Genomic DNA, 144,179 nt, shown 5'->3' on the forward strand with positions numbered 1-144,179 from the left:
GAATCGGCAGGTTCTGGTCGTCGCTGCGATGTGAGCAGAGAAGTTCAACTGGTCGTCGAGGACAACACCAAGGTTCTTGGCGGTCGGGGACGCAGTCACAGCTGCATTCTCGACTGTGATTGAAAGGTCGGTTAGGGGGGAGGATTTGGCCGGCAGGTGGAGCAATTCTGTTTTGCTTAGGTTCAGTTTGAGGTGGTTGGACGTCATCCAGGCTGAGATGTCGGACAGACAGGCCGAGATCCGCACAGAGACGTGGATATCTGAGGGAGGGAAGGAGAGGAAGAGTTGAGTATCGTCGGCATAACAATGGTAGGAGAAGCCATGAGACGTGATAATGTTACCCAGTGATTTAGTGTAGAGGGAGAAGAGAAGGGGTCCTAAAACCGAGCCCTGGGGGACACCCGTCCGCAGGGGGCGGGTGGCCGACAGGGTCCCTCTCCATGACACTTGGTAGGAGCGGTCATTGAGGTATGATGACAGCCATGTCAGCGCAGAGCCAGCCACTCCCATTCCTGCGAGGGCCGCAAGGAGGATCTGGTGGTTGACTGTGTCGAAGGCTGCAGATAGATCTAGGAGAATCAGGACAGAGGAGAGGCCAATATGCACTGAATATCCCTTTAGTCTACTAACAGCCCATAATAGTTTCATTCTACCATTGGACGAGAACCTGGCGCCAGCAGCCATGCCCCTTGGTTCAAGTTCAATTGTGCCGACCAACATGTCGTGGCAAGCCCGGTTCCGCGTAGGAATACGTCTGGCGAAATACGAATGGTACTATTTGTTCACAGCGCATATATATATGGCGCAAGTAAAGTAGAACTTTCTTTTAGTCCATTTGTCCTTTACCCTCCAACCTAGTAACAGACGCGAAGCCTCACCCACGACGCACGTGTGGTGCAGTAAGGCCTACTTGGCCTCAGAATAGGCATTGAGACATCGTGTGGATTAATAGTTGAATTGTCATAGTTTGGCACTATACCGTCGAGTTGGACGTATTTCTATTAAGTTAATAATAGTCTATTATGTATGGTGCATCGTTCGGTTAGAGTTATAAAGTGAGCAGTACCCCCATCGTTCCTGACGTTATCTGGAGTCTTAACCAGGCTGGGCAGACCACGTGTGGTGCTTGCATCCGAGGAGCTCCGGGCCAGGACGAGTGGACCTGTACATTGGATTACTTTACCCGGACGACGGCGAGCCTTCCACGGCTTGGATTATCTACATGCTTTGGGTGCTTTGATTATTCCATGGATAACGGCCAACACTGCTGAGTGTTGGAACTACCCCCCGGAGAGGAGTCCAGGTGAGACGGCGCTCTACCCCGAGTGAGGTCGCCTCACGTCTCTTCGTTGTGGACCGGCAGCTACCGTCCACCAGAGGGTCCAGCTGTATTCATCTGCGGACCGAGGTTCTGTGGGCATCGTGTTCAGGACTCTGAATTCTCCCAAGAAATCGTCGGCCAGATGGGATACCGCCAGCGGCTCTTCTAACCCCCCCCCCTACTGTCTTACAACCAGCGGGACCCCCCCCCCTTAGTGTATCCAGCTATAATCATTTAAGTACCATCGCTATAGTTCCCTAAAGAACCAGGTTGTATATTTGCTCCCTGCGTAACCAGAGATTGGACATTCAATGTTGATTTACCTACGAATACTCATTTGCCTTACAAGTGCATTTCAAATCATAAATGTCATTAAGTGAACGTTGTATATACCCTTTGCTATATAAAATATTCGATTTATACATTTGTGTGGACTTCGTTTCATCAGGTGGGAAAGTGTTCATCATATCTATATCATGTACTGGATGGCCAGAAGTTAAAGTACAAGCGGTAGTGGTTTAATAATACCATACTTATCAATACAGTCAGGGAATTGTACCCCTCAGTTACAATTGGTCCTTCGAGCCGGAGGGTAACTAGTGTAATATTAATATAGTGTTATTAATATTGAAATGGCCTATGATGAACACTCCACGAAACGGTCCTCCTAACGTAGAACGCCCGCAGCGCAGACGACAGCCACCTCAGTACTTAGAGGATTACGCTGTCAGTCAACTACCTAGCCTTCGACAAACGGTAAACGCGGTAAAGGTAGAAAGTAAAATTATGTCTGACCTTAACGACCAGGTTTCCCCGACCACAGAGGCCCTAGTGGGTTCTAATGTAACTGACCAAGCTCACGGTGGGGACCAGGAGGGAGCTGACATGCCTTTACCCCCCGCCAATACCGAAGAAGTAGTCCCCGACCAGCCCCGGGAGGAAGACAACCCTACAGAGAGAGAACTCTGCACGGAAGAAGAGGAGGAGAGCGCCGAGGAAATAGAGCTCCAGGACTCCCCAACGAGCGGCTCACCCAGGAGCGGCTCACCTCTACAACCGTCTTCCCCCAGCGAAGCGGAGAGGATGCTACAACAGGCGTTCCTCGTCAGCCTGACAGCCTCTACCGAACGCGATCGACTTCAGGGTGAACGCGATCGACTTCAGGGCGAACGCGATCGACTCCAAGCACAGATGCTTATCGAGCGTGAACAACTCCAAGCGCAGCAACGGAGCGAAGAAGAGCGCATACGCCTGGAGATGAGACGCCTTCAGACGGAAGAGAATATGGCAAGAGACCGGGCCGACGCACAGCGCGCCGCTGCCGGTGCCCAAAGAGAAGCAGATCTCACCAAGCGCGAAGCCGAGCGCGACAAGTTACAAGCGCAGCTAATGGAGCAGCTGATCCTCAAGGCAACACCCTCTCCCTCCGCCAGGGGTTCAAGGAACTCGTCGAGACAACAGTCAAGGGCAGCGTCTCCTAACCGAGCAAGCAACCCTGAACTTGACCAACAGACCAAGCCTATACCCCCCGCAGACCCCCTTCCCAGACCGGTCCAAGCGAGACCCAGCTACAAGGAAGGAGCGGCATACACTGCGGAGAAGCTAAATAAACGACTACAGGATCTAGAGGACCTGATAGAAGAAGAAGAGGGAGAGGAGGAGAACCAAGCCCGACGACAGCACAGTACTCCACCGGACCAGGAGGTCCAGTACAGCCCAGGCTATACCCCCGCGGCGCTGCGCTACAGACCCCCGACTCTATTCACGGGTGAGCACGACGCACGACCAGCCCCGAGGAATAGCACCTGGACCAGCGGGCCATGGTACCCTGTCGGTACCAGCCCACAGAGAGGCGCAAGAGGAGACTCGCCTAGGAGGTCTCTCCCCCAACGCTCGCCGATGTATCAGCCATCCACGGCATCATACATTGCCACGCCGACGTTTCCAGACTTCACCTATGAGAATCGAGCACAGTACACGGAGCTCCGGATGTGCTTAGAGACAATGATGGTGGACGTCGTTGATGAACGTCACAAGTATGCAATATTACTGAAGCACCTGAAAGTACCGCGAGCGCACAATATAGCGCTAGCCTATGCCACCTCTACGACCCCATACACCGCGGCTCTAGCACCGCTGGACCAGAGATATGGATGTATATGGGATTACGTAATCCAAGAGATAAGGCATATTGATCGCCTACCCCCAGCAACAGACAATCGCTCATTAGACGACCTGTCAATCAAAGTGCAGTCCCTGGTAGGGATGCTGGGAGCGCAACGGGAAAAGGGCATGCATGAGCTATACGCCAACTCTAACGTCGAGAGGATTCTAGAGAAGCTGCCACCCGCAAGACAAGAGCGTTTTAGGCGGCAGAGAGACCACGTGATCCTAACGGTCCCGAACCATCCCTCCTTGATCTAGCCGACTTCCTGGTGAGAGAAGTCAGCAGCTTACGACTGGATACGTTCGTGCGGAGCACGCCAAGCTCCAGAGAGGGACCCAGGAGAATAAACGATGGAAGAAGATCGGTGACTGTCATGCACCAATCAGAGTCAGTACCGAGCAGTAAGAGCCACAGTACCCCCTCGAGAAAAGAGAAGTGGAAGATGGTGTGCCCCTACTGTGAGAAAGAACACTGGCTGTCACAATGTGACCTGTTCACAAAGATGAATGCAGAAGAAGTGAGTCAATGGATAAAGTCCAACAGGCGCTGTTACCGATGTGCGCGCAGTCACATGGCAGCCGAATGCCGCCTAAAGAAAAGGTACAGTCGGTGTGACGGAGCCCATCTAGATATACTACACGACAGTAACAGAAGAAGGCCTGCACCTGCACCATCGAGCGGCACCAGGGCAAGTGTCATGTACATTGACCCCGCCAGCAGCAGCGGCGCCCAAGTGCTCTTAAAGGTAGTCCGTGTGACATTGAGCTACCAAGATAAAGTCATGGACACTTACGCCGTCCTTGATGACGGGTCAGAGAAGACCCTTCTGCTCGCGTCCGCTGCGGCCCAGCTGGGACTGCGGGGGAGCGAGAACCAAATGACGATTCGGACAATAAGAAGAGATTTAAAGACGATAAAAGGCGAGAATGTCTCCTTCACTATCGCAGCAAGCGGGCAGCCAGAGCGACGGTATAGGATTACAAATGCTTTCACCAGCCAAGAAATAGGACTATCGCAGTACACCTACCCCATCGCCAAGCTGATGGATAAATATGTGCACCTGCGTCAACTACCTATCCCGCTCATAGACGGCGCCACCCCGACCCTGCTGATAGGCTCCGACCATGCAGAACTCATAGTCCCGATTGACCGGGTCCATACAGGACCCCGAGGCTGTCCTGCAGCAGTCGAGACCCGCCTAGGGTGGACACTACAAGGCCCCCTCGCTAAATCTCTCAACCGAACAGCAGCCACTAGCTGCCTCCACTCCAGAACGACAGAAGAAGACACCACTCTCCTGCAGCATGTCGAGAGGCTATGGACACTAGAGACAATGCCCTTTAAGAACGAAAAGAAAGATATTCGTTCTAAAGAAGACATTTACGCCATCAACCTACTCGAGCAAGGGACAAAGAGAGTCACAGTCGGCGGAGTGATGAGATACGCAACTCCACTCCTGAGGCGAGAGGGAATGCCCACCTTTCACGCAAAGAAAGACGCCACGGAGCGCTATCTATTGAACACAGAGCGGCGCCTAGCCAAAGACCCCGCTCAAGAGAGTGTGTACCGCGCTGAGATTGAGAAGCTAATCACAGCGGGACACGTGACAAAGATTGACATTAAAGAGGCCGATCAGACGACCGAATCATGGTACGTGCCGCACCACAAGGTCCACCACAACGGCAAGGATCGCATTGTGTTTAACTGCAGCTACCAGATCGGATCCCAAAATCTGAATAAAGAGCTCTTGCCCGGCCCCACACTCGGCCCCTCCCTACTGGGCGTGCTACTGCGCTTCCGCCAGGACAAGGTGGCTATCAGCGGGGATATCAAAGGGATGTTCCTGCAGGTGAGACTAGTGGAGGAGGACAAGCCCCTGCTGCGGTTCCTATGGAGAGAGAGGATCGGAGATGAGAACCCAGCCATCTACCAGTGGGAAGTACTCCCCTTCGGAACCACATGCAGCCCGTGCTGTGCTACATTTGCACTACAGAAACACGTCGCAGAGGACCCAGCAGCAGATGAAGAGGTCCGACACAGTGTGAAGAACAGTTTCTACGTGGATAACTGTTTACAAAGCATTTCGACTCAAGAAGAAGCCGAGGCTCTCCTAATCAAGCTACGCGCCTCCCTGATCAAAGGCGGCTTTGATCTCAGGCAGTGGGCCAGCAGTGACCCGCACGTATTGCGCAGCCTCTCCCCCGCGGACAAGGCTGCCAGCAGCGAGACCTGGATGGCGACCATCCCAGGAGAAGCCCAAGAAATGACACTAGGACTAGTCTGGCGCTTCAAAACAGACTCGCTCCACTATAGACACAAACCCCTGACTCCAGAGCAGGGAAGGTCGACGGCGACACCGACCACCAGACGGAGTGTGTACAGAACACTCGCCAGACAATATGACCCGTTGGGATGTATTCTACCTTACACCACCAGGGCAAAGATGATTGTACGAGCACTATGTGACAAGGACCAGGGCTGGGACGACCCAATACCCGCACACCTTGCCTCCACATGGAGAGAGTGGGAGACGGAACTCCGCTCACTCCCAGGCGTCAATATACGCCGCAGCTACTTCCCACCCACGGTGAGGCCAGAGACATGCAAGATGGATCTACACGTCTTCAGCGACGCCTCCGAAGTAGCCTATGGATCGGTGGCCTACTTGCGTGCCCAAGAGAAGGGAGGAGAGATACACACCGCTTTCATCCTGGCTCGCTCAAGAATAGCCCCACGAAAGCAACAATCTATCCCGCGTCTAGAGCTCTGCGCAGCCCTAGCAGGAGCGCATCTAGCCACGTTAATCCAACGTGAACTCACCATTCCGGTGCACAGAACAATCTTGTGGTCAGATTCCACGACAGTACTCACATGGGTCAAGTCTGATTCATGCAGATACAAAGTCTTCGTGGGAGTCAGAGTCACCGAGATTCAAGAGTTAACAGAAGCAGCGAGCTGGCGGTATGTGGACACCAAACACAACCCAGCTGACGTCATCACCCGGGGAATGTCCCTGGATGACCTCACCCGTCGCAAAATCTACAGTGACGGACCAGAATTCCTCAAGCTCCCGGAAGAAGAGTGGCCTACGCCCACCCCACGGGAAGCAAGTAAAGAGGAGGCTGAGAACAAGAAACCTATGTTCTGTGGACTGAGCACAGTCGCCTCCACAGACCCCAACATGGATGGCTGACTTACCCCCCTGTCGCCTCCGACTCGGCGACAAGCCATTCCACTCCACAGGCATGGACTGTTTTGGCCCGTTGTATATAAAGAGAGGAAGAGGAACCGAGAAGCGGTGGGGTATTGTATTCAAATGCATGACCACCAGAGCGATACATATCGAACTCCTTCCGACAATGAGCACAGACTCATTCCTTATGGCCTTCCGAAGATTCACATCACGGAAAGGAAAACCGTCTACATTGTTGTCTGATCACGGGACAAACTTCAAAGGCGGAGAAAGAGAGCTGAGAGAGAGCTTCCAAGCTATGGGCCCAGAACTTAAGACCCACCTCGCTCCATCCCAGATTGACTTCCAGTTTAATCCCCCGAACGCACCCCACTTTGGTGGAACCTGGGAACGAGAAGTACGTTCTATAAAGACAGCCCTGTACGCCGTGCTTGGGGCCCAGACTGTGGCGGAAGAAGTCCTAATGACAGTCCTCACGGAGATCGAGGGAGTATTGAACTCCAAGCCCCTCGGTTACGTCTCAAGTGATGTAGCAGATGTCGACCCAGTCACCCCCAACACACTCTTAATGGGGCGGCTGGACCCCGCGCTACCCCAGACAATGTACAGGCCTGAAGAAGCGAACGGCCGAAGAATGTGGAGGTACAGTCAAGTACTAGCTGACAAGTTTTGGAACAGCTTCCTACTCCACTACCTACCGTCTCTACAGACCCGCCAGAAGTGGGTAAAAGAGAGAGACAATTTGACAGAAGGAACAGTCGTCATGATTATCGACCAGTCACTACCCAGAGCTATGTGGCCGGCTGGCCGCGTAAGCAAAGTGATCACCGGTGCCGATGGCAAGGTCCGAGCAGCTGAAGTGCTCGTCCAAGGGCGAACTTACACACGACCCGTGGCGAGGCTAATAGAACTGCCCCGACTCCCAGACACTATCGATGATGACCATGACCCCATGACTTTGTGAGTTGACTGACCCTTACAGCGGACCTTGAGTGGTAGACAGTGCGGTTAATCTGTCTCTGCTTAGCTAATTAGGTGGGACTAATTAGGGGGCGGCTGTTGTGAAGGATCAGATTAAACCGAATATATATATTTATTTATGGATATATATTTAATAGTATTTGTATATCGTTTGATATCCCCTGTATATTCCTTGTACAATATGCACTGAATATCCCTTTAGTCTACTAACAGCCCATAATAGTTTCATTCTACCATTGGACGAGAACCTGGCGCCAGCAGCCATGCCCCTTGGTTCAAGTTCAATCGTGCCTACCAACATGTCGTGGCAAGCCCGGTTCCGCGTAGGAATACGTCTGGCGAAATACGAATGGTACTATTTGTTCACAGCGCATATATATATGGCGCAAGTAAAGTAGAACTTTCTTTTAGTCCATTAGTCCTTTACCCTCCAACCTAGTAACAGACGCGAAGCCTCACCCACGACGCACGTGTGGTGCAGTAAGGCCTACTTGGCCTCAGAATAGGCATTGAGACATCGTGTGGATTAATAGTTGAATTGTCATAGTTTGGCACTATACCGTCGAGTTGGACGTATTTCTATTAAGTTAATAATAGTCTATTATGTATGGTGCATCGTTCGGTTAGAGTTATAAAGTGAGCAGTACCCCCATCGTTCCTGACGTTATCTGGAGTCTTAACCAGGCTGGGCAGACCACGTGTGGTGCTTGCATCCGAGGAGCTCCGGGCCAGGACGAGTGGACCTGTACATTGGATTACTTTACCCGGACGACGGCGAGCCTTCCACGGCTTGGATTATCTACATGCTTTGGGTGCTTTGATTATTCCATGGATAACGGCCAACACTGCTGAGTGTTGGAACTACCCCCCGGAGAGGAGTCCAGGTGAGACGGCGCTCTACCCCGAGTGAGGTCGCCTCACGTCTCTTCGTTGTGGACCGGCAGCTACCGTCCACCAGAGGGTCCAGCTGTATTCATCTGCGGACCGAGGTTCTGTGGGCATCGTGTTCAGGACTCTGAATTCTCCCAAGAAATCGTCGGCCAGATGGGATACCGCCAGCGGCTCTTCTAACCCCCCCCCCTACTGTCTTACAACCAGCGGAACCCCCCCCCCTTAGTGTATCCAGCTATAATCATTTAAGTACCATCGCTATAGTTCCCTAAAGAACCAGGTTGTATATTTGCTCCCTGCGTAACCAGAGATTGGACATTCAATGTTGATTTACCTACGAATACTCATTTGCCTTACAAGTGCATTTCAAATCATAAATGTCATTAAGTAAACGTTGTATATACCCTTTGCTATATAAAATATTCGATTTATACATTTGTGTGGACTTCGTTTCATCAGGTGGGAAAGTGTTCATCATATCTATATCATGTACTGGATGGCCAGAAGTTAAAGTACAAGCGGTAGTGGTTTAATAATACCATACTTATCAATACAGTCAGGGAATTGTACCCCTCAGTTACACATGCGTTTTAATTAAATATGTTTACTCTCACCAGTATTGTGATTTTTTTTGTGTGGATATATTGCTTGTGTAATATTCTTGAGAATTGTATTGTTACAAGACATATTTCAATGTGTTTTTGCTCTTCTTTGACCACGTGTGTATTTGTGTGTGTTTGTATTTGTGTGTGTGTGTGTGGGTGTGCGTGCGTGCATGTGCATGCGTGCGTGCGTGTGTGCGTGCATGTGCATGCGTGCGTGCGTGCGTGTGTGTATTGCAGGGCAGAAGATGCAGAAGGGAAGGGTGGTTGTGGACGTATTCCCTCTTCATGAGCAAGGCAGACTGAAGGCTCTGAGTGAAGCCTGGTACTCTGGGAACCAGCTCCTACAGCCTCTGGGTAGGTGGGACACCACGAGGTACACTACAGCCTCTGGGCAGGTGGGACACCACTAGGTACACTACAGCCTCTGGGCAGGTGGGACACCACTAGGTACACTACAGCCTCTGGGTAGGTGGGACACCACTAGGTACACTACAGCCTCTGGGCAGGTGGGACACCACTAGGTACACTACAGCCTCTGGGTAGGTGGGACACCACTAGGTACACTACAGCCTCTGGGTAGGTGGGACACCACGAGGTACACTACAGCCTCTGGGTAGGTGGGACACCACTAGGTAGGTACACTACAGCCTCTGGGCAGGTGGGACACCACTAGGTAGGTACACTACAGCCTCTGGGCAGGTGGGACACCACTAGGTACACTACAGCCTCTGGGTAGGTGGGACACCACTAGGTAGGTACACTACAGCCTCTGGGCAGGTGGGACACCACTAGGTAGGTACACTACAGCCTCTGGGCAGGTGGGACACCACTAGGTAGGTACACTACAGCCTCTGGGCAGGTGGGACACCACGAGGTACACTACAGCCTCTGGGCAGGTGGGACACCACTAGGTACACTACAGCCTCTGGGTAGGTGGGACACCACTAGGTACACTACAGCCTCTGGGCAGGTGGGACACCACTAGGTACACTACAGCCTCTGGGTAGGTGGGACACCACTAGGTACACTACAGCCTCTGGGTAGGTGGGACACCACGAGGTACACTACAGCCTCTGGGTAGGTGGGACACCACTAGGTAGGTACACTACAGCCTCTGGGCAGGTGGGACACCACTAGGTAGGTACACTACAGCCTCTGGGCAGGTGGGACACCACTAGGTACACTACAGCCTCTGGGTAGGTGGGACACCACTAGGTAGGTACACTACAGCCTCTGGGCAGGTGGGACACCACTAGGTAGGTACACTACAGCCTCTGGGCAGGTGGGACACCACTAGGTAGGTACACTACAGCCTCTGGGCAGGTGGGACACCACGAGGTACACTACAGCCTCTGGGTAGGTGGGACACCACTAGGTACACTACAGCCTCTGGGTAGGTGGGACACCACGAGGTACACTACAGCCTCTGGGTAGGTGGGACACCACTAGGTACACTACAGCCTCTGGGTAGGTGGGACACCACTAGGTACACTACAGCCTCTGGGTAGGTGGGACACCACTAGGTACACTACAGCCTCTGGGTAGGTGGGACACCACTAGGTACACTACAGCCTCTGGGTAGGTGGGACACCACTAGGTACACTACAGCCTCTGGGTAGGTGGGACACCACGAGGTACACTACAGCCTCTGGGTAGGTGGGACACCACGAGGTACACTACAGCCTCTGGGTAGGTGGGACACCACGAGGTACACTACAGCCTCTGGGTAGGTGGGACACCACTAGGTACACTACAGCCTCTGGGTAGGTGAGACACCACGAGGTACACTACAGCCTCTGGGTAGGTGGGACACCATGAGGTACACTACAGCCTCTGGGTAGGTGGGACACCACGAGGTACACTACAGCCTCTGGGCAGGTGGGACACCACTAGGTACACTACAGCCTCTGGGTAGGTGGGACACCACGAGGTACACTACAGCCTCTGGGTAGGTGGGACACCATGAGGTACACTACAGCCTCTGGGTAGGTGGGACACCACGAGGTACACTACAGCCTCTGGGCAGGTGGGACACCACGAGGTACACTACAGCCTCTGGGTAGGTGGGACACCACGAGGTACACTACAGCCTCTGGGTAGGTGGGACACCACGAGGTACACTACAGCCTCTGGGTAGGTGGGACACCACGAGGTACACTACAGCCTCTGGGTAGGTGGGACACCATGAGGTACACTACAGCCTCTGGGCAGGTGGGACACCACGAGGTAGGTACACTACAGCCTCTGGGTAGGTGGGACACCACGAGGTAGGTACACTACAGCCTCTGGGTAGGTGGGACACCACTAGGTACACTACAGCCTCTGGGTAGGTGGGACACCACTAGGTACACTACAGCCTCTGGGCAGGTGGGACACCACTAGGTACACTACAGCCTCTGGGTAGGTGGGACACCACGAGGTACACTACAGCCTCTGGGTAGGTGGGACACCACTAGGTACACTACAGCCTCTGGGTAGGTGGGACACCACTAGGTACACTACAGCCTCTGGGTAGGTGAGACACCACGAGGTACACTACAGCCTCTGGGTAGGTGGGACACCACTAGGTACACTACAGCCTCTGGGTAGGTGGGACACCACGAGGTAGGTACACTACAGCCTCTGGGTAGGTGGGACACCACAAGGTACACTACAGCCTCTGGGTAGGTGGGACACCACTAGGTACACTACAGCCTCTGGGTAGGTGGGACACCACGAGGTACACTACAGCCTCTGGGTAGGTGGGACACCACGAGGTACACTACAGCCTCTGGGTAGGTGGGACACCACGAGGTACACTACAGCCTCTGGGTAGGTGGGACACCACGAGGTACACTACAGCCTCTGGGTAGGTGGGACACCACGAGGTACACTACAGCCTCTGGGTAGGTGGGACACCACGAGGTAGGTACACTACAGCCTCTGGGTAGGTGGGACACCACGAGGTACACTACAGCCTCTGGGTAGGTGGGACACCACAAGGTACACTACAGCCTCTGGGTAGGTGGGACATCACGAGGTACACTACAGCCTCTGGGTAGGTGGGACACCACTAGGTACAGATAAATACACACCTGACTTGGTACTGGGTGCTGGGCTGAAAAACAATGTCACATTGGAAAAGAACTACCTAGATAAGATAGGAGAACTTTATGATCTCCAGGGGGAAGTTTCTGTTCTTGTCAACAGAACTACTCAGCAATGGTTGGGGTTGCTTGTACAACGAAAAACAATATAATTGTATAAGATAAAGGGAGAATGGGGCGGCTAAGTGGCGCAGTGGGCAAGGCGCTCGCCACTAACGCAGGAGACGCTGGGTTCGAGCCCAGCTCTCGGCGTTGCTACCAGCTTGGCTGGTCGTTCATACTAACACAATTGGCAGTGTTAGGGGTGGGAAAGCTGGTGGGTGGGGATCGGACGTTGTGGACAGCGACTCCTACAGGTCGGTTGGTGCGCCTGTACAGCAGAATCAGGAAGTATTGGGGGCAGCGTGAGCCTCCCACGTGCTACTCCTCGCCACTGAGAGATCGCGCTGTACAGGTGAAAAGATGCGACGGCTGCCTCCTCGTGTACCGGAGGGGACACGTGATGCAAGGCTTCGTCCACATTGCAGCCGACCAGTGGGAGGCATGGTCTAGCAACGTTCGAGACAGGGGAAGGGAGAATTGGCGAGGCGAAATTGGGATGGGAGAAAAATAGAGAATTAGGACATATAGTGGACAAAAAAAAAAGATAAAGGGAGAATAAATATTTACAAAATATATAATTAAGCACAGGATACATATTTAGAACATTTACAACAGGCGGTGCAAGGGGAAGGCTAAGATAATTATTAAGGACTCGAGCCACCCGAACAACTGCCTCTTTGAACGGCAAGCGATACCGGAGTCTTAAGGCGAGCACAGAAAGACTCAGAAGAAGCTTCTATCCCCAGGCCATCAGGCTGCTAAACGAACAATAAACACTATGCAACAACCATCAAATGCACACAGCACACACACCCACACGCACACACTCACTTAAACCACACAAACACACTTTATATTTATTGATAAAGGATTTGCACTACAACTCGTACACCCAAATTGTACCTAAATTGCACCTCATCCCATTTCTGCCTTGCACTATATAGTATTGTATTAGTACACTGCACAGTATTGTATATTATATGGTAACTCAGTTACGTCTATTCTGCATCGAACATTGTACATATGTCTATACTGAACACTATGACCTCATTTTTTTTACTTCTAATTTACATGCTATACTATGTTATTTTATTTCATACTTATCTTGTCTTGCACAGTCTCTGGAGCGTAACAGTAAGAAGCATTTTGTATAAAAGTATTCTGTACTTCTGTATGACAACTATTAAAGAAACTTGAAACTTGAACTTGAAACTAGTTGGGTAACAGTACACACTCATTTGCTTCTTCAAACACTTCGAGCACAAAGACTCTTTCTCAGGTCCAACCATTTCATTTGACATACCATAACATTTTAATTGGGGACATTGAACACTAAGATTGTCACAGAATTTCAATAATGTTGATACAAAAATGACCATTGTTTGTTTCATGTGCAGACAATAATTCACAAGACTATGAAAGTTGGAATGTTACACATAACTGCCCCTAGAATGTTTGGTCAAATGATGGCTTCTTTACCATGGCGACAAATTAGCTTTCTGAGTTTCAGTCAACCAACCAACCAACCAACCAACCAACCAACCAACCAACCAACCAACCAACCAACCAACCAACCAACCAACCAACCAATCAATCAATCAAACAACCAACCAACCAACCAACCAACCAACCAACCAACCAACCAACCAACCAGCCAATCAATCAATCTCAATAGAGATTGGAGTCTCACACAACATAATAACTCTCTGAATCTCTCTCACTTTGTCTCTCTCTCTTTCCCTCCCCCCTGTCTCTCTCTCTCTTTCTGTCTCTATCTCTCCCCCCTTCTCCCTCTCCCCCCCTCCATCCGTCCTCACCCCTCTATCCAGATATGGTCCACTCGTACTTTGGAGGCACAGTGGCGTTCTATTTCAGCTTTCTGGATTTCTACACCTGGTCTCTCCTCCCTCCTGCGTTACTGGGCCTGGCCCTTACATTCTTCTCCAGTATGTTTGGAATTATCTGTAAACGCTTGTATTAATCAATGTTTTGAGTATATACGTTTGTTGTTTTATGTGCATTATAATTGTTTTTTCAGATTTTTTTTAACGTAACAATATATAACCTACTCACTCTACTGTAAATGTTTTTTTCAAAATAGAAAGCTGTTCTCTTTTTGCACAGAGTGTGATTGGCGTACAGGAGATCCAATCAGCTTCTCAGCATCCGGTGTCTCTTCGTCTCTCTTCCCCTTCCCTGCCTTTACGCTGAATCAATGCAGGTGGCGCCCAGAAGGAGGTGCTTGACTCCGTGTCAGGGTCAAAGGTCACCATGGCGGATGATGATGATGAGCCATCAGTTGGCGGCCACATGATCCAGGCCGTCTTCAGCATGCTGTGGTCCACGGTCGTCATGGAGATGTGGAAACGGCGGAGCGCCTCACTTTCCTACCGCTGGGGATCCCTGCACCTGGCCGAGCGCTTCGCCGAGCCCCGCCCTGGTTTCCATGGTGAACTGGGAATCAACCCTGTGACTCGCCGCCTCGAGCCGCTGTTCCCTAATTGGTTGAGGCAGCTCCGTGTGGCACTGGTGTCCCTTCCAGTAGTGGTGCTGTTCATGGGTAGGTGCAACCCTCTGACAGATGGCTTCATCTTGGGTAGTTGACCTATCTCAAACCCCGCCCTCTTTTCTTGATCCTACCATGAGATCAAGGATAAAGAAAAGAGGGCGGAGTTTGATACTTCAATATGAAGTGTCATCAATGAAGGCAAGCAACCTTGTTATATTATTGTCAAATTACTTTGATTATGTAGTCATTTTCTGATGAGCCTGGGTACAATTAGACTTAATTTGTTATTTGTCCTTGGGTGCTATATCATTTTAAGAACCATGTTTATGATTGTACTTGTTAAACTGTTAATATCCTTCTTTAGTCTTTAGTGGCTGCTGCTACCTTTCTCCGCTAGATTATTTTACTCAACAAAATAATAATTTTGTACTATACACTATAATCCTCGCCCCTTTTATTTATTTATTATCTCAAACCCTGCCCTCTTTTCTCGATCCTCCAAACACAACTGTTGTTTGTCCGAGGGGAGCTCGAGATAATTCCATTATTGCCCACCGTCTCCTGCCCTCTAGGTCTGGTGGTGCTGGGTATGCTTGGTTTCTACTGGGGCGAGGCCCAGGCGCAGCGGCTGCACGAGGACTGGGACACACTGCTGTCACAGGTCCTGCTCTACGTTCCCTCTGTGGCTCACATCCTCTACACCAACATACTGGGAACTGTCTACAGGATGGTGGCCCACGCTCTGACTGAATGGGGTGAGCGGGGAAAGGGGAGATGGAGATGGAGGAGGGGGAGGAGGGGTAGGAAGAGGAAGGAAGAGGGTTTGGTAGGGCTGTCAGTTGTCCCTAAGAATACTCTGTCAGTTGTCCCTAAGAATACTCTGTCAGTTGTCCCTAAGAATACTCTGTCAGTTGTCCCTAATAATACTCTTGTCAGTTGTCCCTAAGAATACTCTGTCAGTTGTCCCTAAGAATACTCTGTCAGTTGTCCCTAAGAATACTCTGTCAGTTGTCCCTAATAATACTCTGTCAGTTGTCCCTAAGAATACTCTGTCAGTTGTCCCTAAGAATACTCTTGTCAGTTGTCCCTAAGAATACTCTGTCAGTTGTCCCTAAGAATACTCTGTCAGTTGTCCCTAAGAATACTTTGTCAGTTGTCCCTAATAATACTCTGTCAGTTGTCCCTAAGCATACTCTTGTCAGTTGTCCCTAAGAATACTTTGTCAGTTGTCCCTAAGAATACTCTGTCAGTTGTCCCTAAGAATACTTTGTCAGCTGTCCCTAAGAATACTCTGTCAGTTGTGCCTAAGAATAAAGCAGCCCTCCCTATTTGACTATAAGTGAGGCAAATTTGAATGAAATTAAAATATGAATGATAAAATGTACATATTATTACCACATCAAAGCAGGCGTAAAATGCTCACAACAAGTTCATTGTGTGTTGTATTTGCTATTATGTGTAGTACCGAAAGGAAAAACAATTATTACAAAGCTAATGATGAATTAACACTATGATCGCCGGGAACGAGTTTTCACGTCATTCAGAGCCATGCTCATTCTGCCGAAGACGCCGTAACTCGTCTTTGATGTCAATATTTAAAAAATCTGTCATCGAAATCATATTTCCTTTCCGGCGCCCTGAGACACAGTGCTGATCTCCTCTCAACTCTCTAGCGGTTCAAGAGCGCCATCTGGTGGCCGATCGGCAGATCGCCAACCGGATATTAACCTTTGAACCGGTAGTACTCATCCAAATGTGGTCCGGCCACTCTCTATAGCTCCCGCGACTCCATCTTGAAACACTGGATAATAGATCGCTCGCCCTAACTCAATAAACAACGTTATTTGGACGTATATACTATTATACAACCTGGAAATGGATCGGGCATTTCTACATCCCATAATCGAAAGCGGTCTACTCCACGCTGATCGTCCAACGGCGCGAGGAACATACGGTAAGATTCAGCGTTATTTTCTAATGTATTCCATATAAACTGCTATGATGAACATATGACCCACTCTGGATGAATCATCTAACGCTGCCCACGGAATTATAAACGATCCCCCGCCCATCCGGTCATCATCAGATCATACGTAGATCATTCTAGAAGTACGTCCAGTTGAAATTTTTCATCTTGCGCCGATCGCTACCAAACTGTATTTCTTTTTTTTAAACTTTATTTTTTAGCGTTTATCGCTTTTCTGGTCAAGCATGACCGACAGATATAGGTTGAAACGGGATATAGATCAGGGGAAGACATTCTGGGAAATGACGGCGGGTCCGGGAATCGAACTAGAGTCCCCCAGATCCGTGACGCAGCACGGTTTTCCCCAACGCAGAAATAGCGCCGAGATATGCGGTGAGCTACTGGAGCTCCCCATACCAAACTGTATTTCATCATCAATATAATGCATTTAGGGCTATAAATCACGTTCTGAAGAAAGTTGCAGAAAACGATAAAAACATACTTATACTTTAGACCATATTTTTGTATGAATATGTGAATGAAAAAGTTTAACGTTGCTACACCCTGAACAATACATATAGGACATTGAATGGGCCATAATAATGGCAATGTAGCAATAGAATTTAAAAAGTTATAGCCCTGCAAAGAAGGGGAACTTCACAAATAGAGCTGGCGAGGGATGGTAAATTATGAATTTAACCCATGGCGATCAAAGTGTTAAGCTGAGCTTTGTAACACCCATTCATAATCATGAAAGAGGGACAAGAACCAGTGATGCAGTTTCTGTTCACCTCATAATGAATGCCAATTTCATAGTCAAATTCATATACCGGTATATTCTTTTCAACTTAGAATGAAATGATAATAAATTATAAATTCGTTCTGTCAGCGCTACTTAGTTGGCAACTGGTACTGTACTCAGAGACAACAAGCACATTTCCATGGAGATCCCATTAAAAAAGGTTAAAACTGTACATCATCTCAGATTAATATAGGATGGAAGATGAAGTATCATCAATATTTTAAAAGCATAACGGTGTCGTAGCAAGAACTGTGGACAGATACACTCACAGATGTGGGTAAAACACATAAAAGCACAGAAGAATATACTGGTGAGAATATTTGATATTTCTATATACTAGAGCTGGGTGATATGGAAGAAATCATTATCACGATCATCATAAGCATGTATTATTTTAGTATATAGTAGTTACTAACTAGATAGTAGTTTAGTAGATAAAAGCTTACATAATTATGCAAAATCACATGTATGTAAAATAATCTAGTAAATGTCATCGCATTGAACTGCATTGTGATATGAAGTGCGATATCAAGCCAAACTCAATGTTATTGTTTCTCCAGAAAACCACAGAGAGGAGTCTGCCTTCCAGAACCATCATACATCCAAAGTCCTACTGGTTAGTTATCCCTTCTCTTCTCTTCTCTTCTCTTCTCTTCTCTTCTCTTCTCTTCTCTTCTCTTCTCTTCTCTTCTCTTCTCTTCTCTTCTCTTCTCTTCTCTTCTCTTCTCTTCTCTTCTCTTCTCTTCTCTTCTCTTCTCTTCTCTTCTCTTCTCTTCTCTTCTCTTCTCTTCTCTTCTCTTCTCTTCTCTTCTCTTCTCTTCTCTTCTCTTCTCTTCTCTTCTCTTCTCTTCTCTTCTCTTCTCTTCTCTCCTCTCCCCTCCTCTCTTCTCTTCTATTATCTTCTCTGTTTTCTACTCTCCGTTCTCCCTTTCCTAATCTCATTTATCTTCTATTCTCTCCCTCCTCTCCTAATATAGTTTGTGTTGTTCATTTTGCAAAACATTTTGTCATGCTTTTCTTTCCCTTTCTGTCTCTTTCAGTTCACATTCTTCAACTACTTTGCTGTGCTCTTCCACATTGCCTTCTACAAGCAGGATCTGCCTCTGCTTCGAAAGGTACGAGCTGAGCAACCTACTGTATGTACAGTAATGTATCTGTTTCACTCAATTTAGCATGATGCTCTTCTGTAGACAGCAGTAAAGGCCACAAGCTAATTTTTCCAACTGTAAAAGTACGTACATTTTTTATCGCAGGCGACCAATAAACCAATCACCTTTGCATTCCTTTGTAGCGTCTGGCCTCCCTGCTGATAGTGACCCAGTTGATGAACCAAGTGACAGAGTTGTTGGTTCCCCTCCTGGTGGACCGGTTCATCAGCGCCCCCCAGAGGACAGAGGGGGAAGATGACCCTCAGGAGGACAAACTCAGGAACCAACGCTGCCTGCCCACTTTTCCGGTGAGTCTATGTAGGCCTATGTGTATTTTATGATAATTACTTTCTCTGAAAAACTTAAGATATTAGGGTTCTCTTCAGGATTCTATGACATGGTATCATGGTAGTGGGGTGCTGTTACAGTAATGATACTAAATAATTGTTAAAGCAGCTTTAGAATAGTATCATATTGATTTTAAATCAATGTATTATTGTCAAATACATTTGGATTGGGATCATTTCCAGAACAAAGTAGACCCTTCCTAGCAGAGTTTGGTTATATTTCTCACTACACAGCTAGTGATATGTACTACTGAGATGTGTGCTTTGGCAGGCATTCTCCTGGATTGCATGATCTACAACTTCAACATTGCATAACTCGTTTGTGTAGCTAACAAAATTGGGTTCATCAAGAGTCATCTTACTTCCTCTGCGTTAAACTCATAAAGTTGTTGGGGGGAGCTCCAGTAGCTCACCACGTATCTCGGCGCTATCTCTGCGTCGGGAGGAGCCGTGCTGCGTCACGGTTCTGGTTGACTCCGAGTTCGACTCCCGGACCCGCCGTCATTTGCCGAATGTCTTCCCCTGTTCTCCCTCCCGTTTCACTCTACAACTGTCGGTCATGCTTGACCAGAAAAGCGATAAACGCTAAAAAATAAAGTTTCAAAAAAAAAAAAATCATAAAGTTGTGAATGTATCATGTGACCAAGTGGTATACGAGGGGATAGAATTTGGGTACACTAGTTAGGTCATGATAAAGACAGAACCAAACAGATTCACGGCAGAATATTCAGCCAGATTATTCAACATGTATTTCATGTTGCAGATGAATCTTTAGGAACCTCAGTATGTTGATATCATTATGTCTAATGTCGTCTCATGATACTAGTCTGACATTGCCTCCACTCTAGTCGATTTCCATGGGGGAGGGGACTGCGGCCTCCTGGAACTGCGGCATGCCTGGCTCACTAAATTCAGATCAAACTGTCAAACTAGTCGTTGCACATCAAATATGAATGAATCCAGCAATTGCATATCCTATTCATACATAAATGTTGTCATACATAAATGTTGACAAAATGTTGTCAGAAACATATTCTAGCGAACCATTACGAGCAAGCCGCCAGGTTTTTCCGGCTCCCTACGCTTGACAACAGGACAGGACAACAGGCAAACTCTATGTTCATAATAAAGTATGTTTGTGCCACAAAAGATGAAAGGTCACTGATACATCACAACTCATACACTTGGGTATTATGGAACCGCCAGAGTTTAGAGTTTGGTCGGCTGTTCGAGTGCAACTTCCCAGTGGTAAACACTTTGTTCCGCTGAGGACCTGCTCGCAATACACAACACACAATAAGGGCCACAGTAGTAGGAGGTATGGCAACATTCTCTTTGCAACAGGAAGTAATGGGTCCATGGGAAATGTAATCCTAATTATGAGAAATACTAGCACTTTCAGAATTGAACCTGTACAGTATGTGTGTTGTTCTTAATAGACCTGGGGAGTCATGTGATAGTTCTAATACCTGCCTGGTTCTGAACGTTTCTCAAGGTACATGGGTTTGGTTTCACTTAATTCAATTGGTCTGAAATTTGACAGAAGCAGAGTTGAGCTTAATTAAATGAGAGTTGCGATTTTTGAAATTTGATAAATTATGAGAACGATTTTGGCGAAGCTTATGAGTATTGTAGTAGTTACCATGGAAACGAGTAACAATTGTGATATAAAACACATTTTCTCAAAGATTAAGTTAAAACATTTACCTTAATTCTTTGTAACAGTAAAATAATTTAATAGATTTGATAGAATTGCTAGATCTTCACTGGGCAGCTGCAATGGAGTTTTTATTATTATTTTTTTTTAACAAACTAACATTACATATCTCTTGTTGTGGAATTAACACAACATTATGCATACTTTTGACAACAAAAGTATTCATTGATGTGCTCATTTCACTGGATGCATTCAACAAGCTATTCTAAATGTAAACATTATCTGTGCATATCCACTTTTCTTCTCTCTCTCCCTCTGGTTCAAACTCTCCCATTCTCTTTTTCCCTCTCTCTTCCCTTCTCTCTCCCTTATTTATTGTAATTTTCCTTGTATACTATTGCTACTGTAATTCTATTTTATTTACTTGTATGCATGTACATAACCTATGAGTACATAACCTAATCTATGAGTAACAGTACTGTATATTTGAATACCGTATATGTCACAAATGTATCAGTACTAAATACCTATATGTCCCTATGCCATAAATGTCATGTATGTTGTGTATGTCATAAATGTCAATATGAATTGAAAATGGGGGACCCTGATGTAAACAAGACAAACGTCTTTCTCTGGTCTGCATCCCCTTAACAATTGTGTGTATTGAGCCGTACTGTATTGTACCCATTCTGCAATCTGTTAAATAAAGTTTTCATTCATTCATTCATTCATTCATTCATTCATTCATTCATTCATTCATTCATTCATTCATTCATCCAACCTTGTTTTTGTTGCAGCCTCCCCCCCCCCTAACCCCCCTTCCCTCAAAAGGGTTTTTCTTTTTGGTCAGGCTGCTTTTATATATAAGAATTAGTTCTTACTTGCTTGCCTGGGTAAATAAAGGTTAAAAAAAATATATAATAATTCGATATTACATTTGAATGCCAATATCGGCCGATAATATGGGACATCTCTAATTGTAACCCAGCCACTTCCTTGTCCGGTTGCAGGGCCTGTTTGCGGAGTACATCGAGCTGCTGGTGCAGTTTGGGTACCTGAGCCTCTTCTCCTGCGTGTACCCTCTGACGGCCGTGCTGCTGCTGCTCAACAACCTCACGGAGATCCGCTCGGACGCCTACAAGATCTGCAAGCTGTTCCGCAAGCCCTTCTCTGCCCCGGTGGCCGGCATGGGGGTCTGGCAGGTCAGAGTTCAGGGAGTAGTAGAGACAATAGAATAGAACCGCCGGCCTTATCGACTTTACCGCCGTTATTGTTCGACTTTGATGCAGTGAGGTACGGAATGCGGACGTGTCCGTTCACTTCAGTGTTAAAACTTCCTTCTAAACATGACTCTTCAAGTTTCTCACTATTGGAATTACAAGTCGATGATTACCTGACTCACCTCACTCACTGCCATCGTTTCTCTCGTTCCTCCCATCGCCCAGTTTAGTCGTTGTGGGGTCATATTTACTGCACGTCAGGGGTCAGAATGTAGAACAAAATAGATTAGTGTAATGCAAGTGAAATGAAAGATGAACTAAATACAATACAATACAATACAATAGTCATATCTTATTGAAGTCAATTAGAACTATGAAACTCACCAGCTACTTTAACTTTGCTCGGTGCCTTTTGGATTTCATTCTGTCCTCACTAGTTACACCATTTAAATTTATTTGTTTGTATTTATCTGTTTACCATGAAATGTTGAAATAATTAATTACCACTGTAACACTGAACTGAATTATTCTGAAATGTGTGTGTGTGTGTGTGTGTTTGTGTGTGTGTGTGTGTGTGTGTGTGTGTGTGTGTGTGTGTGTGTGTGTGTGTGTGGTGTGTGTGTGTGTGTGTGTGTGTGTGTGTGTGTGTGTGTGTGTGTGTGCGTGCGTGCGTGCGTGCGTGCGTGCGTGCGTGTGTGTGTGTGCGTGCGTGTGCGTGTGTGTGTGTGTGTGTGTGGGTTGTTATATTATCGATATTCGATAACTGATATTTGGGTACACTATTCTAATGTGGTGTTGCCAGATATCCTGTATCTACTGTATCTTTTATATTGTTTATCTCCTCCGTTTGGAGTCAGTTGTGTTGTGTCATGTCTGTATGTATGTGTCTGTGGCTGTAGTGTGGGTGTAAGCCCAAGACAAATGTCCCAGCTGATGGGACAATGAAGTGACTCTTGACTTGACTCTTGACTTGTGTGTGTTCTCAGACAGCGTTCGAGGTCCTGAGCTTTGTCTCAGTCATATCCAACTGTTGGCTGCTGTTGCTGTCGCCACGGTTACGAGAGTTCTGTCAGGAGGGTGTGATCAGCAGCAGAAATCTTCTCCTATTGGCTATCCTGGTGGAGGTATGTTGTCACTCAGAGGGCGGGACTGTGCTCTGAGAAGGCCACTACCACTGATATTGCTGCTAGGTATTTTATTAATGGCAGGAAATCACAATAATGAAGATTTTTGTTATTTGAGAAGATCAATGTGTTGACCCTGATAAAGGTTGATCTGACATTCATGATCTGTAAACTAATATATTTATGTGTGTGCGTGTGTGTGTGTGTGTGTGTGTGTGTGTGTGTGTGTGTGTGTGTGTGTGTGTGTGTGTGTGTGTGTGTGTGTGTGTGTGTGTGTGTGTGTGTCTGTCTGTCTGTCTGTCTGTCTGTCTGTCTGTCTGTCTGTCTGTCTGTCTGTCTGTCTGTCTGTCTGTCTGTCTGTCTGTCTGTCTGTCTGTCTGTCTGTCTGTCTGTCTGTCTGTCTGTCTGTCTGTCGTTGTGTGTGTGTGTGTGTGTGTGTGTCATTATGTGTGTGTGAGTGTGTGTGTCATTGTGTGTGTGTGTGTGTGTGTGTGTGTGTGTGTGTGTGTGTGTGTGTGTGTGTGTGTGTGTGTGTGTGTGTCTGTCGTTGTGTGTGTGTGTGTCTGTCGTTGTGTGTGTGTCATTGTGTGTGTGTCATTGTGTGTGTGTGTGTGTGTGTCCTCAGCATGTGCTGATCCTGATCAAGATGATGCTGGCGTTCCTGATCCCAGACGAGCCAGGCTGGGTCAGAACTAAGAGAGAGCAGATAGAATTGAGATCCATGCAGGCCCTGGGTCAGCAGGTCAGTACTCACTCACACCCACTGTGCACCAGGGCTGTCCCCCACTGAACACCCACTGAGCACCAGGGCTGTCCTCCACTGAACACCCACTGTGCACCAGGGCTGTCCCCCACTGAACACCCACTGAGCACCAGGGCTGTCCTCCACTGAACATCCTTTTACATCTGTAGCTTATCAGAGATGTGCTCATCATTTTAAATCTAGAACTCATCATAGAGCTTATCATTTAAAATCTAGAGTTTACCAGAGATGTGCTCATCATTTTAAATCTAGTGCTTAACACATCCACCGCCATTCACACTGTAACACGTTATTGCCCGCCATGCTTTGACCGCCAGCCCACGCTGTACAGCGATATCGAGATCAATATTTCATTTTTTTCGCCATGGCATTCATAATTCATATATACACCTCCGGCGCTGCAGCTGGACCCTACGGCTCAATACAACGACGTCTCAATACCGCCGCCTGGTGGATGGTCGGGCGAGTTACACTCGAACAACAGGAAGTGGGAGGTGTGCGTTGATTAAATTCATCCGGCCGTCAGACATTGTCGCAAGGCTCCCGACAGACACTATAGTACACATCGATCGCTTTATAAACTTAATAATCGATATGATTTCGGCGTTTATTGCGACATACAAACCGGAAATGGACCTAGGCGATCGACGTCCTATACTTGGGATATTTCACCGCCAGTCTCATCGGCGAACGGTAAGAGGACAGTAACGTTATTTTCAGCCCAATTGTTTATTCATTTCACTGCAAACCGATCTGATCAATATATCACCCATACTACATAAAGCATTTACTGACGATCACAGAATTATAAACGACCTCCCCCCTTTTCTCCGCGCATGATGACGCATAACGTATAGGATCATATACAGTTGAATTTTTTAATATAGCGTGTATCGGGAATAAACGGCAATCGATAATCTATATATGCGTTTAGGCCTATAACTCACGTTCTAGGAATTACTGCAGAAAACGGTAAAAACATACTTATATTCTAGAAGGTATTTTTGTATGAATGTTTGAATGAAAAAGTATAACGTTCCTACATCCTGAACGATAGATAATCGATGTTGAATGGGCCATAGTAATGTCAATTTAGCAATACAATTAAAAAAGTTATAGCCCTGCAAAGAAGGTGAACATCTCCATAGGCTTAGAGTGGTGGCAGACTGGCTATATTGATGGATATAAGTTATGGCAGGGAATGTGTTAACAGAGGGGTGCTGATAATTGTATCTGGAAATAAATCATTCAGCGTGGGAAAAAAGCACAAAAACCAACTAATCCACAAACAGTCTTGGTCGACTTGGTCGAAGTCTAAGAGGGGGCAGCCCTACTGTGCACACTACACACACATACACACACACAAACACACACACAATGCACACTTACACACATACACATACAGGGGAGTAGCATTTACAAAAATGTCCATACAATTTGAAGAGAGTGAACACTGTAGGCAGTACGTACTGTATATGCATTTTAAGACAAGCCTCATGCAAGAACGATCTTGAATTGTACAGTTATTTTTTTTATCCACTTTTTATCCCATTTTCTATTTTTCTCCCATCCCAATTTTTCATATCGTCCAATTCAACCCTCCCCTGTCTTCGAACGTTGTTTCTTGCCTCCCACAAGCCGGCTGCAATGTGGACTAAGTCATACATAGAACGAGTCCCCTCCGATACTCGAGGTAACAGCCGTCGCATCTTTTCACCTGCGCGGCTCGATCTTTCAGCGTCGAGGGTCTGGGCTTTGGAGGGGCCCCGCCCCCGTCGCTTCTTGATTCTACTGCGCAGGCACACCAACCGACCTGTAGGAGTCGCTGTCCACAACGCCCGATCCCCACCCTTCAGTTTCCCTCCCCGTAATACGGCCAATGTGTATTACTGTGGACGACCAGCTAAACTGAAAGCAATGTGGAGAGCGGGGCTCGAACAGGAAGCATCCTGTTCGAGCCCAGTCTCCAGCATTCGTTGCGAGCGCCTTGCCCACTGCGCCACGTAGCCGCCCGAATTGTACAGTTCTAAGGGGAACCAGACCCAGGTTAGGGATTCATACATGTTATATGGTCTAAGACAGTCCAACGATATCAGTGAGGACAAACAACGTTCCTAGGCTATGGAAATAACACATTCAGTTATGGGTGATGTTCTGCTTTAAGCAATTTTGTGGCATTCACAAATGTTATCTTATGTTTTTTGGTACAATCAAAATGTGTGAGTGCTGCAGGCCTGTCGTACCGAGATACACACAACAATCCCACTGCTCAAACATGCCTTTATGAAGTGAATTATGAATGAATTAATCATTTGCCTTGCCTTTGGAAACACTAGTTTTAATATTGGTGAACTTATTGGTAGCCTTAAAATACAGACTATATTGCCACCAGAGATGCGTCTGGAGCTGTGGGTAGGCTTTGATCACTGTACAAAGACCACAGGCTACAGTGCCTATTGCCAGTTAGCCTATTGCCAGTTATTTAATCCATTTCATAGATGGGATACCAGTCCTTTGATGTCACTGCTGCAAATAGTCGCTGTTTGTTTTGGTCACTCAGACAGCAGCACTTACACTTTGCCTCCTTTTCAAATGGCATGTTTGGAGATGGAATAACGTGAACAACTGACCTTATATGGTATTTCTATAGGTCGCTCTGTTAGTCAGTCAGTTGGTCAATTGCTCAGTTGGTCAGTTGGTTGGTTGGTCAGTCAGTTGGTCAATTGCTCAGTTGGTCAGTTGGTTGGTTGGTCAGTCAGTTGGTCAATTGGTCAGTTGGTTGGTTGATCAATTTGCGCTTGTTGGGGTGTTAATTGTGCTAATAGCATTATACACAGCCACACACATTCAATGTAAGAACTTCTGGCATACGTGCCTAAGAACTATTTGGAGGGGAGGGGGTTAAGAGCGATTCACAAATCTGATGTTCATTTCTCATATGCACTTCTCTCAAGAGATATTTAAGAGATAATCTCTTCTCTCTCTCTTCTATCTCTGACTGTTTCTCTCTGTCTTTCTCTCCCTGTCTGTCTGTCTTTTTATTTCTTTCTCTCTCTGACTGTCTGTCTGTCTGTCTTTTTATTTCTCTCTCTCTCTCTCTCTCTCTCTCTCTTCTCTCTCTCTCTCTCTCTCTCTCTCTCTCTCTCTCTCTCTCTCTCTCTCTCTCTCTCTCTCACTCTCTCTCCCTTCCACCACCCTTTCCAGAAGTTGTAAATATTCTGGTGAGATGGAATGATGTGCTCGTCTCATGTGGACCTGCTACCATCAGAACCACAGGGTTCACCTGCCATACCTGGAGAAGACTAAAGAGGACGTGGCCTGATGCTTGGGACGGGTGACTGCCGCAATATAGCAATCACCAGAATAATGAAGGGATGGTAAATACACTGAGAGCAGCATCCATAAACACTCATAAACATCCCATAAATCATACCGGTTTATAGGATGTTTGGGGGGCTATTGAGTTGTGTAAGGCAGACTGTGCTCCTGGTTCACCTTTATGAAAGATAAATCTGAGACAAACATTTCAAAAGGACTGGAGGACTTCACCACATCTCCATAGTGGTTGCCTTGTTCTTACATTGATCCTCATTTTCAACCCGACACCTACAGTAAGATCACGTGCGTATGATTAACAAGGCCGTATGATTAAAAAGAGATTATGGAGAAGTAGCTCACCTGCACCAAATACTGTATGTCACCAAATGTTTCTAGATGTTCTGTTCACAGAGGGATTTGCATGGCAAATCACAACATTGCCAAGACAATTGTAGAATCTACTCCAAGCCACACTAAAGCTGTTCTGGTGGTTTGTGGTTTGCCACATGTCCTAGAAGGATATTTTACTGTTCACTGTAGGTCCGTTACAGATCGCTGAGTGCCACTATACCAGAATTGTATACAGTATTGAAAGTATTGCTACCTGATGTCATATGCTGCTTTTATTACTAAATAGTACTGTGCTTCAGCAAACCCACATGTACACTGCAAGTGCAATTGATCATTTATAGAAAATGAAAAGTGTTTTAGAAACAGTAGGTGGCGTGAGGAATATATTGTGTATGTTTAAAGATGCCCCTTTGAATTTGTATAGTTTGAATCATGTTTTGTTTGTAGTGGGTGATTTGTTCAGCTTAAACAAAGAGGATCTTGAGAAGCCAGAGTTGTTTTCACTGTGTATACTATTTAATAATACTGGGTGCTGGATGACAGACGGGTTTCAGTATTTGCAAATATTTCTTGCCATTTGTTTTAATTTGGGTGTGGTTAATTACATCAAAACAATTCAGATAGTGTCCGGTAAGTATACAAAATTACTTTTAAATAGTCTTACATTTCTCACAGATGTTGTATTGCCCTATGTGGCAAACCCCACCCAACAGCTATTCCCATGAATACTAAATATAAATACATAAAACAAATGTGAACAACTATTTGCAATCACTAATACCAAGTACCAACTACCAATATTATTTGACTCAGGTCTGGATGACTATATTTATTTACCATTCCAGTTTCTCCCTTCACCCAAGTGTGTTAACAGCTCAGTCCCCCCCTCTAGTGGTAGGGTACAGTTACTGACTGGGGGTGGCCACAACTAGGAGGGGGAAAATGGAGAGGACTATTTTGTTCTGTAATTCTGGTTCCCATGACAAGACTGTCACTCCACCCTCCTGGGTTAGGTTGCTACATAGGAAAGTGTTCAGGGCCCAGTTTCCCAAAGACATGTTAGTGCTAACAGTTACAACTGTTATCTGTATCCAGTGACCTACTGTACAGTGAAATACAAACGCTTGCTTTGGGAAATTTGGATGCTTTTGGGAACGCCAGTGTTGTAAAACACAGGGAACCAAATAAGTGCTAAATGCTTTTATGTGTGTGTGTGTGTGTGTAATGTATGGTCCAATGAGATGTGTATAATTTTGTGTGCCTTTTTGTTTTTATACTAATAGTAGCTTTACACATTATGTTCACTGTTCAATCAATCACTTCAATGCCTTTATTGACGTCTGTATCTGGGTACATTGTACAACAGCGAATAACTCAACTCACCAAACACTCTCTTACACTGTGAGTGTTACTGCACTGATGACCTCAGACTCATTCTACTAATGTACTTGATATACAAATGTAGCCATCGTAGAAGTCCCACTTCTTTCAGCATGTTGATTAGACTTTCATGCTGTTTAGACGATTCATTAATATTATTATTATTATTATTATTATTTAAGTTGCCAGGCAGTGGCATTTGAATGACACGAGTTACAATATGCGTATTCAGTTATATATATTTTTTACAACTCTTTGGAGAGAATAGGCTTCAGGTTGCCTGATACTCTGAACTGAATTGCGTTTAGTTTCACTTCATTATTCAGTCACAAAATAGCTCCATGGAGGGCAGGGCTAGTGATTCAAGGGCTGAGTCTGGGCGAGGCTCCAGGGGGCTGAGTCTGGGCGAGGCTCCAGGGGGCTGAGTCTGGGCGAGGCTCCAGGGGGCTGAGTCTGGGTGAGGCTCCAGGGGGCTGAGTCTAGGCTCCAGGGGGCTGAGTCTGGGTGAGGCTCCAGGGGGCTGAGTCTGGGCGAGGCTCCAGGGGGCTGAGTCTGGGCGAGGCTCCAGGGGGCTGAGTCTGGGCGAGGCTCCAGGGGGCTGAGTCTGGGCGAGGCTCCAGGGGGCTGAGTCTGGGCGAGGCTCCAGGGGGCTGAGTCTAGGCTCCAGGGGGCTGAGTCTGGGCGAGGCTCCAGGGGGCTGAGTCTGGGCGAGGCTCCAGGGGGCTGAGTCTGGGTGAGGCTCCAGGGGGCTGAGTCTGGGTGAGGCTCCAGGGGGCTGAGTCTGGGTGAGGCTCCAGGGGGCTGAGTCTGGGCGAGGCTCCAGGGGGCTGAGTCTGGGCGAGGCTCCAGGGGGCTGAGTCTGGGCGAGGCTCCAGGGGGCTGAGTCTAGGCTCCAGGGGGCTGAGTCTGGGCGAGGCTCCAGGGGGCTGAGTCTGGGCGAGGCTCCAGGGGGGCTGCTGCTAGAGGGAGGTGTAGTGGTTACGTGTCATTGTTGTTTCCGGCCGGTCCACCTCGCTTGAAATTGCAATGTATTTCCCCATTGCCCATCGTCTCGTTTAAAACAAATAAAGCATGATGATTGGCATGGTGTACCTTTCTGTGCGTATTCATCCACAATCTATAGCTCAACATGAAAATATTCGCAATTAATCGTAAAATAATTGCGTCAAATTTGATTTCAACCAAAAATGCGTAAACAATCATGTTAGTGATAGAAGGGAACTCTTTTTGTGCAAAAATGGAAAGCTTGCCAGTGTTCATGAGGCATAATTATAATAATCCATTTTCCCAATGATAAAATCCCTAAGCGGGTGGACCGCGCGCGGGGGGGGTCCAAAGTGACGTCAGACTACACCTCCCTATAGACATTTTCAGAAGAATTCCGTTGCCCTGGGCAACAGATTGGCCCAGGATTATTTCCTGTCAGCTATTGTATTGGTAAGCATCGCAACAGGAAATAAACATGTTCTAAATGGATTTAGAATGTTTATGTTGTCAAGTTGGAAAAAGGTCTATACTAAGCTATACCACTATACTATGCTACCACTGTGTATGCTGCAAAATAATGATAATTCTATGTAATTGTGTGTTCTGTCCTGTACTGTTGATACGCCATTGATGTAGATAGTAAAAAAAGACAATCTGTGTCCTTCAATAAAGATTGACAATTCAGGTCAGATAGCAGAGATACAGTATTGACAGTTGCCCTACAATAAATACATCAAAAAGAAAACATTGTATGTCGCTGTTTTTGTTTCCGTTTTGTGGAAAGACTTTTTGAGCTCTTGCAACAGAGAGTAGCCTACAGTAATTCAGTCCAGTAATTCAGACCCCTGTCTGGGAGTTAGACCAGGAACAGCACAGCAGGGGTCCAGAATATAATCAAAATTAATGTTATCCCACTGCTCACATACTGTCCACACTGACTTATGTCTACTCTCTAGAGAAGGTCTCCATGTGCGTCGTGATGTACGGTTACACTGGTGCACATGGGTATAAATAAGAGAGGTCAGCAAAACTCCCAGAGACTGGTCTGGGTTACTGTGCCTTGCTCAGAGGCACTTCGGCAATGATTCGGGGGCAACCGTGGATATCGCACCACCCACCCTCGTCATCATCATCTCACAGCTGGATTGAACAGGCAATCTTTTTAGGTTATTGATCTGCTGGAGCCTTATGACACAAACAGTGATCCAGTGGTATAATAAGAGGTGGGTAAACTATGAACTCTATATATTATATATACACCATATCTCAGAATAGTATTGTTTCAAAAGACCCTATTTTCACGTAACTATTATAATTCCATTTCACAAATCGAAATGTTTAGGTGGATAGGTTTACCTTCCAATACGTCCCCGGGCACAAACTATAACGTCTTGTGTATGTTATGTAGGTCTTGTGTATGTTAAATCACCACACGGCACACAGAGTCAGTTATCCATTTTAATAAATAAAATACAGACAATTAAGTTAAAGAGACACGTCGCCAAAATACAATGCTGATTTATTTCGCACATCTCACACACATCCAAGAACTCTAAACAGTTTTGCACACATTCATTTAGTTTTGACAGTTAATTGAGAGTAAAATGAGTTTGAATAATGTCATGTCGTACCAGTGATGTCATCGGGGATGTTGAATCCTTGTGTTGTGTCAATTACAGCACCATGAAATGATGTAGATGGAGGAATAGCAACACCTTGTCTAATAGTGACCGCTAGCTTATCATTTCATTGAGCTATAATTAGCACAACATAAGGTGTAAGATAATATATTCCTTTATTGATCCCCTTGGGGAAATCCAGGACGTCCCAGATGACATCGTTGGTGGCCATATTATTATTATTACTATGAGTATAGTAATATAGTATATAGCAGCGTAACATAGAATAATAATATATTAAAATATTGTATAATACTGTACCAATATGGTGTAGAATAAATAGTATGATTTAGTTATATTATAATAAAATAGAAATTAGATAGTATATAGAAGTATAATACATTATATAAGTGTGTGTGTGTGTGTGTGTGTAAATGAATTAACCTAAATACTGTATGTAGTTTGACTGATAGATACACAAAGTGGGTTTATTTATGTTGATTTAATTTGGTTGTGTTGATGTTTCCATTTTTTGCAAAATGGGTATATTCTGTTTGGTTTTACACAATAAGTCTATCGGTGTGTTGTGTGTGTGTGTGTAGGGGCAGGTATATACTGTATAAGAATTTTTCTTCTTCCTGTTCCTTTCGGCCATGGTATTTGGTGAATTATATGAATATCGACTGTTGGACTGTGGTAATTCCATGTACGAATAAATAAATTATGATGATGATATTCAAACTCATTTACTTCCAATAACTGTCAAACTAAATGAACGTTTGCAAAACTGCTTAGAGTTTTTGGATGTGTGCGAGCTTATGTGCAAAATAAACAATATTTTTTTTGGTGAAGTGCAGCTTCGACCTCTCCATACAGACACAGTGCTAGTTTCCAATGCAAGTCAACAGACAGACGCTAGGAGCAGACGGGGTGAGTTCACACAGGAACAGAGATTAGGAATTTAGGATTAAACATTTGTGTCACGGATTAGGTGTCCAAATAGAGAGAAAATAAATCTGAATCAATGCGATTTCCCCTGCTTTATGCTAGCTTTGCGGATGAAGTGAAAATATATATTTAAGCCTTTGTAGTGCCAATGTGATATTTTCATTAATGTCAGGGTAGAAATAGATTCCGTCTGGCTTCCCTGGTTCAGACAACCATGAAAGACCATAAAATGAATAAAGTCTCTCGGAAACCAGTATGAATATTGAAGGTCCATGGTTATACAGTTACAAGGTTACTGTTACATTGTACAGTACTTGACCCTGCCACTAATCCTGGATAAGCACTCTTACTCCGTCCAAACTGACGTTCTACATGCATAAACGTATGTGCAGCATACTACCAGTAGTACACGCAGTGCGGTGAGAGGCAGACAACAAGACTATACACCTAGAATCTTCAATGCAAACAGGACTGTGTCTGTGACACAAAAAGTCACAAATGTAGACAACCCGCTCAATCTAGCCTTTAGAGAGCCATGATAATAAGACCAGACACGAAAGGGTTCAAATCAAATTGCTTGTGCCTGCGTGAGTCTCGTCACAGGTAGTGTGGCTTCAGGAGAAAGCTATGGTAAGAAATGAGCTTCGCTCCTCCATGCAGAGAGAGAGAGGGACGGCGGGGGTTAAAGAATGATGTTCTATCCTTCGTTCCTCATCCGATTTTTGTTCTTTCAAACGGTCGAAAATACATTGAAGGACAAAGGAAAAAGAAACGTGAAAAATATAGAAACACACTCGAGAGGCATTATGTGGCATATAAAAAAAATTATAGCAGATAGATATGTCTCACAATCCATTTCATAAGACATCAGTAGATGAAACCATTATATGGACACAGGATAGAGCTATCCAGTGATCCTGGGACATTGCCTGAATCAAACCTATAGGGGAATTATGTGCAATGTATCATTCATGTTGACAGTTACATGATACAGTAATACAGGAACAATGTCAGGGAAAGCCAAGACACAGAGGTATTTCTATATAATGATAAATAATAATAATAATACCATGCAGAGCCATACTGTATATCCGTCATAACAATGAATAAAGAATCACTCCTGGGAATGAACCATCTCTCTGCCACAGGGTACAAAAATCCAGTGGAAGAACTTCACATCTCTATTAAAAAATAAATAAAAAGAAGAAATAGTTACACTTCAATATAAGTAATAGGCTTATTATAATTTGTAAAGAATACGTTTAAATACATACAATGGAAGACCTGCATCCCCGTAGTCGATATATCATATACCATATCATATCATACAGTATCTCATGAAACAAGATACAAGAGCTTAGAATGGATTAAGATGATCATACACTATAATATCTCGTTCTATTTTATTCACTGGGCAACCAGTATATATATATATCATAACATTCTTAAGACTTTTAATAAATAGTAAAAACCTTTATTAATAGTCAACGTCTGTGTCGAGGCAGGTTGATGCGACCCTGTAGTGAAAAGCTCAAAGCTCAAAAAAGGTCAAATATTCAACACGCTGCTCTAATGCTGTGGTTAATGGAATCATCGATTGCACACAGTTCTACTTGTAGAACGGGTTGAGTTACAGAAGGCCCCGGGTTCCACGCGGCGAGAACCCTGTTCTGACGTGACAAAAGAAATCGCCCATCCCGCGTCGACCGCCATTTCAACAGAGTGTAGGCACCTTTTGGAAAAACCCGACAAAACTGTAGCTGTAGCTCATTTCCGTGACAACGTGTCGTCGTCGTAATCTAACTGTAATCGTGGCGTCGTCGTTGTCGGCGTCCTCCACAAGCGCCGCCTCGTCCGTTAAAGTCGTCCGTCCTCTTGTCCTCCTTGTCGTCTTCCTCCTCTTCCTGCTCCCCACTGTCCCTGTGGGTCAGATCCGTTATACCGTGATACTCCAGGAAGCGTCCGCTGTGTCCGATTTCTATTCTACGGTCGTCCCTGTTGTTCACAGCATAGATTAGTGCACCAGGAAGGAAAGAACTAGACTACAGTGCTGGGCATCAGCTCGCGGACACAACGAGGACATGGCACAACGAGTTCAATGTGTGTGCGTGTGTGTGTGTGTGTGTGTGTCAGTGTGTGTGTGTGTGTGTGTGTGTGTGTGTGTGTGTGTGTGTGTGTGTGTGTGTGTGTGTGTGTGTATGTGTGTGTGTGTGTCAGTGTGTGTGTGTGTGTGTGCGTGCCAGTGGGACGTCACATCCTGCCCACGTTGTAAGCGTGTATATATCCATGCTTTTATGCCCAGGGTTCTCCACAGCGCATGACATGCTGTATGCTTCACTTCCACCCTCGGCAGTGCGGAGAGCATGGAGTGGACGGGATAACCCACCAAGGGTTTGCCGCTTCACGAAGCTTCACCTCAGCCTCGCTCTCCTCACCGGTTGGGCTGTGTTTGGGGAGTCTGTATGTCACGGCTGAACCTCGAGGCTAAAGAGTGCAGGAGCGCATACAGACGGGGCACCCCTGTGTAACGGGTCTATGTCAGGGTCCCTTAATTAAACCTTTTCAGCCCACGGAAGGCGGCTGGCGGCGCGCGTCGGGTCTGGAGCCGGTAGTGTGAGGAGCCAGAGGCCTACAGCACGTGGCAGCAGTTGTACTGAGCCAGAGGCAGCGTCTTGGTCTTGTTGTGAGGCGGCATGTTGAACGCCAGGGCCTTCTCGCACAGCGGGAACTGAAACAGCCGCTCCCTCAGCTTCACGCCCCGCCCCTTTCCTGGCTCCACCCTCGGCGCCGCCTCGGATCCCGCCTCCCGGGGGGGGCCGGGTGCACTGCGGTGTTGGGGTCTGCCCGTCAGGAAGTCCTCCCCGTCTCCTCCCTCCTCCCCTCCTCCTCCTCCTCCTTTTCTTTCCGCCGAGGTGCTGAGGCTGCGGTGGGCGGAGGGAGGTGGGAGCGTGGAGACGGGGGAGAGGGGAGAGGAGGACAGGGGCAGGGAAGGAGGAGGAGGAGTTTTGTTGGTGGTTGTTGTTGGGTTCCGGCTCCCCCTCCTCTGAGTCGGGGGGGCCTGGTTGCCCCTGGCAACACCGCATCCCCGCCCACAGAGGCAGGACCTCACAAGTCTGGTTGGCGGCGGCCTCTACTCCGTCTCTTACCAACTGGTCAACAGTCACCACGGCTGCTTTCTGCTTCCACCCTCTCCCTCTCCTCCCTGTCGTCACCTTCGTTCCTCCTCCTCCTCCTCCATGTCTGCTTTCTCTCCGTCTCCTCCATGTCCCTTTCATCGTCTCCCTCTCCTCGCCACCGTCTCCTTCATCCTGGGATGTTCTGGCGTGGTGCTCTGGGTCTGAAGAAAGGCCGCCACACTCCTCTATCAACAAAGGTCTTGATGCCAAACTCTCTCTCTCCTCCTCCTCCTCTTCTTCCTCCTCTTCCTCACATATCTGCTGTAGAGCAGCGTGGGTCTTCGTGGCGGGGGGGGTTCCTCTGTGGAGGGGGGTGGACGCTGAGGCTAGGCTGCCACGACCCGGGGAAGGTCAGCTGTGCCGGGGCCCTTGCAGCGAGCAGGGTCCCCACTCTCTCGGGCACCCCCCGGTTCGAGGAGAGCCAGGAGACAGCGCCCCCCAGGAGCCAGTGGGGTGGGGGCCTCTGGGCTGAGGAGGGCGTCGTCCAAAGCCCTGCAGCCAATTGTGAGCCTCGATCTCCTCGAGTGACGCACGGCAGGATGGATCCTTCTGAAGCATCCTGGAGATCAGACTGATAGCGGGGAGAGGGAGAGAGAGAGAGAGAGAGAGAGAGAGAGAGAGAGAGAGAGAGAGAGAGAGAGAGAGAGAGAGAGAGAGAGAGGGAGAGGGAGAGGGAGAGGGAGAGGGGAGAGGGAGAGGGAGAGGGAGAGGGAGAGGGAGAGGGAGAGGGAGAGGGAGAGGGAGAGGGAGAGAGAGGAGAGAGAGAGGGAGAGGAGAGGGAGAGGAGAGAGAGAGAGAGATAGAGGGAGAGGGAGAGGGAGAGAGAGAGAGAGAGAGAGAGAGAGAGGAGAGAGAGAGAGAGAGAGGAGAGAGAGAGAGAGAGAGAGGGAGAGGGAGAGGGAGAGAGAGAGAGAGAAAGAGAGGGAGACAGGGAGAAAGAGAGAGTGCGGCAGAGAGAGAGGGTGAGGGAAAGAGAAATGGAGAGAGAGTGACAGTGATGTCAATGTTGACATTAGTCCTCTAGCATCAGAATGACTGGGGTGAGAATTTGACATCATAATCATGGTGGAGGGTCATGTTGTGGCTCATGTCCAGAGGGGGAGATTGTTCTGTTCTGCTGTGTTCTGTTCTGTTCCTATTGACACGGGACCGTCCGCGGGGCTAGGTCATATGACGATCACTGGGTCAGGTGTTGTGTGTATTCGTGTATGTAATGATAATAATCCTCGGCGTGAACAGGAAAACGAATATTTTCATCATGACTGAGTAGAATGTTAGGGTCGGAGAAGTACAAATCGCTGCTATTCGCTATCTATCTGACCAGTAGATGTCATTCTTGAGCAGAGTGCATAAGAATTTCAGATTTCAGAACAAAAAGTAGATTAACTATTTACAGTAGGAGTACTTGAGTGTCCGATCCTTCTTGGGGTTTAATTACAGTTGTGTTTACAGTTGTGTATAAGTGTGGCCTTGTGCCCAATTAACCCAGTAAAGCAACATTGTGTTCTACATAAGCCACTTATAGTATGTATTACTCCCAGGAGAGTACAGTATGATGCGTTGCTCATGGGACGGGGTGGTACGACGTGCAACCATGCTTTTGTGAGCAGAAGCGCGTGCACGCAGGAATGCGCTGCACTCGACTGATGCGCCAACTCGCTAAGTACCCAGCAGGCTACTTTGCATATCAATAGCGCCGGTCGTCAGGTGTGTTCAAATACGTTCTCAGATACATTAACACAAAACTTGTGAATGAAATGTGTTACATTCCATTCGTAGAGGCAATTAGGCACCGTCTTTAGTCTGTGCTCATGCGAGGGAACATTTATGCGCATGCCCGGGAGCGCGTGTGCACGTGGCGTCATTAGCGTGCGTGCAACCAGTTATGATATCAGCAACGCAACACTGTCTATAACTCCCAGGAGTGTACAGTATGAATAACTCCCAGGAGTGTACAGTATGAATAACTCCCAGGAGTGTACAGTATGTATGAATAACTCCCAGGAGTGTACAGTATGAATAACTCCCAGGAGTGTACAGTATGAATAACTCCCAGGAGTGTACAGTATGTATTACTCACAGGAGTGTACAGTATGTATTACTCACAGGAGTGTATATGTACAGCCAATCAGTGAAAATACTATGGATTGGGCTGAAAGAATATCATTGTGTGATGTTGGGCTGCAAGATTAAAGAGTATCATTGTGTGATATTGGGCTGAAAGATAAAAAATTATCATTGTGTGATATTGGGCTGAAAGATTATCATTGTGTGATATTGGGCTGAAAGATTATCATTGTGTGATATTGGGCTGAAAGATAAAAAATTATCATTGTGTGATATTGGGCTGAAAGATTAAAGATTATCATTGTGTGATATTGGGCTGAAAGTGTATTATTGTGTGATATTGGGCTGAAAGTGTATTATTGCGTGATATTGGGCTGAAAGTGTATTATTGCGTGATGTTGGGCTGAAAAATTAAAGATTATCATTGTGTGATATTGGGCTGAAAGAATATCATTGTGTGATATTAGGCTGAAAGATTATCATTGTGTGATATTGGGCTGAAAGATTATCATTGTGTGATATTGGGCCTGAAAGATTATCATTGTGTGATACTGGGCTGAAAGATTATCATTGTGTGATACTGGGCTGAAAGATTATCATTGTGTGATACTGGGCTGAAAGATTATCATTGTGTGATACTGGGCTGAAAGATTATCATTGTGTGATACTGGGCTGAAAGATTATCATTGTGTGATACTGGGCTGAAAGATTATCATTGTGTGATACTGGGCTGAAAGATTATCATTGTGTGATACTGGCTGAAAGATTATCATTGTGTGATACTGGACTGAAATATTATCATTGTGTGATATTGGGCTGAAACATTAAAGATTATTATTGTGTGATATTGGGCTGAAAGACTATCATTGTGTGATACTGGGCTGAAAGACTATCATTGTGTGATACTGGACTGAGCTGGACCTACAGTTGATGTCCTGAGCTGAGGAGTATTTGTGCTGCCAAGGTTGTGGGCGAGACGAGAGGTTTGTAGGTTAGGTGAGAGGAGAGACAGCACACTGATAAGCGTGAGGGGGGGTTCCACCTTGGTAGTGTGTGTGTGTGTGTGTGTGTGTGTGTGTGTGTGAGTGTGAGTGTGAGTGTGAGTGTGAGTGTGAGTGTGAGTGTGTGTGTGTGTGTGTGTGTGTTTGTGTGCATACTCACTCTCTGCATTCGTCTGATACGTGGTCAGGTACGGCATAGCGACAGTCCAGAATCATGACGAGAGTCTCACTGTCGTTGGTTTCCTGGAAGGGAGGGGTTCCACACACCAACATATAGAGAATCACCCCCAGAGACCAGATATCTGGAACACACACACACATCCACAGATTAAATCATATACAAATACAAATGTTAGGTTGTTTGAGGTTCAACACACACACACACACACACACACACACACACACACACACACACACACACACGTTTGTATTATGCAACTTGTGAGGACATTCCAATGACTTACATTCACTCCATGATGAACATGAGTGCACAAAAAGGGCAGCAAATTAGACCCAGGCAACTACCGCCCTGTTTCTATTCTCACCTCCATCTCGAAAGTCATGGAAAAAATAGTCTACGAACAGGTCGAAAAGTACCTAGCGGAAAAAAATCTAATCTACGAATTCCAATCTGGCTTCAGAACATCCCACTCCACTGACACATGCCTTCTCTATTTGAATGACCACATCAAACAAGAGGTGGACGCAGGCAAATACTGCGGCATGGTCATGCTGGACCTACAAAAGGCCTTTGACACGGTCAATCACTCCATTCTGATTGACAAGCTAAAAGCAATTGGTTTTGATAGTCTATCAGTGAGCTGGATGCAATCCTACCTTGAGGGGAGGGAACAGATGGTGGAGGTAAACGGTACCCTATCCCCCCCCCTCACAGTGAGCTGTGGTGTTCCACAAGGAAGCATACTAGGACCGCTACTGTTCCTAATTTATGCAAATGACATGTCGTCAGCTTGTGACTGCAACTTGTTCCTGTTTGCGGACGACTCAGCCCTGCTGGTCTCTGACAAGAACAAGTTACAGGTTGAAAAAACCCTCAGCTCGGAACTAGGCAGAATCTGCATATGGCTCGCTGATAACAAACTATCATTACACATGGGCAAAACAGAGTCCATTCTCTTCGGTTCAAATAACAAACTCAGCAAGACCGACGGCTTCTCAGTTACAGTGGGTGACAATATTGTCACAAGGAAAGATGAAATTACCTACCTGGGGTCCATCCTAGAGGCTAATCTCTCCTGTGACAAAATGGCATCCAATGTAATAAAAAAAGTCAACCAACGAACTCGATTCTTGTACCGGATCTCCTCTCTGGTAAACAAGAACACCCTGAAGACTCTGGCAGGAGCACTCATTCAGGGGTACTACGACTATGCTTGCACCTCATGGTACCAAAGCACCTCAAAGGCGCTAAAAACAAAATTACAAACATCTCAAAACAAACTGGTCAGACTACTGCTTGACCTTACTCCTAGAACCCACCTCACCCCTGCCCACTTCGACAACCTAGGATGGCTTAGAGTAGACGACAGAGTACAACAACTTGCAATGGGCCTGGTCTACAAGATACACTACACGACCAAGGTACCCATGTACATGTCAAAATACTTCCCAAAGGTCAGTGAATACCACGATCACAACACCAGAGGGAGCTCCACAAATCATGTCAAACCCAGATTCGGCTCAAATAAGGGACTAAACACGTTTCGCAATTATGCCACATCAATGTGGAACGCCCTACCCAAAGCTGTAAAGGAATGTGGATCACTACCCACTTTCAAAACCTCTCTCAAGGGACACCTACGGGAGACTGCAATTCAACACTGGCCCCTGTAAATATCCTAACCCAATCATTCCAACCCCCTCCAATGTACAGTCATTTACCTAGTATGGTTTTGTCAATAGTTCAATGTACAATTGTGTTTGTTTGTACAGTGTCTCCTCCCCCCCCCCCTCAATGTACAGTGTTACTTGTTTATACAGTATGCCCCCCGCCCCCCCCCCCCCCCCCCCCAACCACCTCCAATGTAAATTACCCAGTATGGTTGTCAATATCCCAATGTACCCAACCCCCCCCACCCAACCTCCAATGTACAGTTTCTACGTCAAATGTATATACTCCCTTTTCTTGACTCCTTCTGTATCACAAACAGTACTGTATTTGCAAATCTGGTATGTCATAAATGTATAGATGTAGCAGTACTGACTATCTGTATGTCATGTATGTCATATATGTCTATATGAATTGAAAATGGGGGACCCTGATGGAAACAAGACAAACGTCTTTCTCAGGTCTGCATCCCCTTAACAATTGTATGTATTGAGCCGTACTGTATTGTACCCATTCTGCAATCTGTTAAATAAAGTTTTCATTCATTCATTCATTCACTTTATAACCACTTTATTCCACACCTAAGCCTGTAACTGTGACCCTAAAATGGACCCTTTCCAAAATGATATCTTCACAATGGGAGATTTTCTCCATCTTTCTGTCCTTGTCTAGTTGTCTGTCCCTCCAATCTCTCCAATATCCACATTATAATCCAGTCTCAAGGGTTATTGATGAAGATCAAATTAATACTGTGACTATTTGTTAAGATTTTAATTTACTGTAAGTGAATCAAGCAAAGCCATGCCTAAGGCTGGATATACAGAGGAGCAGGGACTGTTTTCTTTTTTTAATCATATTTATAATTTAGTTTAAATAATTTTCATAATAGTACGTGACCCAGAAATAATATTTTTTTTTATCCAACAAAAAATCCATCAGATTTGGGTGATGATGTAACCCTGTAACCCTGTGTTGTGTTGTGATGTGTTGTTATGTCTTGTGTTGTGTTGCATTGTGTTGTCTTGTGTTGTTATGTGTTGTGTTGTTATGTGTTGTGTTGTTATGTCGTGTGTTGTGTTGCATTCTGTTGTGTTGTTATGTGTTGTGTTGTTATGTCTTGTGTTGTGTTGCATTGTGTTGTGATGTGTTGTTATGTGTTGTGTCTTACATTAAGACACTGCCAGTCCAGGGCCCCGTTCCCCGTACCTGGCTAACTGAGTTAGCCGGATAATTTCCAGCATAGCTTGACTTAAGCCAGACCTTTCTGTTCCCCGAAGTCGGATTTTCTAAATCACCATGGTAACAGATCAGAAAGTTTGAACCTGGTCGGGAGCAGGGTTAAGTTCAGTTAGCTGAATGAACCATGGCCACGCCCCCGCAAAGAAATGCCAGCTCGCTTCCTGAAATATTTCTCACAGTCTAGATCCCATTATACCATTCTGAATTATGTTTTTGTGCTTCGTTTTCCTAGAGGGGGCTTTTGAAATGTATAATAATAGAACTAAATGCTGATAATAAATCATATTGAGCCTATAGATTTACTTTGTCCTAAATAAAATAATGCACGTCATATACGGCGCTCGGAGTCGCGATACACACTGCATGTGGTTATTTTAATAACGGCGCATTGCAAATGTGAATCCCGCAGGGATATTTTTAATGAATGAAACCTATCGGCCGTTTGGCTCTGATTAGTTTCATATATTCTCCGCTGTAGATTTGCTTAACTGAGCGCCCGGATTGTGTTTCATTCAAGCATAAAATTGAAGTGTCTATGCGTGGATTGTGGTTTTTGTGGATTATGAATTACGAGGAATCTGAGGATTGTTGAATTGTATCATCACTCACACGTTATTGTGATATTGTAACTGGGATTAAAATGTCTGATGAGATGCGCTGTTTGACGGATTTGAGCAATTGAATGAGCCGTTGACGTCACATTAATGCATTTGAGAATAAAGAGATAAAACTTCATTCAAAAGAAAAATATTCTAAACACGGGTCTCTTGTCCATTGATGGATACACAATGAATATATCCCATCTGGCACAGTGGTGCAACGGCTAGTGCTCACTCCTGTCAACCGGACGACCCGAGTTCGAAACCCCGCGTTTCCAATATAATTTTTTGGAATAATATTAATGAATATATGCAAAAGTAGCCTAGTTTTAAGTTAAAATATTATAAATCTACATGCATTGAGGATGTCATTCTTTATATAGCTCTCAACGTGCACCAAATTGAAATATTTACATTGCAAAAAGAAAAAGAAAACTAGAAGAAGGGGGATTCGAACGCGGGTCGTCCGCGTGAAAGGCAAAATGACTAACCATCACACCACGGTGCCAGAAAAATGAAACATCAACCATACATCCATCAATGGATAAGAGAGCCGTATCCTTATTCTGAAACTGTTGAACTAATTATTTTCGCTAGCAAGATCTCATTTGATTATCCATTCCATAAACCTACTGCCAGCAGGCAAGTTTAAAGAAATATAATCTGATTGATTGGGGTAATGAGGGACTTAAAATTAGCATATAGATTATGCATTTAACTTGTCGGCGAGGCTATTGAGCCGTACTGCAATCTGTTAATAAAGTTTTAAATCAATTAATCAATCAATGCCGTTAGAAAATCAGGATTTCTGCTATCGACACTTGCTGTCTTTTCTGCTGAGGCGGGCGCGCGCAATTATCCTGGGTCTCAAGTCTGGTTCAAATGAACGAGACTGAATCCACCTTCGAGGAACAGGAAAATCCCGGATTCAAACATCGGGTTAATTGAATCTGGATAATGGGACTCTTGATCGACTTAGTTGAACCAGGTACGGGGAATAGGGCCCAGCGCTCTGTGCATCATCCTTAACTGCAGAACTAAACTTTGTTCTTTACTAGAATCTCACACATACATTTTCTTTGGGTGGCCAGGGCCCCGTTCCCCGTACCTGGCTAACTGAGTTAGCCGGATAATTTTCAGCATAGCTTGACTTAAGCCAGACCTTTCCATTCCCCGACGCTCGATTGTCTGAATCACTATGACAACAGATCAAAAAGTTTGAACCTGGTCGAGGGCAGGGTTAAGTTCAGTTAGCTGGATGAACTATGGCCACGCCCCCGCAAAGAAATCCAAGCTCCCTTCCTGAAATATTTCTCACAGTCTAGATCCCATTATGCCATTCTGAATTATGTTTTTGTACTTCGTTTGAAATGTAAAATAATATGTCTGCAGTAACGCTGATAATAAATCATATTCAGCCTATGAATTTACTTTGTCCTATATAATGCACGTCATATTTATACGGATACGGCGCTCGCGAGTCGCAACACAGTTATTTTAATAACGGACTAAACGGATCATTGCAAATGTGAATCCCGCTGGGATATTTTTAATGAATGAAACCTATCGGGTGTTTGGCTCTGATTAGTTTAATATTCTTCGCTGTGTATTTGCTTAACGGAGCACCCGGATGCGTTTCATTCAAGCTGAAGCGTCTATGCGCGGATTGTGGATATGAGGAATCTGAATCTGTGGAGTATTTAATTGTATCACTGTGACAGTGTCACACGTTATTGTGATATTGTAACTGGGATTAAAATATATGAGGAGATGCGCTGTTTGATGGATTTGATGACGTGACGTGACTTGATAAATTGAATGAGCCTTTGACGTTTTTGATGAATGAATTCGAGAAAATACATTTATCTTTTCAAGCACTGTTATCTGATGATGAACATGAGGTGTCACTGGTATAAACCAAATGGTAATCAATTCAATGCATGTATGGATTAGGTCCGAAACAGATTAAAACCTGATTAATAGTGTAACTGCAAGCCTCCCTCCAAGCCTCTCTTTGGAAACCATGTATTTATATAGTACATAATACCTAAGCACATACAGATATCCTCATGATATAATTCGTATCAATTAGATATACTATTTGGGCTTGTTTTTATCGTTATTCTGAAAGAGCTGAACTAATTATTTTCGCTAGCAAGATCTCATTTGATTATTCATTCCATAAGCCTATACTGCCAGCAGGTACGTTTAAAGAAATATGATCTGATTGATTGGGGTAATGAGGGATTTAAAATTAGCCTATAGATTATGCATTTAACTTGTCGGCAAGGCTATTGAGCCGTACTGCAATCTGTTAATAAAGTTTTAAATCAATTAATCAATCAATGCCGTTAGAAAATCAGGATTTCTGCTATCGACACTTGCTGTCTTTTCAGCTGAGCACGCAATTATCCTGGGTCTCAAGTCTGGTTCAAATGAACGAGACTGAATCCACCTTAGAGGAACAGGAAAATCCCGGATTCAAACATCGGGTTAATTGAATCTGGATAATGGGACTCTTGATCGACTTAGTTGAACCAGGTACAGGGAATAGGGCCCAGCGCTCTGTGCATCATCCTTAACTGCAGAACTAAACTTTGTTCTTTACTAGAATCTCACACATACATTTTCTTTGGGTGGCCAGGGCCCCGTTCCCCGTACCTGGCTAACTGAGTTAGCCGGATAATTTTCAGCATAGCTTGACTTAAGCCAGACCTTTCCATTCCCCGATGCTCGATTGTCTGAATCACTATGACAACAGATCAAAAAGTTTGAACCTGGTCGAGGGCAGGGTTAAGTTCAGTTAGCTGGATGAACTATGGCCACGCCCCCGCAAAGAAATCCCAGCTCCCTTCCTGAAATATTTCTCACAGTCTAGATCCCATTATGCCATTCTGAATTATGTTTTTGTGCTTCGTTTGAAATGTAAAATAATATGTCTGCAGTAACGCTGATAATAAATCATATTCAGCCTATGAATTTACTTTGTCCTATATAATGCACGTCATATTTATACGGATACGGCGCTCGCGAGTCGCGACACACAGTTATTTTAATAACGGACTAAACAGATCATTGCAAATGTGAATCCCGCTGGGATATTTTTAATGAATGAAACCTATCGGGTGTTTGGCTCTGATTAGTTTAATATTCTTCGCTGTGTATTTGCTTAACGGAGCACCCGGATGCGTTTCATTCAAGCTGAAGCGTCTATGCGCGGATTGTGGATATGAGGAATCTGAATCTGTGGAGTATTTAATTGTATCACTGTGATAGTGTCACACGTTATTGTGATATTGTAACTGGGATTAAAATATATGAGGAGATGCGCTGTTTGATGGATTTGATGACGTGACGTGACTTGATCAATTGAATGAGCCTTTGACGTTTTTGATGAATGAATTTGAGAAAATGCATTTATCTTTTCAAGCACTGTTATCTGATGATGAACATGAGGTGTCACTGGTATAAACCAAATGGTAATCAATTCAATGCATGTATGGATTAGGTCCGAAACAGATTAAAACCTGATTAATAGTGTAACTGCAAGCCTCCCTCCAAGCCTCTCTTTGGAAACCATGTATTTATATAGTACATAATACCTAAGCACATACAGATATCCTCATGATATTATTCGTATCAATTAGATATACTATTTGGGCTTGTTTTTATCGTTATTCTGAAAGAGCTGAACTAATTATTTTCGCTAGCAAGATCTCATTTGATTATTCATTCCATAAGCCTATACTGCCAGCAGGTACGTTTAAAGAAATATGATCTGATTGATTGGGGTAATGAGGGATTTAAAATTAGCCTATAGATTATGCATTTAACTTGTCGGCGAGGCTATGAGCCGTACTGCATTGTACCCATTCTGCAATCTGTTAATAAAGTTTTAAATCAATCAATCAATCAATGCCGTTAGAAAATCAGGATTTCTGCTATCGACACTTGCTGTCTTTTCAGCTGAGGCGGGCGCGCGCAATTATCCTGGGTCTCAAGTCTGGTTCAAATGAACGAGACTGAATCAGCGTTCGAGGAACAGGAAAATCCCGGATTCAAACATCGGGTTAATTGAATCTGGATAATGGGACTCTTGATCGACTTAGTTGAACCAGGTACGGGGAATAGGGCCCAGATTTGACCAACACAGGTTTATTACTGTACGTTTGAATAAAACACCTAACCTTCACTAAAAGTTGTGAACATCATTTTTATGTATTCTGACACCTAGCGTGGAGGGTGCCATGAAGCATGTATGGCAATCAGACCAACAAACCATATTTATAACAGCAAAAGGTTGGAAATCTGTCCGATTTGACCGTAAGGTAAGATACGATGATATATCAGATTTTCTCCCCCAGTGTTCTGTGAAGCCAGCTGACCATGTTAAGCAAAACTCCATGTTTGTCTAGAATACACAGTGTATATGTTGTCTAGAATAAATAGTATGTGTTTGTGTTGTCTAGAATAAATAGTATGTGTTGTCACAGTATATGTTGTCTAGAATAAATAGTATGTGTCGTCTAGAACAGGGGTTCTCAACCTTTCTGCTGCCAAGGCACCCCTGTGTCCAAAAAAATATTCCAGGGCACCCCTACATACGATAAAGACTTTTGCGGTCCTGTCTTTATTGCTACAATGATGACAAAAGTGCTTGCTTTCAAAATAACGTTGATTTAACCCATTGAAACCGGGAAACAAACAGAAAATCATGTATTTTATTTTTAAATACAGAAAAATATCAAAGTGATCTGTTGCAGCTGCACTGTTTTCCATAAAAATAACATAGTGTGACCATTTATCAAACAGAAAATCATGTATTTATTTTTTTAAATACAGACAAATATCAATAAAGTGCTATCTGTTGCAGCTGCACTGTTTAAAAAAAAAAAAAAAAAAAAACTAGTGTGACCATTTCTCAAAACAGAAAATCATGTATTTATTTTTTTAAATACAGAAAAATATCAATAAAGTGCTATCTGTTGCAGCTGCACTGTTCTCTATAAAAAATAACATAGTGTGACCATTTGGAGTGAGGTGACGCTTGTTTATGACATCACATCCTGCCATTCTTTGTTGACGGTCAGGGACACAATGTTGACGTATAAAACAGCTATATATAAATGTAATCTGCAGAGTGCCTTTTACTGTTTATCTGTTAAATACAGTTTTCATTCATTCATTCACATTTTGTATCATAATAATAACAGCAGCGGATACACTCACTTTGTCTGCACTTGGCGAGTAGCCCATCACCGTAGCCCAAGCGTGTAATTAGCACGCTTGTGATCCGGTCTTGAACTTTCCATAACGTGTCTCGATAAATCCATTTGATTAGATCCAGCACTGAATGCATTTAGTAATTATTATCACGACAGCCGCCCGCTTTGCAATTCATTGATAACGGATCAGAGCCGGCTCTGTAACGGAGATAGGACCCGCGATGTGACGTCACACGAATGCGACTTCTCTGGAAATGAGTTGGAAAATCTGTTGGTAAAAGCAATGACGCCTGAAGGCCTCTGCATGCTACAGCAAATTCAAAGCAACTTCAACACAACATCGGCGCGATTTCAGCGCGCTTGTTGCAGACAGTCTTGTAGACTGTGTTGCTTGGGCGTTGCGTACCTGTGTCCAAAATCTAATCTAAAGACCCGTTGCGTTGGTATTGCGTAGCAGTGATTGGTTGGTAGTGAATGGGGGCGGGGCTGTCTGTCACTTCTAGTGTTCCTGGCTCGAGACCAAAAGAAAACTTTCTGACAGGAGCTCGAGACCAAAAGAAAACTTTCTGACAGGAGCTCGATAGCTAGTGTATTGTTTCATTACACTTGTTTAATTGTTTGTTTAAAATGAATCAAATGCAGGAACGTATTGCAGAGGAGGTCCGAAAGTACCAACATTTATATAATAGCGGGTCTAAAGACTACAACTAAGGATAGCATTATGACGATGAATTCGTGGAAGGAGATTGGGGAAACAATGGGGATGGACTGGGTTGATATTACACTATATAAGAACACAAGCGAAAACAAACATAAACAGGGCTATTATTATACTAACGATGTATGGTTGAGAAGGGAAATCCGTTTGTAATGGCTAGAGTGCGCACCTTCGGCTGCCCAAAGTATTCAGGCGGGCTGGGCGCGCTCGAGCCGCACATCCGGGGTACATTTTGTTGCATCATAGGCTGCGCGTTGATTTTGCAGAAGCATAAAGGTAATGTGTCTGCAACACCGTTGCTTTGTCGATGTTGTGTTGAAGTTGCTTTGTATTTGCTGTAGCATGCAGAGGCCTTGACGCGGACGTTAAGTTGTTTCTATAATAACTTTACGAAACGTGTGAAGACATTTTGATCGATTTCTTTTTTAGTTCATGTTATTAGATTAGGCAATTATTGTATACACATGAAGCACTAGATAGACTATTTGTTTAGTTAATAGTTGTCATTCTATATTCTTAAAGAAACATTCCCATCAGGCATCTCGCGGAACCCCTGACAGCTCTCCGCGGAACCCCTGTGTGCCGCGGAACCCCTGTTGAGAACCGCTGGTCTAGAATACACAGTATATGTTGTCTAGAATACACAGTATTGTAACGTTTGGGGTTTTGCTCTCCTCTGGGAGCAAAAGCCCTAGCGTTACCTGATGGTAATTAACCTGTCTATCTGGCCTGATTGCATTCATTGGTACCTGGTGTGTCTAGTTAAGTTGGCTTTATATGTTCTTCCTGGTTACTAGTCAGATCGCCAGTCGGAGGTGGGCTGCACTCGGCTGGCTGAGAGAGAGAGGAGCTGCGTTGGCAGCATGTTCCGAGTCGGTGGCGTGAGGATGACGGAAGGGGAAGCAGAGTCGCACCGCCGGGAGGGGAGCGTTTTGCCGATTGAATGTTTTGAGTCTGGTCCTGGTGTGCCGGAGCGGTGGTGTCGAAAGCGAGAGAGACTTAAGGTTACTTGTCGAGAGAACTGTTTGATGGGATATGGAGACATGGAGGCGGCTCTAGCATGGAGGGTGGGCTCCCGTTGTCGTGCTGTGTTCCCCGGGGATGGCAAGGTGTATCTGGGGTTTGTTTCCTGGATCAAGGGTGAAGACTGCAGGGTCACGTTTGACGGATATGTAGGGAATGAGCCGCTGGGTATGTCCGCCTTGCTGCTCCCTGAGGGAGTGAGTTTGGCGATGGGAGATGACAGTATGGAGTGTGGTTCGGGGGGTGAGAGCGGGGGAGAAGGGTGGAGTAAGGTGGAGAAGAGGGGCAGGGATAGTGGGGGGAAGGGGGTGAAAAGGAAGAAGGGTAGGGGGGATAGCTCGAGTGGATCAGATGGTGAGGGTAGAGGCGAGGTTGTTGCGGAAGTGATTCATGTAGTGGTTAGGTTTGAGGGGGTGGGGGGAGTGAGCAAGTTAGGGTTGTTCGAGCTGCCAAAACTCGTAGGTAAGCAGTTAGGAGAGGTAGAGTATGCTAGAGTTTTGATAGATGGGAATTTGGCAGTAGGGTGTGTAAGTGTAGGGCAGGTGGAGATGGCTAGGAAGATGAGGAGCATTGGTGGCGTGGGTATAAGGGAGGTAGTGAGAGTAGGGGAGAAGAGGGAGGGGGGATGTAAGGGGGTGATAGCTGGGGTACCGGTTGAGGTTAGCGTGGAGCAGCTGGTGGAAGGGTTAGGGAAGGACGGGCGTAATGGCATGGTTAAGGGTGCAGAAAGGATGAAGAGGGGAGCAGATAGGGTAGAGACGGAGACGGTAGTGATTAAGTTTGAGGGTAAGGTTGTTCCTAGTGTAGTGTTTGTAGGGTATAGGATGTTTAGGGTTAGGGAATTTGTTCAGAGTCCTCTTAGGTGTTATAGGTGTCAGGAATTTGGCCATGTAGCTGTTTCTTGTAAGAAGGGACAGATGTGTGCTAGGTGTGGCGGGGAGCATGAATATGGGAAGTGTGGGGAGGGAGTGAAGCTGAAGTGTTGTAGTTGTGGTGGGGAACATAGTGTAGCGTTTAGGGGTTGTGCGGTGATGAGGAGGGAGGTTGAGGTTCAGAGAGTGAGAAGGGATGATAGGATTTCGTATGCGGAGGCAGTTAGGAAGTTAGGTCAGGGAAAGCAAGGTGAGGAAGGAGAAGGGCATTTGGCAGTAAGGGTAGTGCAGGAGGATCAGGGGAAGCAAGGTGTGGATAAGGGGTTTAGGAAAGGGCATTTGTCGGTAGAGGAAGTGCAAGAGGAGAAAGAGAGGGTGTGGGGGGTGAAGTTGGAGATAGTGGCATTTGTGACGAGAGTGGTGAATACTATAGTGATGGTTAGCAGTAGGACAGAGAGGTTAAGGTTAGTAGTTGAGGCGGCAGTATTAGACATGGGTATGAAGGGGTTGACAATAGGGCAAGTATCGAGGGAGTTAGGGAAGTCAGGGAAGAAGGTTGTTGTGAGGGATCAAGTAAGAGAGTTAGGGAAGGGGGTGGTGAGTGTTCAGGAAGGCCAGAGTCAGTCGCTGGAGGCAATGAGTGACTCATAGATTAGGTTGGATAGGGTGGTGATGTTAGGGATGGGTTTTGTTTTGTTTGGTGTGTTAGGGGGTTGAATGGATTTGGTCGTGATCTGACATTGAACCGTTGAATAAGAAAAAGAAGAGGGGAGAATGGAAGACTGGCCCGATTTCCGGGTCGGTAGGTGGCGGTAAATGCCCCATTTATGGTGGCCGTCCGCCGTAAAACACCAAAAAGAAGAAGAAGATCGCCAGTCGATCACTGAACCTTACCGTGAGTACTACCATGCATTCTGTCAGAGCCTTATCGCTCCTTGCCACGGAGGATACGTTTGTTCGCCATGTATAGTAATTGCCGTGTCTTTGCCTTTTCGATTATGTAAACTTACTGTGTGCTTATGTAGCGCCGTCGTGTTTATTCCGTGATGTGTTTTGGAGACAATGTTTTCTCCCCTTTGCTTTCCCCATTTATTATATATATATAATTCAGTTTATTGTTTGTGCTTTGCGTGTTTTGGAGACTTGATTTCCCCTTTTGCTTTCCCTCTTTTTGGAGACAAGTTTGCTCACCGTTGTCGGCGCGTTAGCCTTTCATGTTCGACAAATAAAACGGTAACCTTTGTTTAAGAATCAACAGCGCTCTCTCGTCTATCCGTTCTGCACTGTACCTGGGTCCAACACACCTACCCAACTCGTAACAAGTATGTGTTGTCTAGAATACACAGTATGTGTTGTCTAGAATACACAGTATATGTTGTCTAGAATACACAGTATATGTTGTCTAGAATACACAGTATGTGTTGTCTAGAATACACAGTATTTGTTGTATAGAATACACAGTATATGTTTTCTAGAATACACAGTATTTGTTGTATAGAATACACAGTATGTGTTGTCTAGAATACACAGTATTTGTTGTATAGAATACACAGTATGTGTTGTCTAGAACAGCGGTTCTCAACAGGGGTTCCGCGGCACAGCTGCCAGGGGTGCCGCGAGATGCCTGATGGGAATGTTTCTTTAAGAATATAGAATGACAACTATTTAACTAAACAAATAGTCTATCTAGTGCTTCATGTGTATACAATAATTGCCTAATCTAATAACATGAACTAAAAAAGAAATCGATCAAAATGTCTTCACACGTTTCGTAAAGTTATTATAGAAACTTCACCAACTTAACGTCCGCGGCAGGCGTCATTGCTTTTACCAACAGATTTTCCAACGCATTTCCAGAGAAGTCGCATTCGTGTGACGTCACTCCGGGGTCCTATCTCCGTTACAGAGCCGGCTCGCGGCTCTGGTCCGTTATCGTTATCAAGGAAATACAAAGCGGATGTCGTGATAATCACTAAATGCATTCAGTGCTGGATCTAATCAAATGGATTTATCGAGACACGTTATGGAAAGTTCAAGACGGGAGCAGACCAAGTGAGTGTATCAGCTGCTGTGTTATTCTCGAAATAAACGTCCTGTATTTTTTTTTTTTTATCCACTTTTTCTCCCATTTTTCTATATTTTCTCCCATCCCAATTTCGTATCATCCAATTCAACCCTCCCCTGTCACGAACGTTGTTTCTTGCCTCCCACAAGCCGGCTGCAATGTGGACTAAGTCATACATAGCACAAGTCCCCTCCGATACTTGAGGTAACAGCAGTCGCATCTTTTCACCTGCGCAGCTCGATCTCTCAGTGGCGAGGAGTAACGCGTGGGAGGCTCACGCTGCCCCCGACACTTCCTGATTCTACTGCGCAGGCGCACCAACCGACTTGTAGGAGTCGCTTGTTCACAACGTTCGATCCCCACCCTTCAGTTTCCCTCCCCGTAATACGGCCAATGTGTATTACTGCGGACGACCAGCTAAACTGAAAACAATGTGGAGAGCTGGATTCGAACACGCGAATCCTAGCGTCTCCACACTGGTGGCGAGTGCCTTGCCCACTACACCACCTAGCCGCCCAACTTCCTGTCTTTTTAACTTTCTGTCGGCTTGGGGGGGGGGGGGGGACATGCACTTAGAATCACCAGAAAGGCTTTCGAAATAGTGAAATGCCATGTTGGCCTCAATATTTTCAAAACAAATTATATGAAAAGGTTATGAAATTAACAAGAATGTGATAAAATATGTAATAAAAACGGAGCTCAACGCATACATTTGATGGTAGAATGTATGTGTTGTCTAGAATACACAGTATTTGTTGTATAGAATACACAGTATGTGTTGTCTAGAATACACAGTATTTGTTGTATAGAATACACAGTATGTGTTGTCTAGAATACACAGTATGTGTTGAATAAGTTAAGCATATAAGCATATGCACTAACACTTTCCTGTTTGTAGCTTGTGTGTTCCAGACAGATAGGCTTGATGCCAATGACACACCGACACTGACACTGACACACACACACACACACTGACACACACAAAGACATTGACACACACATACTGACACACACATACACACAACCATGCAAGGTGCCAACCTGCTCATCGGGAGCAGTTAGGGGTTAAGTGTCTCGCTCAAGGACACTTCAACACGCTGCCGGGAGGAGTGGGAATCGAACCGGGAACCTTCTGATTACCAGGTGACCGCTCTACCTCCTGAGCCCCTGTGGTCCCCCGTGACCCGACAGAATTCACCATAGAACTATAAAATCTTGAGCCATATTTGATTAAGCTTGAGAGACCAATGAAGAGAAGGCAAGGGATGTGTGACCCGGAGGGTTTCGGGAGGGAACGGCAATAACAGAGATAACAGCTGTGGTCAGAAACTAGAGAGGTACAGAGATAACAGCTGTGGTCAGAAACTAGAGAGGTACAGAGATAACAGCTGTGGTCAGAGACTAGAGAGGTACAGAGATAACAGCTGTGGTCAGAGACTAGAGAGGTACAGAGATAACAGCTGTGGTCAGAGACTAGAGAGGTACAGAGATAACAGCTGTGGTCAGAGACTAGAGAGGTACAGAGATAACAGCTGTGGTCAGTCTAGACTGGTACAGAGATAACAGCTGTGGTCAGTCTAGAAAGGTACAGAGATAACAGCTGTGGTCAGTCTAGAGAGGTACAGGGATAACAGCTGTGGTCAGTCTAGAGCGGTACAGAGATAACAGCTGTGGTCAGAGACTAGAGAGGTACAGAGATAACAGCTGTGGTCAGTCTAGAGTGGTACAGAGATAACAGCTGTGGTCAGTCTAGAGAGGTACAGAGAAGTTCGATTTAGACCAGGCTCACTCTTTACACTCTTTATGAGAAGGGTTATCAATGACATCTTGGTATTGTGACTTATATAGGTCTCACCTCGACCATCTCTATGAAGGCAAGGCATCTGGCATGCATATAAGATGAACATGGTGAATACTGGGGTGGTCACAGAACAAGTGTTGTTCAACTTTAACTCTGGAGATTAGACAAACCTAGCTAGGGATTAACAGCTGGGTGGGGGTGGGGACACATTGGGGCCACGACCCTCTATGGTCAGTGTTTAGGGACGTGTAGGAGAGGCGAGACGAACAACTTGTCTATAAAAACGTAAAGCTGGGACAGAACTGAGATTGGAAGATGACCAGATCAGGAGATATTGGGTGAAGCTGACCTCTCTTCTTGTATTGCCTGTTCTGTGTTTGTCACATAGGCTAGGCAGCGTAATAGTCGAGTTGGGTATCAAATGAATTCAGTCTCTCCAATACAAGCATTATCATGGCATCATCTGGATCACTACTTTGATGACAAGCATTGATTTGTTGGCTGTATGGCATAACGTTGTGTGTTAACTTATTATTGTAAAATTGTCACAAAATATGAAATGATTCAAATGGAATTATGATCATTGAGAGTAGTTTGTGTTTCTATTTTATACAGATCACTCACTCACACACACAAAGACACTGACACACACACACACACACACAAAGACACTGACACACACACACACACACACAAAGACACACAAAGACACTGACACACACACAAAGATACTGACACGCACAAAGACACTGACACACACGCGCGCGCACACACACACAGACATTGACACACAAGGATACTGACACACACAAAGACACTGACACATACACACGCACAATCACAACACACAGGCATGTACACACACACACACACATACATACACACACACACACACACACACACACACATACACACTGACACAGCTTCCTCCTGCTGACGGATATTTCTCCTTGGTCCGATTCTTTCCCTTCCTCTCCTCCTCCCCTTCCTTCCCTCCTGTCTTTCCTCTCTCTCTCTCCCCCACCTCTCTCTGCTCTCCCTCCCTCCTCTGTCTCTTTTCATCCTCCCTCCCTCCCCTCTCTTCCTCCAGTCTCCCTCTCTTCCTCAGGGCGAGAATAGGAACATCGTGAACCAAGAACATTGTGTGGCCATAGTTCACGGATACACACACTCACACACACACACACACACACACACACACACACACATGCACCATGGGAACAGAGCTAGGGTCTGAGGAGCATGATAAACAGAGGGCTTGTTGTGGGCTCGTTCTATTCCTAGAATGTTCCTCTCAGCCCCTGACAATAAACAACAGCACATTTTATATTAGACAATTCATTTGATAATTTCTGCTTAGGCAGGCACTGTGTATAGGGAGCTATTTCTAGTTAGAGTGTGAAGACATGTTCTAGTCTGAACTGCTTACGCCACAGTTTGGAGCGGCTGATGTGTTAAACGGGGCTACAGTCTAATTAGTCTCAGAAGCCAAACTGCACGCAGGTCAACCAGATCCACGTGGTGTACATTGTGAAGTTTCAAGTTCAAGTTTGTTTATTATTTGTCGCATACAAAATACACGTACTTTACGGTGAAATGCTTGGTTCTGTATGAGCCCCTGAGAGTGTGCTTCATACAGTAAAAAAGTAAGTAAAAAGGTAAGTAAACGGAATATACAATATACAATCTAAAGTACAACCCAAGTACAATGAGTAAAATGAGTAAACAATGAGGTACAAATGCAGACAATGAGGTACAAAACTTTAAAGGGGAACTATTTTACTATTTCTTTCACTATTTGGGCACTTTTACTAGTCTACTAGTCTATGGAACACCTCTGTAATTTTTTTTTTTTTTTAATTCATTGTTTTGTATTTCTAATCAAGTCCTCAAAAACAGCATTTTTCTACCTCAAGATCTCGAGCCGTTTTGAGGCTGGGCTCCTAAACCACTGTGTGGCCTGGTGGCATCTGCCACATTATCATGCAGCTGAGTCTCTCTGACATCACAAATCAGCACATTTTCAGATGACTCAGTTCAGTGAGGGTGAATATTGTGAGAGGAGAATTGGAAGAATGCGCCAATATGAGAATTAGAGACATAGATCATATTAATATAAGTTCACATAGCTAGGAAACAATGCTAAACACTCAAAAAGGCCATTTATAAGATAGTTCCCCTTTAAGGTAAGGTGCAAATGCAAATGAGGTATGAATGTAGTGCAATTAAGCATTACATCACGCGCAGGAGTGTGTTATGAGAATTAGAGCATGCCTAAGGGGGTCTAACCCCCCCTAGGCATGCTCTAATTCTCATAACGCACGACTGCGCATGGTGTAATGACTTTTATACAATTGGCGCATTCATCCAACCTTATTGCTATACAATAAACACACATTAATTGAAGATTTATTGACAACCATGATCCGCAGAAAAAGTAGTTCCAAAAAAAAAAGAAGAGACGTTGCCTCCGTGTGTAGAAGCAGCGCTGTTTCAAGGCATTCCATCTAAGAATGAAGTGAGCGACGCGTGTTATTGGAATGATTGATTGATTGATTGAAAATGTTATTACAGATAGACAGTGCTTAAATCTTTATACAATTGCCGAATTCATCCAACCGTATTGCTATACAATAAACACACATTAATTGAAGCATAATGAAGATTTATTCACAACCATCCGCAGAAAAAGTAGGTTAATAAAAAAAGAGATTTTTTCTATAGAAGCAGCTCGGAGGTGCACTGTTTTAAGTGAGCGTGTGTTATTTGATTGATTGATTGATTGAACATTTTATTAATGTCCGCCTTGTTTCGAACTGGTTACGCTTAGGCCCTCTTTCGAAGTCGCCCTCTTTCGAAGTCGGTTATGCTTAGAGTTTGGAATCAGGGCTGGTGGTCTATCGCCCTGCTCTAAAGTTAAACTCTAAGCATAACCGACTTCGAAAGAGGGCTAGGCTAAGCATAACCAGTTCGAAACAAGGCGGACATTAATAAAATGTTCAATCAATCAATCAATCATTCCAATAACACACGTTCACTTCATTCTTAGATGGCATGCATCTCCGAGCTGCTTCAAAGCATGCCGTCTAACAGTGAAGTGAGCGTGTGTTATTGGATTGATTGATTGATTGCTTGAAAATCTTTAACAGTGAAATGAGTGTCCTTTTGACTAATGGAATCTAACAACAGACTTCCCGCTATTTATATTTTGTTCCACAATGAGTCATGACCAACCAATTACATAATCCAACATTGTGTAAGAAACTAACCCATTCCATGTGACAGAATCGTTTTAATGAGTCGTTATGACGCTATCAACACATCCATTCGTAAAAAGATTATTGTCCGCCATCTTGGTTTCATTTCTAAAAAAAATCAAACTGGCGGAGAGATTGTAATTCGGTTGTAGCGGGTTCTGGGATCACGAGCGTGTGTTATGAGAAATAACCACGTCTAACTTGACTTTCAGCCAATCAGAATCAAGAAATTTGCATGCCATTGTATAAATCTCTTTAATAAATATATATAGATATAATGTAGTGTTAGTGTCTAAAGTGAGTGTTAAGGTGAGTGTTTGTTTAAAGTGAGTGTGTGCAATGAGTGTAGACGATATGGGTTGTTACATGGAGTCATTGAGCATCCTGATGGCCTGGGGATAGAAGCTCCTTCTGAGTCTCTCTGTAAATGTTGCACACTACAGGACACTTGGTGCTTCTCTCTCCCCTCCCCTCTTCTCTCCTCTCCTCTCCTCTCCTCTCCTCTCCTCTCCTCTCCTCTCCTCTCCTCTCCTCTCTCCTCTCCTCTCCTCTCCTCTCCTCTCCTCTCCTCTCCTCTCCTCTCCTCTCCTCCACCCTTTCCTACCTATTTGTAGTCAAATGTGTACAACTGTTCTAACCTGAAGGGCTTACGCTACAGTTCCGACAGGCCTTTTCGTTTTCCCATATGTGAATTTAATCAATCAATTCATTGGTCAGTAGTTTTGGTCTTAGTCGACCAAGACTTCAATCAACTCATCGACGAGGCGACAAAGTTCAAAGTTCGACTAAGAATTTATTTAGCCCGAGGACAGGCCTACTGAATCAGCATCTGACTTCTCAGCAACCTCTAGTCTGCACAGAGATTTAGATTGCAAATCTACAAAAACAATTATCACGATTACAAAATAATTGCAATTATCTCATATAACTGCGACCACATGATTAACACATTGGTTGCCAACGATGAATGACGAATTATCGCTTGGTTGCCACCACTCTAATCAATGAGAGGACGAGCACATTTGCGAACGCTTAAACTATATCTTAAATTATGGCTATGGGTCTAATACACCCGTCGCTTATCAATGACTTGCTTGCAGTCAACATGTACGAAACGGATTGTTTTTTCATCAGTACATTTCCGTTTTATACCGTTTTGAATACGAGTATATTTTTGGAAATTTCTAGAAAGAAAAAAATATTCTGCAGTAATAGCCCTTTACTGGAATACACACAACACGTTGTCATTTCCCGGCTGATTTATGAATTGTTTTCAAATAAACGCTAGATTATGGATAGTATATGTGTACTTATGCACGCTAGAGAAGCGGGCTGTAAAATCGATTATCTATGCCGTGCCTGGCGCTAACGTTACGCACACACAGGAGACACGTTGCGAACGCTGTGGAAAAAAAACTCTGATTAACCCAAAACTGGTCAAATAAAGTCCTTACCTCAGATCAGATGTCCTGCAAAAAGATTAATCCAATTCCTGATCGCCTTTCCAAATATCGATCGCGTTTATTGATCCAACGTTATAATCCAAAACACATAATCGACGCTTCTTCCAGTGCCCTCAGTGGATGCAATAGTCTCAGGTTACATGCCTCAGAAGTAAAATGTGGACCCTGGAGTTTTTTTTTTTATTATTATTTTTTAAACACACATATAAACAAACATGACAACACACGATAAGATACACAAGCATTAATATACAGTGTATATCCAACGAAATTACCATTTATACCAATGTCTTATACAGGATATACCCCTAATACCTGTTATCTAAAAACCTACACACATATGCTCAAGCTCGAACCCCCCCCTCCCGGACCCCTCTTTGGATAGTACCTCCATTATCCCTCGCTCCTAACCAGACACTACCATTATAAGCTAGCTTTTATTCTCTCCACCACTTCTAACCACATTGACATTTTGGATTCATTGAGACCCAGAATTCTTGCTGTAGATATTTCTTGATAAATCACATCGAGATATGTAAGAAACCAAACTTTCCGGCAAATTTTTTCCGGTTGAAACCAGCATGATGCGATCAGCTTTTTAGCTACTGTGATACCCGATAAAACCAATCTCTTTAGCTGTGGATTTACTGCAAACTCAAAAACATCATTCAATAGTAATACAGAGGGGTGTACAGGTATATTCCAAGATACGAGTTTTGATAATTGTTGGGTCACATCTTTCCAGAATGTCTTAACTGGTGGGCAGTCCCAATACATGTGCATAAATGTCCCTTCGTCCCCATTTGTACATTGGGAGCATTTGGAGTCTTGTTTAAGACCCATTCTGTTCAGTCTTATAGGAGTCAAGTATGACCTGTGAATATAGTTAAGATTGATTTGTTGATGGTCCGGGTTCCTTGATGTAAGTCGGACATTTGCCCAGGCTCCTTGCCAATCAAAGTCACTTTCCAGGTCTGGTATATCCCTCCTCCAGACAGAGTCTAGTTGGAGGGTTTCATACGAGGACGTTAGTAATTGATGATAAAAATCTGAAACAAAACCTCTCGATGTCTCTCTTTCATAGAAGAATTTGTGGTATCTGTGGTGTTCAATTGGTATGTCTAATGGAACACCGTGAGACTTCAAACATAGCCGTAACTGTATGTAAAAAAGCCATGTGGACTTGGTGAGATAATTTTTTTTGCATATTTCTCCATAACTACAAAAACCCTGTTTGGTAAAAACATCCCCTAATGAGTGTATGCCTTGCTCTTCCCATATAGGGAATGTTATAGGTCGTTTTTCAATTAAGAGTGCATTGTTATTGAATAAGGGAGTATGATTGTGCCATTTATGTGGGTTAGGATATTTTTTTTGTGTTTCACGCCATATCCGGATCGCATGGGTAATTATGGGGCCAAATTTCCGTTCACAGTGCTTGATTGGTAGTTTAGTGTATGCTATGTCCTTCAGTCTATGTGGGGCTACTATGTTTTCTTCTAATTCTCTCCAGGATACTAATGCTTGGGGATCAAACCATGTTGTCAATGGTCTTAATGTGTACGCCTTAAAATAGTGGAAAAAATCTGGAAATGCCATGCCACCGTCTGCTTTATTTCTCTGTGCGGTGGATCTTTTTATACGTGGTGGTTTGTTATTCCAAATAAATTTGTATGTGGAGGAGTGTAATATTTTCCAGTAACCCTCTGGAGGGGGTAACGGTAGCATTGAACTGAATAAGTTGATTCTAGGTAGTACATCCATCTTAACTATTGATATCCGTGCCTGTACGGAGTTTTTAAGTTTTGCCCACCTATCAAGGTCGTCTTTGATTTTGTTTGGGATTTTTGTGTAATTGTGCTTCACCGTTTGTCTTATGGTGGGGAATATTTCCACTCCCAAGCATCTAAAATGTTTTACCATAGGTATCTCTCCTGGGAGGGTTATATCTTTTTTTGCAGGGGTGTTAAGTGGAAGGAAAGCCGACTTCGGCCAATTTATCTTAAATCCCGATAAATCACCAAAGTTCTCAATCAACTTGAGCAGATGAGGCAATGTGGTGTTGGGGTTTTGCATGAACAATATTACGTCGTCCGCATATAAACTAATTTTATGTTGTGTGCCCTTGATTACGATTGGTTCTATGGATTGGGATTGTCTTATATATTGTGCTAAAGGCTCTAATGATAGATCGAATAGTCCGGGACTAAGAGGGCAACCCTGTCTGGCTGAGCGTGATACCGGAAAGATTTTGGAGATGATTGTACCTGTTGTAATCATGGCCGATGGGTCTTTGTATAATACTTTAATCATATCAATGAATCCTTTTCCTAACCCCATCCTTTCTAATACTGCCCATAGATACGACCATTCCAGCCTGTCAAAGGCTTTCATAGCATCCAGGGACAGCATCGCCTAGTACGTGCAGTATTCGTCTTATGTTATCAGTGATCAGGCGGCCTCTTATGAAGCCAGTTTGGTCCGGATGAACTAAAGACATCATATGCTTTTGTAATCTGATGGCTAATACCTTAGAGTACAGTTTGATATCGGTTCCGAGGAGGCTTAAGGGTCTGTAACTACCGCACTCGGTGGGGTCTTTGTCTTTTTTGAGAAGGACTGTTATGAGTGCAATATTGTCGTTTTTATGGAAGTTCCCCTCCTTGACTGAGTATAAGATCATATTTAGTAATAAGGGTCCAATTATGTCCCAACAAGAAAGGTACATTTCTGGTGGGATACCGTCTCTTCCAGGAGCCTTACCACTTTGCATTTCGGATATGGCCTTCTTGAGTTCCTCTAGTGTGATCGGTGTTTCTAACTGTTTAGCGTCATCCTCTGAAAGTTTAGGGAGAATAATTTGATTAAGATATGTGTCCATTTTGTTTTGATCGAAGGTCGTTTCTGATTTATATAAGTCGGAGTAGAATTCTTTGAATGTATCGTTTATTTTTTCAGGGTCTGTTTCAAGTACTTGTTGTGCTCTAATGGTAGTTATATCTGCAAATTTTGCATTAATTCTTAATCGCATGGCTAATAGGTGACTAGGTTTAGAACCTTGGGAGTACTGCTGTTGTCTTGTGCTGCGTATTTGTATTTCCGATTGTTGTCTGTATATGGCATTGATCTCTATTTTTAGTACGTTAACTTGATTTTCTAGTCGAGTTGAATTGTTGTATTTTAGAGAATTAAATAACGTTGAGTAAAGCGTTTCCAGTTCAGACAGTTTTGTGCATTGATTCTTGCGCATTTGAGGAAAAGCTATCAGTGAAATCCTTGATCATTCCCTTTACTGACATCCATATTATTCTGGGGTCTTGCACCGAGTTTGCATTCTCCCGTAGGAATACTATAAGAGCTTCTTTGAGTTGTGTAATGAATTCCTTGTTATTAAGCAGCATCGATTTAAATCGCCATCTTGGGGCTCGGGAAGATAGTATGCCAAATGTTCCTTTTAGGAGTAAATAACAGTGCATTGGGTATCATTTCCACTTCATATTTATCAAATAGTCTCGGGGATGCAAAGACATAATCTATTCTGGATAATGTGTTATGTCTCGCAGATCGACAAGAGTACTTTCGGGTTGTGGGATTAAGTGATCGCCATAAGTCATTTACACCTGTAATCATCGACCAATCCTTTAATGCTTTAGATGAATTCTTTTGTTCGCTGGAAAAGGCGAGGTAAGATTTGTCCATCCTTGGATTCCAAATGGCATTAAAATCTGCACCTATTATAAATGAGTAATCGGGAAGGTCTAACATTGCATTGGTTAGTGTAGAGAAGAAACCCTCTTCGTACAAATTTGGGGCATATACCGCTGCCAACGCTATTTTCCTGTTATTGTGTACAATCATAGCTATAGTTATACGACCATCTGCATCCGACCATACTCCCTTTAATTCAATATTTAACTTACATCTAACGACTATGGCTACACCTCGAGTTCTCGTACCAAAAGAAGAGTGACTAATATTATGATATGTGTTGTCCGCTAACGTATCTATGTCTTCCTCTAAAATGTGCGTTTCGCTTAGTAGAGCCACGTCCACATGTTCTTTTTTCATCAGTGTGAGCACGCTTTTGCGTTTGTGTTGTTTATTTAGGAGTTTTTTTTTCTGATTCATTCCCATCGACTCCATTCTAATGGGTGCAATACCATCCGGGAGACGATAGGGGGCGGTATTTGCCCTTTTCGAGCTCAGAACCATTCCCAATGATAATGTGAGGCTGGATGGATGAAAAATGAATGGATATCGCTAATAAAAGAAATAACGATTAAATAACGAGAAATCTCGTCATTGGCACTCAACGCATGGCGGCCAACAACGAGATTTCTCGTCGTTGGCACCCAATGTGTTAATTGATTATTGCAGCAGCCGTATCTGTAAGCTTGCATTTCTATTTAGTTCTATATATTTGTGTGTATAAACATGCAAAATGTGCTGGTTAGAGCAGGAATACTGCCTGCTGGTGCTGGTTAGGAAGTTCAGGCTGCCGAGGACTATGATGGTCCAGTTCTACACCGCCATCATCCAGTCCATCATCACCTGATTCCCTGCAGCCACGGTCAGGGACATGGCCAAGCTGCAGCGGGTGATACGATCAGCGGAGAGGGTGATCGGCTGCCCCCTTCCCTCCCTCGAGTCCCTACATTCCACCAGGGCCTTGAGGAGGGTGAGGAAGATCATGGCAGACCCCGCCCACCCGGGTCACAGCCTCTTCATCATGCTCCCCCGCGGCAGGCGGCTACGGCTGCCCAAGACATTAAAGTCCCGCCATAGACTGACTTCCGGTTTGACGACAGTATGTGACAGTCGCATCTGTCACAAGCTCCGCTCCAGTTTGTTAATTTCGCTTAAAAACCTACTTTATACACCACTAATGTGTTTAAACCTCGACGTATATATTAACTAAGACCTTCAACTAACTATATCAACAGTGAAACGCAGCATGCCAGCAAAGAAAGATAACTCAAAAAGCCGTGAAGCAGATTCTCCAACGGTAGACGGTGCGGTGACACGTTCCACAGTGAAGGGAAAAGCAGACGCTATTGAGAATAAAAAGCCAGACAATAGCATGGATTCCAACATTCCTACGACCTCAGCCGAGACAGTCACGGAGAGTATGTCACCCGACTTCAAAACGCTGATGACAGCTATGATGAAGATCTTAACCGACAAGGTTAATGATATTGCTAGAGCTGTGGAAAGAGCCGAGATTAATGCTACCGCATTTAAGATAGCCATAGAGGCTAAACTTGAAGATATCAAGACACTGGTTGTAGCACAATCCGATCGCATAACGGCGGTTGCAAATACTGGGATCGAATACTCACGGAAACAAGAGGAGAAGAATAAGGAACTACTTGAAACTATCGCCGAAGTATCGAAGGAAATGCAACTGGAAAACAAACGGCTCCGGCAGATGATCCAAGACAACAAGGAGGAAAACTTGATCCATCTGCTAGAAATAGAACGGCACGCCCGCAGATTTAACCTCTGTATAGTGGGTTTGGATGAATCAGTCAACTGCACAGATGACAAGTTTGCTGCAGTGCTAGTCGAAATCCTAGGTTCTGAAATCCTATCTACAGAACCGATAGTGGACAACAAACGTTACAGAATTGGCACTGAAAACTACAACAACAACAACAACAACAACAACAACAACAACAACAACAACAACAACAACAACAAGGAAAGAGTGATAATTGCTAGTCTACGGGAAACTGCAACAAGAGACACGATTATCAGGGAATCACGCAAGAAATGGGGAAAACTGATGTACAAAGGGAAAAAAGTGTGGTTCTATGAAGTCATGTGCAAGGAAGCCATAACTCTGCGGGCCCACTACAAGGGTGTAGTACACCGGCTATATGAGAAAGGTCTCCACCCCGTCTTACGGTATCCAGCTATTCTTTCCATAGTTTAGGGAGAAGGAAAGAGATTCGTGCTACGTTCGCTTGAGGCGGCAGAAGATTACATGAAAAATATAAAAAGTGGATGACAAGATTCATCTTTCATGGATAACTCTACAATTGCATGGACATCAAAAACGGCAACATACAAGCTTTTGACAACATTGAGAAATAAGTAATTTGATATAAAACGCTAAACACCATATATATATAGATTCATGGTAATATGCAGGTCATGATTTGATACCGACCATTTTGGAACATTCTAGAATTTTCTATTCTATTTTTCTTACTTGAAGGCTATGAGTCATAACGGAATATTCTGGAATACACTGGATTGTTATTGTTCTATGGCACGAGGAATGTACTGGAACATTAAAACATCAATCTGCAAGTCACGAGCGGCTGACAGCACTCTGGAATACAATACCTTTTTCAATGATGGCCCCGTGAAATAACAACGATATGAGACTTGGTCATGAAATAGATGTGAAGAACAACGACCACCATAACAGATTAATGATCACACATGACGGGGGATGATCTGCATACAAGTATTTAAAAATGTCCTTGTCGTTTAGATGTGTAAACATGCAAAGGTATTCCCGGAATATATGGGTTTTCTATATCTAATTCTAAACATCATTATTTCTTATTCTTTATTTCTTTATTCTGAAATGTTCTAACCAATAAATGTTAATAGAAGGTTTAAAAAAAAAAAAAAAAAATAGGTTTAAATGAGTATACCAATTGAGGTATAATTTTCATTCTGTTATAATTACATTAACGGGAGAGAGGCTTGGTCACAGGTGACATTCTATTAAATTAGAATTAAAAGTATAGATTCTATGGTATACATAGGAAAGCTTAGGATAAATTGCTCATTCTGGGCAGACCGGAGGTGCAGGAAAGGAAGAAGTTGTATGCGAAGGAGGTAAATCAAATCAAATTTATTTATAGGGCCCAACAACACACGTTAATGTCCCCATGGGCCGTACAGATCTTCTTTAAACAAGTCAAGAAGAAAACATAACAATAAGTCAAGAACAGAACAAGAACACCATAAGGTGCAAACATTTTTAGATGGATGCAAATAAATGAAAGAATGCAAGCACTCCCAGACATACCCCACGCGAAGGTAAGGAAAAACTCACTAAAACCTAACAATAGGGAAAAAAAGCTCCACAGGCAGTGTGGAGGAGAGAAACCTTAGAAGGGCCATTCAAGGGGGGATCTCCCTTCTTAGATGTTGGTGATAGTAGTGTTGCAGACGGACAGTTGGTAAGCATGCACTCATGTGTGTAGTGGAACACAGATGAGTGCATGCAATAGCAACTGTACATTTTGAAAAATTAAAGATAGAGCTAATAGCGATAGCAACTGAACATTTTGAAAGATTAAAGATAGAGCTGATAGCAATCTATTTGAGGCACAGGGGCGGCGCAAAGAGGGTCACGTCCTCCCCGTCTTAGTCAAGGGACATTTAACACTCCGGTCGTTGCTCAGGGACAGCCGGAGACAGGGAGATAGGGGCGGCGCAGAGAGGGTCACGAACTCCCCGACATCATCGCGGGACATCCGGTTATCAAATAGGTACCTTGTACGACTGTAAGGGAGGGGGGATTAGGTTTTTTTTTGTATATATGTATGTTTTTATGCTCGGCTCTCAACGGGACCTCAACAGTGGGATGTAAATCCATTGTGAATTCGTACTCCAGAAATATTACCAACAAATACAAATCAATATGTATAGATTATGGCTAGTTTGAATATAATGATCTGGAACACTGGGGGAATAAATAATCAACATAAACGCAAAAGCGTGCTCACATTGATGAAAAACAAACAGGTTGATGTGGCGATGGTACCCAATGCATTATCAGATCACTGTTATTTACTCCTAAAAGGATCATTTGGTGTACTATCATCCCGAGCCCCAAGATGGCGCTTTAACACGACACTGCTGAATAACAAGGAATTCATTACACAACTCAAAGAAGCTCTTTCAGTATTCCTACCAGAGAATGTGAACTCGGTGCCGGACCCTAGAATATTATGGATGTCGGTAAAGGGAATGATCAAGGATTTCACTGATAGCTTTTCATCCAAAATACGCAAGAATCGATGCTCAAAACTGGCGGAACTAGAAACGCTTTACTCTACGTTATTTACTTCTTTACAATATAACGACTCGGTTCGACTGGAATCTCAAGTTAATTTACTAAAAATAGAGATTAACGCCATTTATAAACAACAATCTGAAGTACAAATACGTAGCACAAGACAACAGCATTACTCTCAAGGTTCCAAACCAAGTCACCTACTAGCTACGCGATTAAGAGCTAACGCAAAATTAGCTGATATAACTTCCATTAAAGCACAACAAGGACTTGTAACAGACACCAAAGAAATAAACGCGACATTCAAAGAATTCTACTCCAACTTGTATAAATCAGAAACGACCTTCGATCAAAACAAAATGGACACATATCTTAATCAAATTAACCTCCCCAAACTTTCAGAGGATGATGCTAAACAGTTAGAAACACCAATCACACTAGAGGAACTCAGGAAGGCCATATCCGAAATGCAAAGTGGTAGGGCTCCTGGAAGAGACGGTATCCCACCAGAAATGTACCGCTCATGTTGGGACATAATTGGACCCCTATTACTTAATATGATTTTATACTCAGTCAAGGAGGGGAACTTTCATAAGAACGACAATATTGCACTCATAACAGTTCTCCTTAAAAAAGACAAAGATCCCACTGAGTGCGGTAGTTATAGACCCTTAAGCCTCCTCGGAACCGATATCAAACTGTTCTCTAAGGTATTAGCCATCAGACTTCAAAAGCATATGACGTCTTTAGTTCATCCGGATCAAACTGGCTTCATAAGAAACCGTCTGATCACTGACAACATAAGACGATTACTATACGTACTAGATGCCAGCAAGGACGACACCACACCTAAGGCGATGCTGTCCCTGGATGCAATGAAAGCTTTTGATAGGCTGGAATGGTCGTATCTATGGGCAGTATTAGAAAGGATGGGGTTAGGAAAAGGATTCATTGATATGATTAAAGTATTATACAAAGACCCATCGGCCATGATTACAACAGGTACAATCATCTCCAAAATCTTTCCGGTATCACGCTCAGCCAGACAGGGTTGCCCTCTTAGTCCCGGACTATTCGATTTATCACTAGAACCTTTAGCACAATATATAAGACAATCCCAACTCATAGAACCAATCGTAATCAAGGGCACACAACATAAAATTAGTTTATATGCGGACGACGTAATACTGTTCATGCAAAACCCTAACACCGCAATGCCTCATCTTCTCAAGTTGATTAATGACTTTGGCGACCTATCTGGATTTAAGATAAACTGGCCAAAGTCGGCTTTCCTTCCACTGAACGCCCCTGCAAAAAATACAAGTCTTCCAGAAGAAATACCAATGGTTAAACACTTTAGATGTTTGGGAGTTGAAGTATTCCCTACCATAAGCCAAACGGTGAAACACAATTACATAGAAATCCAAAATAAAATAAAATACGACTTTGACAGGTGGTCAAAACGTAAAAACTCAATACAGGCACGGGTTTCAATAGTTAAGATGGATGTCTTACCTAGAATCAACTTCATCAGCTCAATGCTTCCGTTACCCCCTCCAGATGGTTACTGGAAAAAATTACACTCTTCCGCATATACATTTATTTGGAATAACAAACCACCACGTATAAAAAGATCCACCGCACAGAGAAACAAAGCCGACGGAGGGATGGCATTTCCAAAAAATTTCCACTGTTTTAAGGTGTACACTTTAAGACCACTGACAACCTGGTTTGAACCCCAAGCATCAGTATCCTGGAGAAATTTAGAAGTAAATATAGTAGCACCACAGAGACTGCAGGATAGTATACACCAAAGTATCAATTAAGCAATGCGAACTGAAATTTGGCCCCATAATTACTCATCCGGATATGGCGTGAAACACAAAAAGAATATTCTAACCCACATAAATGGCATAATCATACTCCCTTATTCAATAACAATGCACTCCTGATTGGAAAACGACCTATAAGATTCCCTAGATGGGAAAAGCAAGGCATACATACATTAGGAGATGTTTTCAACAAACAGGGTATTTGTAGTTATGATGAAATAGAAAAAAAATTTAATCTCACCGGTTCCACATATTATTTTTACGCACAATTATTGTTATGTTTGAAGGCTCACGGTGTTCCATTAAAGATACCAATTGCACACCACAGATACCACACATTTTTCTATGAAAGAGAGACATCGAGAGGATTTGTATCAGATTTTTATCATCAATTACTAACGGCCTCGTATGAAACCCTCCAACTAGGCTCTATTTGGAGGAGGGATATACCAGACCTGGAAAAAGATTTTGATTGGCAAGAAGCCTGGGCAAATGTTCGACTTGCATCAAGGAACCCGGACCATCAACAAATCAATCTTAACTATATTCATAGGACATACTTGACTCCTATAAGACTGAACAGAATGAGTCTTAAACAAGACTCCAAATGCTCCTTATGTACAAATGGGGACGAGGGGACATTTATGCACATGTACTGGGACTGCCCACCAGTTAAGATATTCTGGAAAGAAGTGACCAAGCAATTATCAAATCTCTTAATTCTGAATATACCTGTACACCCCTCTGTATTACTGCTGAATGATGTTTTTGAGTATGCAGTACCTATACAGCTAAAGAGATTGGTTTTATCTGGTATTACAGTGGCTAAAAAACTGATAGCATCACGATGGATTCAACTGGAAAAAATTTGCCGAAAGGTCTGGATTCTTACATATCTCGATGTGATTTATCTAGAAATATCTACAGCAAGAATTTTGGGTCTCAATGAATCCAAATTGACAATGTGGTTAGAAGTGGTGGAGAGAATAAAAGCTAGCATATAATGGTAGTGTCTGGTTAGGAGCGAATGATAATGGATGGATTATCCATTGGGGGGTCCAGGGTGGGGGTGTGAGCAAGAGCATATGTGTGTAGGGGAATAGATAGCAGGTATTAGGGGTATATCTTGTATAAGACATTTATCTAAACGGTGATTTAATTTGATGTGCACTGTTAACAATGCTTGTACCGGGTATATCTAATCGTGTGTTGTCATGTTTGTTTATGTGTTTGTTTAAAAAATAATACAAAAAAAAAAAAAGAAAAAAATGTCCCGCCATAGACTCAGCTTCTTCCACTCAGCAGCTCGCCTGGTAAATTAGTCAGCTGTCCCCCTGCTCCCCCCCTCTATGGCGACCTGCTAGGGCTGGACCTCTGGACTTGAACTGTGCTGCACTGTATCCATGTCCCCTACCACTGCACTTTACTGTCTTATTGTTGTCTCACTGTTTTGCACTTATTTATTTATTATGTTTATTCCTATTTGTGAAAAAGATCATGCACTGTAATGTCGAATCACGTTCCATTTGTATATACAATATGGTGAATAAAGTAATCTGAATCTGAATACGAAAGTAGAAAAGCTTATCTTATCGTATCGTATCTTATCCTAATAAGACATTATGGGATGTGCCTGTTTTTAAGTGAATGATAGAATGTTGATATTGTTATACATGTGTACTTCATGGACAGGATGTAACATTTTCCTACTTTGAAAAGTACTTAAATATCCAAACAGTTGTGTACATGTTGTACCCATGCAAAAGACTCTAAAGCTCGGAACATTCCCGTCATTCATGGAGTTTAAAGGCATTGCACTTGACCTATGTACTGAATCATGTAATTGTTTTTAATCCATCATTGTAGTAATTGTAATTCATTGTAATTATTAACTGTTATGATATTTGTGTCCTTTGTTAACTCGTCATCACTGTAAATGAGGGAAACCTCAGTGCTTTCACGAGTATAAATAAAGGTTTGAAATGAAAATGAAATGTCTGGGTATTCTCTCTCTATCTGTCACAGACGTGCGTGCCTACACACACACACACACACACACACACACACACCAGTTTATTCTATGTGTACAACTATTGTCCCACAGTAGACGCTCGATAGTGCAAACAATAACCTTCCCTCTTCTCTAACCCTATACACACACAAGCATGCACACACGGACACACACACAAATGCACGCACACACACCCACACAAATGCATGCCCGCACGGACACCCACCCACCCACCCACCCAACGACACACACACACACACACAAATGCATGCCCGCACGGTCGGACACCCACCCACCCACCCACCCACCCAACGACACACACACACACACCCACACCCACAAATGCACGCACATGGACACATACCCACACAAATGCATGCATGCACGCACGGACACACACCCACACCCACACACACACACACTCTGTCTGGAGAAGTGTTATGCAAGAGAAGCCACAGAGTACTGGGAATGTTCTCCTCTCAGCTCACTGGGGAATATCACACACACTCACCACGCATTAGTGGTCTGCTGACACACACACACACACACACACAAACACACACACACACACATGCACTCACACGTACATGCACATGAAGTGCAATACGCAAGTCTGACTCCAGTGAAACATTGTTGTTTGTTTTGGCTCTGTACTCTGATTTGAAATGGAACAATGGCTATCAGGTCAAAGTGCAGACTTCCAAGGGTCACAGACTTCAGGCATGTCATTTACCTCAATGGATTCACAGCCAAATATAAGATGTATGTTTAATTAAATTTGTACAATTACTTTTGGTCCCATGGGGGGGGGGGGGGCATATGTACAGTAAAAGAAAGGGCTACAGTTGATCCGATATGGATGTAAACACCCTCCTCTGCACTTTAACCTTCTGTAGTGTGTGGTAGTGAAAGGGTTAACCCTTTGTAGTGTGTTGGTGGTGAACGGGTTAACCATTTGTAGTGTGGTGGTGAAAGGGTTAACTTCACATTGTTCCCTTTCAAATCTAATGTACCAAGACAACGAAAAAGAAATCACTTGACTCACGGCCTGCACTGTACACATACACATACACACACAGACACACAAAGCAATATGCTCATGTACGCACACACACAAAACACACACAAATGCATGAACTCCACACGCATACACATAAACAAATACTTGCACTCAATGCACACAATCTTGGGGAAGGAGAACAAGCCATGGACTGAGCTGCCATATCAAATTGTCCAGGCAACAGCGGGTTAACCCTGCCTCATCCTTCTCTTCAAAATCAACTTGTTATCCTAAGGGCTAAGTCCTTATTAGTCTGGCTTCTGCTGCTTTACTAAGTAAGTAAGTAAGTAAGTATTTATTTATAAAGCACCTTTCATACATGTCATGCAGCTCAAAGTGCTGTACACAAACATACGCATATATATAAAGCATCACATTAATAAGACAACAGTAATAAGAGTACGGCAATAGGCAAAGCACAGTAAAATAACATTTCAGTAAAAGATCAATACATAAAATAAAAAATAAAATAAAAACATAATAATAAAAACATTTCAATAAGATACTCTCTTTCCCTAAGGCATGGTACACTATTTGTAAGCTAGACTGTATAGGTACGTTTTTAATTTTCCTTTAAAAATGTGTATGGAGCTGGCGTTCCTGATGCGTGTTGGTAGTGTGTTCCATAGTTTTGGGGCATAGTTGGCAAATGCCATACTTCCGATCCTCTTTTGGTTTCTGGGTGTGTCTAATAAACCTGTAGTGGATGACGGTAGCGTTCTTGAGGGCAGATAACTAACTAGGGAATTTGCTATGTATTTTGGGCCTTGCTCACTAAGCCTGTTTCCAAAAGGCCAACCAGTCAGTAATGACTCACCATCTATGTCACTTGCTGCTATTTTGCATCTTGTTGCTAAAAGAGACATTGTCAGCTAAAATGCAACGTTAGATTCCAATAAATGAACACTTGTCTCTGCTGTGAAAAGGTGTCTATTCATAGACAGAACAACAGTTTCGGGAGGACAGCTGGAACCGTGAGACACTGATTACACAACCTTACACAACCCTACCCTGTTCTATCCCTAGACGTTTGCTCCCTGTGAGATCGCACACCTGAAGCCAATCCAGAAGCACTCCCTGCAGATTCTCACAAGATGTACACTCTCATTATTCTAACACCCCCGATTACAAAATGTCAATTACAATTTGGTCCTATCATCTCCCATGTGATTCAAACATGGCGTAACGCACAGAGGTCTTGTACTATCAAGTGCCTGCCCATGGCACCTCGACTCTCCAATATTTCATAATCAACAATTACCGGTGGGAAAGGAAAGGAGTCCATACTCTGGGGGATGTTTATGATAAGACCGGTCTTTGTGCGTTTCAGGACCTAAGAGATTTTTATGACCTTCCCGGCGTATCCTTTTACTTTTGTTTACAGCTAAGGGCGCCGCTCAGGGCGCATGGGGTTCCGTGGGCTCAACCGCTGCATCCACACTAGGGATGGGTACCGAATTCGGTACTTTTGAGGCACCGAACCGAAACACGTCGGTACTACCGAGTATCGAATCAAGTGAGAAACCAATTTTTTTTTTTTTTTTTTTTTTTATTATTTTTTTTTTTTATTATTATTATTATTATATTATTTTTTACTTTTTTCTTTTCATGTCAACGTTCACACGCACAATATATGCTTACCTAGGATTTGACTTGATTCAACAACAAAGCAGTCGGAGCAATGACAAGCCGAAAACTGTCGAAATTGTAGTTATTTGAAGTTTGGATTTTTTTTTTACGACTGAGGTAGGTAAATAAAATTTCTTGAGACTAAAGTACCGAAAAAAGGTACCGTTGGGTACCGGTATCGATTCACAGGTACCGGTACCGGTATCGGTTCAAATGTGAAAGGTACCCATCCCTAATCCACACACCCCTTTTTTTTTAACTCATTAGAGACAGAACAACCTCAAGGTTTTTTTTTTATCATTAGATATAGTTTGGCGAGAGGACAGCCCAGAACTGGACCCTGAGTTTGATTGGGATGATGTCTGGACTAATGTCACATTGGCTCCCTGTAACCCTAATCACCAACAAATACATTTAAATTGTATTCATAGACGTATCTCACACGTAGGAGACTGTGTGCTATGGGTTTGGTGGCTGACTCTCGGTGCACCCTGTGCGCTCTGAGGGCCACTGGCACCTACAGTATATGCACATGTTCTGGGAATGTCCACCGGTGGCTCGTTTTTGGAAATCCATAACCACTCAACTTTCGGACATACTGTATGTAACCTGACAATTCCACTTTCCGCAACAACACTAAATGATATCTCCCTACTACCGGCATCCATACAACAAAAAATACTCATTCTAGCGGGAGTTACAGCAGCCAAAAAATGTATAGCCATGAGATGGAAACAACCCGGAAAATGTACAACGAACAATTGGGCTTTGACATCGGATATAATTTATATGGAGATCTCCACTGCTCCGGTGATTGGAGTTAGGGAATTCAACATTGAGTTGTGGGCCTCATCGGCTGAGAAAGTAACGGCCATGATCTAGCGGCGAAGCGGGGGCCTGGGGTCCTGGGGCAATGTAATTTTATTTATATTCTGTTTTTGTTTAGTTTTAATTATTTCCATTTATTGTCATTATCGTTATTATTATTATTGCTGTTATTGTCCTGTGAAGTCCTATTAACTCATTGGGCGCCATTCACGAGAAAAGTCGGGTTAACTCGCCATCGCTTGAGCGCCAATCACGAGAAAAGTCGGGTTTTAATCGTTATTTCTTTTATTCGCTATTGCCATTCATAATTCATCGGGGCAGCCTGTGCATACTGTTCTGAATGTGTCTGAGCTGGCAGACGGTCAATACCGGCGGCGAAGCGGGGGCCTGGGGTCCTGGGGCAATGTAATTTTATTTATATTCTGTTTTTGTTTAGTTTTAATTATTTCCATTTATTGTCATTATCGTTATTATTATTATTGCTGTTATTGTCCTGTGAAGTCCTATTAACTCATTGGGCGCCATTCACGAGAAAAGTCGGGTTAACTCGCCATCGCTTGAGCGCCAATCACGAGAAAAGTCGGGTTTTAATTGTTATTTCTTTTATTCGCTATTGCCATTCATAATTCATCGGGGCAGCCTGTGCATACTGTTCTGAATGTGTCTGAGCTGGCAGACGGTCAATACCGCCCTCTAACGTCTTCGGCCGCTATTGCACTCCATTTGAAACTATGTAGTTTGTTTTCTGGGCCGAGCTGAGCCGTGCGGGCGAGGTTTAAATACTCCGGCATCAACTAGTGCCCCCCCCCCCTCGTTCATATGCAATGCCGGACAACGTGGGACGGACCTCCGTGACCAGTGCTTGGAATGGCGATCAGATAATTGTTTTAAATCTTTTTATTTTTCATGAGGTTTCACATTCAATCGACAGATCTACAGAATGTTCAGTGTCACTCTCATGAACAATTTTTAACAATTTTCCTTGTGCTCCCCACTCAATCCATTCTCCCATCTCTCACTCACACTCACACACTGGGACATACACACACGTACACGCGCACACACGCGCATACAGGCATACACACACACACACATACACTTGCCCACATACACACAAATAAACAATTAGACAACAAAAAAAAGAAAATAATAATAATAAAAATAAAGTAAAATAAAATAAAATAAAGGGACAGTAGGTAAATCATAAGTAAATAAGGAATAAGGAATAAAAGTGCAAATGTCGGTATTGTAAACAGTGACATTTTATAGCACCCAGTTGCTCACACCCGCTTATCGATAGCTACTCCGACAGAGAAGGGTCCGGGCCGCTGCGTGTTCAGCTCCCTTTCCCAGACCCGACCCCGTGGGGGCAGGGTTTGACAGCCATGCGCAGGCAACCAGGCACTTACACGCAGACAAAGAGCCTCAACAGATCAGCTAATCTAATCTGCTAAAACTCCACGTCTGTTATTTAGATATGACACATTTATAGGACTACATTATGAGTTTCCAGTTGAGTATAGAGTGGATTCCAGAGTTCTTGAAATAAGTGACCCTGGTTGTGCTTTTCAAGCGTTATCTTTTCTAAGGGAAGAAACTGAGATATTTGTTCTATGAACATATTGAATGTTGGTGCGATTTCATTTTTCCATAGAAGAAGTATACATTTCTTTGCAAAATATGTTATGTATACCAACAGTCTGCATTTCTTTTGGTCTAAGTGGCAGTTTGTTATATTATTTAATAGATAGACACATGGTGATAACTCAAATTCCAACTCCATGACAGATTTAGTAAATAAGTGGATCTTGTTCCTGAAATGCTTCAATTTGCTACATTGCCAGAACATATGCAGAAATGTTCCTTCTTTAATTTTACATCTTGGGCAATTTGGTGAGTTTTCTTTCGAGATTTTGTGCATTTTTACAGGAGTAAGGTAGAATTTATGAATACATTTGAAATTACTTTCTTTGATCTTATTGCTTGTAAAGGGAAAGAAAGTTCGATCACAGATATCTTGCCAATTGTTTTCTTCAAATTTCATTGCCAGGTCCGTCTCCCAGCATCTTAATAGAGCTGGGAAGACTGTTTGGCATTCATTAGTTAGAATTTCATATAGTTCACTGATTTTACCTTTAATTGTGGATGAGGTAGTTAGTTTTTCTTCCAATTCTGTCATTTCAAAGCTTAACTTGTTTTCTTTAGTAAGTGAACTTAAAGTGCTTTGAATTTGCATATATTTTAAGAAGTCTGAGTTAGGAATGTTGTATTCTTCTCTTAGCTCCTGAAATGCTTTTAATTTCCAGTTTTTATGAAAAAGGTCTTTAAGTTGAGTTACCCCCAAGTGTCTCCACTCCGATCAGATAATTGGATTCTTTTTTTTGCATTACATCAGAGACAAGGTAAGGACACTATATATCCAATCTTGTGTTGATCTGATATTTTTTTCTCCCGCGATCGAAGCTGTCTGTGAGGAATGTGTGTGTGCTGTTTACCGTTGGTGGCGGTGGGGGGGGAGCGCCCCACTACAAGCCCCATTTCATGCGTGCATGAGGAAGGATAATAACGATAATCTAGCATTGATTTCAGGAAGATTCGATAATCGAAAAATGACAACGTGATAATAACTGGATTTCACTAAAGGGCTATTTTCGCGTCTTTTCCTGGGATTACTAAAGGAGTCCCCACACACGGCGAGCGATTTTAGCCAGGCGACCGATTTTTTTAGCGAGCTGACCGACAGAATTGTATCGCCTCCATTGTTATGAATGAGAGAACACACGCGGCAGGAGATTTTGAAGCGACGGTCGGTAAGGTATTTCTGTCGCCTCGCTAAATATCGCCTCAATCCTATTTTTTGAGGCGACGGCACAAGGAAGGACAATGAGGAAATAACATGACTTCTACAGTAGAAGTAGTACAGAAGTTCTACTGGTGTATCATTTGTACACCTTTAATGTATCAATACATTCATTGATCAATAACCTACGTATTATTACCATGCTACTTATGTTCATTATTATTAACGGGAACAATTTAAATAAATAACGTTAGTTTGAGAAGCTATAGTGGCCGCTTGTCATTAACTAATAAATGAACAATGCGCCACGATGCACCTAGTGTTTTAATACTCGGGTAACAAAAGAAGTTGTGGATGTTGACAGAGTTTAATGTCCAGGCTGCAGCTGATCTAGTTTGTAAGGTTTATTGTCCAAAGAAAATGATGGTTGAGAACAAAACAGTTTGCGTCTTCCGTGAAAAAAACACTCTTTCAGCAGCTGCATAACAATACTTGTCCAATCGGTGGTAATGAACGTATCGTAGCGATCAGGCATGCAGTAATGTCAGGAAGAATGAGGAGAGGTTGTATTCGTATAGTGGTTTAATTCCAGCTCAATATGGGTTTTACAGGTTAATAATACTCCCTCGTAACGCACAACACAGCTACCTGCTATTAAATACGCTCGCTTCACAAGTGTTATATCATTAGTCTCACAGGATAGTGTTATCATCATCATCAACCTCATCAACCTTTATTTATTCTCGAAATTACAATTGACTAGGATGCAAACCCTCATTTTCAATGTAGTCGAGCCATAGGCTCCAACCAAACCCCCCCCCCCCAGAGTCGAACACCAGCCCCCCGCATGCACCCCGAAGGACCCCGGCCAGCCCCCATCGCTAAACTCCCCCAACCCACCGACGCCACAGGGATCCCCCGCACAAATAACCTACCATAACCCCTACCTAATATTATTAGTCTCTCAGGACAGTGTTCTATCATTAGTCTCACACAGGTGTTATATCATTCACTCAGGTTAGCCCAGGGTTAAACAGGCTAACATTCATCAATACATTTTGAATAATATGTAAACATATATTGCGTGAGAGTGGTGACCTATAGTATGAGTTAACAACACTATATTGTGTACTCGGGTGCTAATACTGTATAAAAAGGTAAATACATTCCCCTAGTTCTAATCTGAACACTAACTTACTAAACCTACGTGCCTTACCTAAGCCTTACCTAACTATAACTATAATCCTAACCTAGGGCTGCGGGTTATATATGTATTATTCGGTATACCATGAATGAGCCATGTAAATGTATGTGTTTGTATAATACTGTCATCAATAATACATTATTTTATATAAGCCAATACAAATATGGAAATGTATAGAAAAATAAACTGCACATTGCAGCGGTGTTACAAACAGATTGTGATTTAAATTAGATGAGAAAAGACCAGACTTGTATTAAGGCGAGACACCCCAGGTGAATAGGCAAATACAATGTTTTGGTTGATTTTGAGATTGTTATATTTTGCTTCCTAAATTGCATCCATAAATGTGCACATATTTAATGGGGAAGTGCCTCATTTGCATATATAAACATAAAATTCAGAAAGCTTACAATATATTTTTTCTTAGTTTATATGTACATAACAAACTGGGAAAGTTTCATAGTGATATCTATTCAAATATTTTGTTTGCCTGGGGTGTCTCGCCTTAAAACACGAAGACGTCTAAAAACAACATCATATGAATGAATGAATGAATGAAAACTTTATTTAACAGATTGCAGAATGGGTACAATACAGTACGGCTCAATACATACAATTGTTAAGGGGATGCAGACCTGAGAAAGACGTTTGTCTTGTTTCCATCAGGGTCCCCCATTTTCAATTCATATAGATATCACGATTGAATTTGTACTGGTTACACCAAAACTGTTATACTAAGGAAAATATTGTGATATGATATTTCAGCTATATCGCCCAGCCATAACCTAACCTGACTCCTTTTCAAAGTGAAGACTGGCAACATTTTCTCACACTGTAAGATCATCTTCCTCATTTGGTCCTCACAAGAATAGAAGTATGAACAAACAAACAGACACACACACAGATTGTCCGATATTATGTAAGTGAGCAGTCTTTGTGGTTAACAATACAAGTGGCCCTGTGGACATTTTCTCTGTCTCTCCTACATCATATGACAATCATTACACACACACACACACACACACACACACGCACACGCACACGCACGAGCACACGCACACAACCCCCTCAAACAGAGCGCTGCTATATTGAATCTAAACTCAAAAACAGCCCTGAGCAGGAAGGCATACAATACACAGTAGATAATAGACTGATGAAACTGTCTGCACATGGAGCCATACACTATTATATTAGTCTGTTACAACTTGTATGTACAAGTAGTAACAGAGAAAGATACAGAGAAAGAGAGAGAGGGCGTCTGTGTGTATGTATGTGTGTGTGTGGAAGGTTTGTATATATTTTTTTTTAAATCAACAACACTCCAACAATCTCCACTGCAACAACGTCTATACAGTATACAGTTAGCATACTGTGTGTTGCAGCCGTCATCCTCCCTGCAGCATACTGTACATGCTGTGTGTATCACATCTAGTGTCTGCCTTCTGTCATGATAGGGTCACATCTAGTGTCTGCCTTCTGTCATGATAGGGTCACATCTAGTGTCTGCCTTCTTTCGCTATAGGGTCACATCTAGTGTCTGCCTTCTGTCATGATAGGGTCACATCTAGTGTCTGCCTTCTGTCATGATAGGGTCACATCTAGTGTCTGCCTTCTGTCATGATAGGGTCACATCTAGTGTCTGCCTTCTGTCGCTATAGGGTCACATCTAGTGTCTGCCTTCTGTCATGATAGGGTCACATCTAGTGTCTGCCTTCTGTCATGATAGGGTCACATCTAGTGTCTGCCTTCTGTCGCCATAGGGTCACATCTAGTGTCTGCCTTATGTCATGATAGGGTCACATCTAGTGTCTGCCTTCTGTCACTATAGGGTCACATCTAGTGTCTGCCTTCTGTCATGATAGGGTCACATCTAGTGTCTGCCTTCTGTCGCTATAGGGTCACATCTAGTGTCTGCCTTCTGTCATGATAGGGTCACATCTAGTGTCTGCCTTCTGTCATGATAGGGTCACATCTAGTGTCTGCCTTCTGTCGTCATAGGGTCACATCTAGTGTCTGCCTTCTGTCGCTATAGGGTCACATCTAGTGTCTGCCTTCTGTCGCTATAGGGTCACATCTAGTGTCTGCCTTCTGTCATGATAGGGTCACATCTAGTGTCTGCCTTCTGTCATGATAGGGTCACATCTAGTGTCTGCCTTCTGTCGCCATAGGGTCACATCTAGTGTCTGCCTTATGTCATGATAGGGTCACATCTAGTGTCTGCCTTCTGTCACTATAGGGTCACATCTAGTGTCTGCCTTCTGTCATGATAGGGTCACATCTAGTGTCTGCCTTCTGTCGCTATAGGGTCACATCTAGTGTCTGCCTTCTGTCATGATAGGGTCACATCTAGTGTCTGCCTTCTGTCATGATAGGGTCACATCTAGTGTCTGCCTTCTGTCGTCATAGGGTCACATCTAGTGTCTGCCTTCTGTCGCTATAGGGTCACATCTAGTGTCTGCCTTCTGTCGTGATAGGGTCACATCTAGTGTCTGCCTTCTGTCGCTATAGGGTCACATCTAGTGTCTGCCTTCTGTCGTTATAGGGTCACATCTAGTGTCTGCCTTCTGTCATGATATGGTCACATCTAGTGTCTGCCTTCTGTCGTGATAGGGTCACATCTAGTGTCTGCCTTCTGTCGCTATAGGGTCACATCTAGTGTCTGCCTTCTGTCGCTATAGGGTCACATCTAGTGTCTGCCTTCTGTCATGATAGGGTCACATCTAGTGTCTGCCTTCTGTCATGATAGGGTCGAATCCCATTCTGTTTGTTTCCCTCTCTGTTATCTCAGTCAGTCAGCAGAGTGGACACTATGGGCCAAATAAAGAGGTAAATCAATCTCTCTCTCTCTCTCTCTCTTTTTCCATGCGTCCCCTTTGTCTGTTTGTTTCTATCCATCTATCTGACTCACAATCGCTTTTCCTTTACACACGCACTACACACACTTTTGTTACGCTTCAGTGAGAGGGTGGCGGTGATGTGCAGTATAGGCTGCCACTGCAGACTGTGGCCACGTGGCTCCGCTTACACTGACCCAGATACACATTCTCTAATCCTCCACACACACACACACACACCCAGATACACATTCTCTAATCCTCCACACACACACACACACACCCAGATACACATTCTCTAATCCTCCACACACACACACACACACACACACACACACACACACACACACACACACACACACACACACACACACACACACACACACACACACACACACACACACACACACACACACACACACACACACACACACACACACACACACACACACACACACACACACACACACACACACACACACACACACACACACACATAGTGGGACGCACACAGAGAAACAGATAGACATAGACGCAAACAGACACAGACAGACATGCACATACAGTACACATGCACAGTCGCACACACACAGTCTCTCACTCACTCACTCACTCACTCAGTGTGGTAACGTATAGCCTGCAGAAAGACTTGACACTTCAGGAACTAGTTGTGTCCACTGTGTGTTATCACTGACAGATACATGGGAGGACAAACCAATCACGTTCATTCACTCTGAATGGAGGACGACGTGCGAGCCGGGAAATGATGGGATTGAGCGCGATGCCGCCTTGGCTTGCTATGCGATTGGCCAGTTGGAATCCTCTCAACTTTATGCAAATTAATGCAATCTCCTCAGGGCGATAACCAATCGGTTGAAAGTGAGATTCGTTTCCTGGTCCATGCTTCACCAAGAAATACCGTTTGCTTCTGTTCACATTTAGACAGAAAACTGGACTTGTTGACATCAGCAGCACTGTGCTTCCATGCTTTCATGGGCGACATCATGCCCACACAAGCTGCCCACCTAAGGGCCAATCAAAGGGCCAATCAAAGGGCCAATCTAAGGGGAGCGAGCACTTGAGAGCATCTTGTATGAATGTGCAGGCTGTATGTTTGTTTAGTTTATGTGTGTGTGTGAGAGAGAATGTAGCCTTTGCACACGTGTGTGTGTGTGTGTGTGTGTGTGTGTGTGTGTGTGTGTGTGTGTGTGTGTGTGTGTGTGTGTGTGTGTGTGTGTGTGTGTGTGTGTGTGTGTGTGTGTGAATATATTACTACATACTACTCCACTTACACAGTGCGTTCTAAGTAATAGCTGAAACATACTACTCCTCTCCTCTTACAGTGTGCGTTCTAACAGCTGAAACATACTACTCCTCTCCTCTTACAGTGTGCGTTCTAACAGCTGAAACATACTACTCCTCTCCTCTTACAGTGTGCGTTCCAACAGCTGAAACATACTCCTCCTCTTACAGTGTGCGTTCTAACAGCTGAAACATACTCCTCTCCTCTTACAGTGTGCGTTCTAACAGCTGAAACATACTCCTCCTCTCCTCTTACAGTGTGCGTTCTAACAGCTGAAACATACTTCTCCTCTTACAGTGTGCGTTCTAACAGCTGAAACATACTCCTCCTCTCCTCTTACAGTGTGCGTTCCAACAGCTGAAACATACTCCTCCTCTTACAGTGTGTGTTCTAACAGCTGAAACATACTCCTCCTCTTACAGTGTGCGTTCTAACAGCTGAAACATACTCCTCCTCTCCTCTTACAGTGTGCGTTCTAACAGCTGAAACATACTCCTCCTCTTACAGTGTCTTACAGTGTGCGTTCTAACAGCTGAAACATACTCCTCCTCTTACAGTGTGCGTTCTAACAGCTGAAACATACTCCTCCTCTTACAGTGTGCGTTCTAACAGCTGAAACATACTCCTCTCCTCTTACAGTGTGCGTTCTAACAGCTGAAACATACTCCTCCTCTCCTCTTACAGTGTGCGTTCTAACAGCTGAAACATACTTCTCCTCTTACAGTGTGCGTTCTAACAGCTGAAACATACTCCTCCTCTCCTCTTACAGTGTGCGTTCCAACAGCTGAAACATACTCCTCCTCTTACAGTGTGTGTTCTAACAGCTGAAACATACTCCTCCTCTTACAGTGTGCGTTCTAACAGCTGAAACATACTCCTCCTCTTACAGTGTGCGTTCTAACAGCTGAAACATACTCCTCCTCTTACAGTGTGCGTTCTAACAGCTGAAACATACTCCTCCTCTTACAGTGTGCGTTCTAACAGCTGAAACATACTCCTCCTCTTACAGTGTGCGTTCTAACAGCTGAAACATACTCCTCCTCTTACAGTGTGCGTTCTAACAGCTGAAACATACTCGTTGTTCTAACAGCTGAAACATACTCCTCCTCTTACAGTGTGCGTTCTAACAGCTGAAACATACTCCTCTCCTCTTACAGTGTGCGTTCTAACAGCTGAAACATACTCCTCCTCTTACAGTGTGCGTTCTAACAGCTGTGTGTGTTCTAACACCTGAAACATACTCCTCCTCTTACAGTGTGCGTTCTAACAGCTGAAACATACTCCTCCTCTTACAGTGTGCGTTCTAACAGCTGAAACATACTCCTCCTCTTACAGTGTGCGTTCTAACAGCTGTGTGTGTTCTAACACCTGAAACATACTCCTCCTCTTACAGTGTGCGTTCTAACAGCTGTGTGTGTTCTAACACCTGAAACATACTCCTCCTCTTACAGTGTGCATTCTAACAGCTGTGTGTGTTCTAACACCTGAAACATACTCCTCCTCTTACAGTGTGCGTTCTAACAGCTGAAACACGCTGGAAGCTGAATGGATGCTGAGCGGATGTTTGAATGGCACCTCTTCACCCAATGAACATGGGCACTGCAGCGCACATCAAGGCTATTTTCTCTGCACACGGAAGCGGACTGAGAGATTCACTTGCAACGAGAACAGAATACACACAAACTCCTTGTGCTCTGCGTGTTTGCTCTAGCGTCGATGTACGCTTCTCACGTCCACCTCCAGTCTGTTTCTAGGGTGAAAGAACATCTTGCATGAATATGTAGGGTCTGTGTGTGTGTGTGTGTGTGTGTGTGTGTGTGTGTGTGTGTGTGTGTGTGTGTGTGTGTGTGTGAAGCTGTAAAAGGGGGCGTGGCAGTGGGTGTGGCCCATCACAAAAAGGTTGCAGCTAGTGCAAATTCATGCTCGTTTTCATTCTCACCCGCAGCAGAAGCGCCACACCACTCCTCCTACACTGCGTGGTGTCAACATGGCGTCTGTACACAACATCCTAAGAACACGCAGACACCGTGCATCCGTCAACTCCTCACCTACGGCCGGAGCGTCGTACTCCTCTCCCAGCAGTATCTCTGGAGCCGAGTATGCCAGCGAGCCACAGCTGGTGGCTAACATCGTCCCCGGCTGAAACAGGTTACTGAAGCCAAAGTCTGTCAGCTTCACCGCCCCCTGCTGGGGGAAGAACACCACGTTCTCCGGCTTCAGGTCCCGGTGGACCACGTGGAGGCGGTGGCAGTATGCCACGGCGCGCACGATCTGAGCGAAGTGTCGCTTGGCGGTGTGCTCGGCCACACCTCCCTGTGGTGGAGGAGACAGGCAGACAGGCAATCAGACAGACAGCCAGACAGACGGGTAAACAGTGCCGGCCAGTGGTTCATTCACATTCAATTCTCAGTCAATTCATCATGTGATACTTCCTGGATTCATTGAATTAAAAGGTTAATCAAACCTGGTCCTAATTTGACTATTTAAAGTGAAAAGGCAGCCTAACGCAACACAGAAATGGCTCTAAAATAGATCTTTGGCAGGTGAATTGTGACGATGACCATGGGTGCTACAGTCTATATCGCCCCTGCAAACTGCTTTCTGGAACTATTGTAAGTCTCATGTGACAGTCTAGTCAGGGAGGACAGACCGACAAAGAGACAGACAGACAGACGGACGGACAGACAGACAGACAGACAGACAGACAGACCTCATGGCGGAGGATGTAGTCGTAGAGGTCGCCCCCCTCAGCCAGCTCCATGACCAGGTAGAGGGTCGTCGGCGTGTTGATGACCTCATAAAGGCGAACCACGTTGGGGTGTTGCACCAGCTTCATACACCTGAGAATGACCAAAGAATGATCCCCTTCTGATAGTAATAATAAACAACAGATAATCTGATTGAATAATAGAATAATGCAATTGTGTAACATAATTGACCTATCTCAAGCCCCCCCCCCCCCCCCCCCCGCCTCTCAGCTTGACAGAGGAGAGCAAAGCTTGTGATAGGAGGGTCCAGAAAATAAATCATTGTTTGTCAGAGGAAAAGCAACCGTTGTGATTGGAAGGTCAATAGAAATGGCGGTGCTTGACATAGGTCAATTGATTAACTGGGAAAAGAAATAGTTGCCAATGGTATTGGTAGTAGTAGTATTGATCCATGTTGGCGTGCACTGCGCCAGCCCCATTATGTACCTCACTTCCTGCAGGAGGTGGCTTGCCGCCATGACATCTAGCTTGGTCTTATCGATCATCTTAACGGCGACCAGTTGCCCCGTGACAACGTGACGGGCCAGTTTGACCACCGCGAAGTGGCCCCTGCCCAACGTCCGGCCCAGACGGTAGAGCCCGCTGAGGTCAGAGCGGCCGGAGTTTGACCCTCCGGAGCAGTCCATGTTTCGGGGGTGGGGGTTGTTTTGGGAGGGAAGGCCGTCGGAAGAGGGGTGGAAGAGAGGTGGGCAGAGGAGAGGGTCGTAGCCGGGGGTGACGTTCAAGAAGAGGGCGGGAGGAGGGGGAACGGGAGAAGAGGAGGGGTACGAGGAGGAGGAGGAGGAGGAGGAGCGCCGGCGTCGACTTTCTCTAATGACGGTGATTTGCCTGGCGGGAGAGAGGGGAGGAAAAACTCACGTCAAATACAACGGAAGAACAATTACATTGTTGATCATTTTGGGTTTCAATTCAATGGGGGAATAGGCTCTGGATAGACTTGAATGTTGCTGCTGCTACCACGCATCCCTTCAACTATAAAGGTTTCCAGAAATGGAATCATATTCTCAGTTTTTCACAAAGGCTTTGTCCTGCTTAGAGAGGGGGGGGGGGGGGGGGTTCAGAGTGATTCTAATCAGAACAGAGAAGCCATGCTGGGTGAAAAACAGAGTAGTAGAGGAGAGCAGAGCAGAGCCAAGTGGAGAAGAGTAGGCTACTGTTTTATTGTCCATCAGGTGAAAGGTTGCAGCTATGAGGGGTCATGTTTTGTTGTGGCTCGAATAACAGCCATCCAGCGCAAATGGACACACGATCAATACTGTAACAGGAGACTGTTGTATGTGTGTGTGTGTGTGTGTCATCAGTTAAGCACATGTGGCTAGAGGGTGACATTAGATGGCATCATCATCTTCCCTGGGGCTGCATGTTACCATCATTGTCTTCATCGTCATCATCATCGTCATCTTAATTGTATCATTGTATCAAATCATTATTATCACTATCATCACCACCACTATCATCATCATTATCAACAATATTATTATAATCATCATCCCCACCACAGCAGAATCAACAACAACAACAACAACAACAACAACAACAACAACAACAACAACAACAGTAGCAGCAGCAGCAGCAGCGTTTCCCAAAGGATTAGAATTTAAAGGCCCCCTAACCCAGACTCACCATTTCAAAGGCTCACAATTAGGCATCGCTTAATAAACCCGAGCAGCACCAACAACGGCATCCTCTCTGTCTGATATACTTGAGTTCAGTTCAAATGGCCTACTTGCCAACCAAGGCATGCTTGAAACCCTATTATTATTAATCAATCATCCGAGCAATATTCTGCATCCTGGCCCTATAGCCAGGTTGTTACACGGCCAGTGTAAACGCGTCCAGCTGTTCTGGACTTCGCCGCAACTGCAGTCCCGAGTTCACAACCATGAACATGAACCATCACCATCACCCCCCGCGCCTTACCAGCACGGACTGCCCAAGTGATCATAAACATTTCAATACAAGAACGTAGCCATGTATAATACACTACATATTGTTACGATCATAATAATAACCTAGTGCATGGAGTCGAATAGGCTGCAGTGAACAATAACCTGGCGATAACTTACCATTGTTGTTGCACAGAGATTATCCAGAGCTATTCTTGCAATAATTGTCCTCACACCACTTCACTGCCTCGCGTGTATTGTCCGACTGAAGTCATAATTCGTCGACTCGTCCCGTTCTACTGTGCGCGCTGTGGCTGTCTGTGTCTGTGTCTCGGCAGCAGCGCACTGTACTGTACTGTACTGTACTATCTCTCTATTCTCTGACTTGATTCCGGAGTCGCTCTCCGCAGCAGCAGCAGCAGCAGCAGCCATGTCCGTGTCTGGCCTCCTTCTGACGTCAATGCATTCCAGAGAGAGAGAGAGGGGGGGAGGGGGAGGGAGAGAGAGAGGGGGGGAGAGAGAGAGAAAGAGAGGGAGGGGGAGAGAGAGGGGAGAGAGAGAGAGGGGAGATAGAGAGAGAGAGAGGGAGAGGGAGAGAGAGAGAGGGAGAGGGGAGAGAGAGAGGGAGAGAGAGAGAGAGATAGGGGGGTGAGAGAGAGAGGGGGAGAGAGAGGGGAGGGAGAGAGAGAGAGAAAGAGAGGGAGGGGGGAGAGAGAGAGAGAGGGAGAGAGAGAGAGAGAGAGGGGGGAGAGAGAGAGGGAGAGAGAGAGGGAAAGAGAGAGAGAGGGAAAGAGAGAGAGAGGGGAGGGAGAGAGAGAGAGAGGGAGGGGAGAGAGAGAGGGGAGAGAGGGAGGGAGAGAGAGAGAGAAAGAGAGGGAGGGGGGAGAGAGAGAAAGAGAGGGAGGGGGGAGAGAGAGAGAGAGGGGAGAGAGAGAGGGGAGAGAGGGAGAGAGAGAGGGGAGAGGGGGAGAGAGAGAGAGAGAGAGGGGAGAGAGAGAGGGGGAGAGAGAGGGAGAGAGAGGGAGAGAGAGAGAGAGAGAGAGAGAGAGAGAGAGAGGAGGGGGGGAGAGAGGAGAGAGAGAGAGAGAGAGAAAGAGAGAGAGGGAGGGGGGGAGGGGGAGGGGGAGAGGGATAAATGACTGTATGCAGAACAGTGCTTTGCTTCAGAACTCCAAGACTATTGTGTCACTGACTGACTTGCTTTGTAATGAGGGAGGCGTGGGGAATGTAAACAATACTAGGGATAGTACAGCAGAACCTGAATATACACATTCCTTAAATGCTTTGTTCCATTGAGAATGTATATTATATAAGAGTTGACGCAAGAAGGCTGGAAGTTGTAACTTTAACTTCAATTAGGCCTGGTAATTGGTGAATCGGGGGTGTGTACTGTATCATATGTGGGTGTATGGAGTGATTTGTTGGTTTCACAGCATTATTGAAATGCAAAACACAATATTGGTCAAATGACTATTGCTATTTGAACAATTTGAACAATTTCGATGTTGGATGATCTCATCTCTCAACTGTCCATTGTCACAGTCACAGTCACAGTCTGAAGAGGTCTGTTAAATGAACTACCATGGCGTCATCTAGTGGTCACTATTGAATAATACACCATGGGCTTTTCATAGACATTTTCTCTCTCGCACACGCACGCGCGCGCGCCATCATCACATCATAGCTTTGATATCATTTGAATCTAAAATGGGGTTTATCATGACTTTTTAAATTAACAAAGTGCATCTGCAGAAGCCATAGGAGAGAAGAGCCTAGAATGCAGAAATTATCTCAATACTATGATTGTGAAATATGAATACATATTCACCTTTTAAATTACCCGTTGATAACTAGAATGGGTGCTAATTGGAGCACGTGTATGTCTGCGACATGGGTCATAAATAGTTCTCCCCAATGAATGACGGGCGTAACAAGGCATATACATGTTATGTGTACCTTGTGGCCTTTTGATTTGAAGCTGAGTCCCTCATTGGAAATTATGATTTTAATTTAAAGAGAAAATTGGACACCTTCTTGCCATGGATGTTTTTAATATTGTCTGTAGACTGTATTCATTGAAATGTTAAGACATTTTCTCTACTTCTTAGTATTTGTTTGCTCTCACTATCTAAATAAGAACAACATTCTATTTGTTCACTTGCTTTAATCCGCGAAATGACTAATCAAACAAGTCACGAGCCGGGGGAAATGTGTGTCTGTTTACATCAGAGCAGTAGCCTAACTACTTCCCTTTCCGGTGCGTGCACCAATCTACGTAACCGGAGTGCAATATTCCCTATCTCCTCCCGAGTCTTTAACATGACTACAATAAAGGCTGAAATAAAACAAAAACAATCCTAGAACAGTAATACTGCAACAGCAAACAGTAAACAGCAGAGTCAAGCGCACACGTTGCGAACCAACAATGAGCACCATCCACATAAAGTCAGTCCATAGAAAAGTCACTGTGTCAGGCGGGCACGCAGGTCGCCCTGGCAGACCGGCGCAATCCCAATGCCAGCGGCGGTGGCGACGCACCAAAGTCCGGCGGAGACAGAGCCACCGGGGCCACGGGGGCCGGCAGCGGGTCCCGAGCCGGTGTCACCGGCGGGGCAGAGGCGGGCCGTGTCCAGCACTGAGGAGAGCTTGCCGACGGCGGTGCAGGTGGCAGGCCGGACCGAGGCCCCGTCACGGGCAACCCAGAACTGCGTGTGAGGTCAGGCAGCCGAGGAACGACGACGGGCGCTGGCGCGGCGACGCGGACTGGCAGATCATCATAGATCGATCGGGGCGGAAGCGGGTCATCGCGAACCGGGTAGAACTTGCGCAGGAATCTCCTGTTCCGAAGCGTGACCCTGCCGGAGCCGTCAATCTTGACCACATACTGATCGTGCTGACGCACCTCCACGACGCAGCCCGTCCTGTCCCACTTGTTGGGGTGGAGCCCCGTCTGGTTCTGCACACGGACCAAGTCCCCCACTACGAGCGGAGGGAGGCGTTTAGTGTGCTCTGCCCAGGTGCTCGCTGTGCGGATGTGGCATTTGCGGAGGGCCTCCTCCCTCGCTGTCAGCGTCTCGCGCCAGGTCTCATGCGGCCTGTACTTTCCGGGGGCAATCGGGATGAAATCACGTATCGGGCGGCCGAACACGCACATGGCTGGGGAAATCTTCGTGTCTGGGTCAGGCGTATTGCGGTATTGCAGAATCGCCCTCTGCACAGCATCGGTGTCGAGGTCACCCTTCGGGCCAGTGTTGTCGGTGATCAGCCGTTTCATAGTCTTCACCCCAATCTCCGCACGGCAGTTGCTGTGGGGGAACGCCACTGATGAAAGGCGGTGGTGGACGCCCCATCTTCGCAGGAAAGACCTGGTCTCGGCAGAGGTGAACTCAGGCCCCCCGTCTGACGAGAGCTCTTCAGGCGTCCCTTATGTCGCAAAGGCGCGATGTAAGTGGTATATGAGGTCGGGAGCGCCACCTGATGTCCTTGAGACAATCGGCCAGTTCAAGTAACGGTCCACCGTCACGAGGTAGTGTACCCCCCTGTGCATGAAAAAGTCAGAACACACCGCCTGGAAGGGGTAAACGGCGGGGATGGGTGGGGTTGGTGGGGCCCCAGGTTGCGAGGGCACCATCCGGTGGCAGTGCTCGCAGCTGTTCCGAGTGGCGCTGATGTCGGCTGACATGCCCGGCCAGAACACAGAGGATTCTGCGCGAGCCATCATCATCGAGACGCCCTGGTGTGCAGCATGGAGGGCGCTCAGTACCTCACCTCGTAGCGAAGGCGGTATGATCACCCTGTCCTTGAACAGGACCACCCCGTCAGTGGATGTGATGTCCTCACGGTACTGGTGGAAGCCGTGAATCGCCTCCGGCATCCCGACCCTTGACTCAGGAAAGCCATCAGCCACCATCTCCTCCATATCGCCGTCGCTGCTAGTGGCATCCCTGACACAATCCCATGTCACCGACCGTAATGACTCCAGCCCCGCGGCGCACCACGTCAGGTCACCATCCTCAATGTCGCCGTCGTCCTCCGGCTCAGCTCGGCGCAGGAAAGACAGCACGTCGGTGTGCGTGCTGGGCGAGAGGTGGGTCACCTCGGCGGCGCGGTCGTCTGGAAGGTTCATGAGTGACGGCCGCGAGGTGCAGACCGGCCTGCGGGACATGGCATCCGCCGCCTTGTTCTTCATGCCCGGGACATGGACGATGCGGAAGCGATACCGCAGAGTCTTCTCATTGAGGTTCCTGAGGCGGGGGTTGGGTATGTCGTCAAGTGCTCTGTCCGCAAGGAGTTTCAGTAGCGGCTTGTGATCGACTGCCACAATAAAGTTCTCGCAGCCCAATACGAAGTAGCGCGCCTTGTCTAGGGCATCTTCAACCGCGAGGGCCTCGCCCTCCACAGGCGCGTATCTGGACTCCGCTGCATGCGTGAACCTGTTGCAGACTAGTGTGATCTTCCACCCGTCGGTGCAGCAGAAGGGTCTAACTGGTGTGCACAGGCAGTGCTTCTGGAACAACCAAAATCCGATGCCCTCCTTCGACCAGTCTGTGGCAAGGCATGTCGGCCTGGCCTTGTCGAAGATGCGGACACCGCGCTCGATCTCCTGGACAATCATGTCCTTCGACTCGCAGAATATCTCCTCCAACTCCGGAGACCACTCGAAGCGTGCTCCGCTCTGCAGGAGTTTCCGGAACGGCAGCATACGTTCAGCCATACTGAAGGCGTAGGCCACTTGGTTGACAAGCCCAAACCATGATCTGACGTCAGTGATGTTGCGTGTACGTGGGAAGTCGTGGATCGCCTCCAGGTAGCGGCCGCACGGTCGTACGCTGTCCATGGTGATCGTGAAGCCCGCAAAGTCTACCGTGGACGAGCCGAAGACGAACTTCTCCGGGTTGAGGATGATTCCGTTCCTGCCGCATACATCCAGCCACTTTATCGCCTGGAAGTAACTCTCCTCGATCGTGTCAGCCCACAGCAGTGTGTCATCCACGCATTTGGTTTAGTTACCAATGTCCGCAACCACCTCGTCGTACCGTCGTGAGTAACCATCCCCCAACGCCATGTACCCCTGCGGGGGCCGAGAGGTACCGGTAGCGCCCCCACGGAGTGATGAACGTTGTCTTGTGGCGGTCATCTCTGTGCAGTGGGACGCTGTGGTAGCCGTTCCACCAGTCGAACATGGTTTTCCGTTTCCCGCTGTATTATCTCGTTATGAAAACCGGCGTTCCTCTGTAGCAAGAGTGTACTTGCCATTTTTTGTGGTGATAAAGGGTTGTGTGTGTCTTGTGATCTACAACTGGGTTAGGTTGGCCACAGAAGCACATGTGTAAGTCTGGTACCAGGGCTCTTAAGGGGGCCCTCTCTATTCTGTGTTTTTTCCTTAGTAAAAATCAGATAGCAGGTTAGCACATGAGCTGTGTGAAGCTGTTAGACACTTCATGTAGCTGACTGTGACTGTGTCATGCTCTTTTTTGTCATTACATCGTATCATGGGTGTGGGGTCGTAAAGGGGTGCACTGGTAATCCTTTCCTCCCCTTTTTGATGGGCAGGGGTTAAAACCTCCTGTCCTTCAAGGTTCCTGTCACGTTGCTGTTCGGCACGTTACAGGGTAAGAAGGGGGGGGGGGGGGAGTTTCCTGGTCCCACGCCCTGGAAGATTGGGCGTGTGCACCGCAGAAATTCTCCCGCCATAGAGTATGTCACTGTGCGCGTCTCTGTTGGTAAGACTTCCGTGAGTTGTTCAGGTCCATATGATGGATCTGTTTCAGGGAGTTGTCAGAGCTCCTCCTCACGAAGCTCCTACTCGGGCCTTCTGTGAGTTAGGACTCTCCTTCCCTGTGAGGGAGCCTCCTCAGAGTTCAGAGCCTCCTCCTCAGATTGTCAAGGTGTGTAGAACTTCAAAAAGGAGTCCTGCTCTATTGTGTGTATTCGATTCAATTCGATTATTGAGTGTGTATTGGTTCAGTGCCTCCTCCTCGGAGAGCCCTAACCCAAATTTTACATAGATCAATGTTGCAATATATTCTTTTTAATCTATACAGCTCGCGTGGGAAGTCTCTCTGGGGATTTCCGTCTCCTCCCTATGGGAGGGTGGTGGGATGTAAAAATGTAAACAAATTTTACCCTCAGCTGCGTCACGAGGGATTCATGTCAGTCTGTGTTCTTTCTTTTTTGAATAAAAAGAGGAAGGTACATGAAGCACCATGTCGTTCTCCCAGGCGACTTGGAGGAACAATGTTTGGTGTCTTGCTAGACTATCCATTGATGTGTTTGGGTCTCGACGCATACATAGTGCTGGCTCGGTGTGTTTCTGTTAAAGAATCACACAGGGGCTAAGTGCGCCTTGGTTGCTTGTTAAAACAGCGTTTTTATAGGGCAACTGGGATGGAGTTTTGTCTCTTCCGAGCGCCAGTTTACTAGGTTGTCTCGATGAATTCTCGTTCATATCTGGGGGATGTTAACGGAATAGATCAGAACATAGGTAGAGGGGTCTCACGCCCTTGGGGTGGGCCACTGAGCACGGTCTAAATGGGGACCGTCTGGGTGGCGCCCTCTTTTCATGTTTTAGATTGACACGCATACCTACCCCCTCTTCTGGAGTGGGCATGTCGGCGTGGTTAGGACACAGGACTGGTCTGGTCGCGCTGGTCCAGGTCAGTTAACCCGTTGTCCGCCAGGGATGCAGATCTGCTGTTCTGGTACCCTGAGGGACTTGTGCTTTTTTCGGGGGGAAAAATGCCGGGTCGGTCCAGGTGTCACAGGGTTAGGCGTTATGGAGACCCTTTGTTGGGTACATGTTGTACTCTGCACTATCGTAATGGCTTACGGCCATACCAACCTGTACACGCCCGATCTCGTCCGATCTCGGTAGCTAAAGCAGGTTCGGTCCTGGTTAGTACTCGGTTGGGAGACCGCCTGGGAATACCAAGTGCGGTGTGCTTAGGGCTGGTTCTCCATTATTTTCGCTCCTCTCTCACGCGTGGCGAAGAGAGGGCTGTTGGGGTGGTCTTGGACCTCCTCTGGTAATCCTGTGCTTCCCGTGCCGCCGGGCCCGGTCCGAAGTAAAGTTTCGTTGATACCGTAGGCCTGGGATAACCCTTTTTTGAAAACTGAAACACTTGTACTGCGGTATAGCCAGTGTATACCCGCAGGTGTGTTTTTTTCTTGAGGGGTTATAGGAACAACCACCGTCTGTACCGAGCGGGTGGTTGATTCCCTGGTGTGTTGGAGCAGAGTCAACTCCCGGGTTACCCGGTTGAGTGTGCCCCTGCACGTTCATGACGTCTGCCAATCGTGTCAGCCTTCTCTGCCTCAACCCCTCTGGGTGTTTTTTTTTTAATGGAGGCTTTGTCATGGTGATCAACAACGCCAGCATACGCCCCTTCCGCCGGGGGGGCTGTTTTCAGCTGACTCCTTTGGCGCCTGTCTCGTCCGCAGTACTCCAGGCTCAGGTTACAGCCTGTTGCCTGGTTTCCCCGGTGTGCTGCCTGCTTCCGTTGGTTAACCTTTTTTGTGTGCTTACGGCCATGCTGACTGCCTGTTCTGCAGGGTCAGTATGCCAGGCGTGTGCTATTGGGGGGAAAGGGCCCGCTCTTGGAGGGACCCTTATCCGAATACGCTGGCGATGTGGGGGGCGGTGTCACTACGTGACCGCCTGGTGGGGTCTTGATGCCTGGCGTCATTGACCTCTCCGGGCCCCCTTTTTCCAGGGCATCCAGTCCCTTCGGTGGGTCTGGGTCTTCCTTCGCGCTCCGCTGCTACGGCCTTGCCACGGGGTTGGGTTACTCTTGACCCCGTGATTTTGGGGGCAGTAACGAGGTTTGTTCCTTTCGTTCGTTCCCGGGTGGCATGCGGGTTGTGCGTGTGTGTAGTTGTGGGTCAAGCCACGGTCTGCTCACCCTGTGCGTTGAGTTGCTTGAGTGCCTCTTCGCACGGTCGGATCCGTCGCCCTCCCGTGAACCTCCAATAGGGGGGGTATCCTCCATTAGGGAGGGTCGGGGGGGCTCGGTCCTCCCCGGTCTGATGGTTGTGGGGGGCCTCAGCGGGGTACATTCGTCAGGCTATGGCTCCGCTCAGCCCCTGTTATGCAGACAGGTGCTGAGCAAGCCATAACGACATAGAACGAAGGGTTATGTATATAACCCAGTTCTATGAGTTATGGTGCGCTCAGCACCTGGACGCCGCTGCGGCCCTTGATTTTTCATTGTGGTGAAATTTGTTGGGAAGGAGATGAGTGTGTGGCCCCACCCCTGCTTATGTAGGTAAGCGGATGGGGGTGTGGCCAGATGAATGCTGGCATGTAAAGGTACATGGTGGAATTTTTTATTCAGTGTATATACGCTGAAGCGAGATATATGCAGACAGGTGCTGAGCGCACTATAACTCATAGAACTGGGTTATATACATAACCCTTCGTTCTTGCCCCACTGATGGGAGCCGAATCCAGGATCCGATTTTTCTGATGAATACCCCCAAAACATGGAGATCCCGAACGCAATTTATACAAATGGAAGTATTGATTGCGCCGTAACGAATCATTAAAAAAAGATACCGTTAACTGGAATATGTTGTGCTTTTGGATTATGTTGGATTATGTCATTTGTTTGTCATGACAAAAAAATCGCGATTTACCCGGTGGCTACAACAAGACACAGTGACTACATGCAGTCACTGTGTGTTGTTGTAGCCACCGGGTAAATCGCCAGGTCGCTTGTATGCTTTCGAAGTTGGTTAAGGTTAGAGTTTGTCTTAAAGCATGGCGATAGAAAGCCTGCCCTTCTTTCGACGGTTAAGGCACTCTTTCGAAGTTGGTTAAGGTTAGAGTTTGTCTTAGAGCATGGCGATAGAACGCCAGGTGCTTTGCAGGCTGTTCGACGCGGAAATGGGCAAAGCCACAGCTCGTCACGCTATTGGGCGCACATGTCACATGACCAGAAACGTCAGTGGCCAATCAGATTCGCAAATCGCACAGCAACACAAAGCATACACACGGCCAGGCATGGGGGGGGGGGGGGGGGGGTTGTTGTGATTTTTGGTTAGGGCCCACACAACATGCCTATAGAATACAGGCTATTTATATTTTCTTTTCCTTTTTCATTTATTATTATTATCTATAATAAAAAAAATAATAATAAAAAAAAAAAAAGTGATCCAGATTTGGACTGATATGATACTGTACTAGTGAATTCCTGTGATTGTGGTCATAGAGAATTAGTCTTGTGCAGGGATCATTTCCAGAAGTATTTAGACAAAGTCATAGACATAGTTACTCAGGTTTTCTATAGACTGTAGGCCCACCTTTTTTTGCATTAATAATTCTATCTTGATTCTAACAAACTAGATTGTGTGTTTAGGTTTATTTGTTATGTTATTGGGTGATGACTTGCTTCATGATAGTGTTCCTTCAGAGATTCTAGGCCCACTGATCAGACAGGTTGTGAAAAGCTGTGACAAGGACCTATTTAACCTATATATCTATTAGCTGCTACAATAATACACTGATATCAAGCCTACTGGTTGCTGTTCAATAATAATAATAATAATTACCATAATTAGCTGTCAGGAAACAAATAAAACGTGTAAATAAAACGTTTGTCATTATTAGAAGGTTATATAGGTGACAAGGTGGATTGACTTAATTACTGCTATATCCTGTTATTATTATTATTATTATTATTATTATTATTATTATTATTATTATTATTATTATTATTATTATTATTATTATTATTATTATTATTATTATTATTATTATTATTATTATTATTATTATTATTGTTATTGTTATTGTTATTGTTATTGTTATTATTATTATTATTATTATTATTATTATTATTATTATTATTATTATTATTATGCAACATTATTATTATGCAACATTATTATTTGATATCAGTATATAGTTATAGATATAGTTCTTCAGACGGATTCCTACGCCACTATAAAACTACATTATCAATGGTTTGGCTTGAACAAACAGACAGGCAAGCGGATATACAGACAGACAGACAGACAGACAGACAGGGGGGGTTGGGCCGGCAGGGTACTACTAAGTATAGTAATATGGTTTATTTGCATTGGGAAAGATACAGACACATTAGCTGGTTGAACAACATCTATATGTGTGGTAATCAGTGGTGCAGTCGTAATATGGGCCAAGGCCAAACGCCGCGTGCGCATACATGTTCCCTTGGTTGCACACAGAATAGATGATTAATATTATGCATAACAACGTTTTAAATGTAATTGTAGTTACAATTTCTTTAATTGAATTAACTTAAACTAGAAAAGTAAATACAAACTAAATTAACAATGTAACTTAACGTTAGTTTACAGAAGGACAGTTTCCTTCAGACTGAAGAAGCACAACTTGTCTCATCCTTCCAGTCGGGAGATCAAGCAACCCCCACCTACAGGGCTTGTATTTGGCCAATCAGAGAGCGTCTCAGAGAAATGCGGCTTGTTTGTGTAATCACGCCTTGTATTTTGGTTGTCGGTATCCTATTATTATGCAAAGTCTAGGTGATAAGTGCTGGCCGGGGTATACGGCGCGACGAGTAATTTTTGTGTGCGCGCTTCTGCCTCAGTGACGTAGCCTAAACGGCGTTTGACCGCGTTTGCCCACCACTGCATGCCTGGTGGTAATAATGCAGATATTGAGTGTATTTCAGTGAAAATGCGCGTGGTGCACGCCTCTGCGCGCAGCCTCAAATCCAACCAAAGCGGAAGTGAAGCGGCGGTCGCCCGTCCGTCAGTCCGCCTTGAATCGCGTCTGGTCTGCCCGGGCCGTAACATTGCACTATCTCTGTGGTGATGTTATTACCCCTCCTGCTGGTAATATGTAGGAACTGTCATCTCGGTCTGGAGACGATGGCTACGTCATCAGATACGGCCCGGACTGGTGTGTGTCTGAGCGCGAGCTAATGGCTGGCAGTTGTATGTATATCTGAGAGCATAATAATAAAGCTATCTATTGAAACAGAGGTTGGGTAGGTGGGGTGGGACTGTACATTGGAGGTGGTTGGGTGGGTAGGAGGGGTGGGTGGGCGAAACTGTACAACTGAGTTAATGCTAGTGCTAATATTCTATATGCCTATGGCATCTTTCAGTTGTGTGTGTGTTCTGGATGCCATTGTACCTCTGCTAATCATTGTATGTTCTGCTATTGTGTTGCAGAAAACCACTCTGAGATACCATTCTAACTCAATCACTCACTCTGAGATACCATTCTAACACAATCCTTTTGAACAACATTAAAATACAAAGGACTGTTCTCTGCCTCTGTGTCCACTCTCTGACCGGAGTTGCCGTTCTGGATCAAGTGGCTCCAGCACAAACATTACAAACTGTAACTCCTCTCAAGCACAGCAGACACAAGTGGTTTCCTTAACGGATTTATTAAAGGCTTGGTCCTCCAATCCACCTCCAATCCACCTCCAATCCACAGTGAAAACTTAAACAGAAACATAAGTCGCGTCAGGTCAACACAAACAATGATATACACGGTATGAAAACAACACGTCAGCAAAGCAAAATACAAACAAACATTAAATACCTCGTTGGCTGCATGCTACATAAAAAGCAGCGGCGATACAGAGCTCAGGAGAGCTCCACAACGAGACATGAGGTGACAAATTTGCTCTGACTGTAAATACTGTGGTATTAATCACAAGAGAGGCAGAGATCAGTGCCCAGCATATGGCAAAGCATGCAGGTCCTGTGGTGTTGCAAATCATTTTGCAAAAGTATGCCAGGCAGGGGGCAAAATGAGTAGAGTAAAAAAAGTGCATATCGTAGAGGATACACCACGAGGAGCAGAGGGCTCAGACAACGAAGAACTGATCTATACTGCTGAATGTATTAGCACAGTACAGTCCCAGGGCCTCAAATGGTTTGCAATGCTGCGACTGAATGGCATCAAACAAGCATGTCAGTTGGATTCGGGGGCTACATGCAATGTCATGGGCAGGACAGTAAAGGAGAGACTATCGCCAAATACCCCTTTGCGGCCAAGCACTACAGAACTAAAGCTGTACTCAGGGCAGCTGATGCGATCGCTGGGGCGATATCACACAGACTGTGTCATCAAGGGAGTTAAGCACAGCCTTGTGTTTGAAGTGGTGGAGACTGAACAAAGTCCACTGCTTTCCGGTTCTACGTGTGTGCGTTTAGGGCTCATGACTGTCACTATTCCTGCAGAGCTTAACAAAGTTGATCAGTGCCTTAAGGGACCCTTAACCAAAGAGCAACTACTACGCTCATATGCTGATGTTTTCAACGACCCGGTGGAGTCAGTGCCGGGAGAAGTGCACTTTGAATTGGACCCGAGTGTGTCCCCAGTTCAATGTGCCCCGAGAAATGTGCCAGTGGCATTAAGGGCACGGGTGAAAATGCAGCTGGAGAAATATGAGAGCGACGGACATATTGCTCGTGTCACTGAGCCGACACCCTGGATAAGCAACATGGTCGTGGTCAACAGAAAAGAAAAGATTCGACCATGCATTTACCCAAAGTTCCTCAATCAGGCACTGAAGAGATCACACTACCTCATGCCAACATTGGAGGACGTGCTCTACAAATTGCCCAAGGCGCGCATATTCACCCTGGTGGACGCCAGGGAGGCATTTCTCCAATGCAAGCTGGATGATGAGAGCAGCTGGAAAACGACGTTCTGGACACCTTGGGGATGAATGAATGAATGAAAACTTTATTTAACAGATTGCAGAATGGGTACAATACAGTACGGCTCAATACATACAATTGTTAAGGGGATGCAGACCTGAGAAAGACGTTTGTCTTGTTTCCATCAGGGTCCCCCATTTTCAATTCATATAGACATATATGACATACATGACATACAGATAGTCAGTACTGCTACATCTATACATTTATGACATACCAGATTTGCAAATACAGTACTGTTTGTGATACAGAAGGAGTCAAGAAAAGGGAGTATATACATTTGACGTAGAAACTGTACATTGGAGGTTGGGTGGGGGGGGTTGGGTACATTGGGATATTGACAACCATACTGGGTAATTTACATTGGAGGTGGTTGGGGGGGGGGATGTAGAATGAGGTGGCTGAAACTCCCCTTCGGGGTGTCTGTGGCTCCAGAAGTTTACCAGCGTAAGCAGCACGAGCTGCTCGGAGACCTCAGCGGCGTCGAGCCAATCGCCGACGATATCCTCGTCGTCGGATGTGGGGACTCTGATATCGAGGCAGAGCGTGACCACGACAGTAAGCTGCTCGCACTGATGGAACGGTGCAGAAAGGTAAAACAGAATAGACCCAGAAAAGACCAGAGCAGTCCTGGACATGCCAACACCCACCGATGCCAAGGCTGTTCAGCGTTTCATCGGTTTTGTGACTTACCTGGCTAAGTTCCTGCCACGGCTGTCTGAGGTGTGTGAGCCACTTCGCCGTCTCCTAGACAAGGACAGTGTGTGGCACTGGCTGCCTAAGCATGACCAAGCTGTACAGGAAATAAAGCGATTGGTGTCCACCACACCTGTATTAAAATACTATGACATCACCAAACCAGTCACAGTGCAGAGTGACGCCAGCAAGAACGGCCTGGGGTGCTGCATAACGCAGGCGGGACAACCAGTGGCGTTTGCCTCACGTGCACTTACACCAACCGAGCAGAACTACGCTCAAATTGAGAAAGAATGTTTGAGCATTGTTTTTGCATGCCAACGATTCCACCACTACCTGTACGATAGGGAGACAATCACAGCGGAAACAGATCATAAGCCGTTGATTTCAATCTTCAAAAAGCCGCTGCTCTGTGCCCCAAAGCGGCTTCAAAGTATGTTGATGCAGCTCCAAAATTACAACCTGGAAGTCACTTACAAGCCGGGGCCAGAGATGTATATCAGTGACACTCTAAGCAGAGCAACAACACAGGACAGGGGGTCAGATATGACACACACACAGCACACAGTGTGCGCCATAGAGGGAGAGCAGGCCGCGTTTATGCACGTTGACCAAGCACAGCACCTCAATGTTACTGACCACAGGTTCCGCCAGATCCTGCAGTACACAGAGGTTGATGAGAACCTACAGGACTTGAAGTCGATCGTGCTGCGGGGGTGGCCCGATATGAAGGAGGACGCACCTCTGAGTGTGAGGGACTATTGGTCCTTCCGTGATGAGATCAACATGCAGAATGGAGTGCTCTACAGGGGGCAATGTGTTATCATACCTAGGGCACTGAGGTTGGAAATGCTGGGCAGAATTCATGCAAGCCACATTGGTGGGGAGGCGTGCTACAGGTAGGCTAGGGACACGCTATTCTGGCCAAATATGAGAGGGGAAATCAAGGACCACGTGTCCAACTGCCCAGCCTGCAATGAATATGCACGAGCACAGCAAAAGGAGTCAATGATGTCTCACAATATTCCAGAGCGCCCATGGCAGACATGAGCATGGACCTCTTTTCTTATGCTGGGAAAGACTTTTTGATAATGGTTGATCATTATTTGATTTCTGGGAGGTTGAGCCACTCCCAGACGTGTCAGCTGACACAATCGTCACTCGTTGCAAAGTCCAGTTTGCTCGTCATGGCCAACCAGACTGTGTGATTTCAGACAATGGGGGGTGCTTTGACTCTGCTAGGTTCAGGATGTTCGCAAACAAATGGGGGTTCACCCATATCACTTCCTCCCCCCACCACCCGCAGGCGAATGGGAAAGCGGAATCGGCAGTCAAGATAGCGAAAGCCTTATGCAAGAGGGCCAAGCTAGATGGCACAGATGGCTATACTGCAGTGGCGCAACACGCCCACTGAGGGGATGGGCAGCAGCCCGGCGCAACGCCTCATGTCACGCAGGCTGAAGTCTTCGCTTCCGGTAGCGCCTAGTCTGCTGCAGCCCTGTGTGACAGTTGGTGTCACTGAGAGACTCAGGCTGAAAAAAGGTGTGGCTAAATTACACTATGACAGGGCAGCCAGGGACCTCCCTGACTTGAACATTGGGGACCAAGTCAGAATGCGTCCGTTGCCTGGTGATCGTACAGGGCGGTGGCGGCTCGGCTCTTGTCTGAAGAGAGTCGCACCACGATCATTCCTCGTTGACGTTGAGGGGACTCTCTACAGGCGTAACAGAGTGGACCTCCGGACGGCAGAATGGGTAGCACAGAGGCGGGAGGGAGTTTCAACTCCTCGGGATGAGACACTTGAGCAGAATCTGCCCAGACCTGACTGTGCAGAAGGCATCACTGAGGCTGGGGAGGAGAGACTGATAGACTGTGGGGGGGGGGCAGACAGGTGAGCCTCACAGCCCACAAACTCACCACTCACCTGAAGCACCGTCAAGCACCGAGAGGCCCGCTGCCCGACTGCGTAGCGGCCGTTGGTCGCGACCACCTGTGAGACTCAATCTGTAGGCCGCAGGCTTCACCGACCCAAGGCTGAAGGCCTATGGACTTTTGGGACTTACTGTTATGTTAAAAAAATTAAAAAAATAAAGTCATTGCCATTATGTTGATGTTAAGGAGAAGGAAGGGAAGGAGGAGTCGTTACGCTACTGTTACTCTAGCTGTTATATTACCAGCGGTTACATTACTGGCTGTTAAGGTGTAATGATTAAGTTCTTTGATTCGATTAAGGTCGTTCAGGTTATTGTGTTTGTTAACTTAACCATTTATAAGAAGGGAGATGTTATGGTGATGTTATTACCCCTCCTGCTGGTAATATGTAGGAACTGTCATCTCGGTCTGGAGACGATGGCTACGTCATCAGATACGGCCCGGACTGGTGTGTGTCTGAGCGCGAGCTAATGGCTGGCAGTTGTATGTATATCTGAGAGCATAATAATAAAGCTATCTATTGAAACAGAGGTTGGGTAGGTGGGGTGGGACTGTACATTGGAGGTGGTTGGGTGGGTAGGAGGGGTGGGTGGGCGAAACTGTACAACTGAGTTAATGCTAGTGCTAATATTCTATATGCCTATGGCATCTTTCAGTTGTGTGTGTGTTCTGGATGCCATTGTACCTCTGCTAATCATTGTATGTTCTGCTATTGTGTTGCAGAAAACCACTCTGAGATACCATTCTAACTCAATCACTCACTCTGAGATACCATTCTAACACAATCCTTTTGAACAACATTAAAATACAAAGGACTGTTCTCTGCCTCTGTGTCCACTCTCTGACCGGAGTTGCCGTTCTGGATCAAGTGGCTCCAGCACAAACATTACAAACTGTAACTCCTCTCAAGCACAGCAGACACAAGTGGTTTCCTTAACGGATTTATTAAAGGCTTGGTCCTCCAATCCACCTCCAATCCACCTCCAATCCACCGTGAAAACTTAAACAGAAACATAAGTCGCGTCAGGTCAACACAAACAATGATATACACGGTATGAAAACAACACGTCAGCAAAGCAAAATACAAACAAACATTAAATACCTCGTTGGCTGCATGCTACATAAAAAGGGGTCTTATTCTTCTGTTCTTGGTAACAGTCTTGATAGTGGTACACATAGTGGTACACTCTTAGAATTAGGAGAGCCTGTACAACTCGTCTCCGACCATCCCTGCCTTCTTCTTCTTCTTCGTGTGAATTTCCGGCAGACTAGACACCTTTCGGCGTATTGCTGCCTAACTGTTCAATCTTCTCACAAATTATCTTCTCCTTCTACTCTACCGCCATCTACTGTAATCCTTCATCCCCCACATTGTCCAATGGCGTGCAGCTAACGCTGCTTCCTCCTGACTGATTCCCCCTCCGCGATACATGCTTCACCTCCCGTGGCCTGACTCTGAACTACTCGCTCACTCACACCCCCCTTCTCTACTCCTGCCACAAAGGCCACCATATCCAACTTCTCCCCCCACACCCTCTCTTTCTCCCCCTGAACTTCCTCTACTGACAGATGCCCTTTCCTAAAACCCTGTTCCCTATCTTGCTTTCCCTGATCCTCCTGCGCTATCCTTACTGCCAACTGCCCTTCTCTAAACCCCTGTCCCTTGTCTTGCTTTCCCTGTCCTACCTTCCTAGCTGCCTCTGCATATGAAATCCTACCTTCCCTTCGCACCTGCTGGACCACTCCAGTTTCATCGCCTCACAACCCCAATACGCTACACTATGCTTCCCACCACAACTACAACACCTCGGCTCCACTCCCTGGTCACAATCCCCATACTCATGCTCCCCACTACATCTAGCACATCTCTGCCCCTTCCTACATAACCTAGCTATATGTCCAAACTCCTGGCACCTGTAACACCTCAACGGTTTCGGCACAAACTCCCTAACCCTATATGCCATATACCCTAAAAATACCTCTTTCGGACTAACCTCACCCTCAAACTGAATAACTATCGTCCCTGTCTCCTCCTCCTCTGCACCTCTCTTCATCCTTTCTACACCCAAAACTTTCCCATTACATTCGTTACTCCTCAAATCTCCTAACAACTGTTCTTCACTAACCTTAATTGGAATTCCACTAATCACCCCCTTGCAACCACCATCCATTTTCTCCCCTACTATCACTACTCTACAGACAATCACTTTGCCAATGCTCTTCATTTCCCTTGCCCTCTCTACCTGCACTACACTTAGGGGCCTTTCTCACTCATTATATTCGTTTCCATTCCATTCCGTTCTAGCCCGTTCCGATATCTAATGCGAACTTCCCCCCTCCCTCTCCCCCCTCTAGTTTGTGTACACACTGCAGTCTTGGTTCGCTCCGAGTTCTGTTTACGGTTTGCCTTTTGAGCGTTTACGTTTGCCGTAGGCGATGATGTCACGTTCGAAAATGTAAACAGGAAATGTCTTAACACGACTGCGGAGACTGGATGCTGATATAAAATGAACAAATAACCAATAAATATGAAGTTATATTTGAACCTCTGTTGTCAAGCCTTGTCAATATAACCCACCCCATTTTATCACGAATGGATGGTGTTGTAGAGTCCGCTTTTGAGCGTTTTGCAGGGTTAACGATAGCGCTAAGCTAACGGCTAACGCTAGTTAGCTTAGCCTTTTACTAGTAACATTGCTGCATCGATTATATTGAATGTCATTGATCTACTGGTCGACCACGGCCGACTGGTTGGGCACCACTGGTCTAATAGAAATAAATGCATTCGAACAAGAAAGTATAGTATACAGCAATGGCTAACGCTAAGCTAATGGCTAACGCTAGTTAGCTTAGCCTGTCCAGCAGCTAACATTATCCCATCGCTCGTGGCAATTATATTACATGTCATTGATCTACTGGTCGACCACGACCGACTGGTTGGGCACCACTGGTCTAATAGAAATAAATGCATTCAAACAAGAAACTAATGTATAGAAATAGCATGGCAAACAAAAATTGCCAGGCCTAATGCGAGCCAGAAGTGCTGTGCTTTGTAACGTGGCTTCATGTTTTCATCCACTGAGCTGTGAGGTTCCACATGCTTGTTTTTGGTTGAGGTCTGAACTCTCAAATTGCCCATAAATATCGTTTTTGTGGGTATTGTCCAGTGTGGTTTTATCTGCCCAAAATTCAAGCAAGCATGACAGTAACGACGTTGTGTGTGTCACGCCCCCCCACTCCCACGGCCCGATTCCGAAACCACCTAATCCAACTGTCCCAGGTTCAGCGGGGGGTAAAACGAATCAGTGCCGGTTCGATCCCAAAAAGGGGTGTGTCCGTCTGAGTGAGAACACTCCCCCCCGTTCCCGGGAGCAGTGATTCGATCCCAATACGTGAGTGAGAAAGGCCCCTTACACACCCTATAAACAAGTTCCCATCCCCCAACACCTTTCCGTACCTTACCTCTCCTAACTGCGCCTTAATGAGCTTTGACAGCTGTCTCGGCTCTATATCCCTAACCAGGGCTGGACTGGGGAAATAATTCATACCGGGAGATATAGCGCGAAATATAGCCCCAATCAGGCCACTTTTTAAGCGGGGGGTCTGGGGGTCCCCCACCAGGAATTTTTTTGTTACAAAGACTTAATTTCCTGCATTCTGGTGAATTTTAGTGCATGTGAATCACAAACTAATGAGCCAACAATTGCTTAGTACAATGTACTGTTATGGACCTCAAATAAAACTGTTGTGGCACTAGCAATGCTACTCTCTCCACCTTCAAAAAGAAAAAAGCAAGAGCACAACATATTTTTCGATTTACTATTATAATACAGTTAACCACTCTCTCCTGTAAGGGCCTTTCTTTTTCTTTGTTTTATCCCTCTCTCGTCCACCCTTTCTCTTTCTTCCACTGTCCATCTTGACATCAACGTTAATTGACTTTCGCTCTACTGTATACCTCTCCCGAGTCCCTCACTACCTGGCTCACTGCCTGGCTGTTATTCTGCATCTGAGTGCCGTCTGCCATTTCATTTGCCGCCTCCGCTGTCAATCAGTTGTATCGCCTGGTCCCGCCTCCACCAATCACAAGCGGCAGCACGGCTCCATTGTGTGTGTGATCCGCGTGAGGGAGAGAGTCAGATAGTTAGTCGCAGACAGTGAAATCCTGGTTGTTCCCCACCCACCTAGGTTATCTAACTATCGCGCCGCGCCGCCGCCACAACTAGAAACAATGGCCTGGCAAAAAAAAATAAATAATAATAATAATAATAATAACAATTTTTTTTTTTTTATATAATTTTTTTTTTTTTTTATCTGTGCAGGCCAGGCCACCGGGAAAACTCCCGGTGCTCCCGATGGCCAGTCCGGGCCTGTCCCTAACTCCGTCTTCTCCCTCAAATCGCACCACTACATTCTCGAAGACGCTCTGATGTCACGAGACGGCCGCCATCTTGGTTTGGGGGGAAGAAACTCAAGTTTCAAGTTCAAGTTTCTTTAATAGTTGTCATACAGAAGTACAGAATACTTTCATACAAAATGCTTCTTACTGTTACGCTCCAGAGACTGTGCTAGACAAGATAGTATCAAATAACATAGTATAGCATGTAATTTAGAAGTAGAAAATGAGGTCACAGTGTTCAGTATAGACATATGTACAATGTTCGATGCAGAATAGACGTAACTAAGTTACCATATAATATACAATACTATGCAGTGTACTAATGTACAGTACTATATAGTGCAAAGCAGAAATGGGATGAGGTACAATTTACAGTAAGGTGTACGAGTTGTAGTGCAATCCTTCATCAATAAATATAAAGTGTGGGGAGTGGGTGCTACAGTGTGTTTGTTTAAAGTGAGTGTGTGCTATAAAGTGTGTGGAGTGGGTGCTACAGTGTGTTTGTTTAAAGTGAGTGTGTGCGTGTGGATGTGTGTGCTATGTGCGTTTGATGGTTGTTGTTGTGTAGTGTTCATTGTTCGTTTAGCAGCCTGATGGCCTGGGGATAGAAGCTTCTTCTGAGTCTTTCTGTGCTCGCCTTGAGACTCCGGTATCGCTTGCCTGACCGCAGCAGTTCAAAGAGGCAGTTGTTCGGGTGACTGGAGTCTTTAATGATTCTCTTAGCCTTGCCCCTGCAACGCTTGTTGTAAATGTTCTGGAGGGTGGGGAGCCCCCCTCCAATTGTGCGTTCGGCTGAACGTGTCACTCTTTGTAGTCTGCTTTGGTCTTGTGCAGTGCTATTCCCAAACCAGGAGGTGATGTTGCCAGTCAGGATGCTCTCTATTGTACATGAGTAGAAGTTCTTAAGGATCTTCTGACTGACTTGGAACTTCCTTAGGCGCCTGAGGAAGTAGAGGCGTTGTCGTGCCTTCTTCACAACACTGTCAATGTGTGTGGTCCATGTCAAGTCCTCGGATATGTAGGCTCCGAGGTACTTAAAGCTGTTGACTCTCTCAACCGGTGCCCCGTCGATGCTGAGGGGGCTGTAGTCCTTGACCCCCGACCTCCTGAAGTCCACAATCATCTCCTTTGTTTTGCTGACGTTCAGGGAGAGGCTGTTTTCCTGGCACCATCCCGCCAGGACCTTGACCTCTTCCAGGTAGGCCCTCTCGTCGTTGGCAGAGATCAGGCCCACCACCACTGTGTCGTCAGCAAATTTGATGATTGTATTGCTACTCCGCTGAGCCACACAGTTGTGTGTGTACAGGGAGTAGAGGAGGGGACTCAGAACACAGCCCTGGGGGGCCCCTATGTTGAGGGTGATGGATGAGGAGGTGCAGTTGCCTGCTCTCACCACCTGGGGTCTGCCCGTCAGGAAGTCCAAGACCCACTGGCAGAGGTCATAGTTCAAGCCCAGGTCCCTGAGCTTGGCTATGAGTATGGAGGGGACTATGGTATTGAATGCCGAGCTGTAGTCGATGAATAGCATTCTCACATAGTTCCTCTGCCTCTTGTCCAGGTGTGATGCTGCTGTGTGCAGCACATGGGCTATGGCGTCCTCTGTGGACCTGTTGGGGCGGTATGCAAATTGCAGGGGGTCCATGTTGATGGGGAGGGAGGAGCAGATGTAGCCCTTTACTAGCTTCTCAAAGCACTTCATGGCTATGGAGGTGAGAGCTACAGGGCGGTAGTCGTTGAAGCAAGCAGGCTTGGATTTTTTGGGTACAGGGATAATAGTGGACTTCTTCAGGCAGGTGGGGATGACAGCCTGTTCTAAGGACAGGTTAAATATGTCAGTGAATACCGGGGCCAGTTGGTCGGCACAGACTTTTAGGACGCGGCCGGGGATGCCGTCCGGACCTGCTGCCTTCCTGATATTCACTTTTTTAAAGGTCCGCCTCACCTCATGCTCTGTTACCCTGAACACTGAGTCTCCATCAGCAGCAGACCCCCCTCCCCCCATTGCCGTGGCTTGTGGGCTGGTGTTGTTATTACCAGCATCAAACCTCGCATAGAAGGTATTGAGGTCATTTGCTAAGGAGATGTCACTGTTCAGTTTGAGGGAGGCGCCTTTGTAGTCTGTCATCGTTTTGAGCCCCTGCCACATAGCTCTAGAGTCAGCCTGTTCAAACTGGAGTTCAATTTTATCCCTGTAGCGCCGTTTGGCCTCTGTCACTGTCCTCCTTACGTTGTATCGCGCCACCTTGTGGTCATTCATGTTGCCTGCCACTAGGCCGTCGTTGTATGCTTTGGTGCGCGCTCTCAGAGCTTCACGGACGGATTTGTCTACCCAGGGTTTTTGATTTGGGTAAACTCTCATTGTGGTAGTGGGGATTGTTTCTTCCACCAAAGTACGAACATAGTCCAGCACTGTCTCCGTGTAGACATTAATGTTATCTGTGTCGCGGAACACGCTCCAGTCTGTGCAGTCAAACGCAGCCTGGAGCGTCTCCTCTGACGTCAAATCCCATTTCTGCACCTCTCGCGAGACTACAGGAGTGCTTTTGATTCTCTGTTTGTACTTTGGTGAAAGGAAAATGGCCGCGTGATCCGACTTACCAAAGCCACTAGCAGAATGAGCCTTGTAGCCACCCTTGAATTGCGTGTAACAGTGATCTAGGATGTTACCGCCTCTGGTGTTACAAGTCACATGCTGATAGAAGTCAGGTAAGACCTTTCTCAGATTGGCGCTATTGAAATCACTCACCACTATAATGGCGGCGTTAACGTTTGCCGCTTGGATTCTATTTACCTCATCGTGAAGTCTGGAGAGCTGGTTTGCGGTGGAATATACACTCCGACCAGGACGATCGCCATTAACTCCCTCGGGAGGAAGAAAGGACGACACTTGATGGTTATATATTCCAGGTCTGGGCAGCAGTGGTTCGATAATTCCTTCACGTTAGCTGGATCGCTCCAATTGTTGTTAAACATGAAGGCGATACCTCCTCCACGCTGTTTGCCGGACTCTGCTGATCTGTCCTTGCGGTGGATGAAGAAGTGATCGGCCGGTTGTATGGCGTGATCTGGGGTTTCTGGCGACAGCCACGTTTCAATGAAGCAGAGAACATTGCAGTCTCTAACGTCTCTCTGGAATTGAATCCTTGCTCGGATGTCGTCCAGTTTATTGTCAATTGATTGTACATTGGCTAGCAATATACTGGGTAGTGGCGTTCGGTGTCGTCTGGATCTCAGCCTGTTACGGATCCCAGCTCTCTTCCCACGCCGTCTGGTGGTTCCTTTGTTCCTGGGGTCAGGATCTGGTCCCATTGTCCTGAGAATCTCCACAGGCCATTGCTGCGGTTCAGAAAGCTGATCCAGGGAGTAATCCAATCGGTAAGTTTCCCGTGATCCGATGTCTATAAGTGACTGACGGTCATACACATTAAATGCACCTACTGTTGGTACAGACAAAACTCTTAAAACTATAAATATTAACAAAAGTAAGCACAATCTCGACGGAGCGCACAGACAGGCGACCGGGCATATCGGCGCCATCTTAAGACCTGAAAGAACTGAAACTGAAACTGATTTATGCATGGAGTTCCCTGATGTATGCATGGAGCTCCGTTTTTATTACATGTTTTTAGCACACTCTTGTTAATTTCATAACCTTTTCATTTCATTTGTTTTGATAATATTGAGGCCAACATGGCATTCCACTATTTTGAAAGCCTTTCTGGTAGTTCTAAGGCGAGATATGAGTCAAAACTTGCCCTGATTGACTTACAATCTTGTCCATACAAGACACCTGCAGACCACTGGGAGAACAATCCAAAGACTTGGCCATCTCTCGAATACCCAGATGTGTACCACTACCTGATCAAACATCCACGTAAGATTCGATAAGATAAGATAAGATTGATTGATTGATTGATTGATTGATTGATTGATTGATTGAAAACTTTATTAACAGATTGCAGAATGGGTACAATACAGTACAGCTCAATACACACAATTGTTAAGGGGATGCAGACCAGAGAAAAACTTTCATCTTGTTTACATCAGGGTCCCCCATTTTCAATTCATAATGACAACAGTACCGATAGGAGACTAAGATAAAAAACTGAAGAATATTGATCAGGCCAGAGTTACATTATGTCTTATGTTATTTCAGGTGTATTCTCATCAGAAGCCATGGAGAACTATAAGTCTTTAGAGGCATACCGCTTCTTTGTCTCTGGTTGGGTAGAAACAGTGTTCCACCGGAAACTGACAAGGTGCACCTTGTTGCGAGCAGATGTCAGACCATCCTACAGAGTGAATGATGATCCACATCATCCTTGGGTGGCCTTAGATGGCACAGGAAAGGTGGTTGCAGGTCACTGTGACTGTATGGCAGGGTGAGTTATACAAAATAATATTTTTTAAATAAAAAATAAATAATAAAAAAAATGTTGCCACAAATTTTGTGAATTATCGATACATGTTATATACAGTAGCTGCACCAATACTAGTGTCCTTGTCTCGAGTGACTGTTAACTTAATGAGATTTGTGCGTAGAGCTTACATGGTTTCATATTATTTATTCAGCTTAGGAGAAACATGCAGTCATGTAGCAGCCTTGCTCTTCAAGGTGGAGGCCGCCGGCCGCCTCGGCTGCACCAGGACCGTGGGCACAGATGAATCCTGCCAATGGAATCAGAGCTTCACAAAGTCGGTCCAGCCAGCAAGGATCTGTGATATTGCCTTTTACAAGGATTCCTGTAAGCAGGACGTCAAGCCGAAGAAGCCACTGCCCCCAAAACCCACAGAGAGAGAACAGCAGGCCTTTTTGGACGCCTTGGCTTCAGTGTCCTCTAAGCCTGTGGGCCTGTGTGCTTTCACTGATTTCCAGGCACGCTTCATTGCGCAGACACCAGTTGCTACCCAACCACAAGTTCCACAGCCTCTACGCTCCTTGTACAAGGAGGAGTACAGGTCTCTAGATGATGACAGATTGAGGAGTCTGTGTGACGACCAATACAGACGACTCAAGTCAGTCAGTGAGGAAGACTGGCATTATGTCAATGTGGCCACGATCACACAGCGCCTGAGCAATGTGTGGTATGAGCAGCGTGTTGGACGCATCACAGCCTCTTCCTGCCACAAACTCAGGCTGTCAAAGTCCATGTCTCCGTCCGTGGTCAGAGACATTTGCAGCCCCACCAGGAAGAGGTTGGACCACATCGCAGCCATAAAATATGGCATCGATAACGAGGACAACGCATATGAGTATCTAGCACACATTTTGTCTGGATCCCCACCTCCACACACCATGCCCAGTGAGATCACTATTACCCATCCTGGGCCACACTCTGGCCATAAGATCACTAAGTCGGGCCTTGTCATCGACAAGGAGAAGCCTTTCCTGGCTGCGTCCCCAGATGGCCTGATCTCCTGCGAGTGTTGTGGGCAAGATGTCCTGGAGATCAAATGCCCATATAAACTGAGAGCTGGCCTGGGCGCTATCAGAGACCAACAAGATTACTGTGTGGCTGAGGACTTTACACTAAAGCCTCAACACCCCTACTACACCCAGGTACAGCTGCAAATGTACGTGACCAGACGTACATATGCCGATCTTCTTATCTGGTCTTCCATTGATGCATTAGAGTAGCACACAATGAGGCCTTCACTGACCAACTTGTGCTGCACCTTGAGGGTCTTTGGACAGGATTTGTGTTTCCTGAACTGCTGCAGAGAAACCTCGAGGCACAGGTACCAGTGTTACCCACCCAACAGGAGCAACAGGCGGCCAGCAGCACAAGCACTCCAGTCTACTGCTTGTGTAAAACAACAACAGAATCAGAGAGCATGGTTGGCTGTGACACCTGTGATGACTGGTTCCATCCCAGGTGTCTAAACCTCAAAAGGCTACCGAAAAGCAAGACATGGTATTGCCCGGAGTGCAGAAAAAAGAAAAATAAGTCTAACCCTAACTAAGTTGCTGTACTCTGTCGTCTACTCTAAGCCATCCTATATTGTCAAAGTGGGCAGGGGTGAGGTGGGTTCTAGGAGTAAGGTCAAGCAGTAGTCTGACCAGTTTGTTTTGTGATGTTTGTAATTTAGTTTTTAGCCCTTTTGAAGTTTTGTTCATAAAATTGTTCTGAATCAAGAAATTCAATGTCTTTATTTAAAGGGGAACTATTTTACTATTTCTTTCACTATTTGGGCACTTTTACACAATTCCTGTGAGTCTATGGAACACCTCTGTAATATATATATTTTTTTTATTCATTGTTTTGTATTTCTAATCAAGTCCTCAAAAACAGCATTTTTCTACCTCAAGATCTCGAGCTGTTTTGAGCCTGGGCTCCTAAACCACTGCGCAGCGGCGGCGTCGCCTGAACATTAACATGCAGCGGTGTCTCTCTGACATCACATATCGCGCACATTTTCAAATGACTCAGTTCAGTGAGGGTGAATATTGTGAGAGGAGAATTGGAAGAATGCGCCAATATGAGAATTTTGAGACATAGATCATATTAATATAAGTTCACATAGCTAGGAAACAATGCTAAACACTCAAAAAGGCCATTTATAAGATAGTTCCCCTTTAAAGTGTAACTAATAGTCAGAAATTGGTTTTATAAAAAAATATTGGTAAATAAAAACAGCATTTATGTTAATTGTATCCTTTTAAGAATTGTGCTTAGGAAAGTACTTGAAAGTCCTTGGATTTCATTTTGCAATGTGTGGGAAACCTGACTGTAGCACTCAACACTTGTCTTGTTTTGTACCATAGAACAGTGGTCACCAACCTTTTTAAGCCCAAGATCACTTTTTTTTGGTGAAGGCAAGATCTACCTATTGAAGCGTTGAGAGAAAAAGACAGCCAAGATTGTACTTTAAACTAAATGACTTTTATTTGCCTGTATTCTAATTACATGCAATGCTTTGGTCCAACATTAAAACGTCAAAGTAGAACTGTAATATGTACTTTCTCAGTCAGTGCTAAGTGCAGTCATCTTATGCAGCATCACTTTTCACATCAAAACAAAAGTAGAACTGTAATGTGGACCTTCTCCTATTAATTAACATTGCCAAACATATTTACAATTAGCATTTTATAAAGTAGAACTGTAATATGTACTTTCTCAGTCAGTGCTAAGTGCAGTCCTCCTATGCAGCATCACTTTTCACATCAAAACAAAAGTAGAACTGTAATGTGGACTGTATCACAGGTCAATCACAAATGTCTCTCTAATCCTTGAGAACAATGCTGTCTCCCAGATTCACCAAAGCAGCACAGACTCGGATGATCTTGTCGATGCTGCTGTATTGATCACGATTGGCTTCACCTGCTAGACTCTGAACACAGCGAATTGGAACTGGACCCTTTAGTATCGTGTATCGGTTCTTGACTAGTCCAATCACCCTCTCAATGTGGATCCGCACTGATGAGATTTTACGGGCTCTCTCCACCTCCTCTGCAGACAGCTGCTTCTTGTTCCTCGTAAATGGGGGTAGAATTAGTTGTGCACCGCAAACAGATGCAAAGTCATCCTCAAGTGTGAAACCCCTGTCTGCCAGGATCTGATCCCCGGGCATGTGCAGCGCAGGGTTTATAAATCCACACTCCCTGACAATATGGATATCTGAGGCTCTGCCTCCCCAGGCCTGGGACACGAAGTTAATGTGACCCACTGGGCTGCACGATATGAACACTTTCACTGTGGCGTGGCGTTTGTAGGAGGAATAGCACTGAGCACGAGCTTTAAGAGTTCTGGGTGCATCGATGAACATTTCAAAACAATCTATGATTGATGTGAGATGAGGAAACTTTGTTTTGAATACTGGGGGGATGGTTGAGAATATGTGGTCCCTGCGCTGCCATTTAATCAAGAAGTCAAGCTTGACGTACATCAGGTCTATCCAGGTCCAGAACACTTTGATGACTGTTGCCTTTGACACACCTCTGATGTGGGAGATGAGGTCAAAGGACATGTCGTGACGCAGTTTGACAAGGGTGATAAATAGCTGATCTATGGGTGAGATTATGGTGCTCCTTGTCTTCTCTGTGTGCAAGAAAGAAAACAAGTTCTGAAGCACTGGCCAGGTAACACCTGTCATCATCTTGCATTTGGTGTTGTTGCTGTCCACAGATGAAGCGGTCAAGGAGCTTGACTCGACCTTGGTTCTCTGTTGGTCACCATCCTCCTTGGCTGCATCCCTCTCCTCTCTGAGAGACTGCATCTCGTCAAACAGAGACTGCTCAGTGATGGGAGGTGTGGCTGCTTCCTCAACTTGAGCTGCTGCCTCAACTTGGATGTCTTGGCTGCAACGTTTAGTCCTCTTGTGGGGAGTCACTTTAAATGAAATAAAAACCATACTAATAAGAAACTGCAATTTAGGAACCCATTGATTTTGGCACATAACTGAAAACTAGATGATATCACTTACGATGGTATGAAGAGGAGTTCCTTTTTGCACGCCGCTCATGGCGACTGATGTTCGTTGACGTAGATGGTGTAGACTGTGATGTTGAAGGGAATACAGATGGAATGTAGTCTGGGTGTGTTTGGTCATTGACCTTTGCACCTGAATGAATGAATGAATGAATGAATGAATGAAAACGTTATTAACAGATTGCAGAATGGATACAATACAGTACGGCTCAATACACACAATTGTTAAGGGGATGCAAACCAGAGAAAGACGTTTGTCTTGTTTACATCAGGGTCCCCCATTTTCAATTCATAGTGACATTTGTGACATACTCAACATACATGACATCATGACATTTATGGCATAGGGACATACATGACATACAGGTATATAGTACTGTTACATTTGTGACATAATATGATATGCAAATATACAGTACTGTTACCCCATAGATCCTGACAGAGAGTATATACATATGACATGTATATTACAAGCAATACGACTATTCAATAACAAGTCCTTAGAGCAAGGACAACAACACTGAATGTGATTGATAAATAGTATACTAGTAACATATAAAAATCAAAAAGGCATGTAGGCTACACTGAGAATGGACTATTATGGGGAAGTAGCTAGCAGAGACTGCTAGCTAATCAATCAATCAGCTAGCAGCTAACATCAGCTGTTTACAGCCTCACAGCCAATATAACTTAATTTACTATATAAATATTTGTTCCTTATTCTCACCTGTTATGAAATGGGTAGAGCAGACATACGTAGAATTTGACTTGGGGGACCAGGGTCTGCTTTGGTCGACTCTCCCGTCTGCATCTACGTGTGCTCTCTTGATAGCTGCCAGCCACTTTTCCCTCTGTGATTCCTCAACGGGTATTATATAAAACTGCAGATTTGGGTATTTTTTTTTGTCATTAGTACAATGCGTAACACAGCAGCTCTTTGGCATTGTGAAGGACTGAAGAAAATTCCGCTTGAAAGTCTTTAATTTGCCGCTTTAACATCCGTTTCTCCACTAAATGAAGCGTACACAATGTTCCAGAATGAACAGGTTCCCCCCACGCTGCAGTTGCCTAACAACAACAAACAGGAAGTTGACTTCGAGAATTCAACCCTACAAAACCCTTTCCTTTACCCTCATCCTCTGACCCACTCAAGCTATCTCCCCTCTCTTTCTTCCTCTTACTCCCCTTCCCCTCACTTTCCCTACTCTTCTTCCCCACGTTTTTCCACTCTTCTCCCCCACTCTCTTCCCCACTACACTCCATACTGGCCCCACCCGTCCCCTTCCCTTCGTCATGGCCATTCTTATCCCTATCGCTATCTTCCTCGCCCTTCTCACACTATTTACTTCCATCACGATCCTCCCAATACCCTGGATAGCCCCTCACAGGCCGGGGCCACCAATCGCAAGTTTTCCGCTGTTCCTGATCTCTCACAGCCACATTTTCCGACTCCCACCACCGACTACTACTCCCACACATGTCTTCGCTGCACAGTTCCGACAGACGCAGACGCCGCCACTCGGCGCACCTCTCAAAATCCATCCTCCCACATGAACAAGCCGCACTTCTGTCTTCCTCTCCCCACAACAGCCGCCCCCCAGAAACATACGGCATGGCCTGCTACTCCCTCTCTACTTCCGCATACGACCGTCCGTCGTTCCCCCGCTCAGTAGACCATCCCTGCCGCTTGCTCGCAGGTGTCTTAATCAGTCCCAAAGGTAAAAACGCGACAGCAGCCTAACGGGACACCATATATGACCAGACGTCAAAATAAATATATTATAAATTGTAGCAAATTAAATAATAAAGAAAATAAGAAATTAAACATAAATACATTCTCAAATATTACACTTACAAACTTAAATAACATATAAATGATGAAACCATATAATGGCCACAGCTACACAAACAAATATCTTCAAGTTTCAAGTTTCAAGTTTCAAGTTTCTTTAATAGTTGTCATACAGAAGTACAGAATACTTTTATACAAAATGCTTCTTACTGTTACGCTCCAGAGACTGTGCAAGACAAGATAAGTATGAAATAAAATAACATAGTATAGCATGTAAATTAGAAGTAAAAAAAAATGAGGTCACAGTGTTCAGTATAGACATATATGTACAATGTTCGATGCAGAATAGACGTAACTGAGTTACCATATAATATACAATACTGTGCAGTGTACTAATACAATACTATATAGTGCAAGGCAGAAATGGGATGAGGTGCAATTTAGGTACAATTTACAGTAGGTGTACGAGTTGTAGTGCAAATCCTTTATCAATAAATATAAAGTGTGTTTGTGTGGGGGGGGGGCGGAGCTGAGCGATCATGGAGTAGACGTGTTTCACATGAGCTCCCTTCTACCGTGCTGAATATACGTTTCTCCCCATTAGTCTTTATTTTATTTTTATTTGTTTTTTATCTGTTTGCTAGGTCGTCGTGTTTAGTATACTGTCGTCGACTTTTTTCGACTTTCGACTTTTTCTTTCAACCAGCAAACCACCACCGGGCCTGGCCGCATCGTCGCCCGGTCTCGGTGAGATTAGCGATGCTGTGCTCTTGGTCATGACCAAGCTACACGCAGACTTTGAGACACGCTTCGCTGAAGCACAGAAGAAAGTGTTGGCGGATTTTTGTGTCAACCTCCATCGTGAGATATCAGAAGAAATACGGCTGGCGGTAGTCCCGCTGATAGACAAGATGGAGTCGATGCACGCTGTCTCCTCGGCTAATGCTAACGAACTAGCCATGCTAACGACGGAGGTATCATCACAGGGCGAGAAGATGGTGGGTCTCGAGTCCGCCCTGCTGGCTAGGCAGGCTGAAGTCAACAAACTACAGTCGGCAATGGAGGAGATGCAGTCCCGGGATAGACGCCACAACGTCAGGATTGTTGGAGTACCGGAGGCCAGCGGTGAAGGCCGTCTCTCTGAGACCATGCCCGAATTGCTGCAGAAAATACTAGGAACTGACGTCCTCCCCTCGCCTCCTGTCTGTGAGTCGGCCTACAGGGCGGGCAGGTTTTCTCCCGGCGTGAACAAAGAGCCAAGGCCCATCATAGTCAAGCTGAACAGGCTTCAGCAGAGAGAACTCATCATGCGGTCGGCTCGTACCAGAAGGGGTAATCTGAGGCTTGGCGATCACAAAGTGGCCATTTTCGAAGACTTTACGCCGGAGGTTCAAGCACAGAGAGGCGAATACAAGGTGGTCCTGTCCAAGCTATGGAAACTAGGCCTGAGGCCCACACTATTCGCTCCCGCGAAATTATCTGTGTTGGAGAAGGCCGATGGTCTGCGTTCATTTTGGTCGTTGGCTAAAGCGAAGGAATATCTCGAGGGGATACCCGAGACTGTTGCTTGATATCTATGTCGGGTGAGTGACTTGGCGGTGTGGGCCTATATACATTGATAGGGCTGACTATTCACAAATAATTGCTGTCATGCCCAGACACTCTAACTGTCCACTGCCCATCCAACTAGCGGGACTTCCCAATGACTTCTGTTACTTGCTAATGCTGACCTCATGATCGTACTTGTGTATCGCCTCTTTGGAAGCTAGCGAGCTAGCTGAACAATGTACATAACAAACTCTAACGTGCTATCCGGATTCATCACTAGCTCACGCGCTAGCCTCGGGCTAGCTGGCGGGCTGCGTCTATCGCCTGCGTGGAGTCGTTCGAGACCCGTTAATAGTGACGCACTTTGGTTGTTGTTGCTGTACGGTGATCGGGTCCTTAACTAAATTCTTGTATGCTGTTATTTTTATATCCATGCTGTTTTGAGCTTTGGGCTCCGGTAGGAGAAGATCGGTTGAATATGTATATAAACAAGATATGATAACAGGTTTTGTCAGATATTGCCTATTAACATCCCCGGGTTAATGAATGTGTTTAATTGTGCCTGATCAGAGGGACTGTTACAGATGTGCACTTTGACCATAACCCCTTTTTCCCCTTCTTATTATTGTCGTTGTTAAATGGCATTTGTTTGCACAATTTACCTGGAACCCGATCCTACCGGCTGGTATACTCTAATTTAATTTTGTTTTGGATTTTTCCTTTGTCCATTGGTGCTATAACATTGCGTCGTTGATGCGCAGACTCCGAAATAGATGGTTGCAGGGTTGATGTTGAGTTGTTATATAATAATGACTATATTTAAAAAAAAAAATCCATTATAAGTTATCTCATGTTAAGTCCTAGGCTCACGGTGGTTTTCGACCGATATCTTTATTGAAACAATAGATGATAACGGGTTGTGTCAGACATTGCCTATTACCATCCCCGGATTAATTAATGTGTTTAATGCTTTTCTTACATAGGTTATGTCATTTCAGCTGTTGTGCCTGATCAGAGGGACTGCTACAGGGGTGCACTTTGACCATACCCCCTTTTTTCCCTTTCTTATTATTGTCATTGTTTAATTGACATTGTTCACACAATTTTGCACAATTAACCTGTGACCCGATCCTGCCTTAGACTATCGGCTGGGATGCTTTAATTTAATTTTGTTTTGAATTTTCCTGTACCCATTTGGGCTATAACATTGCGACGTTGAAGCGCAGATTCGGAAATAGATGGTTGCAGGTTGATGTGGAGTTATTATTTAATAATGGCTATTTTTACCATTATGGTTGTCTCATGTTGGGGCCAAGGCTCAGGTGGTTTTCGTCCGATATCTTTATTGAATTTTATTTTTATTATTATTTGTGTTTATTGGACTAGTGGGGGTTTACTCAGGGGTTTATCTAGAGGGGGGTTGGAGTGGGGAGCGTCTTATTGGATCCATGTCTCTAGTGGGAAGTGATAGGAAGATGACCATCCTCGGTGGATGGGGCATAGGGTGGGGACTGGAGAGTGGGTATAGGAGGGCTTATAATAGGACGGGTGGGTTAGGGTTTAGAGTAGAAGGAGGGGGGGTTGTAGCTGGGGTGGTATTTTTATGTGTTTTATGTACTGTTGTCTTATATGTGTGTAATTGTTCCTCCTCTGAACTCCTGGGATTGACCGTCTGGGCCCGCCTGGATCAGCGCCTCTGTACTCAGCCTGGCTGCACTGGTATGTTCTCTACGCATTTAGACAAGCTCGACCATGGCTAAATTGAATATTTTAATTTGGAACGCAGGAGGGCTTAACGCCCCACACAAGCGTGCCAGTGTCCTTTGGCTATTGAAGAGGAGAAATATTGACCTTGCTCTCCTTAGTGAGACGCATTTATTGGTAGGTGACGTGTCAAGACTGGCAAATCGGCAATATCACGTTATCTCCTCATCCTCAGCCGATGATAAGACGAAAGGAGTCGTCATAGTTACAAGACGTAACCTTGATATCAAAGTCCTGGACGTATGGTCGGACACGGAGGGAAGGATTACTATAGCAAAAGTTGAATTCTCGCATAGGAAGATGGCTATAATAGCATTGTATGCTCCTAACACATTTGATTCAGCGTTCTATAATACAATCACGAAGAATATGTTGGAACTTAATGGATACGCTCTCATTGTGGGTGGCGATTTTAATGCGTGCTGGGATGCGGAGATGGATAGGTCCGGGCCCTCTGAAACGAGCGACCAAAAACGGGCCTCTAAGGCCCTCAGGATGTGGGCCCAGGACACGGGGCTCACAGACCTTTGGCGCTTATCCAACCCCACCCTCAAAGATTACTCTCACCTGTCAGCCAGACACAAAAGCTTCTCTCGAATTGACTATGCATTCGCGTCCCCTAATATGTTTGATAGTTTCGATGTCTCATTGGTTCCCTTGGCTCTCTCAGACCACAAGGGGATTTTCCTTACGGCAACCTTTGGCAGGCTCTCCGCAAGAGCTCCCAGATGGCGTTTTAATTCGACCTTGCTAAAGAACGATGACTTCTGTTCTGAGTTCAGGAGTAAACTAGCTGAATTTTTGCAGATCAACGTTGGCACAGTAGAAGACCCTAGGGTCCTGTGGAACGCATTGAAAGGATTTATCAGGGGTCATGTCACACTATTTGCCTCCAATTTGCGAAAATCCCGGTCAAAAAAGCTAGAAGGACTGGAAACATTATATGCGGACCTATACGCATCCTTGCAAACTAACTATAGTGAACGACTAAACACACAACGTAAGATAGTCAAAAAAGAAATAAACTCCATACTTAAACAACAGTCTGAGTTCTTGATACATAGGACAAGACAAAATTACTACTTTCACGGCTCCAGACCTAGCCATCTATTGGCAATGAAAATACGCTCAAATGATCATTTCTCGGATATCCCCTCGATCAGGACGAGCCAGGGTGCAGTCACTACTGATTCGAAAAAGATCAATGACACTTTTAAAGAGTTTTACTCACAGTTATATAGCTCAGAGGGTAATCTTGATGACTCTAAATTTGAATCGTTCATTGGCGGGCTTGAGATACCCCACATTTCTGAGGAAGAGGCCAAGGAACTGGGGAGACCGATTACTCTCGTGGAATTGAGGGAGACGATTGTTGAAATGCAGAGGGGTAAGGCACCAGGCTGGGATGGTATTCCACCCGAAGTGTATTTAGCTTTCTGGGACCAACTGGGTCCATTGATGCTCGATATGATCAATTACGCTATCGAACAAGGGGAGTTCTCAAGAGATGTCAATATGGCGTTGATTTCTTTACTTCTCAAGAAGGACAAAGATCCCAATGATTGTGGTAGCTATAGACCCTTGAGTCTTCTCGGGCCGATTTAAAAGTGTTTGCCAAGGTGCTGGCCCGTCGCCTGCAGAGATTTATGTCTGTATTGGTACACTGCGATCAAACTGGTTTTATCCCGGGGCGTCTGGCTGCAGATAATCTTAGGAGGCTGTTGCATGTACTCGATAACAGTAAAGACAATACAACTCCATCCACAGTTCTGTCTTTGGATGCCATGAAGGCGTTTGACAGACTTGAGTGGTCATACTTGTGGAAGGTACTTGAGGTCATGGGTCTTGGGAAGAGTTTTATTCATATGATTAAAGTCCTGTATGCCTCGCCGTCTGCGATGATACTGACAGGCAAAAACTGTTCCACACTCTTTCCAGTCTCCAGATCTTCTAGACAGGGTTGTCCTCTGAGCCCAGGACTGTTTGCGCTTTCCCTCAAACCTTTGGCCCAATTTATTAGGCAATCGGAGGACATCGTCCCCATAATGGTCAATAATACTCCACGCAAAATTGCTCTCTATGCGGATGACCTGCTGATTTTCATGGACGACCCCTCCCGGTCGGCCACAAAATTATTGAGGAAAATCGACGACTTTGGTAAATTGTCAGGCTTTAAGATTAACTGGAACAAATCAGCCTGCCTACCTCTTAATGAGCTGGCCAAGGCGGTACGACTACCAGCTGATATCCCCATAGTAGAACATTTTAAATACTTGGGCATAGAGATATTCCCCACGCTGAACCAAACTACTAAGTACAACTTCACGGGTACTTATGATAAAATACGCCAGGATCTAGACAGGTGGTCGTCCCTTCCTAACTCCTTACAAGCCTGGGCTTCCATAATCAAAATGAACATCCTGCCTAGGATAAATTTTATTAGCTCAATGCTCCCCCTGCCCCCTCCAATAGACCACTGGCGCAAGGTACAATCGATGGTATCTAAGTTTATCTGGAATAACAAACGCCCGAGAATCAAAAGGGCTACTACTCAACGTAGAAAACAAGACCTCGCAATCCCTGATTTTAAACTTTATTTCTGGTCCTTTTCACTGAGACCTCTGATGTGCTGGCTAGACCCTGTAGAGGCTGTATCGTGGCGCTCCTTAGAAGCGGCGGCGGTATCTCCGCTAAGATTGCAGGATGTAGTGTACTCCACTGTCTCTATTTCGAAATGCCGGCTGAGGTATGGACCGATCATAACTCACGTGATCCAAACGTGGCGTAATGTACAGAGGTCGTGTGGGGTTAAATGCCCATGGCACCTGGACTCTCCAATTTTTAATAACCAGCAATTACTTGTTGGGCACAAGCCGGTTAATATTCCTCAATGGCAAAGGAGGGGAGTGCATACTCTGGAGGATATTTATGATAAGAACGGCCTCCGTGCGTTTCAGGACTTAAGAGAATTTTATGATCTTCCCGGCGAGTCCTTCTTTCTTTACCTTCAACTAAGGTCAGCACTGAGGGCGCATGGCGTACCGTGGGCTCAAGCTTTGCACCCACACCCCTTCCTCAGGCTCATAGTGGACAGGACGACATCCAGAGGGTTTGTCTCAGACTTTTATACGCTCTTAATTCAATCCACGTATAAAAATTTATCATTGGATACAATCTGGCGTGTGGATATCCCGGAGTTGGACCCCGAGTTTGACTGGGATGATGTTTGGGCAAATGTGGCATTATCTTCCTGCAACCCCAATCACCAGCAAATTAATTTTAATTATATTCATAGGACCTATCTTACACCTAGGAAGCTATTTGCTATGGGACTGATAACCGACTCTCGGTGCACTTTGTGCTCTCAAAAGGCCACTGGCACTTATATGCATATGTATTGGGATTGCCCACCAGTGGCCCGCTTCTGGAGGTCAATAACGGACAAACTTTCAGATCTGTGTGGCTTAACTATCCCATTCACAGCTGTTACGCTACTCCTGAACGATATAACGACACTACCCGCGTCCGTACAACTGAAAAGGGTTGTCCTAGCGGGCGTCACAGCAGCGAAGAAGCTTATAGCAATGAGATGGAAGGAGCCTGAGAAGCTTACAATGATTAACTGGTCCCTAACTCTATTGGATGTGATTTATCTTGAGATATCCACGGCTCGGGTGATTGGGGTAGGGCAGGCTGGCATTGACCTGTGGTTCGCAGCAGCTGAGAAGGTAAAGACCGCCGTGTGCGGCTGAGCGGGGTTGGGGCGCTTGATCGGGGGGGTCCGGCGGTCTCTGGGGAGGGGGAGGAGGAAATGTCTTGTCTGTCTTGGTTTTTGTCTTGTCCTTCTTAACTTTGACTGGGGGGATTTTAGGGGGGGTTGATATTTAGCTATTCTGCGCTATATGTCAATTCACATGCCATCTCCCCAAGGGACTAATATTGGCAGACTGATTGACCTGTCAACCAACTTGGAGGAAGATTTTCTTTCTTCTTACACTTTACCTTCTGCGAGTTTGGCAGTCTTGAACATGTGTAAGGGACCTAGGCTATCTACAGTAAATCTGCGGCAACACTCTCGTAAACAATCTTTTAAGTCACTCCACTTTGTAAAGGTGGGGAAAGGTTGGCATGTTTGAAAACCTCTTTGTTATTGAAGTAGCCATCTATATTTGATAGGTTGGACGCTGTTTCTTTTTATTTTTGTCTTTATAATTTATTATTCTGTATTATTATTGGTTGTTATTCTCCTGTGAAGTTATGTTTTTTGTTACTGTGGTTATTGTCTTGTTTCATGTAATTAATAATAAAAAAAATTGATAAAAAAAAAAAAAAAAGTGTTTGTGTGGTTTAAGTGAGTGTGTGCGTGTGGGTGTGTGTGCTGTGTGCATTTGATGGTTGTTGCATAGTGTTTATTGTTCGTTTAGCAGCCTGATGGCCTGGGGATAGAAGCTTCTTCTGAGTCTTTCTGTGCTCGCCTTAAGACTCCGGTATCGCTTGCCTGACCGCAGCAGTTCAAAGAGGCAGTTGTTCGGGTGGCTCGAGTCCTTAATAATTCTCTTAGCCTTCCCCCTGCACCGCTTGTTGTAAATGTTCTGGAGGGTGGGAAGCCCCCCTCCAATTGTGCGTTCGGCTGAACGTGTCACTCTTTGTAGTCTGCTACGGTCTTGTGCAGTGCTATTCCCAAACCAGGAGGTGATGTTGCCAGTCAGGATGCTCTCTATTGTACATGAGTAGAAGTTCCTAAGGATCTTCTGACTGACTTGGAACTTCCTTAGGCGCCTGAGGAAGTAGAGGCGTTGTCGTGCCTTCTTCACAACACTGTCAATGTGTGTGGTCCATGTCAAGTCCTCGGATATGTGGGCTCCGAGGTACTTGAAACTGTTCACTCTCTCAACCGGTGCCCCGTCGATGCTGAGGGGGCTGTAGTCCTTGACCCCCGACCTCCTGAAGTCCACAATCATCTCTTTTGTTTTGCTGACGTTCAGGGAGAGGCAGTTCTCCTGACACCACTGTGACAGATTCTCTACCTCTTCCAGGTAGGCCCTCTCGTCGTTGGCAGAGATCAGGCTCACCACTACTGTGTCATCAGCTAATTTGATGATTGTATTGTTGTTCCGCTGTGCCACGCAGTCATGTGTGTACAGGGAGTAGAGGAGGGGGCTCAGAACACAGCCCTGGGGGGCCCCTATGTTGAGCGTGATGGATGAGGAGGTGCAGTTGCCTGCTCTTACCACCTGGGGTCTGCCCGTCAGGAAGTCCAGGACCCACTGGCAGAGGTCATAGTTCAAGCCCAGGTCCCTGAGCTTGGCTATGAGTTTGGAGGGGACTATGGTATTGAATGCTGAGCTGTAGTCGATGAACAGCATTCTCACATAGTTCCCCTGCCTCTTGTCCAGGTGTGATGCTGCTGTGTGCAGCACATGGGCTATGGCGTCCTCCGTGGACCTGTTGGGGCGATATGCAAATTGCAGGGGGTCCAGGTTGGTGGGGAGGGAGGAACAGATGTAGCCCTTCACTAGCTTCTCAAAGCACTTCATGGCTATGGAGGTGAGGGCTACAGGGCGGTAGTCGTTGAGGCAAGCGGGCGTAGATTTTTTGGGTACAGGGATGATGGTGGACTTCTTCAGACAGGTGGGGATGACAGCCTGTTCCAAGGACAGGTTGAAGATGTCAGTGAATACCGGGGCCAGTTGGTCGGCACAGACTTTTTTTTTTTTAAACTTTGACCATTCCGCTGGCTCTTTTTGCGTTTATCGCTTTTTCTCTGGTCAAGAATGACCGACAGAAACAGGTTGAATGGGGGTACAGATGGGGGGAAGACACTCTGAGAAAGTTACGGCTTTGTCCGGGAATCGAACTTGCTACCCCAGATCCGTGACGAGCACGGTTGTCCCCGGCGCCGAAATAGCGCTCGAGGTACGCGGTGAGCTACTGGAGCTCCCCCGGCACAGACTTTTAGGACGCGGCCGGGGATGCCGTCCGGTCCTGCTGCCTTCCTGATATTCACTTTTTTAAAGATCCGTCTCACCTCATGCTCTGTTACCCTGAACACTGAGTCTCCATCAGCAGACCCCCCCCCCCCCCCGCCCCATTGCCGTGGTTTGTAGGCTGGTGTTGTTATTCACAGCCTCAAACCTCGCATAGAAAGAATTGAGATCATTTGCTAAGGAGATGTCACTGTTCAGTTTGAGGGAGGTGCCTTTGTAATCCGTCATTGTTCTGAGGCCCTGCCACATGCCTCTAGAGTCAGCCTGTTCAAACTGAAGTTCAACTTTATCCCTGTAACGCCGTTTTGCCTCTATTACTGCTCTCCTGAAGTTGTATCTTGCCGTCTTGTGTTCTTCCATGTTGCCTGTCACCAGCCCCGTGTTGTAGGCTGATGTGCGCACTTTCAGAGCCTCACGGACGGATTTATCTACCCAGGGCTTTTGATTTGGGTAGATTCTAATTGTGGTAGAGGGGATTGTTTCTTCTACCAGAGTACAGACAAAGTCAAGCACCGTTTCAGTGTATTCGTTAATATTGGCTGTGTTATCACGGAATACCCTCCAGTCTGTGCATTCAAGTGCAGCTTGGAGTGCCTCCTCTGACGTCACGGTCCAACGCTTAACCTCTCGCGAGACCACCGGCGTTCGCTTGAGACTTTGTTTATACTTTGGCAAAAGAAAAATGGCGGCGTGATCGGACTTACCGAATGGGCTAAGAGCCTGTGACTTGTACCCATTCTTAAATTGCGAGTATACATGGTCTAATATATTCAATCAATAGTTGCATCCAAAGATTAATTGAGCTCTAATCTCAAAGATAGCCACTCTTACAGTTTGATGTAATTCAAATCTGCATGCATCAAATTGTTACTTCCTCTAGCAGGGAGGTGCATGTTGTGTTAAGATGTAATTATATATTGAACATTGAACAAATATTTCAAGACATTGAACATGAAATAATGTATTTTCAAGTGTTACAACTGTGTTTTAAATATATAAATATGGACAAATTATAAATGTAAAATATACTCGCACTGTACAGTAAACCCTTTATCCTAGACTAGATCCCCTTAACCCTAGACTAGACCCCCTAACCTTTAGGATAGCTGGGTCTTTATAATTATCATATACATGAACAAACAGTAAATATATTGATATAATGAGGGATCAATATGGTGTAATAACATCTATATAAAAACAATATCCATGAATTAATGTTATACCAAAATAAAGTACAGTTTCCTTCTGAAACTAGATATCCATCATTTGAAAAAAAAAATGTTTATGCTTTTTGATGTTGAAGTAAAAGCCATTATGGAACAGAATATAGGTAGAATTATAGCTATATTAATACTTTTGTTTGAGAAATGTTGACATCTGTTACAATCACACAATCTATTATTGGAAAAACAGAGTCATTACACATTTTCAAGTAACTATTTTTCCAATACAAAATCGATTTGTATTTTGGAATGAAATCCTTCAAGTTTACTATTACAGAGCAGTGCTGCTGTGACGTGTGAACATGCATTCTATCGCTGCCTCTGTCGCACGACGAAGCCTCTGTTGTTGCTTATGGCCTCAGTGAGTCTGGCGCTCAGCGTCTCCTTGGTTGAGTATATGGGCAGCTCCAGGGTGGAGTGGCAGGTCAGGGCCTCTGGGTGCTGCTGCTGGGAGGCGTGGATGAGGACCCGGACCCTTTATGTTGTTCATTTCATAACCTTTTCATATAATCTGTTTTGAAAATATTGAGGCCAACATGGCCTTTCACTATTTCGAAAGCCTTTCTGGTGATTCTAAGTGCATAAATTCAGGAGTACACCACTTTATTCTTTTAATGACATAATGACAGAGTTAAAACTGTATATTGTATTGTATAGTAGTGTACATAGGACCCAGTGCCTTCTCAGGAATTTGACATGTCTATTTTTATCATGCACATCTTATGTCTTCTTATTACTTTTTTTTATGTCTATTTTATTATTAGTATTATTGCACAATCGATGCGGGCATGACCATCCGCATTTCACTGTATGCCCTGGTATGTATGTGACAAAATAAACCTTAGTAAGTCAAGTATCACTTTACTTGAAGTGAACAAAGTGCTTCTCATGTACTCATGTGTACAAGTTCATATTATGGTCTACAAATGGTAATGTTAGTATATGAAGGTTTAAATGTACATTATTATTACATTACGTGTATATTCCTTGTATGTGTTTACCACTATATGGACATGCTAATAGATATGCTCTATTATCTTAATAGCAGTTTCATTATTTCAAGTGAGTATTAAAACATTTAGTTAATTAATACATTCATTGTAGCTATATGAAGTGTGAAATTGTGTAAGAGTCTGTATGTTTTTGTATTCAAATTCATAAAAATAAATAAATAAAGCTAGACTGCCATCTAATGGACTAGACTGCCAAAATGACGACTGACTGATTCGATATTTTTTTTAAGCTATAGCAATCATCGTACTAGCTAGTTTTGATTATCTGCTGCCATTTAATGATGAAACATGTGTCCAACTTCCTCCTCTAATGTTCTTGTAATGTTAGTTGATACTGATGATGATGATAGTGCTGCATGATGCCCATAGGCGGCGGGTATGTAAGGCCAGGCGAGGCTATGCCGACCCAAACCAGCAGCCCCAGTCTGCGCATTTTTATAGGCAGCCTACGATATTGTGTGTGTGTGGGCTGCTGCAGCCCGGTGGTGACAATACGCAAGGGTCGGCCAACCAAGGTGTCAATGGCAGTACAGTAGGTGTGGTGGCCATTTAACATTCCAGACTGCAGGCAGTAACCAATCACGCCGCATCATCAAACTAACCAATGCCAGTCTGGTCTTCAAAATCCTCCATGGTCTAGCCCCACCCCCACTTTCCGATTTTTCACCTCCAGGTTCACCAGAACTGTTGTACCGGGTGACTTGGCTGTTCCATTAACATGACATTTGAACACACCCATTACTGGAAGAGGCACCTTGGAAGAGTATGTATAGAGCGGTTTGTCCACTGCCTTGGTAGAAACACATTTAATCTTTTTACTCTTAAGCATTTCCCATGTGTTCTCATCTACAATGTTACTTGATGCACCTGAATCGATTAGCATAAGTAGATCTACTCCCCCAACATCAAATGTGACCCTCTCAGTATTTGAATCATCCTCAACCACAAATACATTGTCTATGTTCCCAGTGTCCTGGTCATCAGTTTCAACACATCTCACAGTCTGTCTTTCTTTACCTTTTGATTTACAGACTTTCGTGTAATGCCAGCTGGACCAGCTACCCTCCCCACTCCTCCAGACCATAGCACCAGACATCCTCCCATTCCTAACTGCAACCATCAACTCCTCACTCAACTCGGGGGTGGTCCCCACCTCCCTAAAACAAGCCAGAGTCACGCCCCTCATAAAAAAAACCTGAACCCCACCGTCATAGGCAACTATCGTCCTGTCTCTCTTCTCTTCTCTCCTTCCTTTCTAAAACACTTGAATGTGCTGTATCCAACCAACTTACTGCTTATCTCTTACAGAATGACCTCCTACCTAGACCCTAATCAGTCTGGCTTCCGGACTGGCCACTCCACAGAAACTGCCCTCATTGCGGTCACAGAGGCACTGCACTTCGCAAAAGCGAAAGGCCTCTCCTCTGTCCTGATTCTCCTAGATCTATCTGCATCCTTCGACACAGTCAACCATCAGATCCTCCTCACGTCCCTCGCAGGAATGGGAGTGGCTGGCTCTGCGCTGACATGGCTGACATCATACCTCAATGACCGCTCCTACAAAGTGTCATGGAGAGGGACCCTGTCGGCCACCCACCCCCTGCGGACGGGTGTCCCCCAGGGCTCGGTCCTAGGACCCCTTCTCTTCTCCCTCTACACCAAATCACTGGGTAACATTATCACTTCTCATGGCTTCTCGTATCATTGTTATGCCGATGATACTCAACTCTTCCTCTCCTTCCCTCCCTCAGATATCCACGTCTCTGAGCGGATCTCGGCCTGTCTGTCCGACATCTCTGCCTGGATGACGACCAACCACCTCAAACAGAACCTAAGCAAAACAGAATTGCTCCACCTGCCGGCCAAATCCTCCCCCCTGACCGACCTTTCCATCACAGTCGAGAATGCAGCTGTGACCGCGTCCCCGACCGCCAAGAACCTTGGTGTTGTCCTCGACGACCAGTTAAACTTCTCTGCTCACATTGCAGCGACAACCAGAACCTGCAGATTCCTCCTGAGCAACGTCAGAAGGATCCGCCCCTTCCTGACAAAAGAAGCCACTCAACTCCTCGTCCAATCAACAGTCATCTCCCGCCTCGACTACTGCAACGCACTGCTCGCTGGCTTCCCAGCCACTGCCACCAAGCCTCTTCAACTCATTCAGAACGCAGCGGCCCGCCTGATCTCAAACCTACCGAAGTCGGCCCATGTCACCCCACTTCTTAGGGACCTGCACTGGCTCCCCATTGCTGCACGTATCCGCTTCAAGGCCCTCGACCTGGCATATCGTGCGGCAAAGGGAACCGCTCCCGCCTACCTCCGGTCAATGGTCTCTAACTACACACCCTCAAGACCCCTATGCTCTGCATCTTCTGGCCGCCTCAGACCTACTCCTATCCAAGCTCCGGGAGGGTCATCAAAGAGAAGTCGCCTATTCTCAGTCCTTGCCCCACAATGGTGGAATGAACTACCCACCCCAGTTAGGACAGTCGAAACCCGTCCAATCTTTCGCCGTCGACTAAAGACGCACTTCTTCAACCATTATCTGAAATAATAATAATAAAAAAATAATAAAAAGAAAAAATAATCTAACCTTACTGTCATGCACTTGTCCTAATAAACTAACCTACACAACATGCAACACTTTGATGAACATTGTTACTCAGCTGATAGAGTTGTACCCTTCCTGATGACTTGTCGTACAGAACTTGTAAGTCGCTTTGGATAAAAGCGTCAGCTAAATGACTAAATGTAAATGTAAATGTAAAATCATGCACATCTTATGTCTTCTTATGCATAATGGCCGACGAAGAAGCGCTAGTAGCAAGCCGGGGGAAGAAAACTTCCAAAAAGGTGGTGAGGAAGAGTAATTGTTACACTTTTCTAAGAGATACAGTACGAGAAGACAGATAGGAGGAGCACCTATCTGTAGTTCATCCTCAAAGACAAGAGGAGAAGACAGATAGGAGGAGCGCCTATCTGTAGTTCATCCTCAAGAGACGTGTTTAAGTGATGTGTTTAATCTCACACAGACAACTATCAAACTGCTTTGATGGTAAAAGTTGACCCTGTTTTCTCTTGGCAGATTTGTTTTTTAATTTAATGAACCTGTACGTGCAATTTCCTGCAATATAGAGCCTTCAATCTTGACCAATAAAGCTGCTCTTTTCACTATAAAACTCAGTTTATATTGCAGTATGATAGCCAATTACTATGATAATAATATATTAATATATATATACTGTATATACACTGTATATTGATTTTTCGCTCATTTATTTTTATTAAATCAATCTCCTTTCAAATAGGCCAAGTTTTTAATAAGAAAGAGAAAAAAGATATATTTCCATTACCTGTAACTCTTGTGTCTCTTTCTCTCCTTCTCTGCCTCCTCCCTGAGTCTGCAGTGAACAGTCATGACATCGATCTCAAAAAAAAAATAAAAAAAATTGGAGGCCCCTCGTCACTAAAGGCCCACGGGCCGCGGCCGTCGTTAATCCGGCCCTGCTCGTCTGCCATATAGATAGTGTTAACGTTTGCAAATGAAATCAACGTCATCCAGCTGACACCACATATCTAGATAACGTTAGCTAGCGGCTAGCACTAAAGCTAACGCCAACCAGAGGTAAACGTTATTATTATTTATTAGAGGATTTACGGTATGACCAGATCGCATTCGGGACCGTGAAACACTTTTATTGTATTGCGTGGTAGAACCGTAGAAGTTCTACCACTCAATAGTAAAGACATGTCTAACATAATCCTTTTATTTGAACAACTTACTGGAAAAGCCTGCCTGTCTGCCACCAATATTATGACACACTCGGTTGGCTTTGATATTTACACTCAGCCTACCTGCAGGCTGCAGCGCTGTGCGCCAAGGTCTGCTGGGGATGGGAGGCACTGGATCAAACCATATGGGGCAGGGGGGGGGGGGTCGCAATCTTTGGAAACTTAAAAACGTGCTATTAAGTGTCATTGCGTATTATTAATTTGATTGAAATTACGTAGTTATGGTTAGATTTATATATTGGGGGGGGGGTATATCATATTTTTCATATGATCAAAAAGTGGGGGTGCAAAAGCAGACGTTTGCCCCCCCCAAGCTCAATAGTGGTGGGGCACCTGCTTCGACTGCTCCATTATGTAGGCGTCTATGACTGGAGGTAGATCCATGAAACATGAAATATGTTGAGGGATATTTTTCTCCTTCATTCCCCCTCAAATACCTTTGCTTGTCTCAGAGATGGCTTGAACTCCATCTCTCTCTTGTGACGTGACACTAGAATGGACACCGGTGCTGCTGGCGGAGGCACAGCTCGCCTCTGTGTGGAAATGCAGTGGGATGACAGTAGCATTAGAATGGATAAAAAGGCAATTTTCTTGTGGATGGAGATCGTGTATTTGAATACACCTAAAATGGCTGCCATAGAACAGTGGCGTCGCGTGGGTAAAATAACAGGGGAAGCCAAAAAAAATGTATTAAAAAAAAAATTATTACATATTTTTATTTTTATTTTTATTTATTTTTTAAGTCAAGCAGTCACCATGTACACTACAGTATGGCTCGGCGGCCAGTCAAACTTTCTTTTTATTTATTTAACAGATTGCAGAATGGGTACAATACAGTACGGCTCAATACACACAATTGTATAAGGGGATGCAGACCAGAGAAAGACGTTTGTCTTGTTTACATCAGGGTCATTAATACTGCTGGAGCATTGGTTAATTTTTGGTCCGATTTTTCCTTGCACGATTTTGCGTGCCGCGTGGGAGCAAATTCGAGACACATATTCGGTTGCAAAAAGGTGTCCCACGGTCTCCTCTATGGCCGTGAATATTTTCCACGCTTTCGGCTTTCCTTTTCTAAGCATTTTCGGGGCTACATGTTGAAATAACAAACTCAGCAAGACCGACGGCTTCTCAGTTACAGTGGGTGACAATATTGTCACAAGGAAAGATGAAATTACCTACCTGGGGTCCATCCTAGAGGCTAATCTCTCCTGTGACAAAATGGCATCCAATGTAATAAAAAAAGTCAACCAACGAACTCGATTCTTGTACCGGATCTCCTCTCTGGTAAACAAGAACACCCTGAAGACTCTGGCAGGAGCACTCATTCAGGGGTACTACGACTATGCTTGCACCTCATGGTACCAAAGCACCTCAAAGGCGCTAAAAACAAAATTACAAACATCTCAAAACAAACTGGTCAGACTACTGCTTGACCTTACTCCTAGAACCCACCTCACCCCTGCCCACTTCGACAACCTAGGATGGCTTAGAGTAGACGACAGAGTACAACAACTTGCAATGGGCCTGGTCTACAAGATACACTACACGACCAAGGTACCCATGTACATGTCAAAATACTTCCCAAAGGTCAGTGAATACCACGATCACAACACCAGAGGGAGCTCCACAAATCATGTCAAACCCAGATTCGGCTCAAATAAGGGACTAAACACGTTTCGCAATTATGCCACATCAATGTGGAACGCCCTACCCAAAGCTGTAAAGGAATGTGGATCACTACCCACTTTCAAAACCTCTCTCAAGGGACACCTACGGGAGACTGCAATTCAACACTGGCCCCTGTAAATATCCTAACCCAATCATTCCAACCCCCTCCAATGTACAGTCATTTACCTAGTATGGTTTTGTCAATAGTTCAATGTACAATTGTGTTTGTTTGTACAGTGTCTCCTCCCCCCCCCCCCTCAATGTACAGTGTTACTTGTTTATACAGTATGCCCCCCGCCCCCCCCCCCCCCCCCCCCAACCACCTCCAATGTAAATTACCCAGTATGGTTGTCAATATCCCAATGTACCCAACCCCCCCCACCCAACCTCCAATGTACAGTTTCTACGTCAAATGTATATACTCCCTTTTCTTGACTCCTTCTGTATCACAAACAGTACTGTATTTGCAAATCTGGTATGTCATAAATGTATAGATGTAGCAGTACTGACTATCTGTATGTCATGTATGTCATATATGTCTATATGAATTGAAAATGGGGGACCCTGATGGAAACAAGACAAACGTCTTTCTCAGGTCTGCATCCCCTTAACAATTGTATGTATTGAGCCGTACTGTATTGTACCCATTCTGCAATCTGTTAAATAAAGTTTTCATTCATTCATTCATTCATGAGTAAAAGTTGCGGGACGCCCAGATGTTTCCACGATAGAAAGCTCGCGTGGATCCCATAATAGGCTCACTTAATACAGCGTTTTTAAAATCACGCGACATTTTCAGGGTCGCGAGCCGACCTTTTCCCCTCGTTTTCGATGATGGAAGTGATTTAGGAAAAGCTTCGGCACGCCGAGAGGTACCCGTGGATTTAATCTCGCGAGGATTGGGGCAATATTCGGCCCGTGGGAGCAGTCACGGTTTTAATACAATTTTCAGAGTGCAGAGGGGAGGTGTGCAGAGGGGATGCCAGACTAATTATTCTGCTCACAGCCCCGTTTTAAACGTTTAAGGTGTGGCAGTCAGCTCGAATCTGATTGGCTAGTATCGGTTTTGGACTCTACATACATGAATCACATGGTTGAGGCTGGAGAAAGACACCTACCCCCTGCCTCTCCTCTAGCTGCAGTGAGCATAGTGAGTCTGACAGTGTGTTAGAGAGTGAGAAGGAGAAGAGGGAGACATTAAAAAAATAAAAATAAAAAATATATATAACACAGATGCACAGATGAAAAAGAATGTAAACTATATTAAAAAAAAATTATATATATATATATATTTTTTTTTCTTCATATTTCATATTTGATATTAATTCATATTTTGATAGGGAGGCCTGGCTTCCCGTTGGCTTCCATAAGGATTCGCCACTGCCATATAATTTGATCATTGGAGATGAGAATGATTGTGTGTAGACTGCACATGAGAATCCATTGTAAGTGTGGGCGATGTTAGCCAAATTTACCTATATCAAGCCCCGCCCCCTCTTTTCTTGATCCTCCAATCACAACTGTTACTTCTTGACAGTTGTGATTGGAGGATCAAGAAAAGAGGGCAAGGCTTGAGATAGGTCAATTCAAGTCAAGTCAAGTCAAGTCAAGAGTTTTAATTGTCACGGCATACAAGTATACAATGAAATGCGGGTGGTCTTGCCCGTGACGATGTGCAATACAGTGGTACAACATATAATAGAATCCAATAAAAATACAGTGGTACAACATATAATAGAATCCAATAAAAAAAAAAACATTGTGCAATAAACAGGTAACAGGTAACATGGTGTGACATCTCGGTATCTGTACATAGTATTTACAGAGCATTAGTATACAAGAAAGTGGACTTCATTAGGAATACCTGTTGTTGGGCGTTGTAATATACCGACAGTATAATTCATGGATCATTTCAGTTCTCAAAACCAAAGACAAATAATTCCCCCTTAATTCAGTGGGCTAGGCCGGGGGTGTTTTCACCTTAACTAGTGACAACATGGAAAGCTTGTAAGACACAGTACTGGGGATTATTGTTGTGTGATTGTCTGCCAACTACTAGTCAGTACTGAGGGGGGACAACCAGTGTTATTTCCCTTTTCTGATGAAAAGTAGTATTTTTCAATGGGAGACATGTGGAGATCGGAGGTCACGGCTCAGGATTCACATTCACTATAATCTCTCTTGGGGAAAACATCAAATGAGTAAAGCTTAGGTTACAAAATATATTTTTTCCCAGATTGTGCCATTATTATGGTTTCAGGTAGGGAATGAGGATGTACTGATACTGGTATCATATACCAAGAACCGTGTACAAAATGTCCGAACCGTATACAACACACCTGCAGAACCGTGTACAACACACCAGAACCGTGTACAACATTTCAGAAATCCAAGTGGAGCGACTTGATTTTCTGCACATTTTACACATGTGTTAGATTTCTAATGAAAAATATCTCACATATCTCAATTGTTTGCATCTGCGAAACTCAAACTGGATGGATCGGAACGTGGTATTGGCCAGTACTTGCAGAGCTATTGTCATGCATGACAGTCAGACATGAGGTTTGGCTTACAGTCAGATTTTTGACTTTCCAAAGTGACACAGATCTGATTGTTCTCACATGTTTTGCCAGCAATGGGAACGGAACTCATTCCTGACAGCCAAATACTGCTCCTCTGGTGCAAAACTGTTAAAGGGCACTTCCACTCAAATTAACTCTGGTAATTCTGCAAAATAGATATTTTAAAGAAAATGTTATGGACGGTCATGTTTCGGAACAGATACATGTTTTGGTTGGACATATTTCATATATTTTCAACAAATGTATACAACTTCCTTGAACGTTTTATTTAGCAAAGAAACTAGTCTAAATCAAAAAAGACTTTTAAAAAGCATCGTTTTCTTCCCTTGTATTTGAACATTCCAACTTGGTGGGTGGGTGTAGCACTAATTATTTCCTTCCCTGCCTGGCTACCCCACACCCAAGAGTAAAATACTTTGGCAGTACATCAGGTAAGCAGTGTTCCTGGCTCCTAAAACCACAGCTTATTTATTAATCAAAGTTCATTTATTGCTTGACCATGAGCAATAACTCTGAAGACTTCAAACCCTGGAGGAGTATGTGTCTTCTTTCCCCATGCAGTGCCTAAATAACATTTCAGACTGTCAAATCCCATTCATCATAATACGTCCCCTTGAAACATCTAGGATTACTCAGGTTGAAAAATGTTGATACTAGGTGTGATGCCCACTAGAAGTGGTATCATCACGTTAATATCATTAGATTATGTGTCAAAACGGTGTGAACATACTGGTACAGGATTACCTCCATCAGAAACAAGGTAGAACAGTCGCGTGATTACCAAAGGTAGCCGCATTTCTGGCAGACGCTCTCTGATTGGCCGACGCCAGTTTCACACTGGTTAAGCGTAGGCACTCTTCGTTAGTTGGTTAAAGTTAGAGTTTGTCTTAGAGCGTGACAGCAAGTTCTTTCGACGGTTAAGCTTAGGCACTCTTTCGAAGTTGGTTAAGGTTAGAGTTTGTCTTAGAGCATGGCGATAGAACGCCTGGTAGTTTGCAGGCTGTTTGACGTGGAAATGGGCAAAGACACAGCTCGTCACGCTATTGGGCGCACATGTCACATGACCAGAAACGTCTGCCAGAAATGCGGTTACCGTTGGTAATCACGCAGAACAGTCACGTCAACATTAATATAATTTGGTCAATAGGTGGCAGTATAGGACTTGTGTTCAGTAAATTCTTCTTCTAGGGAACCGTACTTTGCTACCTAGCAAGCGCACGAGGACCTCACAACTGAGATGATTCAGGTAGTGATGGCGAGATGAAGCTTCATGAAGCATTGAGGCTTTCCATCCAATTGTCCAATGTACAGTTTCTACGTCAAATGTATATACTCCCTTTTCCTGACTCCTTCTGTATCACAAACAGTACTGTATTTGCAAATCTGGTATGTCATAAATGTATAGATGTAGCAGTACTGACTATCTGTATGTCATGTATGTCATATATGTCCTGATCAATTGAAAATGGGGGACCCTGATGTAAACAAGACGAAAGTCTTTCTCTGGTCTGCATCCCCTTAACAATTGTGTGTATTGAGCTGTACTGTATTGTACCCATTCTGCAATCTGTTAATAAAGTTTTCAATCAATCAATCAAACCACACATGTGTCGAAGCTTCATTGTGCATTTGCTCTACTGTGCCATCAAGTGGACAATAAATGTAGAACAGGCAGAGTGATGATGATGCCAATAAACAAATAATAATGTGTCTGTTTTTCTAACAGAATGATGGCAGGGACAGAGGAGAAAGTGCTTGTGTTACTACAACATTCTATAATTTAATATAGTGTGTTTTTCTAACAGAATGATGGCAGGGACAAGTGCTTGCTTCATTCATTTTTATTCAGAAAAAGCAACTCAAAATCGACATGCCATCCTGCATTTGGATCATACAGATGTGATCAGATTAGGCACAGCAAGTTAGACATTAAAGCAAGTTTATATGTAACAGAGATGATATGGTCACCTTCTTTGCGTTGTGTTTAACTTTCTTCGATGCCCCGAGGGAGTTTAGAACCCGGGTCTGCCGTGACACGGCCAGCCGTGTATAGGTGTAACAGACTGACAGCCAATGAAATGGGGTGCATTTGTCACGCTGTCCAAGGAGCTGAACTGCTCTCGTGCAGCCGTGTTCGAATCCCGGTCGGGGCAAAAGCCTGTCATACATTATCAAAGATAAACAGCTATGTTGAATCAATAAACATGAATATCACTAAATAAACATGAATATTGCACAGATTTAGATTATAATAGTAAAGCTATTATAATAGTTCAATGGTTGTGATGGCAAAGTTTGCGTCAGGTTCCTTACTGTATATTTGCATATCGTATGTCACAAATGTAACAGTACTATATACCTGTATGTCATGTATGTCCCTGTCATAAATGTCATGTATGTCATAAATGTCACTATGAATTGAAAATGGCAGACCCTGATGTAAACAAGACAAAAGTCTTTCTCTGGTCTGCATCCCCTTAAACATTTTCTGTATTGAGCCGTACTGTATTGTACCCATTCTGCAATCTGTTAAATAAAGTTTTCATTCATTAATTCTGTCCCCGTCTCTCCTTGTTGCACATATTTAGATTATCATTAGATTGTAGCGGCAGAGGTTTTTGTCAACTTAAATCATGTTTCTTAATTTATGCACAGGACTGTGTGTGGATGACCACGGGCCTGTGGTCCCCAACACCTCTGGGGTCAAACACCATCTCCTCAGTCTTCTTAACATTTAAAACCAGACAGTTATTGTCGCACCAGTTTACAAACCACTGGATTTCCAAATAATAGTCAGCTAGGTCACTGTCATTCTTAATTAGAGCTAAAATGGCAGCGTCATCAGGAAATGTTCATATCATATCTGGTGAATTACCTAGCTCATGGAAGTCGGCCATGGTTCTCCCCTTGTTAAAGGGCGGAGACCCCTCTGACCTAAATAATTATCGCCCTATTTCCAGATTGTCTGTAATGGCCAAAGTCTTTGAATCTCTTGTAAACAAACTGAAAGAGTTTCTAGCTGACCATAATATTCTTAACAAGTCTCAGTCAGGCTTCAGATCCATAGTACTTCAGCGACTATGCTAGTCTCAAATGACATAATTGAAGCACTAGACAAGAAAAAACACTGTGCAGCATTGTTTGTTGATCTGTCTAAAGCGTTTGACTCTGTGGATCACGCATTACTGCAGAGGCTTGGCTGCATATAGGTCTTGGAAAAACGGCTTTGAGCTGGTTTAAAAACTATCTGAAAGAACTGTGTCTCAGTAATAATAATAATAACTTTATTTGTATAGCACATTTCATACAGGGGATTGCAGTTCAAAGTGCTTTACATCAGTAAGAAATAAAACATAAAATCAGTGTAAAACAAGCAGCAAGAGCAAAGCATAAAGTGGGATAAAATAATGCAGATATATTAATCAATTCATATCAGAACCTCACGTTCCAATATGCTTCTGTAATCTGTTACAAAACATGATAAGGTTATAGTATGCACCCAGCAGATAGTGGGGCGTAAAGATAAAAGTAGAAATAAGTCAAATGAGCAGACATATAAAATCACAGTTTTTCACATTAGGATCTAACATCCTTTAGGGCCACCTTGTTTATGGTTTGATTCAGTTTTAGTAGAATGTAAAATACATGAATGATGAAATGAGCACATAAAGTGCAGACATACTATAAAATCCTCTGATATATAAAATAAAGGAGAATAAAGACATCCCTCCAGGCCTCCAACTCCCTCTGAAAAAACTCTGTCTCAACAAAGTCCTGGAATGGCATCCTGGGATTGGTGAGTCCTTCTGCTGCATAGGTCTGGAAGACCTTAGTGGAGCAGTAGAAGTACAGTATCTCACCGCTCCAGTCTGATAAAAAAAAAAGTGGATGGTGGAGCCATCTCTGAGGAACCGGGACTTTGGCTGACCAGTTGTGCGTCCTCTTGGGGAGCCGCTGTTGTTGTTTCTGCTGCTTCTCCAGCATCTCACTGAATGAATGAATGAAAACTTTATTTAACAGATTGCAGAATGGGTACAATACAGTACGGCTCAATACACACAATTGTTAAGGGGATGCAGACCAGAGAAAGACGTTTGTCTTGTTTACATCAGGGTCCCCTATTTTCAATTCATAGTGACATTTATGACACACACAACATACATGACATCATGACATTTATGACATAGGGACATACATGACATACAGGTATATAATACTGTTACATTTGTGACATATACGATATGCAAATATACAGTACTGTTACCCATAGATCCTAACTATTATAATAGTTCAATGGTTGTGATGGCAAAGTTTGCGTCAGGTTCCTTACTGTATATTTGCATATCGTATGTCACAAATGTAACAGTACTATTGTTTCTGGCTTAAAGGCCAACCTTCATATTGTATTTTTGTTCAATAAACAATGTGGACTAAACCTTCAACAATACACAGAAGGTTAACCCTTTCACTGCCACACAACAGCCGGTTAACCCTGTAAACGTTCTAGTCCCAAAACATTCTGTGACTAATTCAGTGCAGATTGTAATGTATTGTCATCATGCAGCACAAGTACAGTACAACTAAAAGAGGTTTGGCATCCAACCAGAGTGACTATGTAGCAGTAACGTGAAATAGTAATATACACTGTACAGGTGGTTAAACTGGGTATAACATATATAAATTAGTACTATGAGTACTACATGTATGTACAGAGTTGTAGTATTAATATGTACAGTGATACAGGTATAAAGACACTATGGTATAAGTCATACTGGCCAGCAGTGTAACTAGTAAGAGTAGTTTACATTTGAGAAAAAACGAACTCAGTCACTCGGTAAATCAATTCAATTGGAGTCTCTTTAAACAGCGGCAACACAAACCTATTGGTAAACAAACGTATTGTTGAATGATTGTGGAATACAGCGTGGATACAGCGCAGCATCCACAAACTCGCAACAGCGCCACTAGTGGCCAAAATAATACATGGTTTTGTAAACAGGGAGTGGATGGAAGTTAAGGGAAGGATCGTTGTTAAGACACACAAGTGAATGGACGTTAAGGCCAACTACTCCAGGACCGGGCCGCGGACGACCCGCGTTCGAATCCCCCCTTCATTTTTAAATTTTTTTTTTTGCAATGTAAATGCTTCAATCTGGCACACTTTGAGAGCTATATAAAGAATGACGCCCTGATACACGCTTGAGGGCATCATTCTTTATATAGCTCTCAAAGTGCGCCAGATTGAAGCATTTACATTACAAAAAAAAAAGAAAAAATTGAAAAAGGCGGGATTCGAACGCGTGAGAGGTATTAGGACTAACCATTACACCACGGTGGCAGATAAATAAAATATCCATTATATATCCATTAATGGACAAGCCGTCGGCCGTCTAATGAAGTTAGATTTATACAGTACACTTTGACTGCTGAATTGACACGTTTAACTTATTCATTCTTTAATTCAGCAAGGCGAAGTGAACTCCAGCGTCGCGCCACTGGTAACGCAGTGGGGCAAGTGATTAAACAGCTCTGCACTCAGGCGATGGCGCGCGACAATGCTGCTGCGGCGTTGGAAAGCGGCAGTGAAACACAGCAGGGCAACCCCGGAAATAAAATCCGTTGCGGAAGTGGTACACGCGTCCCGGCGACCATTTGCTGCATGTCTTCCCTACCTCTCCTCCCGTTCTCCCTCTCTCCCTCTATCGGTCCTGCGTGGCCAGAAAAAGCTGAAAATGCTATAAAGTAAAAAAAAAAAAAAAGTGGTTTCATTGTTAATCTGTTCAAGTTACAGCTATTTAAGAGAGCGTATTTTGAAGTATAATTAGTTATCTTATTATTATTATCAATTATTTTGCTGAGATCCTTATGAAGGTAGATTGTTTAAAGTACAGCAGTACCATGGTAAAATTGGTTTTGACATTAAAAGTTACATTTTCGCTCTACTATATGGTGGCCATCTTGGATTTCTGGGTCAAATTGATGTCATAGAGTCAAACTGATGTCAGAATTGGAATCGTCATGGTTGACTTACACAAAAAAGTGTATTCATACATGATTCTAGGTGCTCTGGATCAAAAGTAAATTTTTCAAGATGGCGTCAGCAGGTATTTTGGATTTGGCCATCTGACAAAAAATGCCGGGATTTTTCGGAGGGACACGGCGGGCTAAATATTTTATAAAAGGTCCATAGAAGTCAAATCAATCATCAAAACATCTTAGCCAGAGAATGGTCACAGAATGTTGGTTCTTGACCCAACTATAATAATAATTTCTAGAGTATCGATAGCCGTACCGATAACGTCGGAGCTTATCAATACTCCGGTATTTTCTAATTTAGTACCGGTTCCCGTTTAGAACCGGGGTCCGGGGGGCATCCCTAGTTATTAGTAAAATATGAGTTTTGGAAATGTTTTCGGAAACAGACGAATATAGACACTAGGAAATGCGTGGCGCCATTTTGTTTGTAGTCAGAGGAGAGAAGACCCAGAGCTTTCGATGGGCGTTGGAATTTAAAAAAACTACACTACCCAGATCAAGCCAGCTCCCATCAATCATCCGACTTGTGGATTTCCTTTTTTAGTTATCTTATTTTTCGGGATTATCTACTACCACAAACACAAAGAGGTTAAGCCCTAGCCCTATTTTCTGAAAATCCGCCTAAAAATACATACCTAATTAAATGGAAGATTGCTCCACTTCTACAAAGTCCATTTGCATGTTCTTGGTATCTAGGGACATCTATGGATCTCAGGGAATGTAATCCCAGTTTCAGAAATATTGTGTCTGTTACTAGGCTTGAGTAAATTTTAATGAATCCAAAAGGAGAATATACATTAATTTATTTTCTTTTTTCATTTTTGCGGGTGAATAACACCATGCTAAAATTGACCAGACATGAAAAATTGCCACTGAGCTAGTCCAGCACCTTCTTGAGATCACGTGTACAGAAAATCTAAGCAAATGAATAAAGGGAAGATGACTAACCGGAGGTTTTGTAGATACAGTACTGAATTCTGCCATGCGGACACATGCCATTTGAAATATGAATATAGAATATAGAATATGAGGCCTATAAATGACCTTATTATAGCCAAGTCACACATCTATGGATCGGGCCAAATCTCCTCTTTCAAATGGCAGAGTTCAATCTGGATTTAGTATCACTAGGCGTGCAGCAAGAACAGTGAATGAAATCTACTGTAAGTACAGTTACTTGTTTATAATGTAGATTTATCCGGCATTTTTCATCAGATTGCAACGCCATTGTTTGTTAGACGTTCACAGAAAGGTAGAGAAACTAACGTTCAGGTTTGTGGGAGATAATCCCCGAAAAATAAGATAAATAAAAAAGTAAATCCACAAGTCATATGATTGACAGGAGCTGGCTTGAGCTGGGTAGTGTCGTTTTTCAAAATTCCAAAGCCCATCGAAAGCCCTGGGTCTCCTCTCCTCATAGACTACAAACAAAATGGCGGCGCGCATTTCCTAACATCGATATTCACCCGTTTCCGAATAGATTTCCAAAACTCATATTTCACTAATAACACTTGAACCTATTGGTAATCAAACGTATTGCTGAAAATACACACTTTGACTGCTGTTTTGACAGGGTTAGGGTCTTTACTTTTGGC

At 44.8% G+C, this 144,179-nt stretch overlaps 2 protein-coding genes across 3 annotated transcripts in view; one reads left to right on the top strand and one right to left on the bottom strand.

Moving 5' to 3' along the window:
• ano10b (anoctamin 10b) overlaps positions 1-29,575 on the top strand; it is a 49,822-nt gene extending 20,247 nt beyond the window's left edge. Inside the window, exons 6-16 of one of the 2 annotated variants that reach the window (XM_084317553.1) lie at positions 9,396-9,512; positions 14,176-14,292; positions 14,568-14,906; positions 15,428-15,610; positions 18,184-18,239; positions 18,664-18,738; positions 18,915-19,079; positions 21,786-21,977; positions 22,982-23,119; positions 23,745-23,861; positions 27,087-29,575. In XM_084317553.1, coding sequence (XP_084173679.1) covers positions 9,396-9,512; positions 14,176-14,292; positions 14,568-14,906; positions 15,428-15,610; positions 18,184-18,239; positions 18,664-18,738; positions 18,915-19,079; positions 21,786-21,977; positions 22,982-23,119; positions 23,745-23,861; positions 27,087-27,095 — 1,508 coding nt within the window. In that variant the 3' untranslated portion in view covers positions 27,096-29,575. Of the gene's footprint in view, positions 1-9,395; positions 9,513-14,175; positions 14,293-14,567; positions 14,907-15,427; positions 15,611-18,183; positions 18,240-18,663; positions 18,739-18,914; positions 19,080-21,785; positions 21,978-22,981; positions 23,120-23,744; positions 23,862-27,086 lie in introns of those variants that run through there. The other variant, XR_014619849.1, reaches the window with a different exon arrangement.
• Positions 29,576-31,401: 1,826 nt separating this feature from the next.
• Positions 31,402-87,431, bottom strand: snrkb (SNF related kinase b). The gene is given in 10 exon segments (XM_084316684.1): positions 31,402-35,231; positions 35,233-35,955; positions 35,957-36,118; positions 36,120-36,149; positions 36,151-36,232; positions 38,890-39,031; positions 84,431-84,695; positions 85,093-85,222; positions 85,577-85,978; positions 87,217-87,431. Coding segments are annotated over 9 exon segments (1,851 nt in total). The 5' UTR covers positions 85,777-85,978; positions 87,217-87,431; the 3' UTR covers positions 31,402-35,114.
• Positions 87,432-144,179: the final 56,748 nt, after the last annotated feature.

Source organism: Notolepis coatsorum, assembly GCF_963971535.1.
Source record: "Notolepis coatsorum genome assembly, chromosome: 6".
In the NCBI taxonomy this organism is placed as follows: Eukaryota; Metazoa; Chordata; class Actinopteri; order Aulopiformes; family Paralepididae; genus Notolepis; species Notolepis coatsorum.